Source organism: Crassostrea angulata, chromosome 1 (assembly GCF_025612915.1).
Source record: "Crassostrea angulata isolate pt1a10 chromosome 1, ASM2561291v2, whole genome shotgun sequence".
Lineage (NCBI taxonomy): Eukaryota > Metazoa > Mollusca > Bivalvia > Ostreida > Ostreidae > Magallana > Magallana angulata.
The window spans coordinates 40,555,685-40,663,540 of NC_069111.1; the positions used below are offsets into that span (position 1 = coordinate 40,555,685).

The 107,856-nt window shown below is 34.2% G+C and overlaps 4 protein-coding genes and 1 long non-coding RNA gene across 7 annotated transcripts; 2 read left to right on the top strand and 3 right to left on the bottom strand.

Annotated features, from left to right (window-relative positions):
- The first annotated feature begins 2,350 nt into the window (after positions 1-2,350).
- Positions 2,351-6,408, top strand: LOC128171266 (uncharacterized). Its single transcript, XM_052837061.1, has 7 exons — positions 2,351-2,493; positions 3,201-3,298; positions 4,267-4,386; positions 4,562-4,672; positions 4,968-5,081; positions 5,884-5,983; positions 6,203-6,408. Exons 2-6 carry the CDS (start codon positions 3,201-3,203, stop codon positions 5,966-5,968), a joined length of 528 nt encoding a protein of 175 aa, XP_052693021.1. The 5' UTR covers positions 2,351-2,493; the 3' UTR covers positions 5,969-5,983; positions 6,203-6,408.
- A 4,507-nt stretch (positions 6,409-10,915) lies between these two features.
- LOC128181951 (endoplasmic reticulum chaperone BiP-like) lies at positions 10,916-14,667 on the bottom strand. The gene is made up of 7 exons (XM_052850538.1): positions 14,524-14,667; positions 13,983-14,236; positions 13,130-13,609; positions 12,782-13,012; positions 12,365-12,524; positions 12,103-12,252; positions 10,916-11,982 (listed from the first exon to the last, which is right to left on the bottom strand). The coding sequence occupies exons 2-7, from the start codon at positions 14,126-14,128 to the stop codon at positions 11,179-11,181; spliced, it is 1,971 nt and encodes a 656-aa protein (XP_052706498.1). The 5' UTR covers positions 14,129-14,236; positions 14,524-14,667; the 3' UTR covers positions 10,916-11,178.
- Positions 14,668-14,945: 278 nt separating this feature from the next.
- LOC128181941 (DNA helicase MCM9-like) lies at positions 14,946-27,327 on the top strand. The gene is made up of 19 exons (XM_052850527.1): positions 14,946-15,089; positions 16,248-16,344; positions 18,726-18,867; positions 19,313-19,424; positions 19,930-20,018; positions 20,242-20,335; positions 20,715-20,868; positions 21,147-21,276; positions 21,456-21,602; positions 21,936-21,999; positions 22,201-22,310; positions 22,633-22,779; positions 23,033-23,113; positions 23,370-23,505; positions 24,201-24,300; positions 24,638-24,738; positions 24,937-25,019; positions 25,554-25,632; positions 25,985-27,327. Exons 1-19 carry the CDS (start codon positions 15,044-15,046, stop codon positions 27,295-27,297), a joined length of 3,225 nt encoding a protein of 1,074 aa, XP_052706487.1. The 5' UTR covers positions 14,946-15,043; the 3' UTR covers positions 27,298-27,327.
- Positions 21,519-51,444, bottom strand: LOC128181961 (uncharacterized). The gene is made up of 3 exons (XR_008243385.1): positions 50,684-51,444; positions 23,325-23,483; positions 21,519-21,630 (listed from the first exon to the last, which is right to left on the bottom strand). It is a non-coding gene; the product is annotated as an uncharacterized LOC128181961 (long non-coding RNA).
- Positions 51,445-87,596: 36,152 nt separating this feature from the next.
- Positions 87,597-98,730, bottom strand: LOC128190554 (outer dynein arm-docking complex subunit 4-like). Of its 3 annotated transcripts, none has more exons than XM_052862642.1 (11): positions 97,806-98,730; positions 93,604-93,735; positions 92,271-92,424; positions 91,780-91,835; positions 91,351-91,612; positions 90,472-91,236; positions 90,113-90,320; positions 89,930-90,016; positions 89,643-89,839; positions 89,481-89,549; positions 87,597-89,203 (listed from the first exon to the last, which is right to left on the bottom strand). In XM_052862642.1, exons 1-11 carry the CDS (start codon positions 98,262-98,264, stop codon positions 88,746-88,748), a joined length of 2,847 nt encoding a protein of 948 aa, XP_052718602.1. In that variant the 5' UTR covers positions 98,265-98,730; the 3' UTR covers positions 87,597-88,745. The 3 variants fall into 3 exon arrangements, with proteins under 3 accessions (XP_052718602.1, XP_052718619.1, XP_052718610.1); XM_052862659.1 differs by lacking the exon at positions 97,806-98,730 and adding an exon at positions 96,248-96,334; XM_052862650.1 differs by lacking the exon at positions 97,806-98,730 and adding an exon at positions 95,142-95,321.
- Positions 98,731-107,856: the final 9,126 nt, after the last annotated feature.

Here is a 107,856-nt window from a genome sequence, read left to right on the forward strand (position 1 = left end):
GTTGACGCTTTCCAAATCTCTTGTTCTTTAGCCGGAAGACATTGCTTTTAAAATAAACAGTAGTTTCTGGGACGAACCTGTTATGTAATACGAGAGACAAATGATGGAAATCTAGCGGATGTTGGGGAGTTTTAGTTTGCTGTCGGTGACAGACTTTTGGTCGGAAATGGGGACATTCACTCCACTTCATGATAGATTGTCATTTAAGTAGTTGGCAGTCATTGCGTTCAATACATTGTCTTTTCTCTACACACTAAAAGACTTCAGATACAGTTGATTAATAAAGTATTGCCAGATCGTCTGATTAGCTTCTACCCCACATATCGTTTTCACATGATCAAAATTAGAATAAACACCTTGGAATGCAGCATATTGATTCTCAAGAATCCTGACAAGCCATTGCTCCCTTAAGTCAAATGGTAACTAGATTTGCAAAACTATTGTGACAAAGTCTTTTTAGTACTTCTTCTATTTTCTCTTAAGTATAAATATGCAACGATAAGTATGCATGAAATATGCTAATAACACACTGCAACTTATACGTTAATTCAAATGAGTCTAGAACATCAAAATACCTCTATACCTGTCAACTTTTCAAAGCATAAAGAAAACAAGAATGGCCCTCCCCCACTGGTTGCCGAGTCATGATCGCCAGGACTTAACTTTGTATTGTCACCAAACAAGTGTCCATTATCAGAGAATGTCGAGATTTTGTGGAGAACTCTCTTCCCTGACCATCTGCCGGGGAAGGACCCTTCGTCATCCCCGATACTTTCCCCGTCATGCCTAATCTTTTGTGCAAACCAAGACGATAAGGCGCCCCTACCCAAACCAAGATAGCTGTCCAAAATACATGATTCTGATAATGGTCTCTGGAATAATCGGGATGGAATGGAGGAAGGGGCTCTGAGAAATCTCGTAGGAAACCCCTGTTTCTGAGCTATGTATGGGTGTCTCCGCCACTGGCAATGATCGACATCGTGACATGGGACCAGCCCTGTCATTCGATATATCTATCCCGTATTGACATTCCAGATTTACGATTTCCACCCAAATCGCTGTATTATTTCCAGATAGAATTCTAAACTATTTTGCTTATTTTTCTTGCTGCTAAAATGCTTTAGCAATTTTATAAACAAAACTAAGAATTAATCTTTAAATTTAATCATATATCAAAAATGAAATTAATTTTTTATGATTTTGATATTTTTTGATTCAGTCAGTGTTATAACATTCTTCCAAATAAAAAATGAATTGCTGTCTTCAAATCTCTTTTTTTTTTCAACTTTAACGGTGTACACCTATTTTAAGGTTTTTTCAATTGATAACAGATTTTTTTTTACAGTTTCCGCGTCATCTTCAGCATCTGTATCACATTAGATTCATATTGAATTGAAGGTTTTCTGATTTATGAATTTTTAAAAACTTGTTGTCCACCTTACCAATTCCTAGAATACCGCTCTCTAATATTTGCTTCAGAATGCAATGAATAAATCTAAAGATAACTGTACAATTTGTTTTATGTTTGAACCAAAAATCCTTACGAAGAAAGATGAAGCAGTAGATATACCATAAGGTTAACTAGGTCCCTTGCATTAATCTTATCACGTGATGAATTGTTCGTCGAAATTTAAAACGTGGCAATGTCATTTTTAATCATTGAAATCCAAGGTCAACCAGTATATTAACAACACTTCACTGTGGCATCAGCAGCTACGCATAATCTTGATAATTTCCTTTACAATTTCACCAATTCATATTATGAACTTAAAGTATATATATATATACCAACTTAAATCGGTGCATATTACTATTTTTACAACGAAGACTGTGACTTTTTTCTATTAATAAAAAGGTTGAAGTGGAAATGGGCGCATGCCAGGGACTAAGTTCAACACACAGAGTAATTTTCGGCTGTTGACCCACTACTGACCCGCGCGACACTTTGGCAATTTCCTCCCATTCATTCCACACACGTACGCACAAAACATCTGTTATTGACAGAAATCAATCTCAAAAAAGAAAAGAACAATCTCAAACTTAAGCATATACAGAACATGTAAATTGGAGTTCGTCTTTCATTGCTACAAGCAAATGGATTTTTTTCCTTGAGTTTATCTTCAAAGTCATTTTCACAATCGTAAGACAAAAAGAAAACGTATTTTAAAAACATGAAAATATTACTATCTTATTATCTAGTACAAGAATTGTAAGCTTCTGCAATTTCTGCTAACACTGAGAAGTTTAATGAATTGAAAAAGTAACGAAAATAAGCGTAGAAACAATATCTCCTCCTCGGTACGAGGATCGTCATTTCTGATGTAAATGAACGGGGTCAGGTTGGAGGTACTTCAAGACTGATTGGTCTCTTAGCTGCCTACGTGATTTTACTAACGACACAGCCGCTATAAATTCGAAAGGTGAAAATGTTTCATCCATTCCATTATTGATAGGTGCTAAGGGAGAAAGAAAGCGGATTATTCAGAAACAAAGGTTAGTATTTATATAAAGGAGACATGCTTAGGAGTTTGCAAATTCAAAAGCAATTTCTATAAAATTATTTCTTTTCATTTGATATTTAATCAATTTGGAATTTTAAAAAGATGAAAAAATTGAAGAAAAAGTAATTGATGAGTAAAAATACTAATAACTACAACATCTAACTTTCGAGGTAGCATTGCTAAATATTTTGTTAATAAATTATTTTCATTTATATAATTCTGTAAGTAAAGTAACTAAGAAAAATCACATTGCTTTAAACTGTTTAGGAGAGACTCAAAATCGTTAATTTTCCCCCCAGAAAATTGTTCTTTTCTTAACATTGACCGTAAACATTTATCTTCAATAGCATTCAATTTGATAAGTGTAATTACCATAAATTGGGGGGTGGGGGTAGCTAAATACGTTCTTTTACCTTATTTTCAACCATTCATAGAAATAAATCTATTCCTTTTTCATTCAATGAGAGAAATATAGAACAGTGTTTCAGGGCCAGCATCTCAGTGTTGAATTTCCAAAACCAGCATACACAGAAGTAACAAAACATAACAAAAACAAAATTTTATGAAAACTAGATACTAAAGTGTTTTTGGTTGCTACAGTTCAGTTTTGAATGAGAGGCGACAAAAAAAGGAATATTTACGGAATTAATCCACCGGATTCGTTTTGACAGTGGAATTAACTGTTCCTTCATGTTGCAGATGCTCCGAACACAGATCTTGGCCAGTGTGTGTTGTCTGCTGATAGCTGTGTCCAGTTTGGTAGATAGCCGGTTTCTAGATCAGGACGAGGAAGCGCGGTAAGTTAAATCGAGTTGCTTGAATTTTATTTTCGCAAATTTATAAATCAAAAATTAAAATTTTGGTACAATATCAGTTGTAAAATGTCGCCTTTTTTCTGATCGAACTTGTAATTAGTTTTTCTTGAATTTCTTTCTTGTCAATTCTTTTCAATACTTTCCAGCAAGCTGTACTTTTCTAAACTGTAAACCAATGTTGTAAAATATATAGATATTTCTCCTCTTTAAATGCTGTTATATAGGCACCGTTTAATACTATACCAGTTTAAGATTAACATAGAAATTGAAATTGACAGCATACATTTCAATTATCAATATGTTGTCTTTACAAGCAAACGATAAAATATCTGAAAAAAAATAATCATACGGCAAAGTAAGATTTCTTTAGAGCAGTTGAAAATAACTGTTTTTTAATTCCAAATGCTGAACGACAAATCAAATAGAATTTGCGCATTTTTATTATTAACGATATGCTTTTATTGAGCATGTGATAAATGAGCATCAAAGTTTAAAAAAAGTGGAAACCAATCATCGATGACAAATATTATAACTCTATGATCTTAAGCATGTTCAAAATTTCTGTGTCGTGATTGCAAGCCCTGGTCTATCCGTTAACTTTCATCATCATAAAAATGTTCTTTTATTAATTACAATTGATCAATCTTCCAGACGAGGTGATGCGCACTTGACATCATTATCACAGTCTTAAAAGGGATTCAATCTTTTTCTGCAATGTGGCTGAAACGATCACTTTTCTTAGAACTTCAAAACTCGTTGATCATTGCAATTATGTTTTTAAAGACATTAGCACTGGTTCAATATAATTTATTGCTTTTTTCCTGTCATAATTTTGTGCAAGTCCATTTCATATACGTTTTATAACTCTTCTTTATCTCTAAAATACTGTTTTGAATTGAAGTTTGTTGTATTGCTTTGTGTGTTTTTGTTAAGAACTATGTCATTTACAGTTTTAAACGACAGACAGCAGATATGAGATTATCAGAATTACATGCCATACGAGAAATACTCAACAGATTACCGACCGGATGTTCACAATACGCATGCGGATTAGTGGACATTTTCAGAAGGTATCGATACGCATGCATTAATATAAATACAAATGCATGCTGGGAACCCGTGTTAAGATGACTCCTCCACGAGACTGAAGTTCGGCATTGTATCCGACCAATTATGGTTCACGAATGAAGGGTTACCAGCATACATTTAATTTTTATTACATATATATCGTTTTACATTATCCAGATATGACAAGAGATCATGGTCCGATCAGCGAATGGCCGAAATAAAAGCTCTGCTAGGTTTGAAGAACCAGGGAAATGTTATAGCTCACGGTCTTTATGACCCTTACAAGATGTAGGTAGTAATGTTATAACTGTCGTCTGCTTCTAGAGTGACGTGGTGACTCCACGCTCTGTGACGTCATTTGTGTGTGTGCTTTTCTCCCAAATGCTTCTCTCAGTCTGGCTAGTTGTGAAGGTATATCCTTTTTCTGTCTCGACCTTTTTGCTAAACCAAAAACTGCGTCCTCAAACTTCACTCAACTTGTCTTCTGGTTTCTTATTATCTGTTTAGTAAGAGTATTTCTAAAGAAGAAAAAAATTGTTCCTTGATTGACTTATGATTCTAATGGTATTCTTACAATATACAGATTTATGAGGAAACGCACTTCTTCTGATCAACGCATTGCGGAGCTTCAAGCGCTTATTGCGTTAGTTCATGGGCGCGGTAACGTTGCACACGGACAGTTAGACCCAGCTCTGATGTAGGTATCTGGACGGGCTTTATATGTTCACAGACATGCGAAATTCTTTTCACTGTCTCTTCAAAGCCCTCTTCTTCGTATTCTGTGTATTTGTGGACCCTCTTGTGTCGAACCTTGGCTTTTCCCCTCAGTCTTTCTTCTATCGTGTAGATTAGTTTTAGTGGGTGCACATAGTACTAGTAATTCGTTCCTCTGTGATTTATTCAATATGTCTAAACAGCCACATAGAATATATCATTATTATCCACCTCCGTATTTTTTTCTTATCTGGTTTCTACATTTGCTTTATACAAACGTACAGAGATGTTTAATCTTCTTTCATCATTGTTATGTTCTTCACAGTTTTGTACAGAACTTCATCTTTTTTCTATTTTTTTTTTAATCTGTCTTTAAATGTTGCTAAGTTATTTTTCTTGTAACAGTGTAAATTTAATATTTCCAAAAATATGCAACAATTCAAACTTAGGTACTATGTATTTAAGTTTAAAAAAATAATGCGTAAACGCTTTAATTGATCTTTAATATTCTTATATGATTTACATTTTTCTTGGTCATTTTTCTATCGCCTGTGACATTTAAACATTTACTCTATTAAGTGGTAGAAACTTTCATATCAAAGTCGTGTACCATCTACGTTTCCCTCGGTATATGTCCTTGGACTTTAAAAAGTTTAAAATTCCTATCTGTGTCCTGATCTTTAAAATGCCAAATAACGAAGGTTAATCGGTTTGGTTGAAGATTTATGCATTGGTCAGTAGGTCGGCAGGGGCAAGGCTTGTAATACAATACATTTCTCCTTTAGCGGAAGACGGAAGCGTGCAGCAGAATGGCTGAGTAAGACATTTTCAAACGGAAAGAATTTTGCAGATGAAGAAACAAGCCATTGAAGTGTTGTGATTTTGGTAAGTCAATCTGGTTCCGACTTTTCTATGATTTTTGCAGATTAATTATGATTATGTTACAAGATTAAGTTAATATTCATATTGCTCTTATTGGGTAGCAAGATGCTTTGGATTCTAAGTTATCGTATCAGACGTTTTTATTCAGCTCAGATTATTTAATCCGATGTCTGATCAATATCTTCTAGGATTTAACAGGAGGTGTTGTTTGCTTTTTTCCAGATTTTATTTATGGATCTCATAAGCGGTCCTGTAAAGGTACCCGGATACAGTGTATTTATATGGAACGTGAGGAATTGGATGACAGCTTAATAAATAAATCGTCCTATGTCAGTTCGTCTTTTTGTCTCAGGAATACCAGCTGTGCTGGTTGTCTTCGTCTGTTGTGTGTTTGTTCATGTGTTTAAATTAAAATAATATTTAATATTTTTAATTTTCTTTCTTTTACACTCGAGTTTTGTTTTACGAGTATTGGTTCTTTAACATTGAGATAGACGCCGTCTTCTTTCTGTATTGGCTATATCATGTATATGACAGGGTTTTTCCCCACTGATATGCAAACGCGTTGATGATATGAACTTACAAAATGTATTATGTAACAGAACCAACCTTTCGGAAATGGTGCTTCGTCAGTTTGAAACATTGCTTTCTACGCATTCATTTGTATTATCAATTGGATGTTTTTCCCCCTAATGTACTGACTTATTTTGATCTTATTTCTTCAAATCTTTCATTCACTATTGAAAATTTACAAACAGTACATGTGGACATGTTACGTTTTGGGTAAAAGGCATGCACCTCAAAATTCAGGAATTTGATGATTGGAAAGTAAAGGGACTTTGGATTGTATCGATAATATTTCAACAAAACGGAAACGGAAACCCTGCGCATAGATATGAATACACTTGCAAGGAATCAAATACTAGAAAGAGATATATAGCACGGAAGGTAATTTCGATTTTATTGCTAGATATTATACTAAAAAATAATTATGTCGCATGTGAGAATGGTAAGATTGACGAGTGGAGCAGATACATCTAAAATGTTCTTGATTATTACGTGCCGTATGTTCCTTTAAACTCGGACATTCTGTTACTTTTATACAAATTGATAACGTAACCTGCAAGCCTGTAAATTTCAATAAAACCACGCTATAGTTTCGTCCTGAAAGCCAGAGGTTAAGTCCTTATAAAAGCCCTTATTAAAAATCGAATCCCATTACAGCTATGCATAGAAAGAATGTTAGTTTCATTGATAATGTCTTGTTAATAGTGTTACAAATGTATGACAGTACCAAACCATATTGAAACAAAGTTTTGCTGAGGATGGGACTGTCGAAAATTTCTTTTTGAGAAGAACTTATAAGAATAATCCTAATCCGGAAAGATGCTTAGAATTCAAGAGTAAACGGAGACAGACATTATAAAAAAGGAATATACATGCACACGTAAACATCGCTGAACACCGGATTAAACATCAAAATGATTTATTATAAATAATGAGGAGATACAATGTAATATTATGAAATCAGATGATACAATACTTATAGTGTAATCTCATGTGGGCCTTTAAACGCCTATTGATAGAGTAATTTCCTAGTCCCAGGTTCATGAAACTGTCTAAAGTCCAAATGGAGACTTGGCATTTACGTTAAAAGAACATGCAAACATTTGAAATGTAATGTAGGGGTGTTTCTGATATTAATAGATCTACATAGTTTTAGTGTTGATTTAAAGTCTTTGAGTATCTGACGAATCATTAACATTTGACTTAAGTCGAAGATTTTATATGATCCTAGGGACAGGTGTAACATTTTGAAGACGTCCTCTTTTCTACTAGAACAGAAGAGTCTTTGCTTTTACATTGCTTTTCACATACATCAAGCAATTTCAATATTAAACGAATATCAATCATGAAAATTTGAAAACATTTTAAGTCTTCTGATGTCCTGGACAGTTAGTTTAAAACTAATTCCAACAAGTTTCAAATTTTAAACAAGATATCCATTTCGTTTGAATACTGTAGACACATAATACTGTTTCAGTAAATGGACGGATGCACCGTACTCTAACTTCCGGTTCCGGTTTCGCTGCCGACTATGTCAAATTGACATACTTATTACGTCTTTGTGATGGCACGATTTGCATCCTTCGATAAACACAACCAAACCCAAGAGTAATATTTTGTTTCTCCTCAACTGTATAACAATGGTCAAATACAGTCTTTTTTCTAAACGTCAAAACTTCAACTTCAAATTTTTCGCAAACGCCGTTTGGATTGGGTCCGCCATTAATAAGGTCTCTACAATGCCTGGGAAGGCTATTGTCGTTGGCGTAGCAGCCACCATGCTTTGGGTGAGCGTTTAAAATAAAGCGCGGGAATCTCAATGGGTCTTTTTGGTAGATGTAATACCATGGGCAGCTGGATCTATCCTGCAAGAGTTCTGAGTCCTCTGTCTGAAGGTCGTGGCACCTGTACGAGGGATTGAGGTTTGGGAGAGGGGTCTCATGTGCAAAGAACTGGTACCCTCCCGAGGAAAGAAAGGTCTCGTTGTTCATCCGATCCAGATATTCTTTTAACTGGGCTTCATTGCAAAGACGGGGTATCGTTCTTGAATAAACCAATTGCAATAGATATCCAGAGGTCTGAAGAAAAAAATGCATATAAAACTAAGTGTTATAACTCGTTATAAAGAATGGGTAGCAAATCTTGCTGAGCTGAGATGTACAACAAACAACTACAACAACAAACAAATAGTACTAGAGATAAGTTACATCAGCTAAATTTACAGGGGATCATTAGAAACTAAGTTATCAACTGTTCATCATTAAAATGCTCATTATCCATATACATGTACTTACCAAAGTTAATAAAAGCATCATGTCTTTACAAATCGTAGTCATCCAAATAAAAAGAGCTTAACGTGGTAAGTGGTTTTTATAAAGCCAGAGAAACAGGAACTACCGTTTATTCGGAACTAAGAGATTAATTTTGAAATGATAGGAAATTTCCCTTCTAAGTTGTGAAACGGGAGAGTATGACGTCTTGGATACACTAAAAATAGTCGCGTCACCTTCATTTTCTCCAACTGGGGTTATATTGACTCTGAAATTGATAACAAGGTATAAAAATTCAAACATCTTTAAATATTTTTGCATGCATCCGTCTTTTTCAGTCTTTGAATGTGATATGATGTATATTCTGGAATGCATGGATGTTTGAAGACTTGCATTTCGACTATGGAAAGACAATTTTAACTGCAAAATTTATACATTCATATATATTTAAGTTAACAACCTGCGTATTTAGTGCTTAGGGGCAATACTAAATGGCTAGAACATAGATACTTTATAATAGCAAAGCAGAATGTAATGAAGCAACGATCAGACAGCAAAGAAGTAAACAACAACACAGAACTGAGGGCAACCGTCGACCTAATCACATGGGCCATTCATAAAATCCGAGGTTTTCACCTGGATAACTAATTCAACTTCCGAATTCCTCAAGACTTCCCTTGCATTAGATTATAAATATAGACTCCCTCCCATCAACAAGCCACTCTGATAAGAATTTAAGAGGAGTATTTAATATATATTAGCCATTTCAAATCTTACAACAAAGCCGTCTATGCTCACTAACTTTTCAGGACTGAGCCCGTTGAATCGCTTGTGCGATTCGTTCGTGAATTAATTGCTTAACTTTTGTTTATATTTCTATGAAATTATTAAACATTGAAATGATTATGACTGGCAAGATGACATCGATGACGTACGAGCATTTCAAGATTCTTTGATATAGTTATACTGATAACTACTGTGGATCAATAAATGTATAAATTCACCTTCCTAACTTGAATTAGTTAAAAATGCAATTGCAATCTTCAAACGTTTTTGAGCAAATAACTGCCACACCAACATTTTTGCATAGTAGGGTCGAGATGTTGGGGGATGAATTCACAGTGTGCACCCACTTGAAAGAGCTAATACGTGCAGACTCGAAACAATTCGAAAGTTTGGGGGAAACACCACAAAATACTACATGCAGTTATGTAACAAATGACCTTTGAACTCTGTTTTTTTTTACAACGGAAGGGAGTAAGGGATGCACAAACAAATTGATCCTCAACTCCTTATGCTCCTTCTTGTGACTTAAAAACAAAGGTTGGCATAGAATACCAATAAAACATTTGTCAAATAATGTACATAGAAATAACTCTTTATCACCAGAATTTGCGAACAACCCTTAAAGGCCCAAAATCTTAATTACTCTTTCTTAAAAAAGAAATCTAAAGTACAGACTTGTTATTTTTAATTCATTGCTTACTATTTCTCCTATTTTCCCCCAGACACTGTTTCATGGACGATATTACTAGTAATGCAGAATTATGTGCCCTTGATGGAGTAGACGTAAACACATATACAGATAACATATACTAGTATATATATATTTACTAGTATATAGGGTTTTTACCATCAAATGTTTAAAAACTCTTCGTTAATGCAAGGGTAAACAAACAACAGCATATATTGCGTCTTTTCAATAAATGACGATGTTTCTTCTTGTTTACTGAAACAATGTTGCTTTGGGCTGATCACATCGGTAGTTAAAATACCGATTTCAAGTGTTTACAACCAAGAAAGGAAACGTAGTATTATTCATTATGAAATCTTATTACAACCAGTATGCATGATGGTTTTTTTTAATTATACGTTTATTTGCAATGCATTTTTCATTGTTTATTTGCAATGTAATTTCCCTTTTCCATTCCCTTGTTCCATTACGGTAAGTAATTTGTTTTCAAATATTTTCTCGTTAATTGTTTCATGTTTTTATATTCCAGCTCAATGGTAAAGACCTAGTAAGTTGTTAGGACTTGTGTCCGAACCATTTGCATATGTATTTTAATTATATACCAATAATAATTCAAATATCGTGTATTTTTAATAATTTTATTGTAAAACAATATTTACACGTTTGTGTAAATAAATAACCAACAACATAAGTACAGAGGTAACGAATCTTTGCATATACAAGTAACTAAGTTATGTAACACATGAACAAACGTGAACTCTGTCTGAAAGACTGAAGAGAGATCAAGGAGTTGTGGATATCGATGAATGACGATGAATGAACACACTACACAGAGTTAATGACAATGTTTGTATGAAATCACAGATTGCGGATGGTCAATGACGTCATCACAGGTCCTCCCGGTCATCGGATTTTGAACCCGAATTTCCTTGGTAAAGTTTGCTTGTGATTGGTTGTACAATATTCTCTAACTCTGATTTCTTTTCTTTGAGTTCATCGAGTTCGGCACTAGGATAAGATTCAATCCAGCTAATCGTGGACTCTACAGCCTCCTGGATTACCTTTTTATCATCTTCACTTAGTTTTTCACTTAGCTGTCCCTTATCACTGATCTGATTTTTCAGTGAATAAGCAAAATGTTCTAGGTCATTCTTAGCATCCACGGTTTCTTTCACCCTTTTGTCCTCTTCCGCAAAGGTTTCCGCGTCTTTTATCATTTTTTCTATTTCCTCTGGGGATATCCTGTTATTGTCATTCTGAATGGTGATTTTATTCTTACTTCCGGTCCCCTTGTCTTCTGCCGACACGGTCAGTATGCTGTTGGCATCAATTTCAAACGTGACCTCGATTTGGGGTACTCCTCTCGGCGCCGGGGGTATGCCAGTCAACTCGAATGTTCCCAGGAGGTGGTTATTTTTCGTCATTGCCCTTTCTCCTTCATATACCTGAATGGTTACGGACGGTTGGTTGTCGACAGCCGTCGAGAATATTTGCGATTTTCTGTTGGGAATTGGTGAGTTGCGAGGAATTAGTTTGGTCATGACCCCGCCCACTGTCTCTATCCCCAGGGTGAGTGGATTGACGTCAACCACCAGTACGTCACCGACCTGGTCAGCCCCACTCAGTACCGCCCCCTGCACGGCGGCCCCATACGCCACCGACTCATCGGGATTCACACCGCGACTTGGTTCCTGATGAGGAAAAAACAATACAAATTTCAAACACAATGCTATTTTTTCGAATCAAACATTACAATGGTTTAACACGTGTTTTAACATATTGTACGTGCCAGCTGTGAATTATTTCATTACCTTTCCATCGAAAAAGTCCTTGACAAGTTGCTGAATTTTAGGAATGCGTGTGGATCCTCCCACTAAAATAATTTCATCAACGTCAGATGCCTTCATGTCACCATCTTTTAAAACTTTTTTCACGGGATTCAATGTTGATCGGAACAAGTCCTATAGGAAACAAAATGCATGTTTTAATATACAGCACGTAGATATAAATATACCCTGTCAAATGAAGTGTACGCTGTATATCTATAATTTCCACTACAAATTTAGAACCTACCATATTGAGTTCCTCGAATTTGGCCCTTGTGAGCGTGTGTGAAAAGTCCTGACCGTTAATCAGAGATTCGATTTCTATCCGTGTTTCATGGCGGTAGGACAGTGTTCGTTTGGCTTTCTCGACTTCACGGCGCAGTTTTTGCATGGCGCGATTATCCTTCCTGTAAATTGAAATGAATGTTAATCAATAAATCGTGAAAGTTTTGCAGAATGTACTAGTATAATTTTACGACATTTAATTTTAGTTTTGAATGTTGGTATTTATAATGAATCATCTTTAAGTCAAATGAACTGTAAGTCGAGATCTGCAAGATCTTATAATTACATGTGAGAATTGGAGAAGATTTGTTTCAATATTTTTGAGACTCTAGATAGTAGACTTTATAGACGTTATACATGTAATTTTGAATTAATTAACCTGATGTCTACGCCAGTGTTTTTCTTGTGTTTCTTGACCAGGAAATCCATGACTCGTTGATCAAAGTCCTCCCCTCCAAGGTGATTGTCCCCGCTGGTTGCTACGACTTCAAACACACCCTGATCTATGGTCAATAGGGAAACATCGAAGGTACCCCCTCCCAAATCAAATACTAATACAGACTTTTCTCCGCCCTTTTTGTTTAACCCGTAAGCTATGGCAGCTGCAGTTCTGCAAATTAAATCATATGAAAATTATAGTTTTCATAAATTATTTAAAATACTCATAATATATCGAAGATTTCTTTGCTTTGTGTGAAGGTTGATGGAATAAAGGAAGACAACTCACGGTTCATTTATAATTCGTTGGACATCCAATCCTGCTATCGTCCCGGCATCCTTTGTGGCTTGGCGCTGGGCGTCGTTAAAGTAGGCTGGGACAGTAATTACTGCCTTCGTCACGTTGTGCTTAAGGTACCCTTCGGCTATTTCCTTCATCTTGCCTAATACCATGGCGGATATTTCCTCGGGAGCAAACATCCTCTCTTCCCCGCCAATTTGAACCTGTACATATGGTTTGTTGTTCTTCTTGACTATGTTAAAGGGATAATACTGTACGTCTTTTTGAACCATGGGGTCATCCCATTCTCGCCCGATGAACCGTTTGACGTCGAAGACGGTGTTCTTTGGGTTGGACGTCAGCTGGTTTTTTGCGGAATCCCCGATAAGTCGCTCCCCGTCAGCGTTGAATGCAACGTAAGATGGAGTAATTCGATTTCCTTGTTCGTTCGGGATGATTTCAACGTGTCCGTCTTTAAATATGCCAACACTGAAATAATTCAAAAACGATGGAATGGTTCGAAAAAAATAATTACATACATGTAGATATCATAAATGAGATATTTTTAGTTCATTTGAAAAATACACATATGTACATGCATGTCAGAATAGTATTGGTACTTAAAAGTTAAATAGAACAATAAGCCTTTGTGAATCTTGAACTAAACACACAAATGTAACATTATTACACGAAAATGTAATTTTATTGCACGTTTAAATAATATGACAATTCCATTACTATGATGTCGATGTAATCAATTTTAAAAATTTATACCTAGTTGGTATCGATCTATTATTTCAAATTAAATACAAAATGCATGACAAGATCGGTTAATTATTGTAACAAAAAGTAAACCGCTTACCATGAATACGTGGTGCCCAGATCTATCCCTATGACGGGGTCTGGTCCGTCCCCGGGGGTGGAGGCTGAAGCCGCCAGGGCTAGCAGGGGCAACAGGATCATTGGACCTATATGTATCATAGGCGCTCTTCTCTTCTGGTTCTCCATTGTCAAGCTTGTTAAAATGTGATCTCAATATCTTTGTAGTTCCTGACTGTTTTAAAATTCTGTACGTGGATCTCAAGCATCTATAGATACCCTCTAAATTATTACAACCTGTTTTGATAAAATTAAAATATATATATATATATATATATATATATATATATATATATATATATATATATATATATATATATATATATATATATATATATATATATATATATATATATATATGATGTGTATCAATTTAACAGAGTTTTTTTAAAAATTGGTTTCAGATAATTCTTCGTGATTAGAAAGAAACATTAACATTGTTATGTACATTTAATATGGTACGTTACAATAAATAGGCCTGGATGCGAATTTCATTTTTATTACAGTGAAGTTAGATTACGTACCTTTTAGAAATATTTGTCGATGATCCCAAGATTTATAATGTTGAATGTTATTCTTTATAAGTTCAAGCTGAATTAAAGTTAAGGTAATATTTAGGGTATATATACTGTTGAACTTTAGTGTGTTTCAACTTGATTGGCTAAAAGTTTCATCACACATCGTATTTGCGCTGTTTATAATTTCATCATCTTTATCAATCGTCCACGTGTACTACAAAGAAAATTCCATGTCTATTTTTATAATGTAAACAAAGTCAAAGGTGATCATGGATAAACGATAGAGACGTGATACATGTATTTGTTCAGTTTTTCTTTCCCATTTAGATGATCATAATTCTTTTAATTTTTTCATTATCATTAAAATAAATATTTATATAAAATATGTTCATCTAGATTTTTCCGGAATGTTCTGCGGCACAGGTTTTGTTTACCTTTTTCATTTATCTTTTATCTGCGCGCGAATAATGAAAGTATGTAAACTGTTTTTGTCTTTAATTTCGTGATATCTCTCGAAAATAGGAGAATGGAAGTGGAAGACTCTTCTGGCGATCAATGCAAAGAATTGAAAGGTATATATAAACTACTTGTGGGATATGTTGGAGATTTACATACATACACCAATAAATACCAATACACAGATCAGCAGATTATTCCATTTTGAGAAGTGGACAGTCAGGCATGTGTCTAGGCTATGTCTGTCCTTTTTTCAAAAGAGAATAATCAGCAGGAATCTGTTGCTAATCCCGTTAATGTCTGGTTGCCTGGTTGTACAGGCACACAATTTTTTTCATGCTCCCTGACAAATGGGGGGTTGGGGTTGGGCAACTCTATCTTTATCAAGTTTATGTATAGTTAACAAAAATGTTTGCTGCGAGAAAGAGTGGGGAATCAGACCCCGGCCCCCTGATGCTACATGCCTGTTGTAATTGTCAATATCCTCTGATATGATTCCCATCTTGTAACAACAATACAATCTTACATGATTCAGATCCTACCACTCAAATGCCAGGATCAGAAAACAACACAAATCTCTCTGGAAAAGGACTGTTTTTTTTAAAACTGTTTAATAGACCCCATGTGTGTAACAGGCGGAGTACTGTCCAGAACAGTATAGGCACTCTTACAACCTTGCCTTCTTACAACCACTGTGCACTAGTGACCATTGTAAATTCTCATTCTTCTTGCATACAATAAGAGAATGGAGTGCAAAACCACAAGATATTGTAATCTTGCATCACAAGTGTCTAATAATCAGTTTTTATTTTTTATTAACATTCAATTTTTGAGCTTTTTACAAGCATTCTTTAGGAAAGAATGATAAATCAGGTGGTTGGTGCCATTACCAGGCAAAAGTAGACAGTAAATTAAACATGCATGTCAAGCTCAACATATTTACCAACAATTTTTCAAAAGCAATAGTAAAAATATGATTTTGAAGCCAGACAAACAAACATAAGGAACAGAATAAAAGGGCCAAAGTTACAGAACTACCAACATAAACATGGGTATTTTCATTCATCTGACATTCAAATAATGACAAAATTTATGTATCTAGACTGCTGTTGCCTGGCTAGTCGACAAAATAAAGTCTCAATGAAGGAATTACAACATTGAAATGGATTCTGGGTAATTTTGCTCTAAATTAAAAGGGATTATAAGTACAGTATCATCTTTTTTAAAAGTCAACGCTGTCTTGAATTTTTTCATTTATCATATTGGTCATATAGATGCATTGTTGGCGTTCTCCCTGGAGCATTACAAAGATGACTTGGTTGATATACTACTTCTTGAGGATCAAAACGACCATTTTTCCATCTCAGTAAAGTAAGTTCTGATTGTTTGCTCTTCATTAGTATACTGTATACCAGCCATTACCAGGCAGTCTTACTGTAACACATGTACATTTCACTTTGACTTTAAGGAAGAAAGAATACCGTAGTTAACAATGCAGCAATAAATTTGTAGAGTCAGCAATGATTCATTGCTGATTTGAGAGTTTATCATGTTTCAAATTCATTATTACTGTAGATTCCTAATTAAACACGAGAAATTAATTTCTGCATAAAATCGCAAGATTTAAGGAGTCTCGGGGGAGAATGTTTCAAACATACGATTTCCTTTCAATTTTTTACAATGAAATGTCAACTTATGAGTAAACTATGTGCAAAATATAAAGTAAATTGACCAGATAGTTTATATGTTTGTCGCGCTCAAATTTTGGTCGTATGTCCGATTCATCACCGACATTTTGTATAGGATTATACAGGAAAATGAGGGTTTTCATTTTCAATTTCATATTTAAAAAATTACAAACATACGATTTTCTTTAAATTTTCAGCGATGGAAGGTTAAAGTATAAAGTAAACGTTTTGCCAAATTAAAACGAAATTGACCGGATGATTTTTAGGCTATCCGTCCTCATAGTTTGATCCTATGAACGTGCCGTGGCAGCCATTTTACATTATAGAATTGTATAAAACAAAAGGATGTTTACGAATCAAAGAACTATATATGATAAGAGTTAAATTTGGCCCCCATAATTCACCATTTTTTAAAGTGTTTCGGTTACAATAAAATGTTATGTTATAATTTAGAAGAGTTCATATAAAATATATTTTTCACATATTTGTTTGATTTATTTGCACTCACTTGCAGTATATGACGTCAGAAGTGACGCTATTTCAAAAATTCAATCAAAATCAGTCGAAATTGACATTTTTCTCATCTTTTTACGAATGGGAAATAAAGAGCGCATGCTTGAACCAGGACAACTTTTTTGTCACTTATTAGTCTTGGCTAGATACATCTCTGATTAAGATATTTTGTTGGTTCAAGCATGCGCTCTATGTTTCCTGAAAGAAAAACCTCTTGAAAACAAGCTTTTTTATGCTAAAATGCAAAAATGGCGGGAAAAGGCTGTCTTTACAATGCCGTATTTCTAAATTGTGGGCACTTGAATCAAAATGAACATTAAGTTAAAACATCACATATATATCTGTACAAAGAAAACAAAGAATTACAGTAAAATAATGATATTACTTTTAGGGGGCCATTTTAGGCCCATACCATATATAGTCCTTTAATTTAATTTGTATTGGAAGAAAAAATACATTTCCACTCACACAGAACGTAGAAGGGTTGCGTATATGTTTTTATTTTGCAAATTATAGTTTTGATTTTAATTATTGACGCTGTAGTAGAAAATGCACGACGTTAAATTTTGTCAATTGTTACGTCAGAGTCTCAACTGACGTCATCCTAAGACGTTGACTCTGACGACAATAACGTTGATTATGAAGAAGTGGCGAAAAAATTAAAATACTTCTGACATTATTCTAACGATTCATTTTACTTAAAATAATTTTTTGATAAGTAATTTTTCTGAAATAAAAACGTTACATGATAACCTGTATCATTGAACATTTTAAAGGACTATGTGGGTTTTATGCATTTTGTGCCCCCAAAATCAAAGTTTTAGAAAGAGCTTTAAAAATAAGGTGAAAGATAGTTAAAATCATATTGGAAATAAAGATGTAAAAGGTTATCACTACAGTGACATTATAATGTAGAAATGACGTCATGAAGATTGCATTATTTTGATAAATTGATGTTTTGTAGCAAAATATGGGTGTTTTTTGATGGTTTTTCGACTGGGAAACATTGAGCGCAGGCTTGCTCAAGTACCATTTCTTAGTATAATGTGTATAACTATCTTAAGAAAAACATATGTTAAAATCACACTTGAGCAGACCTGCGCTCTATACTTCCGAATGCAAAATATAAGGCCAAAATGAGAATATTTTCATTTATTTGCAAATTTGCGGGAATTACGTCATTTAGGTGACGTCATAGATAAACAGCGAATGAGCAATGATGACCAAAATCATGATTAAAGTTATAGGCATCCTCTATACAATGATTTGTGAAAATTTTATTTTTCTACGATACTATTTAAAAATTGGTTGAAATCGGGGGCAGATATTTGACCATACCGCACATAGTCCTTTGTGTTTTACAACAGTAATGCGCAATACCCTGCGCAGAGGGCGCAAAATTTTAAACCCTCTACCGACCTTAATGATCTCGCTTTTATTTTTCAAACAGTTTTGAACTATAGAAGTACTAGCATAAAATAACTTAGGTATTTACATTATATTCATAGCCTCTGATGTTGTTATATCGATGTCATTTGTTTATCTGTATAGTGCCTTGACCCTCTTTGAGAACAACATGATGGTTTGTGACGTATTGTTGTCCTCCCCGGAGAAGACCTTGAACTTCTTTGACCTTGCCCTTATGGAGGCTCAGAGCGTCATCATGGAAACACACCAACAGAAAGAAGACATGGTAAAATGTCTAGTAGCCATTTGTAAATATTGAAACATACCCAGGGGTGAAATCAACCAGAGAAATTCATGTATGATATAGGATAATGTCAGGTAGCCTGTTTTAAAGAATAATGTTAATTAATTTTTTGGAGTTGCCCACATCATCCTAATTGATGAAAAAAATAATTAGATAAGAAATAATTACAAGTCCTTCTTATACTAGTATGTATTTAAAAAAGCCCCTAAAAGTATACAAAGAACTTAAGAATCAAGATCCTTATGAGCAAAATAGTATGCTGCCTGCTGACAAATACAGATACCCATAACATAAACATTTGATTATGATGTACTACAGAGTCTGTCACTCTCAATATATAATCACCTGCTTTTTATAAGTTTGATTTATTTTTTTTAATATTCATGGTTGTTGCTATTTACATGTGAGAATGAATTTCAATTTAAAGGGTGTGAAGAAGAACATCCATGCTCGAGTTATGTCCCTTCCAGTTTGTCCAGAACTACACAGAACTTCTGTACCCAGGGCAGGAGACGTTGGAAGTTTTCTGGCCATTACAGGTCTGTATTTACAATGCCGACCTTCATTTGAAAAAAAAATCTGAGTTTCAATCAGAAAAAAGCAGCAAAATAATGATCATAGCAAATATAAAGCACCACTGGCACGAGACCAATTCTTGCCAAGTACCATTTCTTGCCAGTGCATTGATACGCCATTGTTTTATTAACACATAAAATTATTCAGGTGTAAGAAAAATGATGTAACAATGCAGTGGTGAGAAGTGGTACTTGGTGAGAATTGGTTGCAAGCCAGTGTAATTGTTGATACCGGTATTTATTTAATAAAATGGAATTCTCATATTTAACCAAATTTTGATTTTGTATCAAGTGCAACTATTCATTCACATCAATCAATTATTATTATAGTAAGTGATCAATTTATTTCTGATATCGTTAAATCTTCAAACTAGGGAACATTCGATTCCATATTAATTTTCACAGCTGAAGTTACAAAATGACTAAGACTGTAGAAATTAAAATGTTCATGATATTTTTTGGTCAACAGGAACTGTAATAAGAACTACAGTTATGAAAATGTTGGAGCATGAGAGAGATTTCCTTTGCACCAAGTGTAGAAATGTGTGCTCGGTCCAGGTAAATGACTAATCATATTTTTACATAATGATGGAGTGCCCATATGCTAGAGGGCATCTAATGAATTTGAACAATACCAACCAAAAATTTGAATTATTTACAAAATATGTAAAATGATGAATTTTAAAGTTTATGGAACAAAAATTGCTATAAATATGTTCTGTTATGTCAAAGTTAGATCTAAAGAAATATATCAATCTTTTGCACTTACTTTTGATAATAGGCAGACTTAGAGCAGTTTTTCAATCTTGCCAAACCTAGCAAGTGTTCCAATGAGACCTGTAACTCTACAAACTTTACCCCACTGTGTGATACAGGTATGTTTACTACCCTACCAATGCAATTATATGTAACCTGTTCTACATGTACAATGTCATGTGTATGCATTACTATCAAAACTTTATTATTACAGGGTTGAAAACTTTCAATTTAATGGTTGTACAAGATTGCATATAAATTTGTACTCAAATTTTACACCTCCTACTGATACTGGCATATACCGTTATTTCTAACAGTGTGAGCTCGCTTAATGATTAGATGCATGTAAACAATGACTTTAAAAAGTACATGCTTGAACAATAATGTAAAAGCTGAGTTATCAAATCATGGACAGGTCTACCTGATTTACTGGAGTATTGAGATACAGGCATTGAGACCATCAGTTTGATTCAGTGCATGATTCTTTCTACATTGTAGGTGGTCAGCCCCAGAAGTGTCGGAATTACCAGGAGATAAAAATTCAGGAACAAGTGCAGCGTCTGGCAGTGGGGACCATTCCAAGGTCAATGTGGGTGGTAGTTCTGGACGACCTCGTGGATAAATGTAAAGCGGGTGATGATGTCATCATCTGGTAGGTAACAGATTGTTGTAAATACAATGTAAACATATACACTTGTATTCACAGTACTCATCAACTCTCTCTCTCTCTCTCTCTCTCTCTCTCTCTCTCTCAGTTTTGAGATAATTCATCATTATTTTGTCTGTGTACTTGTACTTCAAAAGTAAAAAAATATAACCTTCTGGCATTATTTAGAAAATATTAAAGAAGAATCTTAGATACAAATGTTTAAAATAATGCAAGTAAATTGATTTGTGTACACTTACACAATGTATTTTTTTTGTTTACAGTGGAACAGTGAGAAGAAGATGGCGTCCATCAGCTGTTGACTCTCGTTGTGACATAGAGATGGTTCTGGAGGCAAACCACATCCTGGTCACTAACGAACAGCGAAACTCTGTCCTGGTCACACAGGAGCTGGTAGGTTATTGGTCATCTCAAATCAACCCCCCCCCCCCCCCCCCCCAAAAAAAAAAAAATAGATAAAAAAATTCGAAAATTCCAAAGTACAGAACAGACTGCATAACCTATTCTTATTATTTATACTTACTGTAAATATTCAAGGAAAAAATCACATGTGTTTGGAATTTGAATTTTAGAAGTCAGAGATCATGAAATTTTGGGAAGATAATAGAAATGATCCCCTGAGTGCCAGGAATCAGATACTGGCCAGTCTATGTCCCCAGGTGTATGGTCTGTATGTGGTCAAACTGGCTGTGGCTCTGGTACTAGCCGGAGGGGTACAGGTAAGACTGGAAGCACTCAGTAGTCAACCTACATGTAGAATTACCGTAGATGTTTGAACTTATAATCACTGAGTGGTCACCGAGTGGTGATGTCTATACTAAATATATTTATTTCTTTGTACCTATATTTCAATAGATAGTATCCAATTGATTTGTTCAGGAATTGCATTAATTACGGTATTATATCTATTTAGAAATATATATTTGCGCCTGTTATGTAAAAATGCAAATATTTGCATCTGTAGAAAATAACTACCTGTAGTTTTCCAGTATTTTCATTATATTTGTTTCAAAATGTTTCCTTAGCACCTTTTACTTTCATTATTGTGTTAGCGTGTGGACGAGTCAGGCACTCGAGTTCGGGGAGAAATCCATATGCTGATGGTAGGAGATCCAGGTCAGTAAAACACTTGTTAGATAATGTAACAAAAAACAGTTTTCCTTTACTGTGTGAGTCGATGATGAAAGTTCATTGTTTTTAAATTCAGAAGGTAATTTTTTTTTAAAATCTGTTTATTTTTTTATTTTTGAATTTAAACATATTTAGCTGATATTACAAATTCTTGGAACTTTTATTGAATGACTGCTTAAAATATAGGAACAGGAAAATCTCAGTTTTTAAAGTATGCTGCCAAGATAACGCCAAGATCAGTGCTGACGACTGGGATAGGCAGTACCAGTGCTGGACTGACAGTGACAGCTGTCAAGGTCAGAGTTCATAGTACATGGGTTGGGTGTTATGGTCATCTGAATGGGAAGAATCAAAGAAGTAATAAAAACAATTTTGAAAACAGTTTGGTTTTAAAGCTCATCTGAATCGTCAAAAAAAAAATCGCAAATAATTTCAAATAAAATGAAGTTCAAGAGAAGAACTCATATGTTATAAGAGCTTGTCGTTAATCCCATTGATAAAATCTATGAAATGATAAAAAAAAAATGAAATTATAAGTGTTTGAAGGAAGAGTATTTTATGACATGATGTTATAGCACTGATTTTGACCCGTGTCTTATCGTTGATCCCCTTCATTAGGACGGTGGCGAGTGGCAGCTAGAGGCTGGAGCTCTTGTGTTGGCGGATGGAGGGTTGTGTTGTATTGATGAATTCAGCAGTATCAGAGAACACGACAAGGCCAGTATCCATGAAGCAATGGAACAACAGACAATCAGTGTGGCCAAGGTGATATGATGAAGTAAAAATTACCGTAGGTGTGCTGAGTGCATGTATTTAGACTCACAAGTGGCTGCCATTGAATAGTTATTGCAGTATATATTGTATGAATTGCATATAGAAATTGTTTACATATTTTACATGTAATAGTGTGTTTAAGAAAATAAAGGTATGTTAAGGGATAGCAACTTTTCCTGTGTAAAGAGTCCAGTGTTTCTTTTGAGAGCTTTCACCACAAAGTTCCTTCCCTTTTCTATTACAGGCTGGTATGGTGTGTAAGCTGGATACCCGCACCACTATTTTAGCAGCAACTAATCCTAAAGGACAATATGACCCTAACCAGGTAGATTACTATTATACATGTACTAAATTATACTTTTTCAAAATTTTTGGGAGACTGAGCATCAATCTAATCATTCTTGAATACACGTGCTTTCAGCAGTGAAAGTGATGGTGGAATTCATTCATAGTTTAAATATCAACTGCTGGTTTTTAATTCTAATGTATAAAGTATAACCAATAAATATAGCAATTAATATTTGATGAACATGTACCCTATTGCTCAGAGTGTATCAGTTCTTTTTTGTGTTCTGTGACAGAGTCTAAGTGTGAACATCGCCCTGGCCAGCCCTCTCCTCAGTAGATTTGACCTCGTCCTTGTAATGTTGGACTCCCAGAATGAAGAATGGGACAGAGTGGTCTCCAGCTTCATCCTAGAAAACAAAGACCCCTTAGGTTGTACAAAGAGTAGTTAATTACTGTAGATTCCTTATTTTACGCAAGTATTTAATTCCACAATTCAACCGTTTTGCATCAAATCGCGAAAATGTAAAATAAAAAACACCAAATTTCTATCATAGCTTCATTAGTTTACATCTGTAAGAAAAATAAAAACGGAGATTTTAAAATCTGCGAGATGTGCTTCACGGGGAATTTTACGTGGACATTAATTTCTTGCATTTAATTATATAGGAATCTACAGTAATGAAGACTGTCAGTAACTTATTTTTACCCCTCCCTCACAACCTTTGAAATAGAAAAAAAATTATCATGTCTTGCTGAATGTAAGCAACCAAAACTAAATTAGTACCTCTTATGTTTGATGAATGTAACAAATTCAATATGAACTTGTTTTTACTGGTATTTTGATTCATTACTTTATACTGTAAAAGTATTACATTTTGCTGTGTATTCTTTTTAGCATTTTTGGCAGAAAGCCGCTTCTGTTAAGTGAAGTACATTGCAAAATCTTGGTAGAATAGGCACATTTAGAAAAATTAATTCAAATCCACGTTAACTTGTTGAAAAATGATTTTCTGCCAAATACTGTATCTTACACACTAAATATTATTCGTGTACAGTATATATCTTTTGAAACAATATTGCATTTACAATGAATATTTTCCTCTTTAAGGCAGTTTCTATTGCAGGTGATGTTGATCCAAAGGCAGTCTGGAGTATGGAGAAAATGCAGGCTTATCTCTCTTTGATAAAAACCATCAACCCTGAACTGACTGCAGATGCCATTAGGTGATGAATTTAGTGGTCTTTGAATTATAGGACCTTTTGAATGGACAGCACTTCAAATTCGTATGATTTTAATTTTTATGTGCTCTATGGACCAAGGCAATAAAATCTTGTGATGTACAGCAGTGGTTTTTTCCATTAGGCTGTAATTTTGTCTTATCCTGTCAAAATTTATGTTGCAGGGATGCATCAAAAGTTGATAATGAGCTAAAAGGTTGCTTTTGACATGATGATGTATTATGGTCTTTAGTCACAAAATCTAGGAAATAACAGTTACGAGCGATGCACATTGGTTCTGTTTATGAAGACCTAGTTCTCATTGTATAGTATAATTTGACAGAGTACTCGGTCAGTATTACAAGGCACAGAGGTCAGCTGACGACCGCAATGCCGCCAGAACCACGATGCGTCTTCTACAGAGCATGATTCGACTTTCACAAGGTGTGTAAAAGTTTTTGCTAACTATGAAATGATTTCCAAGCTATCAAGTTTCGAGTTGTTTTTTCATCCACATACCGCTATGTTTATATACTTGAGCTGATTGATACATGTAAGCATGCAAAACAAAGTCAAAAGTTAACAGTGCCATTACTGTTTTTCCATTAAACTGGTTAAATATCTGGTTTGACTATCGCACAGCCCATGCTCGGCTGATGTTCCGAGACCTGGTGACTGTGGAGGATGCTGTTGTCGCTGTCACTCTGATGGAGTCCACCATGCAGGTAATCAATACCCCATGTATCACATACTGTATACAGGAAAATATTCGCCCTGTCTTGTTTTTGCCCATTTGACCTCTTTGTCAGTGGGTAAATTTAGGACTAAGTGAATTCCACTGTCTCATAATATTTTGCTTTAAACACAACTCTGTCTGCGTGAATTCAAGACAGGGCAAAACCGTTTGCTAGTGTAGAAGGGCAAAATTTACATGGGGCAAAAACAACTGTATACAATAAGCTACTGTAAATGCCTTATTTTATGCGAATACTTAATTCCGCACTTCTGCTGTTTGTCTGTCAAAGCGCTAGAATATAAAATCATGAGCACCAATTTTTAGTAATAATATCCTATAGTTCAAAACTGTCTGACAAATAAAAGCGAGATTTTAAAATCAGCAAGGGTTGCTTCTCGTGATTTTTTACGCGGATATTAATTCCTCGCATTTAATTAGGAATCTACAGTATTCTGGTTTGGGAAAATTTTGAAAAATGAAATTATATCAAAGTGTAACTGTATGAGATTTTTTTGTATTGAAGGGAGCTGCTCTACTTGGTGGTGTTAATGCTCTACATACTGCTTTTCCTGAGGATGCCATTGAGGAATACAAAGTGCAAGGTATGTACACATGTATTGTGATATCATTCAATATTTTAATGAATAATATTTTAAGACTATTTGCTCTTCAATAATTGTGTAAATTTCAAAATGAAGGAACCTTACTAGATTTTCTCTGTGGAAAATAATTTCAATTGAAAATGTAAACCAAGTTAAGACAGGTGATTTTCATGGATTTTTTAAAAATAATATTTCAATGTGAAACTTAAAATCAAGTATTTTGCAAAATAAATCCTCTGGTTCCTAGGAATTCGCTTTAACAAATTTTTAATGTAGCCCTAAATTTGCTATTGATAATATCTTTGCTTATTATATTTCAGTTTTGCTGCATTGCATTTACTTTTTATTGTAGCTGACCTGGTTTTAAACAGATTAGATTTACCAGATCTTCTGCAACAAGAAATTGAAAGAATAACAGTTCTTGAGGAAGCTAAAACAGAAGAGGCTTCTAACACACAAGCACAAGAAACAAATACATGTATACAGCAAATAAAGCAACAAAGTGAACAAAGTCCGAAACAACAGCAAGGCAATCAGTTGTTGATGTCCCAAGACAAAAATAAAGAAGATGAAGGGAAGAAAAGCCAGCAAATCAGTAATAAACTGTTTAGAACTGAGGACAAAGTGTGTGATACGTCCCTCCAGGATCTGTTCAATTTAAGCACTGTAGAGGATTATGGGTCCCCAAAGTCAGACGATCGGCCAATGACCTCGACCCAAATTCCATCTGCTGAACCAAGGAGGTCATTTGATGTATCTGAGGTTACCTGTTCTGTGACCAGTGTTAATCCGAAGATCCCGTCTCCCGTTTCCACAGGACAGATTATGGAGGTACAATATAAAGAAAATGGTGGACATGATCAGGATGAAAATGTTGAAAAATCTGAAACACAAGCTGGAAAACTGGTTTATACCAAAGACAGAGATCACAAAATGTTGATTAGAAAACAAAAGAACAAAAATTTAGTTACAAATTTGAAGCAGATGATGGAGGCACAAAAAGATACATGTAGTGAATCAAAAGAAACATCTGTTCAACATGGTGTCCATGATGAGGAAAAAGCATCGCAGCAAAGAAATAAAAAAACAAGAAGTCCCAAAAAAAACAGTGCAGGGGATAGTTCCTTACAAGAATCATGTGTTGTTGGGAATTCTTATGAAGAATCAGATAATAAAAAGGGAATTTCTCCATCTACACTAACCAAACTAAAGAAATTTCAAAGGATAGAGGCAACTACAGATTCCACAGATACTAGTGATAATAGTGATAAAAGCTTCAATAAACCGCAGAGTAAAGAAAACCAAGGTCCATTGAGTGGATACAGTGAAACTATGACAACCAAAGGAGAGGCACTATCTCAGAGTTTTGATGAAAAACAACAGCCATATTCCAAAAATATTTTTAGAGTGGATAAGAAAACAGTGACAAACATGAATGATTCTCTAGACGATTTACTGAATTCTCCAGAATCTACAAAACTATCGGTTCCAGAGAAATTAAACAGCAGTGCTGTAAAATCTCTGACTTCAGGTCCATCATGGTTAACTAAAGTTCAGTCTCTAAAGTCTCCATTATTTAAGTTGGACAATGGGGACAATGATGATTTAGATGATTTAGACATTGACTTTGATTTTAATCCCTCAAAAAGAGTCAAAATTGGATAATAAAATAAATACAAAATACAAAAACTGTCACATTGAATTCTTGTTGTATAGTAGATGCATTTTATAACCAATGCAATAAGTAGTAAGGGGTATAATATTTTGACCTGTCCCGTCCGTTAATCCATCAGTCAATCTAGGTTATTTTTTGATCATGGCAACTCTTCTAACATGTCGATTAGAAATTCAAGAAACGTTGTACATGTAGTTCATTATGACATACATTATTGCAGAAAATTCATTTAGCTGTAATTTTCTGAGATTTTGTCCCTTTTGAAATCAAAATTTTGGCCAGTGTTAAATATACTACTGTCCAGAAGTTGATCAAAGCAACTTCACTGAATGAATAGAATTTCAAGAAACTTAGTAGATTTACACTAAATTAAATATTGAGAAAATCTTATAAAAACTTTTCCCTGACACTTCAAACTCTATAAAGATGTTTGTCACTTCCATTCCATGATTAAGACGACCCATACTAAATTGATTAACGGTAGATTAGATTTATTTGCGTTTGTTATCTAGCTCGGCGAAATTCGGCTCGGCTAGAATACTCGAGATATGTAGGACATTCTGAGTCTCTCACATTGCCATATGAATGACATTACATCATATTCAAAATAAAATCACCATGTTTAAATAAAAATTATTCATTTTTATCACAGATTTCTATAAATACCCAAGCGGTTTCCAACTCGGGTCGTACAGATCAGTTTTGACGCTGTAGACAGAGCTCGGGGAAAATACTACTTATCTAAATGACCACACGAGTTTCCATTAAACTCAAATATCGCAAAGGTATAATGAGGGGCAAATGTCGCTTGACACTCATCAACAAATGCGAGACTCAAGCGACACGTTGCATCAGTTTAATTTACAAAGAGGAGTAGGACGGAGATTAACCGCAATTTTTGACAAGCAAATAACGCAAATATTTTGCCACCTAATTTTTTTTTTGTGGGGGAGGGGGCGGATATGATTTATAAATCAGTTTTCAATATTTTTTTACTGTCTCAAAAAAAAGAAAAAAAGGTTATAATCCTCTTTAAAAAAAAAAAATAAAATAAATTTTTATTATATACATGAATATTTACGTTTTCCAACCAGTTTTATATCTAATTGCAGTGACAAAATATTGTGTAGCCTTCTTTCTACATTTCTTCGTGTTTATTTTTGATGAAGAATATTCTTAAGAAAGAAATGTCGAATACTGGATGCGTGTTCAGGTGTACAATGTACGTTAATTCTAAAGATCTTTATAAAAACACTTCAAAATTATCAAGTGTGACGTATTCATCTTAAAACGTGTCAACTATATGGAAATACTATTTCATACCAAAATCCTAAAAATTAGGTTAAGTTTAACCTGCACTTTTACTTGCTTCGATAGATTTTTAGCAGCATAGTTCTTGAACTGTACAGATAATATAGAGTTATTGCTCTTTTGACCAGTATCTTGCTTACTCCCCCCCCCCCCCCCCCCCCCCCGCGCACACACAAGATTAATTTGACAATAAATATAAATACTGTTGTTGATATTTGCCAAGCGTCAATAATGCATGTAAATTATTTAATGAGGTAAAGAAAATATACATCAGATCTATCCTGAAATTTTATATATGATATCAAAAGCCATAAACTATTTTTAGGAGAAAAAAATTCGATCTCGAACACTACTGCCTTTAATGAAGCTAGTGTTTTTTGATTTTTATTTTTCGTAGTAAAACAACTAAACATGAGATACGCAGTTTCCATAAATGTCATTTATTTAAAAACGACTTTTAAGTGAAGAAGAGTTCAATATATTTTAGCTTTGACATTTCAATATTTTCTAGCTTTAGGCCTGTATTCTCATACAAAGCTCTTCTTCTCAAGGAGATTAATAAAGTCTAAAAATGGCCACGGTCATACAGCGCTCTTAAAGGTTGGGTATCTGTGAAATCAGACTATGACATTCGCGGAAACGATAACATCCAGGATTATGTGTGTACGCCTCCTAAACTTTACATTCTGAAAGAATTACGAACCACGGATTTTATTCAATCAAATCTTCACGTCACTTTAAGGCAGTACAAGACACAAAAACTATAATTTTTCCTATAATTCGATTTTTCTGAAAATTGATTATTTTGGTCTTTGGAATGAACCTGTCATTTTTTTTTGAAATATGAATGAAATCAGATCCGACAATTTTTACCTACATCGCCTCAAACATTTTCTCATTTCATTGTAATAAAATCAAATAGTCATTGTCAGAATTTGCTACGCTAGAAAGTTACTTTTTATGATATTACAAAAGTTTGTGTTGCTATATTTAAAGGAGACATTTTGTTATTTAAATACACAGACTGGTAACTTACAATTAATTTCAATGTAACGTAAATTATTGTAAAATATTACTTAAGAATTCATATTTACTGATTAAAAAATTTGCAACAATTAAATACGTCTCTTAAAAGAAATGTATAATTTGAATTTAAAAAAAAAAACCCATCAAGGAGCATGGTTGTTAAGACTCCGTTATTAAGATGGCCCATTCAAATGATGAGAATACGCTGTACTTCGATTTTTTTCTTCCGAAAATAAAGGGTATGATTTACATTCTTTTTTAAAGATAAAGGATTGACATTTATAAATAAAGACAGAGAGTAATGACATTACTATTACTTATTCAATATCTTGCTTACCATTGTTTAATTGAATGGCATCAATCTTAGAATTAGGTACCTGCAAGTCTGTAGCTTCCGGTCTGGAAAAAAAATACGGACGGACGACTCGGAAGCTACAGTTCCTTACATGTACGTCTTTAAAAAAAGTTTTAATTTACGTCGCACTAAAACTTGCGCTAGATTTGGACTGATTAATTTTATTCTTATCTTATTTCCGAACACATTCTGTACAATTATCCGATTCCAAAAATTTCCTTGGGCATTTTACTACAGATATCGTCACTTGCCTCTGATATTCTTTTAAACAGCATCACCAGCAGCCCCGTAAAGTGAATTATTGAGTGTGTTTTAATGTAATTTAATTAACGACTTTCCATCTGCGCGCGAATTTAACATACTTCTTTTTCAAAGGTCGGTTTGCGTGTTTAAGAGAAAGTCTAAGGCGAGCAGAGCGGCGGCATCAGTAACTGTATATTGTCTAAGAAATTTAATGGTACTACTGTAATTGTTTTCATAAATTTTGTGTGAAAATAAAGTTAATCAGTCCAGTGTAGCGCAAGTTTTTGTGATCAGTAAATTAAAACTTTTTAACACGCTCGGAACTGTAGCTCCAAGGTCGTCTATTCGACTTTTTTTTTTCAGACCGGAAGCTACAGACCTGCAGCTACTGTCAAGGGTCAAACTTTTCTGGACATTTAAAGATATATCAAAGTGTGGTCTCGATATGGAGGCCATATGATTGTTCTGTCAATATCTTGTGAAATTTTAATATTTTTCATTATTTCCCCACAAAGGGCACAACATGTATCTTTAACATTTCTTAGCCATAATAATGTTGAAGAAATTAAAGAGCTTTGCAATACCCAGAAATAAAAGTATTGCAACAATGTTTTTTTATACAACAACCAAAAAGTTAATTAACAACTTTAAAGCTATTTGGAGATAAATTAACACTATTTTTGGGGGTCATAATACATATTTCGTCATTATTGAAATTTCAAGCTTCCGGAAACCAAAAATCTTCGAATCGAATCGTCAAGATCACGCTTGCAAACATGAATGTGATAATTGCAGCATGGCAAAAAATCGGGTAAATAGCCAAGAAGTAAACATCACTATTTTTGACTGAACCGATATCATCTCTTATGATACACTATAAATTACTGGTCTGCATCTTTTCGACTACAATTATAAATCCCGATACTGATCTGGATTGTAACATTTGTAATTTCTGGGTAACTGGTTTGCTTTCAAGATCGTTGAATCTACCAGAGTGATTCCAGCTCGAACATTTGAGCATTTTTTGGATATCGTCCCTTCTATAACACACCAGGCGCTAGCGCTGTATGATAATTTGTCTGTACAGCCTGGAGTCTTATAGGACCAACGATAACCCAAAATAAGCAATAAGTGATTATTTCTATATTTATTTTTATGTTTATTTGTATGAATATTTGTGTATCGTCGTATTAAAGCCATTTTATTTACATTCAGTACATATTTTCCCGTTATGTTTGCAGTGGAAATCTGCAACGTTCAATTTCCTGTAAACAATTCGCTGTGTCACGGCGTATAAGCACAAGTATATTAAACGTCATCACGCGTTTTGAATATATTTATTATTGTAAGATAAAATAAAACGTTCAAACTTACATAACCAATTTGATATACACATAAACAAATAATTGTTAAATCATATCTTTTCTTTAATAAAAAAATTCTCGTCAAAGTTTCTAGCACTAAATCTTCAGTTGCGGAAGCAAACTAAATAGCATATTAACATGGCTGGTCCATTTATGTTTCATGTCCCTGACTAAGAGCGTATATAATGGCTTTAAAGCGAACATACACAAATACTTTATACAAATAAACATCAATATGAATATATATATATATATATATATATATATATATATATATATATATATATATATATATATATATATATATATATATATATATAAAAGCATGGAATCCTTACGTTTGGATGTCGTAGGTCCTATAACACACCAAGGCCGTGCAGACAAATTATCATACTGCATTTAAGCGCGGTATTCAATTTGTCTGCACAGCCTTTGTGTGTTATAGGACCGACGACATCCAAAAATAAGCATTTAGTGTTTAGATATGCGCTTTTTGCCATGGATATGAATAATAGATGAAACAGCTTTAAAATCTGCCACTTACTGAGCTTCTGCGGATGAACACATACTAGTGATTGCAGAAACTTTACCGGGAAGACTATTTTTTGAGAAAGGATAGATATTTTAAATATTATTTTTCTTAAGAACACATCAAATTGTTTATGTTTATTTAGACATTTCATTAAATCTGACAATAACTTATCTTTTCAGAACTCATGACGACATGATCAGGTCTGTCGTGTGTTATTGAATATTGAATGTCATCGACTTTAAATGTAAACATATGAAGAAATATAGTATTACACTAAATTTAAATTTAATAAATTCAAAGTGGATATATGTATGTAAATATTCTTCAGGTGAGATGAGATCAGATAATGTGCATCAAATAACAGATGAGCAAAATATCACTAAATAATATAAATATATTTGGTGTAAAGTGGTCGCATTAAAGATTATTGGTTTTTGTATTGCTAAGATCTTAGCAGCTACGTGGGCTACGATATCGAATGCTGCTCTGGTAAGCTGTGAAGTGATTATAAATCTTTCCGAAAGCCCATATTTTTCATAGAATTAAAAAATGTGACATACTTTATCGAGTCACTTAATAAATAGAAAATAAAACAAAAGTTTATCTGAAATCATTAATTCCTTATCAATATGCGATACCGATCGATAATTTTGGATGCTTTGATATTAAATTCTTTACCGTATCAATAGATTTGAAAGCATTTGAAAGCAAATGTTAACATTTTTTGAGTAATTATAATGTATCAGTCGACATGAAACAGAGAGTTGATAAAATGAATTTGACCCTTGGTCATTTTCTTTCTGTGTTGTAAGTCTGATTGTCAGTTTCTGAACAAAGCCCATCCCTTTGATTGCAGCTTAAGCATATTGTATTGTATATGTTTTTCTTCGTTTGATAGTGTACAATTAACCTTTGGACTACATTAAACATATAGAAAACATCACAGGTGTTTGTGTCAGCCATAAAGGTGGACAAGACGCTTGACCATTAACATCTGAGAGCCGGAAATGCATCATGGATGCGCGAGGACGGAACACGAAGGTATTGGTGTTTACTTTACATGTGGACATCTAACATCACACGCCACCGGAAGTGATTCCGCCATTAGGACTAAACCCAAGACAAGACCGGACCTTTGATAGCTATGTACCGCTCTGATGTTTCCAATAGATGAACTCTGCGTACCCTTCCATCGAGCGCCCGAGTTTCTGTGTCATTCTGCTGACTTAGGTCCACACCTTGTAATTACCGGAGACAACCCTGCAGTATTCATATAATATCTTACGATTTTGGAATACATCCCAAAAACCATTGTTTTCAAGTATAGAGTGGCAAGACTTTATGTTATTTCATCAGTTTTCAAGTACTCGAATAAACATGTCACTTTAGAAATCCTCTTTTGTTCAACAATTGATTAACGCTGGGCGCGGCTGGGAAACGGGTTAAAGTAAGTAGAAAATTAACGAATAAATTTACGAAATAAATATTGGAGAAATTCAGATTGTTTACACGTTGGAGAAATTAATTTCAGTATCTTTGACACTTTTGGGATTAGTTCTCTAGAGAAGAATCCATGCCAATATTCTTGTGTGCAACAACAAAAGAAATCTGTAATACCTCTGAATTATTGATGAAGAGAGCAAAGCTCTCAACTTAAAATTACAAGAGAGAACCGGACAGTTATCAACCTTACAAATTCCGGCTTATGTGTTTCGGCAGAAGGAAGCGTCACTCTATGACAAGTGGAACAATTTGAATGACGCACTGAATCAATATCAACAGATACTTGAACGGTGTGTCACGAATGTTTATATGTAAACCAAACGCTACTCAAGAAAATATATCTTACAGATGATAAATAAATTACATCATTCGACACTTATCTGTACTTCTGTTCCATTTTTTTAAAATGTAAGACATCTGTCACGCGATATATACATATATATATATATAAACTTCACAATTTTTTAAACTTGAAAATACTTTTAAAGCATTAAAATGGCTTCAACTATTTTCAAATGAAAAAGTACCCCGTTTTTTAACTGTTTTTGTCGATAATTGCAGAATTCCTTAAATTTTGAACACGACCGTGCTGCAAGAAATGGGTAAAAAATTTGACCTCAAATGATTTTGGCCTTCTCAAAAAGGATTTATTCGCAAGTTACATCAATAACGTCAATTATAGTGTTGTCCTTGTGACAAATTATGCAGAAAAATGAGAAAAGATCTGACGAGCTTTATAAAATTGATGGAATGGCAATTAGGAAATAAACATTAAGTATTATTGAAACCACAAAGAAGTTCAGAGTTTCGAATTGTAAAGGTGTCATAATGAAGCACAATTAATCTATTTTAATTATCTCCAAAATGGGTGGACGTGGTTGTATCGATAATGTGCAGTGAATTTTCTTTTAAATCGTGGATAATCTACCCCAGCTGAATTGCGATGTTTATGATATCGTAAGCACCTGATAACAGTAGAAACTCGAGCACAATGCGCAAAATCATAACAGTCACAAAACTGCTCAAGATGTTTTCATTTTATCCATAAATTAGAAACGAAAAGAATTGGGAATTTAAAATGTGTGTAAAGACCTAATAGTCATTATTGAGCGATATGACACCTTAATGTAAAGGGACGGTACAAAAGAATGAAAATTAATAATCCCAAATCATAAACTTATATCTTTTTTGAAGGCAATAATTGAAAATGATCCCTGTAATTAGCATGAAATGCTCGTGTTCTGAACTCAAGCACAAGGGTGCGGCAAGTCGTTTGCCAGAAGGAAAGGCGAGTAGTTTGGGCGTGGCGCGGAGACTGGGGCTATCGGAGAGGATAATAGCGAGGGACAACAATATCCCCCGATCTTGTTTCCGATATCCTGCCAGATCGGCGTATTTGTGTTCAGTTTAATGAACCATTGTCAAGCTCACAGAGGCGCTTTATTTATCCGTAATGACAACAGTAATTAATTTTTTTTCTTATCTACAATCGAATAATTCAATAAGTTCATTGTCTGTCGAGCTGGTTGCACTTTCCGGAGCCAATGCATTTGACAAGAGCTGGTGAACACACGGTGTCGCCGGTGAGCCAGTGTCTGACACGGCTCGAATCTGACCGGATTGTAAGCCCCAGACCGTAGCTGAACGAACCCTGTCATACAATGGCGGAACCTTGACCTATCCCTAGGTCCATTCATTGCTACACGGTCTTTTAAAAATCTTCCCATCATTTTGCTGACTTTGAAAATTAAGAATGATTATCGATTACTAAATCTATGGAGCACCTTATTAACGATACCCATGTAAAGAAACAACACTGGCATACAGCTTGTTAGGGTCTTTGGCATCCATACAGATTAAAATAATTTATCTAGCAAATCTAAAAAAAAAAATAATCTAAAGACTCTTGAGTTTCTGAACAGTTAGAAGGTTGTTGATTAAAAAAGTATACCCTCCAACATTTTCAGACTTTACACTTGGCCAACTGGTTTACGAAGAAGAAATATCATATATAATTTGGTATTAATTTGGCAGACGGTCTTTCAATTTTAGATTCAATTGAAACGATAATTATTGTAAAACCATTAAATCTTGAATTAATCTTTCTCATCAGCTCGGTGTAAATTGACATCTTGTATATACAGTGAACAGAATGATATTGGTTCCATGTTATATCACGAGATTATCACAACATGGTCACTGAAGACGGTCAATCGGACACAATCTCCGAGTCGACATGACGACCTGCCCTTTGATCGGGTGCCGTGACATAAATAACGACAGAAAATTAGACCAAGTACATGTTGATGTCTATCGCAAAGGTTTCCTCAAATGTCAACCTTGAATGTACATCGGTTTTGGAAAAAATCGCACGCGGCTAATATAGACTCATATTAAGGAGGCCAAAATCTAATTAACAACTTTTATCGGTCGGCACCGACTTTTTGTCAAAATCGTCAATGACACGCGAGAAGCTCGCATGCGAAGGGGTCAGGAGGCCAACCTGCAGTTTTACGATTTATAAGGTTGAGTGGGAGCAGAGCGTGCCCCTAGATGCAATAGCATCTACATTAAACCACAAATGCTTTAAAGGAGAGTTTCCGAAGACTAGTATGCATTGACTTCAGGTTCTTATCTGTCTGAAATGTGTGCCAAATTTGAGATCATTAAATCATGATGGACGACAGATATAGCTATTAAAGTGTTATCTTTGCACAGTTGTATTGTGAAGGTGTGGGTGGTCTAGTGGCACTGTTTGTGGGTAGGTTCTAATTGATAGTATCAGGAAGACCGTACAAACGGAAACCTCCTCCATCTGATTTTACTACCATTCTAGGATATTATGCATCGTAGATATCAATCGACTTTACTTTCAGCAAAGTCCACATTAAATCAAATGTTAGGCTCTTAAGCTTGAACGCAAAACAACAAAATCCAGAGAACATTCGCTCTGCTTTAAAAAAACAATATCCAATGACCAACTATTTTAGATATTCATAACATGTTTCAGTTAAAAGTATAATACATTACAACCAGGACAGACTTTGCTGGCGTTTCGACTTTGGACTTTACATGTATATTACTACATCCGATGTTAAAAGAAACCAATCTTGCAGCAAGCAACCTTATTTTGAGTTTCTGTAGAAATAGAGGCCAATTTGTTGTATGTTGTTCCTTACATGAATACATGTTTCTTCTGCGATTCTATTATCATTGCATAGATATAGACTAATTATCGGTCCAAAGATTTTTGAAAGACATAATTTAAAGCTGCTTGAATCGAGTCTAATGTTGCCAGTTGTTAATTCAGATGCGTAGTATCAAGTCCTTTTTACATGATGTAAATCATTCATTGTAGGTATTTTGTTGATACCATCACACAAACAACATGTTAAACTCTTTCGGTCATTGCTTTCACATTCTTATCACCCGCACAACCGTGTAATAAGAAATAATCATAATTTGTTGAAACGTTATACAATCTTTAGAATGATTAACTGTTTTTAAAATAACATTGTGGTCTAGGGTTTTATATGCATTATCTATAATATATTTAGACGCCTCATTAGTCTTTCCAAAAGCACTAATTACACAGTTTTTTTACGGTTCGGATATCTTGCATGCAAATTTGACATTATATTGATGAGACAATGATAAAAGATTTCATTCACAAGTAGTAAAGTGATACGAAAAATTCGTCGACGATTCATATCAACAAATCGAATACACCCGACCGCCGTCATGCAATATGGTGTTGGAAAAGGAATCGTGCCGATAACATCGCCCAATCTAAACCAAGTTGTCTAGCGATACAAATCCTTTTTTTCGCGCCTCAATACGACGAAGAGCTTACACAGACAGTGTCTTCAAGCTTTATTAAATTCATAATCTTTTTACTTCCGTATGAAATGAAAATTATAATACCTTATATTTTTCTGACTGCTTTAACACTATGTAGAATGGAATTCAAGAAAACTGTGAAGGACACATAAGTTTGTCGAAAATTAAAATGATCCTTGACTTAAACATTAAGCAACACAAGGACAATTGAAAATTAAGGAATGAACATGGTAATTATTTCACTTATGACTCGACATTTATATTTTTTGTCTCGAAGACTCTTTTTTCTAGACATACAATTTAACGTAAAGATCAACCTATTATTACCCTCTAGCTCGCCATGTTCAGCTTGATTTACTTTTTTGTAATTCTTTTTCCTTCAGGGTTTTCTCAACAAGAAGTTGCATAAACTTCCAAGAAACCTACGATATGCACTCTATATACCTGCTTTCGGAAAGATGATTGTGCTACTAACCCGAAAGACGAAATACATCGAGGTCACACGTGATAGACTATCTTTCCGTGAATGTATTAACAGTATTAAACGAATACTTTTGTGCATTGTACTTTAATATTATTCCTTAGCTAATCATCGATCTTACAGGTGCAATTAGGAATTTCACTCATTCCCAAGTGGAACAATGCGCACATTCATTATAGCTTGGTACCCCTAAACTCGAGCCTAGTTATGCAAGTTATTCTATATGCATGTTATAGCTAAAATTGAGTGCTTTGTAGCTCATTAAGGTTGAGACAAATGAAAATCTATGCTCTTTCGTCAGGAAGCCCTTTTGGCAACCTCTGTGTCCTTGGCGGAAGAAAAGTAGGTCTAATCACAGAAAAGAAACTCTTTATTCCATCACTTGAATAAATTATAACTCTCAACTTCTGTACAATAGTTCACTGTTTTCTAAAACGTAGTTTTCATCAGGGGGGAGGTTTTGGTGCCCCAAAGGCCGACCTTCTGACACAGAAGGCATCAAAGACCCGTTCTTTGTCTACCATGTTTTATCACCTTTGTCAGGCTTGGCTCCAGGGTCCACCGACACAGACCATGTTCCGAAATGTCAAAAGACAGAATGTCAACCTACTCTTGAAACAATACATCCTTTTACCCGAAAATTTCAAATAGTTGATCTAAATTCACCTCCAACTATTTGATTCCCCCCTCTAATCGCGTGGTTTTTTTAAAAGTACACATGCAAAATGTACATCGGCAGATTTAACACGAAGTCGCAACTATTCGTTACATTCATGGTATTACCTAATTAAACTTTCTTAGCTGCAGGTTTGTAGCTCCCGGTCTGAAAAAATTTGAATGGACGACCTGGGGGCTACAGTGCCTCCCATAGTAAAAAAACTGCAATGTACGCTGCACAAAACAATGCGCTAGTTTGGGACTGAATAATTTCATTTCCGAACATATTCTGTACAAATACTTGATTCCAAAAAATTCCTCGGACAATTTACTACAGATATCGTCACTTCACTTGCCTCTGATGTTCTTTTAAACACGATCACCAGCCCTGTAAAGTGAAGTGGTGCAGTTTGTTTACATGTAAAAATGGCGACTCTCGATCTCGACGTGAATTAATATACTTTATTTTCCGAGGTCGGTTAGCATGTTTCAAAGAAAGTCTGAGACAAGTAAAGTAACAATATAGTAGTAAATTGTCTGAAGAATTTATTGGTTCTAATTGTTTTCACAGAATTTGAGTGAAAATAAGGTTAATCACTCCAAAACTAGCGCAATTTTTTGTGCGCCGTAAATTGCAGTTTTTTTTACTATGGGAGGCACTGTAGCTCCCAGGTCGTCCATCCGAATTTTTTCAGACCGAGAGATACAGACCTGCAGCTAATCCTTTCTCTAAGAAAATGTTCGTAGGTGAAGTGTTTATTATTCCGGATTTGTTCAGGTCAAACACAAATTTTTAAATAAGCGCGCATTCTACACATCCTTTCCTTTTTCTATTTTTTAATCCATTAAGCGGTTAGGTTTCTCTTGAAAAGATCCTCTGAAACATCTATACCTATAAATTAAGACATTTTTCTAATATACTAAAAATTGCCTACACCAGAGTAACTGCTTACAACTTTGGTATTTCAACACACGAACTATGATGTCCGTAAGCTATGATTGTAAATTACCTAGTAAGTAATTATTGTAAAATCAATTAAAAACATACTTTTATTTTCGATAAACAAGCCCAAATTAGCAAAAATGAGGGTAAGGCGGATCCAAGTCAATGGTAGTAAGCATTGAAATATTCGTATACTTGCAATGAAATAATATTAAATGATTACGTAAAGAGTGAATATAGTTACTGGAAACTTTCTACAGTGTAACTTAGAGTATACATAGAAAATTAGATTTGACACATGTTGAATAAATAGAATAAGGCAATTCGTTTCTTGAATGTAGGATTTTAGTTTTGATGCTACAAATTGGTAACTAAGGTGGCCATCTTGAATTTGTTGCTTAGCATAAAATATTCAGGCTACGAATGTCTACGTAGTGGCTTTGTTAGCTTTTTAATTTCAGTTTTAAAGAATAGGTTAAGAAAGCACTCTTAAAACAAAAATTTTGGACACAGTATATACATACATGAACAAAAAATAATGTTCAACTTATTTAATTAGCATTGTATCATACATGTATTAATGTGTAAAGTGTTAATTTCCGCGCTGGGCGGAAAATCATCTAGATTGATTAATGTATATAAAAATTTGTTTCCGATATGTAATTCTAAATTACATTCAACGTTAAACTCAGTCTTTGCTAATCTTCACCCCCAGACCCCAAAATGTGACGAGGTTAATATTTTCTTTAAAAAAATATCACCAAGGTTATAGTGCTATAGTTGCTATGGTTGCTGGGATGCTGACAAATCGCATTTCAGACAGACAGACAGATAGAAAACCAGTTTGTTCACTTCTTTGCAATTTGCTTATTGAACATCCTTAAATAAAAGAAAAAAAATTGTCTTCATAAACGAGAAAATACCGGTAAAATTTACAGACACCACATAAATAGAATATTTCATTAAACAAGTTATCTCAGATTGCTTATGTACAGTATCTTCTCGATTTAAAAACAAATAAAAAAAATATACAAGTGACGTCAATGTGACAATGAGTTCATTTTTCTACTTTTAAAAAATCAACACCAAAAAACCCCAACCACACCTTACATTGTCAAAGATTCGACACCAATCTGTACCACTTAGCAATTGTTAACTCACTTCAGTAAAAATGGATTGAGAACATTGTTTCTGTTAGCTTTTGGTATCACGTCAATACAACCTCTTGTCACTATAGATTTAATTATGGATTTTAATTCCCGTTTGACATTGAACTCGTTTACCAAGGTCTCTCTTTCTTTCCATTGACAATTCCATATACTGTGAAAATAGACAATGTTAAACGATCAGCAAACCAGCAAAGAAATTAATCTGTTTGTTTAAAAGGGTGGTGCAATTTTAAGCACTTTCACATAATACATGTAATTTATACTATATATCTATCATCAATAAAGAACAGCTTTGTCCAGAGATAATAATGAAAGTGTCATCTACAGTTCTTGCCAAATTTTCAAAAAACAATCAATGTTGGCATTTGAAGACTTGTATTCTTTCTCTTTCATGGAAGGGTTCATATTGTCCTGACGTCTTTAATATCGTGTCAGATATTTTAAAGGTTCGTGTCTTTGAATAGGTATGATATGAAGTTTATTCTTCTTCTTTCAAGTCCTGACAATTTGTCAATATCTGAAACACTCCCTTTTTTTGATTATACAAAATCATAATCATTATGCTGCGAGGACATATTACTTTATCTGAAAATTGTTGATCCCGTGCTTTCATTGAATCATGGTGCGCAAAAATAAAATCTGTGACAAAGACATATATATATTTTTTTTTAACACAGATGAAATAAAGATAAACCTTGATGAAATTTTACCTGAATGAAACACACATCTGAGACAGGTGGTACGGGGAACAAACACCTTCAATGGCCTGGTGATGATGCCTAATTCTTTGGCAGTGTCAATCACCATCTATGTTTATGCACACACAAACGTAAGGCGATAGTGTTGATATACCGGTGTGAAATTCGTGTGAAGCCCAAATTATATGTCATTCAGCTTTGATGCAAAACACAGGAGTACTGTACACGCGCCTAATATCTTCTCATTGTTGTTTATATGAAAGCATTTAATTCCTTATACTCAATTCAATACTTTTTTCTAGCTTTTCGAACAGATGTGGGGGGAAGTCAATTCGTTTCTCTGCTCTTTCATGAATGCAGTGATTTCGATGCTATTATGATCGTAAACAGGTGGGTGACATAATTCATATCTCTAGGATAACAAGATGAAACTATTATACTCTTAGCTAGTTTTATGTCTGTAACAATCGTAACAGTTTTATCTATTATTTATACGGACTTCTATGAATAAAATGTAAGATGCAAGATGAGAACAAGGGAATAAGAGTGATATAGAACAGAAACAAAAACCCATTGCACATCTCAGGTTTTTTTAAAGCAAAGTCAAGGATTCGTCTCTTGCTATCAATTTATAATTGCACTAGAGAAGTCAGTACACGTAGACAAGACATCGCCTCGATTTATGAATCACGTTATCTAATACGGGTGTTAGAACGTTGTCAACAACACGAGGCGTTCATTAAGGCGACACTAGCACTGTCCCGCGCTCCTCGCGTTATTTGGCAGTTAAATCCATGCTTCAAATTGAAAATGCAAACAAATGCTTCCTCTTTCTATACCGAATCAACATAAGATACATAATGCCAGTGTATTTGTTTCATGTCTGGGACCCTTTTATTAAAAGGGCTAAAGGCCCCTATAATCATTCTTACACCTCAAAAGTGGACCGCGGCTTTCTCCTGACTTACTACTTACAAATGGCCCTAACCATTCAGTTCATCTGAACTTTACTACGCGTGCCAGGAAACTTTTTGACATTTTATCTATAATCGCAGAGAATGAATTCTGCAAAAATTGTACATGCTATTTTCAGGATCATTTCCGTTGCAGATTTCCTATTTGCAAATTATCTTACGTGTGGTGGTGGAACAATGTTCCATAAGGAATAAAAATTGCAAGTATCCCGAATAAATCATTGGAACCATGGTTGACATATATTGAAATGGAGATCGTCATCCCAAGAAAGATGGCGACCAAGATTAGCATCCCGCACTGCATCGCGTGGTTGGTGTACCCGGAAACAGGAATTTGTATCTTTTCATCGAGCTTAAAACACTAATCACCTGAAATGACATCCTTGTACAATTATGCTGTATGATATTTTGGCAACAAAGATTTATTCTTGTTCTTCACATCTCGTCTTACTACGGTTCTCTGTTCTACTGATTTTGTTTGGCTTATGTTTTATCTGTTAGGTATCATTAATTGGATATACCCTATAAATGTTTGCTCATATTTCCCTTCCAATACAGACTACAAACTAACCACCTTGCCAGACTACTAGGAAGAAACTGCAACATTATCTTGTGACAAGCCAATCCTCCTTGCCCTGGGCCGTCAATGTCGAAGATCTAGCCGTTCAGGAGAGTCAAAGATGGCAAAGAGATAATGTCCCAGAAAAATAATTGGGATCTATTTCAGTTTATCAGATCATACACACATTTAATGACGAAAAAAAAATCGGAGTGACAACAAACAAGGAAGAATGCAGTGCTTAAAAGAACAACTAACGGTGTGGTCTGAAACTTGAAATACTAGTAAATACAAAATGTTAAATGTATAATATATAAAGTGGAGAATTTGAATAATTAGAAAGACTCAATATCAGCTTTTACTATATTCATGCACATTTCGCTGATAACATTTTTTTCTTTTTTGTAATCTAAAATCAATAATTTGCGGTACACCGCAAGGCTGACTTTGGTATACAAGTCTCCCTATAAATTTGTTGAAATTGATCTAATAAGATTTACTTTAGAAGCAATTAGAGATCCCGTTCAATATATAAATCAAAGCACGGTTAGCATTTAATGCAATGGACACCTCTAGATTTTTATTAAGGATCTTATGTAACTATTAAATTGCGGTTTTCTTAACAATGTACCCTATGAAAAAATTGGCACTCATTCATGGCGTAAATTTTCTGAATGAAACTCTGTATATTCAATCAATGTCAACTTTATCTCGGCCCTTTACTGCTCTTTGTATTGTGAACTCAAAGGATTGACGATCAGTTCGGTTTGAATGAATTTCCCATGTGATAAGGTATCAAATAACACCATATTCATTCATGACCAGTTATTTATATTCACCACATTAACACTTATGTATACCCCAGCTCTGCGGAGTCTTCCCTATTTGGACATCGCTTTACGAAGCACGGCGCGGACGGTTGAGTTTCTTTGCTTAATGCGCCAAAAGGTCGTGTGTTCGAATGATCCCTAATAAACCGATGACTTGATAAGACGAGATGGCGACTCTTTCAAATCAAAATTGACGGAGGGGTCTTGATTAATTAGGTTAGATATATACATTTACTCATAACGTGCAAATTATGTAATTTCAATGAAACAGGTAAACATAATCCAAAATATAGCAAGAGACTTCATACGATTGCATTTTTTGATAAGTGACGTTCAGGGTGATTATTTTTGGAACATGTATTAACTTTATGAAAATTTTAATGAAACAAAAACACGCAAACAAAAATTGTTTGAAAGTTTCTTTTCTTAATTGTGTCCAGTAGTATATTCTATTTATATCCATATATGTAATAATATAGGCAACAAACTGGAAACAATGAGAGTGAAATAATTTCAAACCCAACACCTGGTCCAACTCGCCTAAACCCAAGTCTCTCAAACGGAACATTGAAATCACATATCATATTTCTGAAGATTTGTTTGCTCAATTTTACACGAATATTAAAACGCAAAATGGAATATGTCTGAAATCATATTTGCGATTCAATAACCTTTGTTTTTTGTGTAAAATGAAAAGGCACAGCCATTATCAACGCTTTACACAAGGCTATAAAGGCTTTTTCAGTTCTATTTTGCATTGGTAAAAGACTGCGGGGATGTAGGCCCCACGTTTTCACCTTGTGTAATAAAGTACTAAGTTGTACGAGAGAGACAAGAGTCTTCAGTAATAAAGATATAAACGACTTGTGGGATCAGCAATATTCGTTTAAGCCATTTTTGTACCTTAATGTCTTCTTAATCCATTCATCTATATTTAAATATCAGTTTGACAAAATATGGCCGATTGGAGCAAATAACATAGGTTCCTGTAGTTCTTTCCTATCTTAGCGATTTAAAACGCCAATGCCTTCAGCAATATGACAAATATCAGAACAGAGGTTTACACTAGCTAAAGACAAGGTTAATTCCAAGAGATGTTAGCGCTAAGGAGCAGGAAAAACTCATTGAATCTAAGATTAAGTCTCTCATCCTTTTGTTAAAGAGGTTTATAGACCAAGGGGAAAATAAAAGGCAGTACAGGGTACGTTTATCGAATTTTAAAATTCGACTTGATCCGTGTAAGATGTTATGAATGGTATCGTACGAACAAAAATATTCCTCCTTAATATCTGTAGACTTGCCTGGTTTTTATCCATTTATTTTAGGCTTTAATCTCCATGAAAACAAGACAATATTTCGAGCAACCAAGGTGACTCACTATTCGTACCCCGGTAGAACCTACTCGTAGCTTACCTCTTTCCTGGAAAGTTGGGCAATGTTACATGTAATACGAGTACATTGTACGTAAAATAATACAAATCTTAGTGTGCACAGTAGGAATACGTGTACAATAGGAACATGTGTACAATAGGAACATGTGTACAGTAGGAACATGTGTACAGTAAGAACACGTGTACAATAGCAACATGTATACAATAGGAACATGTGTACAGTAGGAACATGTGTACTGTAGGAACACGTGTACAATAGGAACATGTGTATAATAGGGACATGTGTACAATAGGAACATATGTACAGTAGGAACACGTGTACAATAGGAACATGTGTACAATAGGAACATGTGTACAGTAGGAACATGTGTACAGTAGGAACATGTGTACAATAGGAACATGTGTATAATAGGGACATGTGTACAATATGGACATGTGTACAGTAGGAACATGTGTACAATATGGACATGTGTACAATAGGAACATGTGTACAGTAAGAACACGTGTACAATAGGAACATGTGTACAATAAGAACATGTGTACAGTAGGAACATGTGTACAGTAGGAACATGTGTACAGTAAGAGCATGTGTACAGTAGGAAACACTGATCAGGATAGGATTCATATTTTTCTTAACTCAGCAAATAATGCAAGTTCGACCTCTTTGGAATCATCATAATATACTTGAGAAAATATGATTTCTAAAGTCAACATATAAAGCAAGCTCGAACTTTTTAGAATCGCCATATATAATATTTGAGAAAATGTGTGATTTGCAAGACTTTTTAATCGGCAGAGCAAGTGCAGCTATCGTTTACAGGCATTTCAACTTCAAACAGGAAAATTATTGAAACGCGTGACTTGGGATGGGGAGTGCAGTAGGTGAAACAACATCGGTGAATACGTTTAGCAGTATAGATTATGGCGTTATTTTTATCGTTTTCCTGTATTACCGATATAAATTCATGGAATAATGTGATTCGAATAAAACACTCATCTGGGGATAACCTTGTAGCCTCATATAGTTTGATATGATATCAGGATATCTTGTCTGCAAGAAGCACTATTGACCATGACACTGATAAAGTATCTATACTGCCATTATCAGACGTGTAAACAATAAATGTACATAACAAGGGTGTCAAAACACAATTTACCCCAACAAGTACTTGTTCAATGGCCATCATGATAACATCGAAACTCCGAAAGCGCGGGAAGCCCGTGCAAAGTGACGCAGACGACAAGAGAGATCTCCAAACGAACTAGCGCGGTGGAATCCTGCAGTTAAAACAAAGACTCGAAAGAGACAAACTGCTGAAGTCTCGCTATCGCTTTGAGATTATACTTAATTTTTTGACCAAACCGGAAGCAATAGACGACACAAGTGTTGACACAATTGCTTGCTGAGCACCCTAGGCATACGTCTTCTGTCTATATATTAGCACAAGTACGTTGTATTATCAAAATGAAGTTAAAAGAACCAACATTTTTAAATCAAAATTTTGTATGCTGAATATTCACTAGAGAATATCATTAACGTTTAAATACATATTACTCACATGTAAATCATGCAATATTGAAAAAAAGAACCAAGTCATAAAAAATTGAGCGTTCAAACCATTGTTAAATGAAATAACATTAAGTCATGGTATTAAAGTCTGTCTCAAGTTATTGCTTCCATCACTTTTTGGTAATTTTTAATAAAAACACACATACCTGTGAAAGAAGTACATTTGAAATCGATGAAATGTAAAATATCCAAGATATCTTCATTGACAAATCAACCCTTTTCACTCATTAAAGTTTACAGGAACAAAAACAAATTTCTTACGGAGATTTATAATGGGAAATGTTTACATCTTTTCTCCATTCGGAAGTACTCGGGACACCTCGCGCGATTTTTCAACGTTGTCATCCGGGCTTATTAATGGGTGATGCAATGCAAAATCTTCGTAGACTTTCTATTTTGGGATGAGTATTGAAACCTGGAGCGGTAGAGGCGGCGTTTCAAGACAGATAATCTGGACATTTTTCTGATAAGTGGCTGAACGTAGTTTGAGCATAAAGGTATTTATTATTATCAAAATATCAAGCGAAAAGTGGTGGAAGCAAAAACTCGGGACAGAGTATAGTTTATCCGATTCAGCAATATTTTTTAGTTTGGGTGTCGAAGATATAAATGAATCGAATGCAGTTGAAGTCTGACAATTAGGACCCATTCACTTTTGGATTAAACCTCAATTTATACTTTTTATGCTAAAACCCTATGAGAGTTACATCTCTTTGAAATGATAGAAAATTTTTAAGGGAATTGTCTCTTTTATTTATGGAAAGCAAAATGGCAGCCCTTTCTCAATGTCCCTTCAGTCCTCCTTTTGAAAGGAAACTGTCCATTTTGCTAAAAAATAGAACATAAATCAAAGTAATACATGGATAAAAAATAAATGTAATTGTATCAATGACTTGCATTTAAGCTCCTAGAAGATAGGTAAAAAGTGAAATAGTACATGTACAAACACCAGTGACTATTATCGGATTTCTTAAAGGGACTAAAGTCAAGTTACAAGCGAGATACAGAGGTAAGACTTGATTGTTATGTAATTTAATTATGCAATTTTTAAAATCTTTTACATTAGTATATATTATAATTGATTTACACCATTGTTTTATAGTAACATTAAAGGGACTTAGACACGATTTGACTTAAAATTTTCAAATTTTATTTCTCCATTTTCAATGTTTATAATGATGAGTATAGATGTTTATAATGCTATGTCAAAATTTTAAAGTCATATTAAATTGCTAGTTGCTAGTTGCTTTGAATGCCAGAATTCGTATTGGGATTCTCTCTAGATCTATTATTTGCCTTTAAGTTCATAGAAATGAAAAATAAATTAATGTAGTTAAAGTAAGATTTTTTTTAAATATGTTTTAAGCACATAGTATCATAGTTTATAGGCATTTTGGAAAATGATAAGAGTTTTAACGGTTAGAAGTAAAAGACTGTTATCTTTTCTATTTGAGAAAATTTGCAACGTTGCAGCAGTATTTGAAAAGCAAAAAATCAAACAGCTTAGTATTTGTTTGTAGTAACAACATTGAATTAAAAAACAAAACAAAACCAATAAAACCCCCATATAACTTATAACTTAATGGCATTTTTAAGAAGATAAAAATGATTTTTGAAGATCGATTTATTCGGCCCTATGATAGATATCATTTTGAGTTTTAAAAAAGTCAAATAAACATATTAGAAACCAAACAACTCAAGTATTGAAAGAAGAAGAACGGGTCAAAATGCCATAATACATGTCAAGCTTCTCTCTTTGACAATATTTTGCAAAGTGCAGAGACTTTGAATGGTGCTTTTGACAGTGATAACTAATTTCCGGTTCAATTATTGTCAGCCAATTTGAAACTGCGCAAAATACCAAGCACCCTTATTAAAACGAATATTTATAGTAATTTAGAATATGATTACGGTTAAATTCGGTCTTAAATGAACCGGTTCCTAAAGCAAAAATTCAGATGATTTCTCTTAGTTTCATTTTCGTCCTTTGCTGATGAAAATTGAGCACATTGATCTTAAAATACGAATATTGAAATTTATATTTGACGACCAACGAACGCCAAACACAAAATAAACCATCGATAATCATTGGAAAGGGTCACTTATTTGCAATCTCGGCAGCGCGCTTTTTTGGATTGCGTGCTTTTGAGGTACAGTCCAATTTAGCCAATTTTCTTCCTTAAACTTCTAATTTCGTCACTGGCATTTTTTTAACGCGTAGGTTATTGGGCGTCATTGAAGTTGATGAGCAAAATCAAATATCTCAAAATAAAATCTAGACTATGGAAATAACTGTTCATGTTAAAAATCTAATGGAATATAATGTACTCATAAACGAATCGTGTGTTTGCTCTCGATTATTTTGAATTCTTTGGCTGCCATTTTAGAACCATTTTAATCAAACATATAACACCCGCACAAACAAGTTCTCAACTTGAGGAAAGAACAGAAAAATGCACATGCCATACCTTGGCACCAAAGTGTTCAACAATGGATAATCCGGCCTTATTTGTAAAATAAAATCAGAATTGTTTAATATATTTATCGAAGAAGGTGGGACACAAACATGAAAAGATTTATTAGAGGCTTGCAAAAGCATGATGCGTTTTTGCACAGGATTCTATCAAACTCATTAATCTGTGCAAGGATTTGTCGGACTTTAGTTTGGTCCACTTTGGCACCTGAAGACATTTCTATGTTGTCTGTAAATATTATCCTAGATAATTAGTGATAGCGCTGCTAATTAATGTGTAATTGGATTTACTTCATTCAAATGCTGAACGATTTCAATTCCTTTGAAGTCATCAAGTACGATTGTAAATAAATTTTCATAAATAGAAGAACTTTTGCATTTTCATCAAATTCTTCTGTATAAACTGAGTTCAATAAGGACAAAATGATAACTTTCATGCTTTTATGCGTCTTGGTTGCATTTTTTCCCTGTGGCACACATATTATCGTATATAAACATTTACCGGTTTGGCAATTTATAACTCATATAACATAAAAACTCTTGGGTCCTGATTGTTTAACAATATGTATGTATACATATGCGTACTTAAGTATGCATGTACATATACATGTACTCATCTATAGCCAGCGGATTGAGAACTGATTTACGATGCCAATTTAGGGAATCGTTCATAACAGTTAAGAAAGGTGCTTTTGAAAATTTTGCAGATAATCTTGTTTTCTGAGTTTTCCGAGACAGACACATAATACTTTTGACCACTTCAAGTCAAAAGTTACGATGCCAGTTCTCAAACGAAAATGTTCAAATGGCTTCAGGGTAGTAGTTAATAGTTATCAGTACCTAAAGTTCATTTAGCTTAGTAATTGAGCCATGATTCACCAGCAGTTATGTCGATTAACGTTAGTTTACTCGAAGTTAATTAAATTGACGTGAAAAAAACTGCGCTCTTGCACAGTGTGAGTCAACAGAACAAAGAACACAAGCTACCGTATCGGCTGCTATAGTCTTTGAACCCGACTCACGGTTGTGGCGGGAAATGGGATAAAACTAATCTTCGGGCCGCAGTTTCACATCTAAAAGTCGGAACGTAATGTCAGACAAATAAAAGTAATAAATGGTCATGGTTTTGTTCTTCTTCAAGGGGCCCAAGGGATAAATCTTTTTGATAAGTGATTCATTTTGAAGTTATCGTCTGCAAGGGCATCATTTCGTGCCCTTGCCAACATCTTCTTGTGAATATTTTGATGATCTAAGCCTCATCATTGTCAATATCACATTATTAAGACATATCGCTCTCAGCTGAATTGAAATTGATCCACGTGTTATTTGTCAAGTTACGGTGCTTTAAAGAGTATATAATCGAAATAATTATATGCATAAAACGATTCAGAAAATATAACAATTGAACTTTTGTTTTAAAGAAAGACATATAACTTGTTTGTTAGGTTATTACTTACTCGATATAGAATTCAAACCGATGGTAATGGAGGTTTATCAGCGTCTCCTGAATTAGGAATAACAGTGCTTCTTTTAAGAATAAAGTTGAATGAAGTTGAAAGCTCGCTTACATGTATAACGCTTAATCCTCACTCTCTAGATTAAAGCTGCTTGGTCCGATTTTATATAAAATTTTATGCACGCTTTTAAACGATGGGTATGCTAAGTATATGTATAATAATAGACATTGCAGTAGTTTTCCCAGTCAATTAAGCCAAATTTCAATGAAGAAAATTACGTACAAAATTTGCTAACAAAACAAACGACATAAAAGGGTACCGCGTTATTTCGCCTCATGTTAAATTTCACCCCTGACGACGAGACGGGTATGGTTGTATTACGACTTTGTCATCGCTTTAAATAAAGGTCGAAACGATCAGACAAATTAGAAATAAACATGCGTACGTTTTGTTCCCTTATATTTCTGAAGTTTGTTTTCTTTACAATCGATGCATAGTATGCGTGTTGAATGATCCCAATCATTCGGGGGGCGAAACCAAACGGTTTCTTTTTCTAAACATTCCCTTGATGCATTTTGGTTTGTTTTTTCGTTTGCCCAACAAGAAATTATTTTATTTACTTTGAATATTTCTAACTTTGAAAGGAGACTGATTCTCCTGGTGTAAACAGGAGAAAGTCCATAACTTTCTAAGATAAATGGTTTGTATGGAAAAAATTGTGATACTGTAATAACAAATAAATCGGACCAAGCAGCTTTAATAATTTTGGCCATTGTTCCACTTATACTTATGAAAAATGCAATGCAAACCTCTATCATTATGTGTACATTTCTGGTCTATTTTCTGCACAATGGTTCAGAGTTTATGCCTTGATTTGATTTGAACATATTTTTATTGTACAAAAATACAATTGGGATTGGGCACAAGTTCCATAACTTAGACCGCCCTTTATGCCTTAAAACTAGTTGTCTTATCAAGCCTAACATTATTGCATCATATCCTTTACTCTAACAATATACTACCGAAACAAGTTTCTATCTATTGGTCTACCGCTAGCATCGGTTCAAGGGTTTAATTAGATTTTTTTCGTAGAATTACAAACCACAAAGACACGTGTAAATTACCTGAGATTCTACAATAGGCTGTGAGAGTCTCGTTTTCTACATGAACAATAAACGTTTTTTCTCAATTCTATCTTGCAAGATTTCTAAAAGAGGGTTATTCTAATGCTATACGATGTTTTCTGCTTTTGGTGTTAACTTAAACGACGGTTTGTCTCTGAGGGGATGACTCCCAGCAGTCAAATTTATCAATGGCGACAAATATTTTACATCTATATTTGGATAATGTCGCTGTCCAAGACCGTTCCATGCCGTACTGCTATTGTTTTGATGTCTTCCTATGTTTAAGTTAACTAAATAACATTTACAGGTTTTTCCATTGTTCTGTTTGACGTTTATAAAACTATTTTCAAAATCTGTTTCCATATAAATTACCGAACCAGTGTGATGTCAGACAGACGAAACCTCTTTCCTGTCATGCGCAATCCATTACAATTTCCGCAAGTTCATGTCCTCCATATTTTTCTGCCTAAATTGCACGCTAGCAATTCATTCTTCTATTATCGTTACTTGTAAAAAAAATTCAAATTTTATCAAGGTAAAGCAAGGTATAGGGTCTTTATTGATAGTTTTTACAGAACAAAATGCCAGTCTAAGGGATAAATGAAACATGCAGTATGTTAGATTTCTTAAATATTGATAGGGGTAAACAAAAGGTTTACATATATTTTGTTTCGCATAGAAATATGCCATATAATTTAAACATGCTATCAAACTAAGTATATATTTACCCCCCCAAAAAAGACTAACTAAAATAATGGATTTTGCTACTATTATTACATCTCGAAGTTCTACTAAGGAACAAAAACAGTAAAAACTCCGAAACATCAGTGTGCAGTTGAAGCGTTATCACAACCTCTAGGTCATTTCTATCTCCCTGTTCAGGGGATTCTCTTCCCTGCGTTAACGTAGAGGATTAATTGCTTACTACGTAGATTTGAATGAAAGGTTAAAATTCACACGAATGCCAAACATTATCGAATTATAAAACTCAAGCAATCTGACATTTCCAATTCCTTATTCAGCCCTACCCTTTTCATTATACGTTCTACAAATTTAAAAGTATTATTGCCAGAACTTGACACTTGCGCTTTCTCGGACGCGTTTTAAGCCGTACAAAGTTGAACTGCATTGCGCTGAAGGAGTTATAAAATGTTGACACTAACCATCTGGATAAAACGATTTTGTGGATTATACCTGGCTTTTCCTTCCAGAAGTTATCATTCATTACTTCCAAAAAGCCCTAAGTCGAGAATGGTCAGGCTGAATTGTAAAAGCACTTAAGTGGTTTAATTTTATTTCGTTGTATGTCTGCGTTGGATTTTTGAAGAAAGAAAAAATGCGTAATTGTATAAAAAAAAACTTTTCATCGATTCTATGAATGAAATGTGCTGACAGAACATTAAGAATCTTAAAACTAATGAAAGTTAGATAGTACAATGTACATATTTTCATTAATCTTTACGATATTTTTAGCTTTTGTAAATCTTTCTCAAGCAATAGATAAAGCATACAATCCATGCAACAACCAATGGGAGAGGATTCAAGAGATCCAATCCACAGACCTTTATCCCGTACACGGCATTGTTTGGATTGGTGTCCAAGATTACAAGCTTTTTGTGAGAAGCTTTTCTTTTCAAATACGGTGTATCTGAATTACGTCATTAGCACGTATTTACAAACATTTAATCAAATTACCGACACAGGAATAGGTTTCCCAGCAGGCCTTGTTACCATTGATGGCATTTGATGCTTTATTGCAGAACTCTTAGTAATAGACGTGTAAGCATCGGAAATCAATGGTTAACAGGTCCCCATCAGATATGTCTAAGAAACCACGAGAAAATAGAAAGGCAGCACCAATTAACTGCCTTAATTAGATATTTTAAACTATTTAGGGTGACATGTGACAATAAATGCCATATTTGGAAGAAACACAAGTGCAATTCGATAACTGACAGTAAACTAGGCGATTATCCACTTGAAATCTACGCTCGTTTTATTGTGTGGGGAGAGGTATGTATGTCAAAGTATCTACGTTACAAATTGTTTGGTTTCTTATCTGTCTTCCCTTGACGTAAACGTGGTAATTAGCCGTCCCGTTAATTCTTGTAATTAATCGTGTCAACACCCGGATAGGTTATTTTCGTCGCCCGTGGTTAATTTTTGAATTATGACAAATTGGTACAGAGGTGTTATAAAAAAGAATAATATTTCAGATCGTCTGCTGAATCCAACCGACTTTTGGCCGGTGCCATAAAAAATCAAATAAAATCACCGAATTGAGCCTACAGTTAAACTATAGTCTCGCCATGGTGTCTTTATATCAATTTGTTCTTTTTTGGTCAATATTCTTCAGAAATGGATGTAATTAAAACAAATCATATATTTATTCAGACCATTTATAAAAATGACAATAGTGAGAACACTTGTCCTTCATCAATCAAAAATATTGACGAACTGTAAAATGATTTATAGAATATAAAGATTTACATTTTAATTTGATAGTGAACTTACGTAACACTATTCAACAATAGTTATATATGACAGAGTGCAGTCTGAATGCAAATTTCGGTTTATTTTTGTGATTCATAATATTAGCATAATTTTTAAACGCTAACCTGTGTGTATACAACATATCTATAAGGACGTGCGTGCAATATAAAGTACGTGTTATATCTCATATATAATAACGACAAATAAAGTATTACTGCTTTTCTTCTAATGTGCTGCATGTCGACGCAAGTTGCATGTCGATATACGCGTATTGATAAAGTTAAGTTGCATGTTGACTCAAGTTGCATGTTGACACATACAATCTGGATATCTCATGATCTAAATTCATTTATAAGACAGTCATCCGATAAATATTTACTTATTGATAATATAAGTTTACATAACATTAATGTATTGGAAGAAAAACCCTAGTGACACCCATCCTTAATTCCGTTGTATAATCTCGTTGTATTCTCGCGTCGTACTTCGACAACATTTGTACAATGATCAATTTTATAATGTTTGTGTATATTCCCGATTTTAAACTCTTTTGATATGTGAAAGCCAACCTAAATGCACTGAACAGCTAACAAATGCTTAAAATTTTAGATACTAGAATAAATTAAATTCTAAAAAGCATGCATTATACTTTGTGAATTTTTTTAAAAATAGGTTTCTTTTGGATTTTGTTTTTGGGTTGTATAAAAACAACCACCCTGAAAAAGTCACAAAAGCAATAATGAATCGAAGTTTTACTTAACAGAGAAATATTACATAATATGCTAATAACCCTTACATCCAGTATCTTTCCTCCCTATATTTTCCTCTTGACCTAGCAACTTTAAGTGATTGTTCACGCTTGACGAAGCATTAGTCTGCAGCACTCATATATGACGCCATGTAAGTAGTCATTTGTGTTTCGTGGCATGCTAAAGCGCCAAAATCTGAATGAAAAACTACCTTTATCTTCTCGAGTAAACAGGAACGTAGTATTACGCTGACAAATGGACTTGTGAATGGAAAACTAATGATATATTGGCCTATATAAAACCCCCATCAGGATCGGGGTAGATAAGCTATGCCGATGACACCCGGTCAAATTCAAGGTTATGTAGATAGGTAAACAGCGACTTCTGGAACAGACGGGTATATAAGTAAATGGTGATTCAACCCGACGACAAACGAAAGCCGGCAGATAAAACGTGCCAATGTGCATACTGTACGTCCAACAGCAGATCTGCATGATGCGTTTAAGTAGGCTGCCATTTTCTGCTAAATCAATTTCAAAAGCAGAAAAGGAAAAAAAAAACCCACATGCTTAAATTATACGATACGTTGAGGTTATATTATTGATGTTATCTAAACGTGCATGTAGATTGTGTGAATATTCAATTCATAACTATCTTATGCTAATACTGTTTGTGATATCATATTTAAGTGTATGGCGGTGTCTCGGAGACTCCGTGTACAGGGGTGTCGTATTTCTTTTTATTTCTGTAGTATTATCTAGATTTCATAAAACCTAGTCACTTCCTGTGGGTTAAAAATACATAACCTGCACTTTTTGCAAAATAAATGATAACGATTTGACGTAGCAAGAGCACAATTGGGTTGTTAAAGGGGTAAATCGAATAGAGAAGGGACCTTTAAAGGAAGAAAAAGGGTGACTGTCGCAAGAAATTGTCAACAGAATATAAGTTTTTGTTGTTTTCTTAAACCTTCACCGCTAAAGAATACAAATAAACAATTTGAAAGCAAAAACAACAACAAACAACACACACACTGCTAAAAGTCTTATTTGGCAAACTGAACAATGTTTATTTCAGTTTAAGAACACCTTCAAGGTAAATTACAGAAGTCATCATTTCAAGTGTTTCCGTTTTGTACCAATACAAACGAAACAGCAAAAATAATGTTTACTCATTAATGGGATTGCACTATTCACTGTATTATTTTCAAATACGGTAAATATGTAAAAGAACTTGTTTCAACTGTGAAAAAAATATGACCGATTCATGTATCTAAACTATGAATTATAAATCGGGTAGCATACACTGTTTAATGTTTCAAGTGAAGCCAATTAATCTAGGGCATGGTTTAGTGTTTACGATAACGATTATAAAATGAAATGAAAAACAATCTTTTTAAAACAAAATATAACTGAATATCTATCATAAGATAATAACTTGCATAAAACAATGCAAGAGAAAGATTCAACTTTTTAAAAATGTTATACTGTATAATATCTGGCTCTTTTTTGGGTGGAAAATTACGGTAAAAATGAAAAAAAAAATATAAAAAGCGTAAAATTTACTAAATTTCAAAAATCATGGCTTATCCCTAAAGTTGCAACCTTTTCATATATCATGCAGGGGACTGAAGATGTGAAAATATAATCTCAAGAAGATTAAAACAACAGGCAAAGAAGGAACCCATTTATGGCCCCTTCCATTTAACGCTTTAAACAATCTGAAAATGAGATATTCTAGGTCCCTATCATGTTTAATATTTCTTCTCCCCTTGTTTCAATCGGCATTTCTTCTTACTCATAACGCCATAACATTATTTTAAGGCGATGGCTTTGTCTAGACCTAGACGCCGCATCGTACATTAAAAGAGCCGCATTTACACGTAATCCTGATGATTAAGCGCCATCTATTGGTTAATGCAGCCAAGGCAAATCCTGATTGGTGTAAGCCAGCAGTCTCAATATTTCTGTTGACCAATAAGACGGCTCGAAACAGATTCTACATTGTACGACAAGACCTTTTAATTAAAATCTGTCTTAGAATCTGATAATGGAACGTAAAGTGTGACAAACAAAACACGTATTGCTTTTGTTAAAGGGTCATGTAAGCAACCTCATAACAAAATGTTCGATCGCCGACATCTCTTTATTTAGCGATTTTACGTAACCAACGATATATTTTTATCAATCACGTTAATTGAAGTCGACAAACTCCTTGCTCCCTTGTTCATTGCTGATTTTAAACGAATTTTTCAACTTATTTTTCAAAAGATGGTATTTTCATTGGTCTGTTTTGGCCAACGGCAGCATATAAGCTAATATTCTTGTCCATGGAGGGGAAAAGTTACGGTAAAACGTTTAATTTCCTATTCGATACTGGCCGTGTCATCTCTTCACAGCATGTTTATGTCAATAGTTTGCACCGAAACTTTTAAATACGATTAGACGGTAGTTATTGTTAATTATTGTTGCTGATTCCTCTGTAAAAATAGCGAAACCTCTTTAAAATGTTTCAATAAAAAACCGACACTTAAATTTTAATGTCGACGTTAGTGTCCTTCTATGGCGTTAATATATTTTCTTTTATATAAGACGATACCAATCTATGTAAGAGTCTGTTTTGTATATATCAGATTTAAACGTGTCCCAATAATAAAAATTAGTGACTTTAAGTATATAAATATGTTAGACACTTCCAAAATTGACACAACTAAAGTGTTGATGATTCACAAAATTCAACTTTCATTCTTTATAAACAAATATTGTCTGATACGTGTACCCAAAAATGTTGACATCATGGGAAATTTCTATCATTTCTAAACAAAATAAATATCAGGATGATGAAAACATTTTATTTTCTTTCCTATTCAATGAAAATCAGTGTGTATTCTATTATGGAATGAATAAACGATCAGTTATCCTAACAACAGATGAAAATTTCGTGTATTAGAATAAACAAAAACACGAAATTTAAATGTCTTCAGGGTTTAATGAATAAAGGACCTCCTCTGGTATGGAAAAATCCTACTATAAAAATCATTAATCGTCAAATACATGAATGAAGACTGTACATTCTCAGAACTACGTGACCTATTTATTGATAAGTCTCCATTAAGTCGATACGAGGTAATAAATGTAGGCAGTATAGCAACAAATCTCGTGCAAGGAACAATGTCGGCCAAGCGAAATAAACACACAAGAAAGATCCCCTCGTCATTTCTATTCTGTCCAATACAATTCTTGAAAACTATAAATTCTCATAAATTCTGAGCATTGTTTGAATGCATGATTAGATGTAATCTTTCATATTTTGAGCGAAATCAAGAAATAATGAAAGGTGGGGTGTCGATATAAACGGAAGCATGGTGAAAATGTTAATATGTGTTAACATACAGAACCATGAGGGGCGATATACAATACATCAATAATCGATCAAAATAATCAGTTCTTCTAGATATCGAATACCTTCACGTCAAAAAAAAATTGAAATAAAAAAGTTGGTCGTTGAGGACATGTAAACCGCAAACCCTCTGGTTATTTTAAGTCTCTTTTTTTATTCTTATATGCACATTCTTTTTCAAAATTCATTTTTTTGACAATTTTACATTGAAACTTTGAATGAATCGTGTCAATATGCGACTTGAAACATTAAACGATTTTAACAAAGGAGGTAACAATCTGCCATGTCATCAACTCTTAGTTTATTAAAACTGACATATTGGCGCTGTAAAAGGGAACTTGTAATAACTGATTTGTTATTTTTGCACCACAGATGGCAAACTTTATCAAACACCTCTTTCTAGAGGTAAATATGTGGTATGTGTTATGACAACTTATGGCGAACGTAATATATGAAAAAAATTATTTTGATTCAGTATTAGTTTATATATGGAATATTGTGGCAATCGCTAAATGATTTAGAATTTGTTTGTCTGGCGTACAATTTTTTGTGTGTAAATCAAGCAATGAAATAAAACCAAGCATATCACAAATATTCCCCTTTGAAAAAAAGTGTTTCAATGACCTTTTTTAAAAAACAAAGATAATTGACACCGAAGTCGAAAAAATAAGTGATTACATGTATTTAAGCATAAATATTCCGACGTGATTTTAAAATGCGTTATATTCATTTTTTTAGTCCATTCATTACAAGCCACTTGCCAATGGAACTATATTTATCAAGAAAGATAACTGAAATTTCAAATAATTTCATTTATATATCTTTCTGTTTTATTTGACTTGTATTAGTTTATATCGCATATTTTCGCATTTGCTTTCGATTAAACCTTTCAAATGGAATGATTGTTGCAGACTAATCAGTTATATCATATTTAGCCGCACGTGTAAACAGAAGTACAAGAGAATCCAACCTTACACTGTGAATGATTCCATGCATTATGTTGGGGGACAACAGGTCAAGTTGAGTACAAAATGCATGTTTCTTGGGCTCTTGGTTGCAGAGTTAAGGTAAGAGACCAGGTGTTTGTAGAACAGGCAGGTGACAATAACAAAGATCCCTGTATTTAAACCATTATATAAGAAATTCTTAACGGTGTTAAATTGCACTAAATTGGATAAGGGGCATATGGGTGTGTCTAATTTACGAAAACAACCCGACAGAAACAGAAGATTAAACTAAAGAAATGAGTTGACTATTTCTTTTAAGTCGTTTGCCCTGGCATAAAAAAGAAAGAAACAAAATCTTACGTTTCGGAAATCAATAGCGAGTTTTCGTAACCTTGTTTGATATACGGTCATAATTGACATTGTGTTTGGCAAAGTCCTGTATATCTACCTGTCGAGCATTCAAACTTAATGTTAAAATATTTTCAAACACATTTCATGTTTAAATCCATCACAAGCATTCTCGGCCACGTTGCAAATTCGATCCAACCTGATTTTTGCTTGAGAAAAAAAACCCTCAATGAACTAAACGCTCGAACCCTTTACAGTTAATTTTGACATTATAAATTATTCAAAAATCACAATACCATATTTATATGCAGAAACGACCTGAATGAAATAAATATACACTAGCTTAGCGTTATCTTTCCTGTTTCATAAAATCTTTCACAATAACAAATAAAACCCTGATTTGGCCCAGGTACATTCATTAGAATAAATATGCGTGTGATAAGAAATCAACCACCGTGTACCCGACGAAATATCGCAGAGCGCAGTGGACATTTATTTTTCTGTTACTCTTTTCAGTCAATCTATTAAGGAACCTTTAACAATTATCGTATATATAGGGAAAATTCGGTGTACAATACAGCTTTGTATTCTTCTTTAGCGTGATTTTTATCGTAAAGCGAATTCATTGACAATCCTGCGATCGCCTGATTGACGGGTTTAGCTCCGCCCCTCAATTGGGCCCTGTTCGGTGGTTTATAAAGTATAAAGCATTTTGACTAAACCACGATAAAAAAGCGGTGCGATATTCAACAATGATACCAAAGAAGGGAAATAAATATTATTGGGATAATCGAAGTGGAGAATATGTGTAAAATAGTCTTCTTGGTGCAACTAAGATCAGGAAATATAATGTGATAATAGAACAAGTGCGAGTTAAATGCAGGTAACTCTCCTATCCCATGCACCATGCGCAGACTGCGATTTGACTCACTAGTATTTGTGATTTGTGCATTTGTAAGTGTTTTTCAATGCATATTCAGTTTCTCAGATATTTCAATTAAGGATTCTAATAATCTCAATGCAATGGATCATAATTCACTGAACTCGGCCCAAGGGAACTTTACGGCGAACGACTTCAAACAATTTTATTCCGATGCAGGTAAGATCTTAATTAGAGTGCAGCCTTAGCAAAATGTGTACTGCACTCCAGATTTATTGAGTTAAATATCGAATGTTGACTTAACTTTATTTATAATTCAATTTATAAGATTAAGCAAATGAAAACCTCTTGCGAGTGCTGTATTGTTTGTGGGGTTTTAATAACGGGGTCTGAATGAGCACCAGTGGTTTATTGGGCCCCCAGACTATGTGAACAAGAAACCCATCTGAAAGAAATTAAAAAAATCAACTCTACTGTAAAAGATACGCAGACTATATGGTATTATTGATAATAGACCTAAAACAGTCTAAAAAAGCAACTGATTTCCTAAAACGATACGCGAATGTGCATTGAAGCAATTAATAAGTAAAAGATGATTGATATCTCTTGGAATTTGCATAATGTAAATGCTACATTGAAAATGTATTTTATGTAAAGAAATAAATAGGACTGGAAAAAAAAAGACTGGCAGTGACGTTCTACCTTCGACAGGGTTCCCCCTTCACCTGATTTCCATTCAGATATACAAGACTCATTCATCAGAAAGAAATTAATGATATAACGCTCATTCGTAAACATTTGGCAGTAAGCTTAGAGCCTTGGTAATAATACGCGTGGTTTTTTCCTGTGTTTTGAGGTTAGGCCGACGGCGCGAATACAGGTTTATGGTCCATTTGGTTTCTCTAGGTCTGTTATAGGGAAAACGGTCTAAAGATCCGAGTTGTAGAGACCATCACTAGCAGACGTGCATGTTGAGTGTAAATACCATATATTTAAAAAAATCTAATTTCGAAACCTCATCAATTTTGTGCCCTCATTTTTGTATGACAATTTGAAAGTGTTATTTTGGGCGGAACCCCGGCGGTGAGAGCTGCTGGAGCCGGGTTGCTAGTTTCTGTTATCCCGCCAGTCTGAAGGCTAACCACGCGTGGCACTAAAGCGTTGAAAGAGTACACAGTATTAGCATTTCACTCAAAGCAGCTAATCCAGCATGCAGTAATATAATAAACCCCTTATACAAGAACGTCCTGCAGATAACTTTTGCTTAATACTTCGAGCATGTGGTGTATCTCGTTAAAATTGACAAGAAAACACCTTTTTCTCCCGCATTGACAAATTTCAGCGTCATTTTTTTTTTGCATCTTGGTGTGCAAACTCTTTCTTCCGTTGTCTCTTTTCAAGTGCAAATTGCCCGCGCTAAAAAATAGCGAATCTCATAAAAAGTCTGGTTAATATGCGCAGTATTGTATTTTGAGGGAAAGGAAAAGAATGAAATTGGGCCGAACTTTTTAAATGGAAGCTAGCATTACTGTTTGGCCGCCAGTTGCTGTACACCATACTACACGTGATGCCATGATAGGTGTTTGCGTACTTACTCCGTTCAGTGTGCAGTCCTGAAGATTTAACACCTCAGCGCCTCGTCAGCGTGCTCTGATCCTCTTACTTCTGTGAATCTCCGCAAAACAAAACCAAAACAATACATTGTAGTGCCTGGGACAGGATCTATCCTTTTATGGTCTGACCTACTTTGAAAGAATAACTTCAAAGGAACGCTCCTTTGTTAACGCTTTTATTTCCATTTATTTTCAAGTTTTTTTTTTGCCTTCTCTTTATGACCAAAAAGGGGTGAAATACACGATAGCCATGCTGCACACCTTATGTACATATTCTTAACACCTGTTCAATTTGTAATTGAAAAGCTGCAAACTTTTCGGAACCAAGTAAAACGTCATACACATTCATGTAAAGAGTGCTGAATACACAGTTCAGTTTTTTTTATTAATACATGTAATTTATCAGAAATTGTTCTCGGGTGCCCGTTAAGTCTTCTGTATTTCTAGCACCGGGGTTCAAAACGACGAAAATGATATGTTTAATCTATTAAACCCAGCAAAACCTGATATAGCGTTATCGAGACGAAAAAAGTCAAATCTACCCTAGTTAGAAAGTTTCATTGATAACACGTTATGACTCATTCATGTTTTTAAAAACCGCAGTTTTATTTATTACTGTAAATATTGTCTATTTGACCTTAAACGGTTAATCCGCCAAGTCTCCCGGTATAACCGACGAACTGCTCGTCGATTAAGAATCCTCTTTAAATTTGTGGTTTTAATAAAACATACAGATGTTTAATCAACCTGCCTTTACTCTCAAAACCCAATAAACGGATCCTTCGCTGACAAATCAGTAAGATAGGTTAACATTATCACTATCCTAACTTTTTACCTTCGAGAGTGGCAGACAGTCTCATCAAGTTTGGTTAGCAAGAAGCAGGAAGTCTGTACACAATTATGTACTTTCAACACGCATCTCATATGGAGTCAATAAATTCTAGATCAATTCATCAAAACATGATTGAATTTTGAAATACCTATGATATTGAACTCTGTTCGCCAAAGTCGTGACATCGCAGCGTAACCTTATGTTCACAAAAAATCCAATGATTCACCTCAATTGTTCTTGAAAATTCCAGCCAATGTGAGTTATCCATCAGAATTGCAATTCTCAGAATTCACTTCTTTGATTATGCCAAAAATTTGCGACCATTTTGGAGACCATGTGCTTTTGACGCTCTCGTTCATTTAACAATTAATTCAATACGAAGAAACTTCCATAACCCATACCGTTTTGACTACAAATAAAAAAGATTAAGAGCCTTAACAAATGAGATATTACATTCCTTGCTGGAAATATTTTCTGCAATACATTCAGACAGGAACTCAGTTTTGTCTAAATGATGAAATTGTGCAAGTAAAATTGCAATGACCGGGTCTTTTGCTTCAGATGCAATACCTAACTTAGGGTTAACAAATATAGAGTCCCCATTCATCAATCATACAGTTAAGTTTAAAATAAGATTTTTTTACTAGATACTATTAAAAAACATATACTATGTTGACACCGATAATGTGAATATAGTAAAGTGTACAGGGTTTTAAGCCAACAAACTAGTTGTAATAAATGTAGGGCAATGGGGCTTGCGTTGTCAGTCAAATGTATTTTAATACTTACAAATTGCACGTGGAGGACACAATTCATTCGACAAATTGCTATTCAATTCATATAGATTATTATTTTTTTAACATTCTATAAGAATTCGGCGGTTTTATATCGAATAAATTTAAAAATATGTTCTTACAATCAAATTGCTGTTTCAAAAATTTAGGTATCTCTATGAGAGACAAAACATTTTTTTTGTCAATTCAGCAGACAATTTTCTGTGATATATGAATGTATTTCATCATGCCCGTTTACAAATAAAAAATGGACAAAGTTGATTCCAAAAATATCAATGGTTGTTGAGTGTGTGGACTTCATATTAAAAAAAAAACAACTTTATTTTTGCTTAATGTATCTCAATGCTGATAGCTCGTATGAAAATAAGAATGGAAAAACATCCAAGCTCTTAACTAGCTCTGTGATTTTATTCGTAACGTCGATTTATCATTATCCTAATTCGCCTTGCACTTCTTAAAATAAGCCGCAGATTAGAATTCTTGGATAAAAATATACATGCACTAAAAATAGAATAGCCCTGATTTACACCATAAAGGGTGTCTAATACGCCAACAATGAATTTTATTTTCATTACTGTATTTCAAGAAGAAAACGGCGATTTAATCTCGCTTTTACGCATGAGGAGGGCATCAGCATAGGGAACCTTTACTAAACGACACATACATTTTTACCCACCCCTCCTCGATCCAATTCAAAATCAACCTTAAAATTTTCATTTGTTTTAATTTTTGAAATTTTAACCGAAAAACTTAGAAATCGTCTCCATTTTTTATAGCTTTTGATTTTTGAAAATTACCTCCATATTTGTTCAAGAAAACGTATGAAAGTTTACTGTCCTCACACTTTTGACTCAAGTGGACAATTTTGTTCTCGAGGTACGACTATTTGATAAATGCCAATAAGAGTGGTTGATTGACAGATGAAGTGGTCATATAGCCCTTCACTTTCAATATATGATAAAAGTGGACGTGCCTAATACATATTCACCGCACAGTCTCACAAAAACTAGATTAGACCATAAACGTACTTTACAACTGTCTCTCTCAAAGTTTCCAACGCATCTGTAATTAATACTTTTTACAATGTGCAAAGAAACCGAAAATGTTATTGTCAGCAATCCAAATTTGGGAATCAAAAGAGTGGAACTGGGTCATTTTACTTAGTATCTTAAAAAACTTCAACAACAGAAAAATTAATCAAGTTAAAAAATTAGATTGTAGGGAAGGAGGAGAATATTTGAGAAGACAAGAAACATGGTTTATTATCACGCCTTCTACTACGTAAAACTGCCAAGAAAATGGATTGTACATTAAACAAGTGTCAACACACGCGAACAACACGAAATTGTTGCTCGGTGGGTTGAAGTACGCATGTCCAGCGATGGACTAACATCCGAGTCATGTTAGACAAGCTTCGGCACCATCGGACTACAAGAAGGTCACGTGACTCAAAACACTGGCGTCTTTTCTAGCACGACCTTTACTTGACAACGTAAAACATACTTATAAGGTTGTTTTCCATACATTTGAGCAAAAAATGTATCATACGTTTTGCAAATCTGGAACTACACTTTTTAAGGTTCGAACGCAACTCACATAATTGAAGTCACCAGTAGCATATTTTAAAAGGACTCATAGTCTTCGTCATTGCTGACAAATATAGTAATCTGAATCAGCATCAAAGGGAAACATACGAAGATTGTTAATTATTTATTTTGAACTCTTTTATTGTTGTGACGCATATCTTCATCAACTTAACACCCATGTGTATGCTAAATAATTTCGTCGATAACCAACATACTCGTAATAAATGGTTCGAAAAATGTATTTGACTTGAAAGAAGTAAGAAGTAAGTAATTCTCTTCGAAAGATTACAGCCATTTAATTGATTAAATAATTGTAATGAAAACCTCATTGAAGGAAACAGGAAATTTCATCAGTGTATTCGGCATCTTCTATGGGTGTTTACATTAGCAGGGACGATGACAAATAGACGTGAATCACTCTCCTGCTCTCTACAAATTCATTAATTTGTGAATACAAAAAGCAGCGGCTGTGAATCATATTGAAATTACTTATCCGTAAAGATAACTGAACCAGAGCATAACTATCGATAGATTTGATGCTAATTTTTAAAAAATTAATCCACGGTCTTTTATTGCTTGTATGATAATGGTACATGTATGTCTGTGTGAAGGGTTTTTTTTATTTTAATAATATAATTCAAGTCTGTGTGAAGGTTGGTAAAGGGTCTACAACAATTTTTACACATTGCGATATACCAATAGATATAAGTTTGCACTTTGAAGAATCAAACCACCAGACAAATAACAGGTGGTTTTCAAGAACTTTTTGTTTTGAGTCAGGATTTAAAATATTGCATCATGTATTTCTGTCGAGTTCATGGATGTACTTTCTTCCATGGTCTGGTTGCATCCCGTCTTCATTGGAGGGGAACTGCTTGGATCGCCGATTTCCTCCACTCCTCAGAACTTAATGCAAAACGCTCTGTGACGTCAGGCATACGTACTAATGATACCCAAATTTCGAGTCCATGTAATGTCGTTGTACTTATATTACTACAAAATTATAGTCTAGGATAGAAGGGCGTTTGCTTGCGTCAAACCCTGACAGCACCCCGGAGAGGCAAAAATATGTCCATCCCTTTCAAAATTAGGTCAAGTGGCTAGTATTCTCTGACGCTTTGGCCATGTTTATATCAATACAGTTAAAGGGTGCCAGCGCTTTTTGTCAGCGTTGACTGTAAGAATTTAATGTCCGTAAATAGGTAGTTGTTTTGTGCTTCAACCATGCTGATTGACAACAAAAATGCCATATCTTACTGCGAGAAGTGAGAGTTTAACATAGTTGATACCTAGGTAGTAACGTGTCAGCCACCACTTTCCCGATGTCCCAGTGCTTTGCCAGCTGGGTCGGTTTTATTCTGGTCCAAGCTTGAACGCGTGTCTTGTGCTACTGACACAAGTGAAATAGATTGCACACAGAGTGACATTGTCTATAAACGCTTCAGAATTTATATGGGTGATGTAGTGTAATAAAGATCTCGGTTTTAATACTCTGAATATTATATAGCTGTTAGACGATTTGATGCCCAGCAATCTGAAAGGATAATGACCTTGATTGGGTTAGGGTTTATCTGTGCGATTTCTTCCAAGTCCATTTTCACGTTCGCAAAATGCATTGACCGTTTTGTTTTTTTAGTTTCAGGATTTTTTAAATTTTCGTCTATTAACTTCATAGTTCAATGTGCACTATTCTGTGGATTTGGAGAGTAAAATGAGAGCGAAAATTACGGAGCACCAACAAACAAATAAAACAAAATCCCAAACATCAAAAATCATGTTCATCGTCCATGGTTTTCATATGACGACTTCCGGGATTTATTTTTACAAACTAATAATAAATATAGAATATATTTTTTTCTACGTTTTTTTATTTTATCAGTCCATTCATCAATCAAAGTCGAGACTGAGTTATATATTTTTTTAACGATATTAATAAAACATAAGAATGATAATACTTACTTTCAATTACGATATAACGTAACAAGCTTAGGATAATATTCATTTTATTACATTTTGTAAACTTGTAAATAGCTTAAAATAGCAAGAAATTAATTAAAGTATAGGAGATAGTGAGATTGACGAACCAGTAAACAATATTGGTGACATAGCCGAAATTAATGTTCACGGGAAATACTTCCATTAAGTCTAATGTGTAATCAAAGATGTCAATCGATGCAGTTATCTTGAAATATTTTGCATTCAGTCTCATAATAATTTGGGAAAAAATATATTAAAGAAATTAACAGGGAACAGACGGAAACAGCAAAATACCGGTATTCCATATATAGGTCGTAATGTAACGTGACGATATGTATGTATTGCATCATTACAACCACATAACTACTAGCAATTTGTCTTTATACTTTGTCTTTTAACGGGAAGCGAGGGTGGATGGATGAATTGTAATTAACCTTTTAGAATAACTGAGTTGTTCAAGGATATATAGAGATACGGTACGCATATCTCCAATGAACATCTTGTAATGCCTAAAAAGCAAGATATTGAGCACTTTGAACTAAATTCACTTCGACCTTGCCTAGTCGACCTAGCTTACGGAGAACAAACGAGAAATCATTTTGTCTTTTCCGTCAGAGCAACATCGTTTTTAATACCTATACTGTTCCTGTTCTATCAACAACACTATAGTCCCACGCAATTTTCCTGCTATGTTTATGGCCTATTAACTTAACATCAATGGGAGGGGAGACCTTGGATCAGAAATTACTGCCTGAGAGGTCCGTTTGGTATCCCCCTCACGGTAGGCGACAAGGGTCGTCTTGTGAACTTTATAGGTAAAAACATGGTAGCGACGCCAGTAATATATTAATTGAGAAATCAACCTTCCAATAAGTGAAAAACGCTTAGGTTTTTTTTGGGCCCGTGGTAGGAAAAAATAAGTCGCCGTAATTTGTCAGAGGCTTATAATTTGAAATATGTTCCATGTTTTTGTGTTGTTTGCAACACTGGAGAGGCGTTCTGTTGGTTAGTGGATAAACTTAATCATTAACACGGCAGTACGGTCCCTAGAATGTCAAACGACATCCAGCGTCACGTCACTGCCAAAAGCTTTGGGAACAACTCTCAAACGTGTCAATATTGCATTCATTATCCCCCTCTTTACTCTGTCTAAACATTTCCGATTTAAGCTATCCTTGAATTTATTTGACACAATTAGGGCATGTTCTACACAGATTATGTACAATCAATATCACGACATTTCCTTGTATGTACTTGAAATTTGACAACAGTGTAAAACTTTGGAGTGAGTACTGCCCTTTTTTGCATTTGTAACCCTGGACTTGAATTTTTCGACATAGGAATGACAATTCTTAAACAGCATATAGGAGAATACTAAAACAGTGGGCTGGAAAGCAAGAAATCCAATTGATTCAACAAACCAGACTTGCTATACTACGACTTACGTTAGATGCCGGAATACTATAGTTTGTACTGATGAGGAAAAGAAGAGAAAAGATAAATCAAGTCTATGTTTGGTACGAACAAAAAAAAAGCCCTTGTCAATCATCCATATCCCGTTTCATTGACAGGAGACAATATCTGACTCTGGTTTCTATCAATCACTCTCTCGTCTAACCACTGTGTAGTAATTCGGGACAGCACAGTTCTACCACTCCATTCATAATGTGTCGTTCATTCATGAAATGACAGCGCATTTACAGGTGAAGCTCTATGACTCATCAAGCGCCGAGAACATCAAGGAACTGCACACTGAAGGTCGATGGGACTCAAAGTAAACCATATGTTTGTCTTGAAGTCACTTTGTCAATATACTTGTGGCCTGGAAAGAGGAAAAAAAGACATCTGTTTTAAGGGTTAAAACTATCCGACTGGGAACAGACGCTCTTTAGAATTTGCACTTCAACAATTAAAGAGTGCAGAAAATTTTACTCAATTCATGATAACAAAAAATATGGAAACAAGGGTTTTGTGAAGATTTTCTTTTGAATTTTGAGGTTCAAGGTCATCTTTGGCTAATACGACCGGCGATTTTTTGGTTTTTGACTTTGTTAGGATCAGTGAATGAAACAAGTGGGAAACGCATACAAACTTAAGTTTATTTAGCCCCACGTGTGCATCTGGGGTGACATAGATACCCAGTCACGTCGGCTGATAACCCTTTACAGGTCTAGATATATGTGTTTAGCAATTATAAAATCTGTAAACCCCGGATAACATTAACTTGTGTATTTATAAAGATAGTAGTCTTTGTCGCTTTGTAGGTCAGTCGTAGTTCGTAAGTCAGGCCCAACATTTTATTCAATACATGTGGACGCTCAACAACATTCGAATTTATGTCGTAAGGCATCGGGCCTCGTTTTGAAATGCAACGGTCGAATCCTCTTGCAAATGGTAATAAACTAATTATGCTCAATATTGTAAAGAACCCCATTTCTTACTCAAAGGTAATTAAACAGAGAAAAAGAAATCTTTCCATCCCTGCATGTGCATTGTGCGGAAAATTGAGGGCTTTGGATTGGTATCAATTTGGATACCCTGATTCGAGACGTCACAATAAATCTCACAACGCCAACCTTGAAACAGGAGCACACATGATTTTATGGGGCCTCAGACCTTTATATTAAAAGCATGCTTTGTTGCCTCTGTCATATATCCGTTTGTTGCAATGTACCGAGTAGAGAAAGTTTTGCTATTTCTATCACTGCTGTCTTTACGGTCGGACTTTTCCTTTGTTCAAGTTCAATTTCTAATGAAAGTGTCTTTTGGCTGCGTTGAAAGGCGCTTTTACTATAAACACAGTCAGGCTGTCTACCCACCACTTACGCTTATAAGGTAATGATAACGTACGACTTAGCGATGGGTGACGGCCCATCTAAATCGAACTTTAAAAAGCTGTTTTTGTATCCAGTATTCAAATATTATTTATAAGTTTGAACATCCTAATTTTTTTTTTTTTATTTTTTTTTTTTTTTTTTTTTTTTTTTTTTTTACACCGGATACGCTATTTGGGTGGTTAATGAAGGAAAACTAAGGAGTTATACCACAGTATTTCGTTCACTGTCATGTTTCGTTTAAGCTGAAACTCAGTCAACATTGGCCTTTTGAAAGAGAATATTCAATGAAAATATGTATAAATTTTGTCGAATATGGTTAAAATAACCCTTTTGAAATAAAACAGCTTTATATTGATAAATAAACTGGCTAAATCATCCTTACTTTTATGAAACTAATGTTATATGCACGCAAATAATGTATAGGAAACTTACACTGTATATCATAGTACGAAGCTTACTATAACCGCATTATAAAAACAACTGAAACGATGTGACTGTACTAAGGACAAGCACTAATCTTATTCCGCCATAGAATATTAAGAGGATCAGTGGATTATCAGCGATAGCATATATCGTTGAATTGTAATTGCTATCGATTCTTATCAATTAAAGAATTAGGATTATTAGGGAACTACTGTGTATTCTTGCAAGAAAACCAGAACAACTTGCGGTTGCGCTATCGTAATCTGCTTGAAAAGCTTTGCCAGTTAAACAAACAATTCTTTATCCTTTCGTGTAATCCATTCGATTTACAAGTTTAAAGGCTTTAAAAATTTGGCATTAAAAAAGTTATCAAATTGTGGTGAAGAGTAACTATTTTTAAAATAAAGATAACAACAAATACAGATAATTATTAATTCATCAACTGTAATTTCTCCAATTCTTTAATGAAACAGTATCAAATCAAATGCAATAATTGAAACCTTTGACAGTTTTCAAAACTTGAAATACAGTTTGATCAATTTAGTACAAAGCAATGTTCTTTTTTTGTTTTTTTCATGGTATCCATTTCATTGTTCATTGTAGATAAGGTTCCTGTGGGGTGCAAGAAGTTACGATCGAAACGGTATTTTTCAGATGGAGATTGCTATTCTGCTAAACCTATAATAGAAGAAGTGTGTGTTGGTTCATGTGTACCAGTGAAAGAATTTGACTTTCCTTGGTGGCCAGATTTCGTGAACTACTGGTCAGACAATAAGCAAAAGGAACACAGGTGTGTCAATGATAAAGTGAGGAGGAAGAAAATACAATTAATCTGCAGAGACGGTTCTCTTCGGACTTATACCGTCAAAGTTGTCAAATCTTGCAAATGTAAAATTGTGAATAAAAAGCGAAAAAACCGCCGAGGGAGGCGGCGGAACCGAAAAAACAAACGACACATAAACAACAAAAACAGAAACAGAAACAGAAATAGAAATAGGCGAAATAAAGGACGCTTTGAATTCAAAAACATGAATACGTGAAGCAAACCAGTGATTGCTAGGAACACAAAACTCAAAATGCCAAAGTGTCAGTGTGATATCAGCACAAATCGAACACACTTATGTGCATGCGCATACTGTGATGGAGTAACGGTTTTTCAACAATCGTCTCAACCTAGTCCAAATATTCCGGAAGAGGGTTTTGTGCTACGCATGCGCCGTGCACTTCAAGTAACGCTTCGTCTGTGATCTAAGTTGTACAAATCAATGTATTTGTGAACAATGACAATGTATTACACTTGGCAATTGTATTACAGTTTTAATGTATTTTCCCCAAACCATTCATTCGTTTCAGATATATCATTCGTACACCTCGTGCAACCAACTGTCATTATTTATTTTTTATCTATACTATCTTGCCCCTTTCAGCATTCAATGTGTCCTATGTACCAGTAATTGTTTTACAACTCATTCACCAAATAGTGTCAAAAATCAAATTATTCATTCATAATTTGTATATAAGGCATGATAATCATCGATCACATTGTCATAACACATTGAGCTGGTATTTATTCTGGAAGCTCCAATTATCCCGCGGTTTTGTTTAGAAATCCTTTATGTCTTGACTGTGGAGGTTTATTCAAGTCGGCAATATTTGTCAACCTATGAACGCAGAGAAAAAAAACTCGATTTCCCCTTCTCTTACATTCCTATTACACACCCTGAAATTTCATGTAACATTTAGATTGTCCGAACAAGGGATTTAATCATGTATGAACCGTGTAGAATTATTCAGAGATAATTGGAAACACTGCATTTAGATTTGAATGCCGTTTCTGGATTTGGCCGAGTGAATATATAAGAGGTGTTTATATTCGTAATAGCATTAATTGTTATTTTATTTTTAAAAAATGTTGTATGCATCGTTAAATTAAATAAACAAAGAAAATTATAAAACTAATAAGTCTGATACCTATTATTTCTTTGCGTTATAAGCATTGATGGACTAAGAGATCCTATTGCAGATTTTGTTGTACTTATTCAGGAAGCAACTACTCTCTTGCTAAAAAGACATATAGTACACACGTTTAAAAATGTATTCGGTATTATTTTTAATATTTTTCACTCCAATAATCAGCATGTACATGTATATGCTGAAGTTGTCTTGACTGGAGTTCCTCGCAGGAGAAATTCTGTAAGTGTCATCTAAGACACAAGTTGTAAACACTTATTATTATTTGGGTCATTTCAAAGATAATTCTTTTGATTTCTAAAGAAAAGTGGTTTTATGTCACCTGTAACACTGTTTAAAGCTGGTATACATCTACAACAATGACTAAGGATTTTTAACTATGCTTTGCGGACCATTCATATACCTTCCCTCAGAAGAAACCTCGCTAATTGGGACCGGCTTTAAAGGATTGTAGAGATTTTGTGTAATAACGATCTTTTATCAATGAATGTTATCTAGAAACGATGAAATATAAAATGATAGGGCTGTATTACGGGACCAGCACATTTTCCACATACTTTCAACGCCATTCTAGTTCTTGTAAAACATATAAATGATAATGTTAATCAAGTCCAAATTATGAAGAAAAATCATATAAATTAAATGCAATAATTAACATTCTGGAGTATTGTTTTTTTTTTGGGGGGGGGGGGGGGGTGGGTCTGTTTGATGCCCAGCGCCTTTAATTTGTTAAAGTACATTTACCGTGATCAACTAGCCCTCATTAAGAAATCATTATGGTTTTCACCCCACGTTAAACACGCAACATTGCATCACTGAAACCAGAAGTATGTGGAAATCAGTCGACAGTCGACGATTTATTTTAATACCATTTAATCTGAAATACGATGGAAAAAGTTGAATTTACACAAATAAAAAAGTTAATATAAGGAAAATAGCCTAATACTTATATTGGTATCAAAATCTTTATTCGATAGAAGTTACTTAAGAATTCCAAAGTGTGCATAGAAACGGCTCACAGTTGTGGCGTTTTCAAAATGGAAACATAGGCTTGTTAAGATTTGTAGATAAAACAAGATGTAATTTGGCCATTTTAGTATACAAAACACTCATTAAATTAAAATGTTTATTACCTAAAGTCGACAATGAGCAAATGTTCCCCTAATTTGCGTAAACTTAAAAGTTTTTTTTACGGTTTAATAGCAAGAAGAAAAGGCACCACATAAGGGTCAAACACGCCAAACAAACCGTCTGGTAGGCGAGCTGTGACTCAATGCTACTAAACAATAATTAAAGATATTCAAAGAATATTTAGTCTATAAAACCACTCTATTGTAAAAGAAAACTAAAATCATGTATGAAAAAGGGAAAATTTAATCTTTCATGCGTTTGCAGAGTATAACTGTATGAACTACGTCGATATAATTTTTTTGGAAGGCATTCATTCATAAAACTTGGAAAGAATAAATTTTGGATCGCTGCCATGTACAAAACAAACTGGCGATAACGCCTTTGACTGATTGCAAGACATGACCGGCCTTTACGCCGATATATCCCTGTATAAATAAAACTACACGCTTGTATACGTAACTTTATGATAGATAACGAAAAATTATTCACTGATGTAAATCATTGCCATTTTATGTTTCGTATTCTTATGAGAAACAAAAGAAAACCATTGTAATAATTTTTGTACACTTTAAAGTTCATTGACAGAAAAATGTAAACATGCTTACAAAAAAGGTGTACTGAAAAGTTTGCAGGTTTTGTAAAAACAAAATTCAGAGAAATTTTCAAAGAGTAGTAAAGTTTTTAGTGATATTGCATCATCATCATCATCATCATCATCATCATCATCATCGACGTCGTCATCATCTTGTTTAATCTTTCTGCACCCCCCCCCCCCAAAAAAAAATATGTTCCTGATATAGGCAATCGCTCATCATTGTTTAAATCATTGCAATAGTGAATACGTGCCTTAAATAAAGAGGATCTTCATTTGCATCAATAGTGAAATGTCAAAGCAAACCTTAATCGGATCAAAACAACAAGGAAAGACCAATATACATGTATTGACATTTGAAAAAATTCTAATCGTTACACGGTTTATCGCTTGATAAACAATAATATTATAAACAGACATGCAATTTTATGCGTGTTCTTTAAATCAAAATGTGAATAATCCCATCTTTCATTCTGAATAATGTTTTCAAATTATCCAGGACCTTGACCCAAGGTCACACATTTTTTGTATTAGTCCATTATTATTGTAATTCTGATCGATACAACGTACCTCTATGAACCGGAAACAACTGACCATTACAACATCCGGTGACTACACTACCCAGACATTTTGGTGTACAGAGAGTTGGAGACTGTTACCTTTATACCCTATCCTGTGGATAAAACTCGAAATGGCGAGTGGGCAATGTGGAAATAAAGTCATGCTGTAAATTATGATGCTGTATATATCCCATAGGTGGTGGAGAGCAGAGTGTAGATTACAGATTTCTTCGGAGTTGTTATATGCATTTTGTTTTACCATATGGACAAGTAATTTTTAAACTTTAAAAACAACTCACCACAAAATATGGAATGGAACAATTCTTTAAAGTATATAATTGGTCTGTAAACCAGACTGTTAAATGTCCTTCTCGTAAGAAAAAAATAATTTTTGCATTCTTAGAATTATTGCCATCGTTCGGCTTCCTGTTAATCTGAGCTAGATTGGGTTCGACCTGCTTCATACATTGAATAATTTGTTCCTATTCATATGTTGTTAAAAGAGTAAGTGTTTTTTATTTGCTTATTAGATTATACTTACTACATATAAAAATTTGATGTTTTTAAAAATATTAATATACACATCCTTTATTCAGAGGTTGGTGTGAAATATCCATTATTTAGATCCATCCTCCTTAAAAGTTTACCAAAAATTTGTTGTATATTGTTTGTCACTTTTACATCATAGATTTAGTTTTTTCGTGTAAATTATCCCTAATGAATAGTCTAACGTTAAACCAAAATAACTATTAAACACAACGGTTATAAAAGATGGGGCAGATTTTAAGGAGATGTATTATTCTTGTACTCGACGAATTCGCATTTTTAATGTTCCTTTTCTAAGAAAGAAGACTAACGAATAGTTACAAAAGTAAGGACATTTCCTACAGATTCGAGATTCACTAATGTTACAATGACGTCATAACTATCTCAATTAGAAGACGTAAAAGGGCGCAGTATATTTTTTTTTGTACCGGGAGAAACTGAACTATAAATCCTTTACAGTTCAAAAAAATTATTTCAGCGTAACCACGAAAAATGCATGACAGAAAAATGGAAAGGTCAAAATAATAAAATGAAAGTGAGTTCATTCATCAATCTCACTCCAATCGTGGTATAGCTACTTTTGATGACGTGTATACAGCTAACTGTCTCTTTTGCATTAAAACACTTCACTTCAAAAACCTAATTGATACGAAAGATCGTTTAAACTATCCACTTGCCTATTCTGGAGTAGAAGATTCTACAAAAGAGAACAATTAAAGGCTTGTTGTCTCCTGGCACTGATAACTTAAAGTTATATCTGAAGTCAAAGGTACGACGGAACACCTATATTCAGTAATTGCCAAATAGGCCACACCCCAAAAACCTTAGGGAATGATCTTGCCAGAATATTTACTATGTTGACCTAGTTTACTTCCGATTTTTTTAAAAGTGTATAGAGATGAGTTTTTTCACGGAGATGGTAATATAGTAAGTAAACATTAATTTTAACAAGGTACATGTAGATGAATAACAATTTTTTTTTCAACTTGTCAGTTCTAGTTTGTTTTGAAGTGCAAGAGTTGAAAAGATTCGCAATGGTTCCTTCTTGCAGGGACGTCTGATTTATACCCAGATTTCATGACAGTTTGATTTTGGGTTACAGAGAAGCAAATGGTGTTTGAATAGCTGAGGCAGAGTGGTAAAGCAACTGTTAGGCAAGAAAATCCTCCCCGCGGCCCCAATCCTCATAAACGACAATGGCTATAGCCTGATGCTACTTCATTTGTCGAGGGTGGGTACATTTAATCGTAAATCTCAAACTGCCGGGACCGCAACTGATTTAAAGAAACACCTGGCATAAATTTCAATGCATTTCCATATTAGGGTACAAACCCATTTTTGAGGGTGAATGTTAGTTTTTACAGTCTTTTTGTAAACATTTTATAGCTTTCTTCTATCTGGGCTATGAAAACGTTGATGCTTTTTTCACTGTATTTATGTTGGATCAACATTCAAGGTTATACGGTACCAGAGAAACCTCTGGTTCTGAAAGGAAATCATTGAGCAGTTGTATGTTTTTCGGTGATGTTTTTGTAGCGTCATCATTGTTTATATAAACGAGGTCAAAAGGATCCTCTGTAGTCTTCTCTGTAGGGTCTGTATGGCGGTCCTACGTATATACATGTAGGTAAAAGTTGTTTAAGTTCCTTGATCATTATATTCATTAATTGTTGCGCAATAAATCTTTTCCTCTTGTCCACTTTAAGCTAATTAATGTGCTAAAATAGCTTCAATTTCCATGCGACCATATACGGAATAAGTATTAACACTAAGTTTATATATATACACACATCAAAAGAACCGATAACGTACAACTGCCATAAAACCAAATTGTAAAGAAATCGACGGGACGAAAAAAAAACCGCTCTACTTTTTTTTGATTTTCTACAGATAGCACACAAGTAGGTAAATATTTAATAACTGCAAACAACTTTATCTATACTAACAAATTTATAGGCCGCTGTTGTCTGATCGGGACTGATGGTGAAGTTGTTTATACAAGGCAAGCTGCATGTCAGGTTAGGAGTGCACTCGGTGTACCCTCATTGGAGAGTTGTCAGTGAGCAGACCTGTCTCAGGTCAATTGGTTGGTCTGATGTTATATAATGATAAATATTTTACCTCACTGTCATCTGAGGCGCAGCAGTGTCTGCCGCTGTAGGCGACCGGCCTTAACACGGGGAGTGTGGACTTGTCAGAGTTGGAGGTCATGAGTGGTCAATGAAAGCAGGCCAGGCTGCTTCGGATTTTTATATTTTTTTCCTGCGAGGTACTTCCAAAAGTTTCGACTTCAATCAAGAGCACCTGCAAAAGCCGTTTTTATCGGTTCTCAGTCAAACGTTCTAATATAAAATATCAGTTTACACGGCAATTTTGTCAATGTTCCAAGTTTCACGTACAAACAAGTTTTCAATAGTAAAGTAGAGTTTTTAGATTTTCATTGACAACGAGTTGTAATTTGATCACGTGACTGGATTTATTACGACTTTATGTCACATTAATGGTATACAAAAGCTCGGGCAAACAATGCCATATCAGAATTAATAAATCACTTCACAATGGCCAGACTTTATGAATGAACGTTCTCCCTGTGTTATTATTTGTATTTTCTTTCATTCATAAACCCTTAATTGTTTAACACATCACTTTATACTAGCGATATTAGATGAGGACGAATTTTAAATCAGATTCGCGTTCACTTGAGATCTAGATTGCTCCTATTTCGTGTAATGGATCAGCTTTCAGTATTTATCAATGGAAAAGTGAATAAATTTTCAACGCAGAGTATTCAAATGTCCAAAAATGAGAAATAAACTCTGTCCGTGTAAATGTTGCGCTGTCGGAAACCTCGACCCCAAGCAAACCTATTAAAGCTGTAACTCCAGTGATAGTGCTTACTCAGATACGCGGCAATTTATAAAACCCTTCATTTTGAAAAGGATTGTAATTTCCATCTTTCTTCTTACGATTCAGAGGCGCACTTGCGTGACTCGTAATGTATCATTGAGAGAAATGATCGAGTGGCGTCTAATACTTGTTGAATATGTATTATCTGGGACTATTTGCGAACAAGTTAGTAGGATATGTGTGGCATAAAAAAGTCTGAATGAATTGCGAATATTATAAACAATTTCATGTCACAAATTGAAAGAGAACGGTCATTGAGCGAAGTTTCTCCTTGTACGTTTACTTTAAAATGAAACCTTTGGAAAGGTTCCTATTTATTTAGGTTTTCTGCATCTGTTTGAATACAGTATGGTTTATATAAGGAAAGTATAGTGATTAAATGAAGACAGATGGTTAAACAGAAATAGTACTTTATCATTTAATCATGCCAAAGAAGGTTGTTCTCAATGTCTGCATCCGACATCTGTAACGTCTGCTATTCCATCATCCTCAAATAGTTCTTACTAGGGCAGATGACATGAAAAGCCTCTTGTGGAATTCCTAACACAATGTTTCGCTGATATTTTAGGAAAAAAACATACACAAATGATCGGAAGAAATTCCAAAAACATACTTTTTAGCAATAATAAGTAACGAGTACATTTAGTCTGAATTATGTGTAGTTTTGTAGATACAGAATAATATTGCTGTATGTATTGCTGTAAAATCGGCGATCGGTTAGAGACGCCAATGACAGGAAGGCTAATGGCTTGTTCAGAAAGATTGAACATAGATCTTTATTTCCTGGAATAACATGCCATACCAGGGTGAACACACACATGCAGTTGGGAAAACATTACATTGGAAATAGAAGGATTCCAATCTGTTTTAAGTAATTTACAAGAAAAAGAGGGATTAATTTGTTACAAAGGTCTGCTAAAGGATATATTTGTGTAATTTTTGTTGTTTTAATTTGAGAAACGTTTTGTCAATGACTCAACATAAAACTTGAAATGGGCAGCCCTTGAAATGATTCTAAAAGTCAATGTAACCCTTTGCCAACCGAAGACCACAAGGCCTTATATTTGTTATTAGGAGAAGGGTGAATAATTCTCGACCTGCCTGGATTAAAGTTATCAGAGACACACGAGACAGGTAAAAAAAGGCAGCATTTAAACTAAATCAAATTAAAATTTGTTTGTATACAGTCTCTTTTAAATGGACGTATGGTAATGTCTGCTCTCCCTCCCCCAGGGTGACACTGTGCGAGCCCTTGGCTCCCGTCCCAGAAGCAGAACTCGTGTAGTCAAAGAAGGTCAAATACACCAAAAAATGAACTTTGTCGTACATATATACATGTACATGTAGGAGATTGTAAGTATAAGCAGATAAAAGAAATTCTACCAAATTTTTTATACAATATGGAATCGTATTACATCTATTAGTACTATAATACACAGCAAACGCTTGAAATGTTTAAGTCTACATTTAGGTAGAGTGGTACCCTCGCGCCGATTTCAATCAATAGTGAAATGGATTGTTCCAGTTCCTTAAAAGTGAACTGGAAACGTTCTTAAGGAAGTAAAACAGCGATGAAAATTCATCATTCTGTGAAGTGTAATGGACTTTGAAATCCGGCAATAAAATTTTCCCAACATCAAGTCGGTCTTCCATTGCGGAGTGCGGTGAAACCCAATGTCATTCTGTATGTCAAATTAGATTTGTTTTCAAAACAAAAACCATAAAAGATTCGCAATATTATTGTTACTTGCAAAGGCCAGTTTTCAGAAATCGCAGTTCTTTGACAAGTTTTCTTTTATTTGTTCCAATGGTGACAACTTTTATTGCAATAATCCTTCTCCTGGCAAGTTTTCTGCATTTCTCATTGCGTTTAATGACCCATCTGGTAATTGAGTCACGTGCATTCTTTCAAAATCGATTAATGTTTTTACTGATTACTAATTTTATTTTCTTCGATTACAACATGTTGTAGCGAAATATTTGCATTTTTGTCTTCAAGTGAAATTCTAACATTTTGCCGCAACGTTTTCTCACGAATAAAAAAAGTGGCCTCTTGCAAATGATTTTCTACATTATAACGTTCAAAAGATGGTTATTTTGAGGAATTGAACCTGCAATGGACAATCCGACATCTATTATAACAAAGAGTAAAAGGACTTTTGAGTACATGTACTCTTCTCCAAGTTATTTTTCATTTGTATGATAATTGTAATGAATAAGTGGTTTATATTAACTATAATAAGCAATCTTCCTTACATTACTTTTCTTTAACAGCCTTTCAAGGCTATGTTCTTATTGACGGCGAAGATCCCGCCTAATACGGTACACCTGCGAGAAGATGGGATCTATGGAAATCTGTAGAGACACTTATTGGGAACAGGTGCTTCGTTGATGGCAACGATAAGCAAATACACAATGAGGTCTCATCACGTGACCAGGGAGCTGAGTTCCGGTGTGGGCGGGGCCCATGGTATATTCTTTCTCAAAGGGTTCGCGAGTCTCAGAAATTAGCGTTTGTCAGGAGACAGGACTCGGGCTTTGTATTAAATGACTCTTTGCAACCCTTTGCTTATAATGGATGATGTTATCACCGATAGATTACAATCTATTAAATGTGGTTGATGTACTTTAGAGAGGTTGACACATATTAAAGTACAAGGAAAATGTAAAAGAAAAATACATGTTAGGAAGAAATAATAGTTTGTTTTCAAATTATTCAAAAACTTTACTTAAAGAAAATGTCTTCACAATAAGTATGTATTGTCTTCCTGTTATAAAAAATACTCGGGCCAAAAAATATTTTATTTGTTGTTTTATAGCCCTTTTTTCGGGGAAAGTACAATTAAAGGAATACTTGTCATGTTTAGACACCTGACGAAGGGGATGGTATTACATGTAATAAAGTCTGCGTTTGTTTTGTAAGTATAGATTTATACAAATTTTCTCAGTTCATGGGATTTTAAAATCAACACTAATCAATCAATCAATCAAATGAATGATTTTGATAACGATGTTGAAATCATTTACTTTGTGTGTTTCATTCTACTGACGCTTGAATTTAATGACCAAACAAAAACGATTGGTTTGAATTCGTTTACCCGTTGATGTTTCTCAACTAAGACGAAACTTTGACCATTTTCATTTTGCTTTTGACGCAATAAACTAGGAAACAAGAATTGTTCGTGATATAGTTATGAGTTCGAGTTTATAATCAAGGAATCATACGTCATGGAAATATCTGAACTGTTTTTATTATCGACTGCATGCATACATGGTGTGTATGATAAAGAGATTTTGAAAATCGTTTCCATTACTTCTGATCTGGTGTTTTTATATTGTGGAGGTGGAAGGCATTTTGTAGTTTTCTATGGTTTTCATTAAAATCAAGAGTATTTATTTCAGTTTACTTTCAATATCCATCAGTATGCGTTTCTACTCATTAAAAAAATGATATTTAAATTCGATTTGCTTTAATTCGTCACCGACAATGGGCAGTAAATAATGTAAATTGAAAAATCTATATCAACTTGCTTTTCGCGCCTTTTGTTCCCTTTTTGCACTATTGTCGTAATTATCCTACCTACCATCAAATGTAATAGGATGCCGCTCAGAGTCGGGGGAGGGGGAGGCATTTTTGTCATAAATTTGCCTTAAGTGCTGCATAACCTTTTTTTGTTTTTTGAAATGACGCTTTGATTTTAGACCAAATTGAGGCATCGGGGCAAAACGGAGATGACGCACGTGTAATAAAATCCGCAGAAAATGAAGACGGGTTACGTTTAGTCAATCATCATTACCTAAACAGCAAAAGAAAGGAATTTTTCCTTCGGTGTTGAATATTGAATATTAACAGCAAAGAAAATAATAAACTTATGTTTCCATTACTTTATGTAGTAATACTTTAGACCATATGGAATACATCTTTTTATACAATTGCCCCGGCGTGTAAATGTACATGAAGAATTATACAGAACTCAAGTACATTGAACAAGAACACTTCACATTTCTTAAATCTCCATTTTAAAGTTTTTGCTATTCTTTAAATTTTCTGAATTCTCTCTAGGATAACAGGGTTAACAATTGGAATTTCATTCATACGTTTTTTGTGATTCGCGATTAAACTTCTTTGCGAAACACAAATTTGAGAAAATTGAAGGCAACCAAAACAATTCATTATAATTACACGTATGCTTTTAAAATGATTGTGTAACATTTCTCCTCATTTTTGGCTGAGTTGATGTGAGTACATTGTAATCTATAATCAGCAAAGTAAGGAACAACAAGAAGTCCTACCCATTACTTAATGAAAAAGTTTCAAAGGGCTTACCGAATGTTTTAATCGTACAGCATTTACGCGAGAATATATGAATGTTTACGGTCGTTAGCTGGGGTCACTTCTGAGAGTGCTTTACATACATAATGGAATGGAATGTGTCCATAAAATTCATCACAGCGGTGCGAGACCCCCACATAGTCAGTATCTTCATAGGGACCATTTATATGCCATACTGGAGGTTTTTACATTTCTGGAATGAAATGGAAACAGAGACGTGCCAAAAAACTAGGCGGTCATTTTCGGGCCGTTTTGGGTGAATAGCCTCCGTCTGCACAGGTGTTATTTTGTTGGGATTTATTGTCCGTTTTTACCCCCCTTCATACTTCCTACATCTTATCACATATTTGTTAATCCAATCGAACCATTTTGATCATGGCTACGTATCGAAATCAGAGAGAAGGAATTCAGAGATCTTACGCCGAGCATTGCATGCTGGGGGTCAGACTACAAATTATAGACATAAGCAAAGTTGCTTTGTTTTATATTACTTTGCACTTAATCTATTTTGATTTGCAAACCATGGTCTGTTAAATTGTATATCTATAGGAAGTTGCTTCCTTTTCCTTTTAGATAAATGAAGATAAGTTTCAAGTAGTGCAATTGAAACGTATCAGTTTGGACCTAACCCTGCCTTACCCTATAGGACTAGGATTCATTGTATATTCCTTGTGATAATCTTAAACTGATTACTGCTTTTAAACGAAAAAAGAAAAATACTGATCTGTGCCCACAGACAAGAGGTATATCGTGACACAGATTGTTATCTGCCTTTAAAGAGTTCAAAGAGTTAAATTAAAGGAAAATTTAGAGATAATTTCAATTACAGTCTTATACATTGAGGTCAGAGCCAATTAGGGACTATTATCTGGCTGAAAACCAAGACAGACCTCAGATTTATTACCGGTGACGCCCTGAAATATAATAGAAATTAAAACTTTTTATTTGAAAATTTAAACTTTTTTGATTGCTTATGACGTACAAAAAATACGTGAAAGCAATGTATGTAAGAATGCATGTAATTTAAATTATGGACAAAAGAGGACAATTATATTGTTATTCATCGACATATCATTAGATTTGCAATAGCGACAGGCTTTCGATATTCTGAATATTTTTTTTTTGCTTTGCCTGTCCTCAATACACGCTTTGGAATCAAGAAATTACTCTTTTGCCAAATTCCTCCGAATGTTCATCCTCTTAGTGAAAGTACATTTATTAGATACCTACATAAGATTTAATGTCTCTACCAAGAGGTGCCATCAATAGCATTTTGTCTCCAGGAGATGACATGGCACATTTCGCCGATTAGTGTCATTCTATCTTGATGGGATAATCCCTTTGGCTATTGATAACCTCCTCACAATTCGTCTCCAATTCGAATCCACCGTTTGTTGTATATGCCCGCTGTATTAGTATAATCATCGATGTTACGCTTAGTTTTTATTCTTTAGAATATTTTTTACCAGTTGTTTTGTCGTAAAATTAGATTTCAAAAAACTGTATTCGTTGCGCATCCATACTCTCTGCAAAAACAATTTTACGTAAGAAAAAAAAACCTCTCTAGTATTATATATATTTTTTTCTCTAAAAATTGACGTGCAAATTGAAAGACAGGACAAAATGATATCTCAACGCACGCAGCGATGTGTTTGTCTACAATCACACGACTCGATTCCTGCAAATGAAGACACAGCTGTCAAGAACATCTCCTATTATTTCCACTGACGTAGACAGAACATTCGTTTTCAAAGTGTTTTTGAATTCGTGAAATGACACTTATTAATTCTAATTTTTAATATGAAGATATGATATTAATAAAATGAAAATAATATTAAGGGGGCTCTTCGTGCACGGGATTATTTTCTATTATCTCGATCGACTTCAATGGAATGTGATTTTTTCAACCCTGTGTTAGGAATGTGGGCATAAAATTAAGGTGTCAGACACATATTTTTGATTATTCGTAACAATGCATAATGTTTGTATTACCCTTACCTCTAAATAAACGACTAAAGTGGATTTCAAGAGGAAAATTAACTGTTGATATGACGTTTTTTGTGATTGGCATAAGCGATTGTGGAGAAAAATATGCTGGTCATAAGGAGCCTTTCCAACTTTATCATTTCCATTGTGAGCCTAGGATTCCCGGGGTTTGTCAGCCATTGTTCTGTGAAATAATTGTTAGAATAACTTTCCACCTCCAACGGTCCACGAGGAAAGATAAAGTGCGTTGTATTGGCCATAACTGCTTACACAAAACATTGTTCAAATGGGATAAAAGGTTTAAATTTCCCAATTCATTTCATCTGTTAGAAAACCTCCCTAATTTATTCAGTCACTTCCTTACCAAAGCCCCCCTGGAGAATATTGAATTTATATCAGAAATTCTTATAAAAAGTAGTAAAGTGCCATGCGAAGTGACACTACATTATACTCTATGGGGGGTGTCCGTTCTCGTGAGAGATTAGAAAGGTTTTTCCTCTCAAAATCTCTGCTTGCTCCGCAAAGAACGTCGGTTTCTGAAAAGATTTCTTATATTTTGTTTAAAGATAAATTGCTCTCTCTAACACTCGTTCATTTCACTTTGTTCTTTATTATACATTTATTATATATTTTTGCATAGGAAATGGAGATGTTAAAATACTAATCACAACAAATTAATGAAAATGTCTGTCAAATTTGTGCAAGTTAATTAACAGTAACGGGTGTACTAAACCAAATAAAACTAAACCAATAATGAAATCTTCTCTTTATGAGTGACATGTACAAGCATCAGTTTTGACAGTACCGGCATTTTCTTTGGACGTTAATATTTTTACTTTTAAGATAGTTTATCCAACTCTAAATAATGCCTGCATAAATGCGTTTTCAAAATATAAACAATATGAAAGATAAAAGCAATTTTTTTAGCTGCAATTTTCATGCTGAAATTTTTTTTTTACGAAAATGTTATTTTCTACTAATATGACAAATATATCATGGTTTTTAAAGTTTTTATTGAAAAAGATGTAAGGAAGCCTTAATTGAAGCAAAATAATATTGAATTATTGCCGTCCTGTACAAAAATTGATCTGCTCTATATTCCTTAGAAGAGAATCTTCTTTTTTTCTGACGAAAATTAGTGATTCTTTCAAATCTTACTTATCATAATTAAGAGTTTAGGTTACATGCAGACTTATCATATAGCAGGTTTTTGCAGCAAAATAAAACTCTAAAAAAATTCATCTCATATTGCTTTAATTAAAGAACATATTACTAGACGAATAGCATACTCTATTTCAGGACATCCTCCTAAGTTAGCATGAACAAATGAATATGATGTTTTTATTATTCAATTTGAATATTTTTTGTTAATCTGTTATTTAAGCATCAATGAGAATGAAAACGGTTGAATGCAGCCTTAAAATTATTTACTTAATATCAAATTAAGTAAGATTTGAGCCTGTTTTTAAATTACATATACATCAGTCCTAAAAACTGTATTATAGTAAAGTTGAATGTGCAAAGGAAGATAAGCTAGAATTCAACTGTTCTATGTATGTTTTATCCCCCTTTGTCCAGAAGTATATTTGCAACACAGAGAGAGAGAGAGAGAGAGAGAGAGAGAGAGAGAGAGAGAGAGAGAGAGAGAGAGAGACTATACATTGAATCATCATTAAGAACTGTCACACATCAAGTTACGTAAGCCAAATAGGTCTATGTTGTGAATTGATCATTTATGGTAATTTAATGTTATTAAAATCACAACATAGACCAATTGTGTTTATGATTTGATTTACCAAAGAATTAAATTGTTAGCATGCTTACTACACAAAGCTCAAATTTAATATTATCCATGTATTATACTTGCAAAGCATTGTACCAAACGTACACCGTGTGATAGTGCTAGTTGCTTAAACGTTTGGTGAAGCAAATGGAGAGACATACAGTATCATCCGTCAACAGGAAATTTCCAGTAGCGCTAGTATACTACATGTAGTAGTAAAACAAGTCAATTTATGAATAACAATATAAAAGATTTTTTGCCAAGTTTTCTTAATTTTATTTAGGGGTTCTAATAAACTTACGCTACAAAATATTATTCATGAATACAAGTATTTTGTTTCTTAAGTTTTAAGAATATACTAAACAAAAGAAGAACCATTCTGCTTTATCTTCAGAGCGAAACCTATCCAAAGACCATATCACAGGAAGCATCCAAATCCTGGAATGGTACGCACTTGTTAATTAAAAAGGAAACGAAAGTTGAATATTTTTGGGAGATGATTTTAATCAACTCTCCTATGCAGTTACTCAAACAAACCGAAACTGAAACAGTGTTTGGACCTCAGCACAAATCATTGCTGCTGACAAGACTTAGTTCTTGAAAATAATTGATAAATTCGATGTAATGTATGCTAAAGCATTGTTTTTCAAGGAAACTTATTTATAAATACCTTGAAAATAGTCAGATTTCAAATGGTACGAACAATTTAAATATTTTTTGTAGTCGTATGTATTCCTTGTATGAGTTCAATATAGTCTCGTCCAACTCGACGCTCGGCTGTCTCCGTAAATCCTTGTCGGAGATTTACGGTGTCGGCCGAGCGTTTGGTTGAACGAGACTAGAGTTCAATATTGCTTGGATCCATACAATTTTCGAGAAATATTTCTATTACTGATACATAGTTTTATTGAATTAATTTTATCTTGGAATATTATTTAACATGATTCATATGGGGGTTTCACGACATTCTTGTCGAAAAAGTCCAAAAATTCATATTATAAAAATGTGCGTAATTCAAATTAGAAACTACATGTACTTGTCATGCAAAATAACATATCATTGATTTTAAAATAAATAAACATCGACAAAATCAACTCCCGTCAGTTCTTCAGTACTTTGATTTATTGATAATACTTCATTGTTGCATGCAAATATAAACAGTGTATAAAGTACTAGCATTTATACAAAAATTGGTACTTATCAATGTTACAGAACAGAATTATGTCTTCACGTGTAAATACATACTCCGGGAAATAACGGACAAAACCGGAAAAAACGAAATGGAGTACATATTTACTGAGACAATCAATTGCGTAGTAAAAGAGCGAGTCGTGAGTATGTTATCAATACCATATGTAACAAATGTTTGCTTTTCAGAAAACGAAACAAAATTATACTCAAGATGGAGAAAAGCTTGCATTTGTTTATTTATGGATGGATTCAATACGATGTATGGTTATTTTCATGAAGCTATTTCTGTGTCAAGTGCATGTTGTTCACCCCCCCCCCCCAAAAAAAACCCCCATTATAAAGAAGAACTAAAAAAAAAACACATTAAAAATAAATTGAAAATAAATGATTTCAAAAAACTATCAAACCAAGCCTCCCCCGACAAAAAATGTGTCATTTACGAATTTTGAATATTAAATTTCTGTAAATGAATGTTTGGACTTTTTTGTGATATGATACTTTGAATATAAAGGTATGTAAATTAAAGAATAAATATGTACATGTATATAAGATTAAGGGATGCATGGAATCTTTTATATCTGCATTAGACCGAAAATATGAAATAGCAAATGGTAACCATGATTTACACAATTAATCAATGAAAAATGTTTGTCAGGAAAAACGGATATTCATATTTTGTCTCCGAAAATGAAACGAGACCAAACATAATCCAACTGTATGATGGTGAAATCTAAAATAAAACATACAGAAAACTTTAGCACCACAAACAACGAGAGTGAAAAAGAGAAAGTGAGCGAGTTTCAATTCACTCGTTGATACATTGATAACAAAAGATGAGAGACTAATTACATGAAGGTTACGTGTGGATTACTGCCGACACAACAAAACAACGTAAGCCGAACAGAGTGCATCTAAAGGGTGCCGATTATTACATCTAAATTATTTACATTCATGTATAAATGATATCAACTCAAATAATCAAGTCATGAAGAAGGAAGTAACAACAAAAATGAACAATAATATCACAGTCGAAATAATTCTCATATAATTGAGCTTTCTCTTAGCCCATCGCCGTGTTACTTCGAATGTATGTAGAGGAGTTTGGTCTCCGTCCTGGTGATTGCATGAGATGAAGATTCATCATTGACTTGCGGACCTCTGAAGTAGGTAACTTTGTTGAATGTCTCCCGCTTCGTAAAGCCGCTTGAGATCCAAACAAAGACGTTTCCAAATCACCCCTTAATTGATCGAGATCGAGATGCAAATTGTCTGTGTCATATCCGGTTTCGGTAAGAGACACGTCGCCATCATCGTCAGGAATGAATATGCTTGAATAGTCTGACCACTCAGCACGTGATCTGGGGTTGTATGTATACTTGTCCGAATATTCGGCACGTGATCGGGGATAGCCTCGCTCTGATCTGCTGTGATCGCCGCGAGCTGTTCTCGTTTCCTCTATCATTTTTGTGTTTACATCATTTAATGCCTCCGTTATAGCTTCCTCGGCCTTGTTGTCCCCTTCATTAAAGCATAAGATAAAACATAAATTTAAAACGTTTGCTTTGGAATAAATTTTTCTTGCATGAATTTGGTTGGGTGAATCAAATTATTGCATAATAACATTTTGTTTTACTTTAAAATAAAATAATAAATTGTACAAAAGCTTAAAAATACAAAAAGAGTTATGAAATCGATTTTGAAACTTGCATTTTTTTAAGAGCCAAGGAAAACGGCTTACAATTATTTGTGCCAATCATTTAATATTTATACATACGTTGTAAAATGCTCTACAAACCTTGCATCCGCGCCTGCTCTCTTGCTCGTTCAAAGGTATTAATTGCATTGGTGTAATGTTTTAATTTAACTACAATGAAAATAAACAAAGAATTGTTAGAACAAAGATAAAGAATTTCCAAGAGAAAAGAAAAGATCAACTTGGACAATTAACTAAACGTACCTTCAGCCACGCCCAAGAGGACGAGAGACTGAAGTTGATAGCTCCACTCCACCGCCTCCTCGGCAGCCTTTAGCGATCGGTGGGCGGCCTCCATGGCGAATTTATACTGGCCAAGAACAAGGAAACAGTTCCCGATCTCGTGGTAGAGCCATGCAGTCTCCAGCCTTGTCTTGCATAAAGGAACTTTTCTAGAGAACCTGTTAAAACACACATAAACAGCTATTAATAGCATTTGCTTGTAAACACTAAATAAAATGAACAAGAATCCATTAGATGTAATAGCTTACAGTTCTAAAGCCTGCTGGTGTTTATTCTGGAAGACAAATATTCTGCCCAAATTTCCTAGGGCTCTTGATACTGCATCATCATCATTACTGTAAAAGAAACATTGAAGAATTATTGAGCTCATTTCAAATCTTGGGCATTGTACTACTAGTGAAATTCATGTACTTAGTCGAGCATTCACTTACTTTTCTTCTCCAATCAGCAAGTCTCTCTCGTGATGGTCCAGTGCTGTCAGATAGTCACGTGTCTCTATGGCAGCGTTGCCAACGTAACTATGTAATTTTGCAATGACAGACATAAGGTTGGGAACTTGGATTTCGGTGAAGGATTTCATGGTGTTTAAACAAGACTCAGATTGATGCATGCAATCGGCGTAGCGACCATCCACATATGCTGAAATACCAAGCAGAAAATAAGTATAAGAATTGGGTACAATTTCGACTGTCAAGTGAAAGTTAAGTTAACTTAATTCTAAATCAAATTTACTGCGTACATTGAAACAGCTTCCATAAAAAGTAGCATAAAATTTTTTTTCCAATGATACCTATTTCAATATCTTCAAGCTCCCTTGTTATATAAATTTGAATTTGCTCCCTTTTGGCGGCCTCTTGTGAACTTCTGTCTTTCTTCGACCACCCTTGTACTCTTGAGTTCTGCAAAGGAACAACCCTTAGTGGTAACGGAGACTCTTCTCTTATTGTGTGGAAGGCGCTCGTGTCCTCTAGAGAATGGTGGTCATGATACAGATCACTCGGCTGTCGGTAGGTACTAAAACTAATATTCAGACAAGATTCTGTGTCAGAAACACTCTGATCCCTATCCCGTTCCTTTGACTTTCGTCCCGTTTTCTTCGACTTTCTGTCTCTTATCTGAGGTTTGGTTTGTTTGATTGGCGTAAGAGGTTTCCTGTTTTCTAGATTCTCCTTTAGCTGTAACCGTTGGCCTTCGAGCACGTGAAGAAACCGAGTTTGGTTGTTCTTCCTCGTAGAATTTTCTGCCGCTTTTTTCTTCTCCAGGTATCGAAACCATGACTTTGGCTGAGTTTTATCCTCATTCAGCAGCATCTGTTTCCTAGAGACCTTGGGCTTGGTGTTGACCTTGGTATCCCTGCTGGAGTCGGACCTGGGGGAGTTGATGCTGGGCAGGATACTATTGCTGTCGTGTTGTGTGGGTTTCTCCGCTGGGTCTGAGGGAGCTTCAGGGGGGATAATTCTCCCCTGTCTCACCCAATACAACACACGGTCATACAGGAAGTCGAGCCCATTCTCTGCCATTGAATGAAGGTCAACAGACCCCACAGTCAACCCACCTGTTCAACACATTACCATAGATAATTAACAGAATCTACTTTTGAAAGTTAAATGCATGTTATAACTTAATTATATTGTTAACACACATCATAAAATCACATTAGTTGTTTTACCTGCTTGTTCTACCAGCTGTTCGAGGTATTTTTTGTCGTTGTACATCCTGCCAAGAATTTGTTTCATCCTTTTCTCTGTGACGTCATTTTCACTGGTCATCTCGATATCGTTAATATCTGTGACCAATGACTCTCTGGACCCCCGCTCTATTTTGACCAATGGGTTTTGATGGCGTAGCCGGAAGCCCGGGGTTGCGAGATCTCGAGGTTTTTTATCTGGAGGCTCAGGAGGTAGCTGTACTCTTCGTTTCGTATCTTTCTTCTGTAGAAACAAAATCATCATATACATGTACATATGGCTTAATTTATAACATCTTGAAAACCCTTTACTAGTATTGGGTTCTCTTTCAGCAACATTTTGATAATTGATTTTCATGGATAATATTGTTTTTTTTTTTACTTTTTTCAAAAGCAAAACGAGCACCATACCTTTTTAGGAAGGAAAAAGGAGATGTCTCCAACCTTTGCTAACCGTCGGTTTCGAGCTAAAAAAATAAGGACAGAAATTTTTAACTTAATATGATTGGAATTGTATTACGTACTACTACATACTGTTTTTTGTATGATTCTTTTGTTGCTATACCTTTATTATGGATTTAATTTAATCTTGTTAGTAACACAAATATATATATATATATATGAAAAAGATTGTATGTTCTTACAAAGTATGGAGAGACATAATAATGTCAAACGTACAATTAAGTGTAATACATGTATGTCATTTGCTATCATATGGCTTAATTTTTTTTATAGACCTTTTTGAATCAGTTTGCACATGGCCAAAAATCAAACCATTTTGATCTTTACATATACCTGACAATAGTATATATAACAAACAAATTTTTAAGAAAATAGCGAATCTTATTTGATTTAGGTTGAAATTCCAACTGTTTAAAGCCATGGTTGTCATGACTACACACCAGAGTCGGATCTGTTAATGGCGTCTTGCGTCCTCTCTAGTCCTTCTTGGAAAGCCTTCATGTCGGGCCTCTGCTTGTGTCCCTTGTTAAAAAACACCAGCGCCATCTCGTATTCCCTCTGCTGATAATGAAGCTCTGCTTTCTGATACAGGGCCTGCCAAACGAAGACGATGCACTTTTAGACACACTCCAACATGATGTTGAATATAAATTTGTTAATGACAACGATTTGAGTGTATTAAAAGTCAAACAATTTGTTGTAAGTGCCCTATTGAATAAATAAGTTTCAAAAAGTTCAAAATAGTGTTTTAGAATGTAAAATTTGCCTAGTCATCTCCCTCTATTTTTGATCCTACAACCACAAAGCCTCACAGATCTACCCAGTGACAGGTCTGAACTTCCCACCCAAGTTCCTGAGAATGGAATCGGTCCCTCGTAAACATGTCATCCAATATCTGACGGTATTAGTTCAGTGGACAGATAGCAAGGGATTTCCGTTACAGGGTGCAATGTTTGCCCTGTTTTAAACGCTCGATAACGTCCATTGATAATCTCTCGGATCTTCTGATGATTGTGATAACATCTAGTTTTGGACTGATAACTAACATTACACACGGGGATTTGATTAATCTGCAGTTCCAGATGTAGCGGTTTCGCTCCAGAAAACCACTAATCATCTGTCCTCCTATCTCATTCTTGATCATACCAAAAGGTGACTCCTTGCAGGGGTAGTTTGAAGAAATGCTAATAATTCTTAATGAAGTAAGAACAATCGACGTTTTACTTTTAGTTTTGACTTGTCAGTCAAGAGCTCAGTCAAAGGTCTACACCAATGTCATTCTTTTACTAGTATATATAACACCTTTCATAAGTAACATGTCTTAATAGTGATAAGAGTTACTTCACTTTGGTCAGCAAAAATATGAAATGCTGGAATGACTTCGTATTATTCTCAAACAATATTTAAACATCTAATTAAGGTTGGATATTATGATAATTCAACATTACATCATAATACAAGTAAATGGAGTTTTTAACCAAGTCCTGTTGCTTGACGATGAAACTAATGTGCCAGTGGTTTTAATTATCTAGAAGTACGTGTACATATAACTGTAAAATGTTGATTAGGATACCTCGAAATATAAGTTCAATGTTCTAAGGATGAATATAATACTTTGATAAATTTTCTAATAATAATTTATATATAATAATTTATTTGATTTCATTTACTCTTATAACAAAACAAATGCATAAAAAAGACCCCCCTCCCCACCAAAAAAACCCAAAAGACCCAAAAACAAAATCATGGCGTTGTTTTAATGGATCCATTTACCTCGTAACAGAGCGGGTCTAAACTCAGTGCTGACTCCACATCCTGCATGGCCTTCCGGTGGCGCCCCAGCAGCTGGTGGCATCTTGATCTCGCCACTAACGTCGACTTGTCCTCCGGGATCAACTTCAGAGCCTGCAAATAGACCAATAATAGATCTATAGACCAGTATTAGTTCTTTAGAAGAATATTACTTCTTACAAATATACCTAACCCCAATGAATTATGTTTTTGGAAGGGAAGGGGGCAACAGAAGATTGTTTCTCTACGCTTAACTTAGTAAGAGAACAATAATAATTAATTTGCCAAAAAAGTAAACAAAAAATTAGAGTGGTTTTGGTTTTGGGCAAAAGGTGATCGTTTTCCAGCCCACAATCCTTAATAAAATAAGATATAAACAAAATAAAACTCCAAACGCATCATTTGAATATTAAATTGATTACTTAATATAATAAAATTATTAGATCGTCTTCTACATGTTTTTCAAGTTTGCAATGATTTGAAGAAATCTATTGTCAATTCGCCAGGAAAACCCTGCCCTGCTTAAAGTAATTTCCCTGACACATATAGTCTGAATATTTTTATAGCAAATAGGATAATAATGAAAAAACCGGTATTTAATATGTTTTCATGAAAAGCATACACACGCAATTTAAAAATTAAAAACTTTAAACGAGGCAAAGCATGCCACCAATACGCAGTTAATCCTGTTATTTCATATAATTTATCGTTTCATAATAGGGAAAATGTACGTCAAAATTTAATCACTTGGATCTATGTTTTTACATGCTCTCTCTCTCTCTCTCTCTCTCTCTCTCTCTCTCTCTCTCCGAAAAGACCCGGGGGTAGTTTAATGCTGCCAATCAAATAAGAAAAGTTTTATTTTACTATATATAGAAAGCGGAGTAGAGAAAATCCATGTCAATGTCTAAAAATCCGATTTTGTGTTTGTTATCATGTGTTGATTGTCATTGGATTAATATTGCTACAGATAAACATTAAATGCGCGGATCCAGAATTAATTTTCCAAGAAGGGAAGGGGGGTTGTAGTGCGAAGGATATTTAAGAATCCAGAGGGTCCGAGGTAATTTTCAGAAATTCTACTTTGAAAATTTAAGAAATGTGAATTTTCCACACCCCCCCCCCCCCCCCCCCCCCCACTATCTAGACCCGCGCTTGCCTTATCAAGGTAATATAGATAGTATGTATCCCGTTTGACAAATACGAAAGATACAACGAACAGGCGCGCATAGATCCTTTTAAAATATTTCTTGAATAAAGTTACTGCAATTTTTTTTCAACATTCTACGCTTAAATAAATTATTTAATTCAAAATTCATTGCATTGGGAAAATAGAAAGCTGAGAATTCCAAAAAGAGGGAAATCTGAGTGAATGCATTGTTATTGTTGTGGTGGTTTTTTTTTTTTTTTTTTTTACATAATATTTACTTCAAATGTACAGCGCATGAAAACAAATTATTGAATATCATTCGGTATAAAGTTTACAATATGTGTAAAAAAAATTAAATTCATGAACTTACATTTAAAACTCTGATATCCTTGTATCCATTACCCAGGAAAATATTGAACGTATACATGATTGTTGACAAACATTAGCAGGTTATCCAATACTAATCAGAAACGAACCAGCACCTAGAGTATTTTCCTCAGTAATTCGATTTAACCCCTGCCTTCTCTGTCCATTTAAAACACTTCAATTACTTTTCACTCTATGTTTTGTACAGGGTTTAATTCTTTAATATTATCTTCAATGACCGTCAATTTAAACTCATAAATGCACATTTCAAAAGAGAAAACCCCCGGTAGATCTTCCCCTTTTTTATCATTATAATAGGCGGTATGTATTTCTTTTTTCTTAAATGAGAGACAGCTTTGCTTTACAATGCCTTTTCAAACATAATGAAATTGCCCCCAACTTGGATATTATGATCGAAATTGAATTGTATACGCTGCCATATGTGCTTTCTAGTTTCATAATTATTAAAACACATCTTCAGGTGAAACCATTGTCTAAAATCTAGTGGAAAAGGTTTTAAACTGCAAGGTGTAGGATTTTCCTGTTTATTTTTCAGAACGTTTTTGGCACTTGCACGCTTTTGGGTTTTAATCATAAAGAATTATTGGAACGTGATCAAAATGTAGTTAATTATCAGTTTTAAGATCTAATACCCAAATTGAAGTGAAAATTCAAAATGTTTTCGTGTACTTTAATGTGGTGGTTAATATATGTATTCCTGTTAGATTTGTTGCCCTAGTATCTACAAAAGTGCGAGGAAACTCGGAGGTCGTTCAGAATCAGCTGATGTCTAATACATTACGTTACGTACGTATGTACGCAAAGTACAAGTATTTCTAAGTAGTCATAGTACAACGTTTTAATATGTTACATATGTATAATTGTCCACACTGTAACGCCATCATCACGCCAAAGAGCTCTCATCAAATTGACAGCTACATGCAAAAAAAATCGTGAATAATAAAAATATTATATATTTAGTACACGATGTTATATATTTGTAGAGTCTACAACTATCCTGCACTAATTCAAACGTGTCTTAATAAATTAATTATTAAATTTTAATGAACTGAAGTATTCACAGATTTTAAAACTTAATATTTAACCAACCTTTGAGGATCTTCTCTCGTTTAAGTTAACCATTTCAGCATATTCTCGCGGTTTCTTTTAGTGAAACTGTTTATGTAAACCTCATCACATGGTTAAGTTAAAGTTCCGTGATTTGATTGCAAATCAAAACAATAGTCACGAACTGTTGCTGTGCAGTTTAGCGGATTAAATTGTTTGTTGTGAAATTGTTGCCAGAATTCGCGCATTACGAATGCTTCGAGAATGTGTCACATGTAAAATTGAAATTGAGGATTAAAATTAATGAAATTAGAGACATTGCCAACTACAAGTCGATTTTAAAAGCGCAATAAGCTATGGGTTTGTTCCAAGTAAGGCATGAAATTCTTTTTGCCAAGGTGTTCTTTGTTTTCATATATATATATACATGTATAACAATCGTACGAAAATACCAGTATGCACTTTAAGGTGTTAAAATTATTTTCATCACTGAACATCCTTTTTTTAATCGGTAAACAAAGCAGTAAGATTGGACATTTTCATGGTCGTAAAAACTGAGCGAATCGGAGAAGTGTCCAAGGGTCAGCATTATAGGAAGAGTAATAAGTATGTGGGAAATAGTTTTCTCTCGGAGCTGTGTACAATGTATGAGGTTTATCTCATTTATAGGCCCAGGGGGTACCGTAATAAACTGTCGATCTGGCAAAGAGTCCCGATTAAATGCCTTCTATTACTCTCAATAGCGTTTTGTATAAGTTTTCTGATCTCGCGGAGAAAACGACATTTGTCGCTCTTTGTCACGAACCGGGAATTAAAAGTTCGGCCTTTGACTCAAAATGAAACTCCATATATAAATGGACAGTACCCTTGCAATTTTTGAAGTGGATACTTTGAAAAATGATATTCAAATTGACTTTTTCTGGTGGTTTTTTTTAAATTTCATGTACATGTAAAATATGTTTGTTGTTTTAAATCCCAAAGTATTGATTTCAAAATCGAATCAGAAAGAAATTATTTGGGTGTAAATATTTGCTGATGAAACAAATCCGTACTCGATATATTTGAACAAGTAGGTTTTAGTTTTACACAGTAGAAGTCGCCATTCTTGATGAATGGCAATTTCTGTTACAACATAAGAACACAGTTGACATGTTCCTGTAAACAAAACATTTCTTTTAGAGATGAAAGGTCTTTCATTATAAAACAAAGGAAATGAAACTTTCGAAATCCTGTGTATACACTTAAAAAGAAAAATATTTTCTTTCTCTTTAAACACGACAAATTCTTGAGTAATTTACAGCACTATCCGAAGGTGTTCTACTCAGGCAAAATTATGAGTAATTTTTATCCGTACAGAATAGCAATGAAAAATTTTTTATAAAATGTTAATCGATGAAACAATTACTAACATGACAAAAGAATTGATATTTTATAGAAATGCTTATTTAGGCCCCGAACAGTCGACTTACAATCCTTAAAGACAAATCAAAATCTGAATTGGAAGTGTTTTTAGTGAACAGTATTTTTGGCATCCGCCACTTCTAGCAGTCGACTAATTATAAATGAAAGAGTTTTAAATAATGAAGCAACGATTTCTTACGCTGTGGTACGATTCAAGAGCTTTCTCCAATTCGCCTTTCCTTAAGTGGTCGTCCCCCTCGGACTTGTAGATGGAGTGCATGTACTTTTTCCTGTCCTGTTCCTGTTTCTTGTTTTGGATCGCGATTGTCCTCGGTATCTTTGGCAGCTGTCTGGTGGTAGTTTTGGGCACCGTCGGAATGGCCGGGTTCGTGTTGTTGCTCTTGTTTGAAGACCCCGAGCCTGATGTTCCGGGAGGGGTTTTCAGGACAAGAGGAGCGGGCACCCTCGGAAGTGATCTAGATAGTTTGTGACCCTCTTGATGCTGTGTGGCAGCAGGCACCAACGGAAGAGCTCTTCCATGTTTGCCAGGCTTCTTGGATTCGGTGACCTGGGGTTTGGGGACCTTTGGAAGTGTCCTGTTTTGGGCTTGGGTGAGCTTTGGCGTCGATGACCGAGGTCCTACAATGGACGCTGTCATTGTTACTTGAATTTTGGTTTCGTTCGTGTATCCAGTTTTATTTCCCAAAGTCACAATTTTTCACAGTATTTCGTAAAATATCTTCTTTTCGTTTTTTTCATTCTAAATCCCAATTCGCAATTGTTTAATAATTCCGATATTTAGTAGGTATGCACTGGTATTTTTTCTGGGTTTTTTTCCCTTCAAGTGTTACATGCAAATACACCTTCGATCACCTCCGAGGGCGACAAATTCTTTTGTTTTACCTAATGTCTCTAAGCACTAGTTATTCAGACTTCTTCTCAAGTTTCAGCGTTATCTGTCGAAAGTGAAGGGTGCCGCGACCAAGCGCGTGGACACCCATCGCCGATACTAAAAGGGTAAACAATGAGCGAGAGCTGTGTACACACACCGCTTCATATCCCAATCCTACAATGTATCGGTTTTGGGGAGAAGGGTGTCGTGTCGTAACCAGCGGAACTAAGGCTTATTACTGTCTTTGTTGTCCAAATGGGTGCATTTTAAAGATTAATTACTAACCTGTTATATTAAGATTAAAAAGACAAAGTCCATTACCTATTGTTTGTATTGCTACGTTTTAATGACATCGTATACACTGCAGCGGACAATAAATGTTTTATTAAATACCCTACACATTGCTGCCAGATAATCAGATCAAAGTCGGGTGAAAATTAAAAATGACAATCAATATCGGGTAGGGTATTGGAAGACCTAGTGTTACACCGGACTATCTTACCATTTACTGTGTGTAGCATTTTGCTATATGGTGTCTTTATAACACCTTTTCAAAATCTTGCTTACTTCTTTATCAGTGAATAGTATTGGAGTGCAAAAAAATTAATGATTTAAACAACGCATTACCTATTTTATACACTTACTATCCTTCACATACATGTACAGCAAAGTACCGTACGTGTAAATATACATATTGTACAGTTATATTTAATGGCTACTTACAGTGTGAAGGTTAAACTTGATTGGAATATGATGTTAGGTACTTTATCAAAAGAGCTAGGCAGACAGTTTAAAATCTGATAAGTTGTAAAATTAAAGTAAGTACAGTATGGGACAATTTCAGATATTACTAATGCAATCTAATTAAAACCAGATCTTTGATCCGTTCCAATTAGATGGCTATAATGATCAAAGCACGAAATACATTGTATTTCTTAAAAAATTATTACCGTCACAAAATTTACCAAAGTGACAAATACGTGTACATGTTAAATATAAATGTTGAGGAAATTCTACATGTAAGTTTCTCAACCGAACTCGAAAACTGGCGTACAGATGACGCGTTGGCACTCTAGATATTCACTTGGGCTTTTTCTTTTACATGTACAACAGAACTATGAAAGATAAAAAGTGAATTATATATTTAATTATGTAGCAAAATGTAGGGGTCTAATTTTTCCAGTGAAATTCTTTATGTTTTATTTAATATTGTTATGCTGAACAATTTATTAATGCAAATTACATTGAATGCAACTTCAATGGAATCGGATTTTTGAAAGACCGTAATATTCTAAAATTCCTACATACATGTATATTGTAAGTTTTAAGAAAAGTTAAAGTTGGTCTGATGCGTTTCAATTCAGATATCCAGTTTCTAGTGTTTTTCAAGTAATTGGTGATGAAATGTACATGGAAAAATAAGATTAGACTCGGAAACCTCCATGTCCAGTGGTTCCTGTAATTATAATTGGAAACAAGTATACAATTAGGAACCTATTCGCTCGAGTACTGAAAGTCAATTTACAAAAAAAAAAAATAATTAAAAAAAAAACCACCATAAAACCCCCACATCACAAAAATATAGGCTCTTCAGTCATCCAAGTAAGAATGTACGCAAACTACTCAGACTGATGAAAATTTTATTTCATCTGATTTTTAGAGCGTAAATCTGCATCTAACACTACAAAGTGTGGAATAATTATTATCATACGTAACCCATGCGTGCCTGGATTATTAATTAGTGTTTAGTTTAGTATATGACGATTAATTTACTTGTAGCTATTGTGCTTTTTTCAAAAAAGTTATTTTTTTTTAAGAAATGAAAAATGTATTAATCGAGGCTATTTTTTATTAAAAATATTTAACTTACATGTATTCATGTTAGGTTGATAAAAATTCACAGAGATTCTGTACAAAGAGTTATCGTTCGTATCTTACATAGAATATTAGCGTTTTAGTCGACAGCTGTAGTACGCGGTCATTACGATATCAGTTATACAAATGGCTTTTTAGACCAAAATGTTTTGATAAGAAATTATTTGTTTCGAAAAAGCACATGCTGGTAAAATCCGGGATAAACATTTATAAAAAAAAATAATAATGAAATGGATAAATTTCACAAAAGCAAAACCGATATGAAATTATTTAGCTTTGGCTTTTCTAATAAATAACAAATAACAATAAAGACAAGGAAATATAAAAGATCGTACTATGATACGAGGGCCAATAAAAAATATGAAGACTTTTACCGTGGCTATTTTTCTTAAAAGTCTTATTGCTACTAGAAATAATTTCGCAATATTTTTAATCAGTTTGAAACCAACAAATTAAATATAGTCCTTTATTTTTAAGAACTATTCAAAAATTAATCCTGCAAAAATGAGGTAACGGCGCACGGTCAAAACTTGTGTTATGTCATCAATTTTGTACAAATTGGACGAAACATGTTTTTAAAATCGGGTAACAAAAATACCTTTTCATCAAATGGAATGAGACTTCGTATATGAATAAAAGAAGTGTTAATGATAAATTACTAGTAATCTGTTAGTTATGATTTTTTTTGAAAATAATATATGATAGACAGTCACAGTGTCTTCGTATTTTTTTTATTGACCCTCATTTATATGACATGTTGTCGAAATAATTCTGCATTAAAAATGATGTTTAGTAGCATACATACTCGGTCTGTAGAAATTGTTAGTTTATACAAGGGCTTAACTTGGCCAAAAACTCCACAGAAAGTAGAATATTTGTGGATATCGACGAATAATTGAAAGGCGCAAAAGGCACTCACCATTACTTGGACGGTGATACGTTTTCACACATCGAATTTTGAAATATGATTTCAAATCGGTGTATCAAGGGTGATCAACGTTGAAACCACGCAATTAATTTTGTATGGTGCAATCCAACGACGAAGAGGTAATGAATCTACTTGTAAACATAATTTCGTTACACGAAGTATGTGTTCTGACGTTAGTTTTGAGAGTACATGTATGCAACATGAAAACGACAATGATGCTCTCTGCGATAGAAAACATTTTTGAAAACTTTTTTTGAACAATAAAAATCAATGATTCGTAAAAATTTTTATGTTTCTTTGTTTTTGCATATATAATTAGTTTGCTAGTTTTAATCACTCATCATCAATGAGTCTTGGACCTGTTTTATTTATTCGCGTTACCACCGCATCGATGGTGTTTCATGTTGTTAATTTATCAGCTAGGAATCATCAATAATACAAAACATCAGAAGTTCTTAATCATCGTTCTCTATCATTAGCTGTTTTATACACATATCTTTATTCGACTAGAACAACATTTATTAGCTTTTGTCATTCTAGCGTTTTCACTAAGATTTTATTCTTCAATAGGAAAAGGTCCATTATTTGAATCTTATAAAAGATTCATTATAGAGATGCATTTACCTTTGTTCCCTATTAAGATACTAGTATATATACAAATCAATCGTTCTGTTTCTCACTGCCAGGGACTTTGCATCCTATGGTAGTTTGGTAACCATTGGCCAATATTTAGGCTGGATAATAACTAGATCAGAGGTACACAATAAACCCACAATATTACTCAAACTGCCAAAAAAAAAATCACGGTATATTTTCATTTGATAAAATATATTCAAGGACAAAACTGCACTAGAAAAGCACTTACCAGAGAATATACGTATTCTTATATAAAAAGAGGATCATGATCATAACTGTACACATTTTAAATGCCATCGGAAAACAAATCTACATATATGTAGAGAGTAATTGTTAAATCTATGTTGTATGCTGCCTTGGCTAGACACTGCCAGAAAAACAATTTACAATAGCCTCTTTTCAATCTACCTGTTTCATATTTGAGGAAAATGACAATCAATTTTGATATTACCCGCAATTATTTCTTGGTGTTTGTATTTTTCAATGTGTGTAGCTAGCTAAATGTCAGATTCAACAGTTTGATAAAATCTACCGTTGTGTGAGACAAATAAATTAAGCTAAAGGTAAATATAATGTCATGTCATCTGCGTCATGCATGTTTGTTGTTGGCATTACTATTGCTCCGACGGTTTTTAAAGGTGTTATTTGACCAGAGAGAGAAAATCAAAATATATTTAAAGGTTTTTATCATTATTCTTTGTCCTTATGTGCATGTTACAAACCCGCAATTATGGTCGAAATGACTCTGTATCTTAAAATGATTCCCACCACACGTTTTACCCTCGGTCTTGAGAAACGACGTTATCATACAGTGGCATACCTCGACAAAAACTCAAAAAAGTAGAAGATCTGAGGATAATGAAGATTACTGAATCAATAAAATGCTTCCTTTGGTGATTCTTGCGAGATATGAAGATGGCGCCATTGCAAAAAAAAAAAAAAAAAAAAAAAAAAATAAGAAAAAGAACGCAGATCATGTAAATTTTTTGTGCAATAATCGCTACCTTCATAACCCGCATGAATCATCAAAGAAAGCATTTTTTTGGTCTATATTTACATATTTTCCAATCAAATCTATAAATTGATTGATTGTAAAATAAGTTTAATTAACTAAACTTCTGTTAATGTACATCAGTACGTAAGATATAAAAAACCCAGCCAAATCGTCTTATATGGAAATTTGAGTCTGACATCATCATTATGATTTCGTGCAGTCTGTGATTTATCTTAAGTTGCTGTAGGTTTCGGCCAATCGATAAACGGGACGTGTCGATATCAGCCCTGTTAATTTCTATAGAGCTGTGAATTAATTAAAGTTTCCGTAAGAAATAAAGGGAACCATACTCGGTAGATGTAAATATAAAGCATTATCTTATCATTATTCGACTAGAGCACCATCACCTACAAGCTTTTGTCATTTCAAATGACAGTACAATTATTTAGTATTCAATCGAAAAAGATCCAGTGTATGAATCTAATAAAAGATTCATATTGAGAGAGGCCTTCGTCCCATACTCATACATAGACACGAGTCAATCTCTCTGTTCCACACTGTCAGGGACATTGTTTGTTCTTGTTATCTATGATATGGTAATGTAGCTACAGGTTTACTGTTTCACTTCTAATGAAGGTTATATATAGCCCTGACTTAAACATCAAGCCCGCAACATCCCTGAAACTGCAAAAAGTAATCCATGCTTATGTTAACTTATAGACCACTGAACAACAATCAAAGACAAAAATGCATTACAGTAGCAATGACCAACAGTATATTTATTTTAATGTAAAATTAATAGGTTAGTACCATAACGAAACACATTTTAAATATCACGGAATATATACCAAATTATAAAGAGAATCATTGTCAAATGAAATCTCTCTGCAAACTGCCTTGGCCATACATTACCAGAACACCGGCGTATGATAAACTTCAAACTTCGAAATCCGACTTTCCGATGATGTGATTTGAACATATTGTACTTTAATTAACGAATGCAAATATAAATGTTTAGTTTCCCGCAATTGAAATGATAACCAGTCATGCTATTAGGAGTCATCATAATGATACCTTACCGTACTGTTTTAATGTGCTGAGCTACATGTAGATACTAACGTAGGTCTAATTCAAATATTTTGTCATACTAAATAATCTATCTATGTTTGAGAAAAAGAAATTTTACGGTAAGTAAAAATTATGTTGCATGTATAAACAAGCAGAGCTCCATTCCCTGTACATGTATTTCAGCAACTACTAGTATTCAAAACTCGTCTTGGTCTACAATACGTTAATTATGCATAAACTGCTAATTTTTGGATGTCGTCGGTCCTAACACACTAAACGATGCAGCCAAATTGAATACCACACGTTAGCGCGGTATGTTAATTTGTCTTTAAAAATTATCATACATATTTATATATATGATAATTTATATTATATCTTTGATTATATATTAAATTGTCTTTAAATTCAATTTATGATAATTAGTAAGCATTCAATGCTTATATCTATATATTCATTCTGATGTCAGCTTGTATAATATATTGTGTATCATCGCTATTAAGGCATTGTATCTTTGTTTGTGAGCTTTTCTTTTGATGTCAGCAATTCATTTTTTCTTGATACACAACAGTTTTCTGTGGTGTATCTGTGATGAATCACACTTTTTTTTCTGATGGATCACACTTTGAAAAAAATAAAAAGTAGCAAAAAATAAGAAAATTGTATTTATCATTTACAAATTCATGTGCTTCATGAAGTTCAAAGAACATACCAGTTTCTGTGAAATGTTTTAAGCAGCTATAAAAATTATAACACGAAAACTTATCATTTTTTACTGCTTAAACAGCCACTTAATTATGGCTCGAAATGAAATACACAATTATCTAAATCCGGTGTACTCCACGAGTCCAGATTTTTTCCTCATCTTCCGGCATTATCGAATCAACTTGTCGCACTTTGGTACCTGAGCCCTTTGATAATAATTCCTTCATGCAAACATCTAAAACTTTGCGGAAAACGGCAATAAGGTCGTCATGTTCATCAAGAAAATTCACTGCCATTCTGTTTATGTACCTCTAACACAAAGAGTCGCAACCAGTAATTCTGTTGAGGATCTTCGTCCCGGAGATGCATATCAACAGATTGTGAATGTAATATATAGAGTACTTTTTAACGAGTGTATCTTCAGATAACAGACGAGGGTGCTTGTCCCCCGAGTCTGATATTTAAAGATGCACAAGTTAAAAGGTTACTCTAAATGTTTTGTATCGTTGTTTTCAATGCACTGAGTTGCCCATGATCTATCAAAATTTTATTATGTTCCATTTTATATGACCAATGAAAAAAGAGCACGTGATTCTAGAAGTTAAGCGTAATACATTTTATGAAAGTTCCATCTACCTCGCCCTTTTAAGCCAAAATGCCGTGGATGACGGTTGTGATTTTATGCTCTCGCAATCCTTAGGATATAGTTGAAACCGAATTCCTTAAATAAATTAGGAAACCTGAACTTATATATGCTATTAGCTAGGGATATGAAACATATCAACATGGTATTTAGATCGCTTTCGCGAATCTAAATATAGTGCCAGAAACTTTGTCAAAAAAAAAATCTTTATTGTTGACGAATAGCAGAGACATAAATTTATTTATGTCTCTGCGAATAAATATGATTTAACGATTATTTTCCATTGGTACATGTACATATCAAATTAATTATATAAGTTTAAACGTTTCAATTAATAAAATTAATAAAATTGATTAAAAATACTAGACTTCGACCCGTGCGTGCATGGGTTGACATTGCATATGATATCGGACATTTACGAAATACTCTAACACAGTGCACGGAACTCTCGGGATTTTTTCTGATAAATGCACTGTGTAAGAGTTATCTCCATGAAAAGAATATATAAGCAAATTTTAATGAAAATTTACACATATTTGTATTATCGTTTCTGAGTTTATCCAAATGTGAAATCCAAATATTGTGGAAACATAAACTAAAGAGCCTTCCGTGATTTAGCGTAAATGTAATGCGCATGTACAAGATTGTAAAATCCAAAAAATCCAGATGATTTCCGGATTTTTTAAAGGAATTTTCGTTGATTATTAATTAGCGAAGCTTGATTGAGAAAAAATAAAAACAAATTGGTAATCTTCACGTACCAATGATGTTTAAAATATATAAAACAAAAGACAGTACTCTTCTGATTTATCGGTATTAAAGCCGAAAAATTCAAGTCTATTAATTTAATATAGTAGTATATATATGTTTATATTTGTGTATTCACAGGAAACTGAGCGTCGCATATTTCCAATAAACATAAGGAGATATATACACTGAATGTAAATGCATGTATAGGATGATTACAGCCTCTTTAGAGATGGGCTTGATTGTGAGCTTGTAAATGTCAGAATCTGTTTTCAATGGACATTGTTACGAACATTGTCTTCTAAAATAAATAATTTTCCATTTAAACTATAGTTTGTATTCGATATAAAAATATATTTAAAACAATCATATTAAAAAAGATCGTGTGAATAAAATAAAAGGCTCAGTACTTGTGTAAGCTTTCAACAGGAAACATTCATGCATTATATATACATAGAGAAGAGCTGACAATGGTGATTGGCAAGATTCTATGTGAAATCGTTATGGCAAAAATGAATATTTTATCGTTGTGTTTGACAGCAATGAAAATAACATGACTTTATTGTTTATGCTCTTTTTCACATGTTAAAGTTCCAGCTACATCATGCATAATTTTTACGATGAAACGACACTTTTGATTATGTAAGTTACTTGGCTTGACTTTGTAGAAAACCTATTGTGACAGTTAAATGTACTGGTATGACAATTTTTAAATCAAGAAGGCTGTCAGAGCATTAACAATTCAAATACTACTTCAAATTTTAATTTTAAAAAACTCTTTAAAATAGAAGATGATTTGTACAACGTGTTTGAGCGACGCAATATAGTTACAAATCTACAAAATGAAACCGCTTAACAGCTGCTTAAGAAAAACTGTCTTCATAATAATGGATAATGCACACCAATATTTTTTTCTTTGCATCTTACAAAGTCAATTCCTGTAATATCCGTTTAACTGTTTATTTTAAAAAATTACCATTTTAAAGTACAAACTGTTTGCACATACATTGTAAATACGTTGTTAATGTGTACTTGCCTTTCCCACTTATAATAATATTGTTATATTTAAAAAGATTAATAATTTGAAGACACAGAAACGATTATTTTTTAAAAAACTAGATCGTTCTCGTTGCGAGCAACGAGTGGGTCTTTCTGTCTGATTATTGAATAGATTAGATAAAACTATTTTATTCAAAGACAAAATCGTAAATCTAAGCGAAAATTTAGTGGCACTCGGGGCTTGAACCCCGGTCGCAATGGCCATGTCCACGACCCTATCGACTGAGTTACTCGAACTTTCGCTTTAGGACTTTGATGTTTAATATCCCGAGAACGCGCAAATCGATTTTAAAACAAATTACATATTCTGAATCAGTGAAAGGGTCCCTATCATCTTTTTTGAAAAAAATTATGAAATAAAAAAGTTGAAAATTTTCATTTTTAAAATTTGCTTTTGGTGACCACCGGAAGTGACGGCGGACATTTTTTTGACCAAGGTACACCAGAAAATTGGTAGATCTATCATCTCTGAAAATTTCAGTCCTCTGTGTTTACTCATTTTTGAGAAACGTCGCAGACAACACTGACTTTTAAAAATCATAAAACAACAATAACTTCCGACTGGAAGTGAATTTTCAAAAATTATCGCGGCGATATAAAATTCAGTGCACTAGGCATTATCCCTGAAATTTTGAAGAAAATTGAACGCGCCATCTCTGAGAAATCGTCTGCACAAAAAGTGTAAGGGGAAAAAAGAATAACTAGA

What these genes read in the sequence shown, in the direction of transcription:
- LOC128171266 (XM_052837061.1), top strand. Translation starts at nt 3,201, where the DNA reads ATGCTCCGAACACAGATCTTGGCCAGTGTGTGTTGTCTGCTGATAGCT. An exon ending in TTAGTGGACATTTTCAGAAG is followed by an intron (nt 4,387 to 4,561) that starts GTATCGATACGC and finishes TACATTATCCAG; the next exon opens with ATATGACAAGAGATCATGGT. An exon ending in CTTTATGACCCTTACAAGAT is followed by an intron (nt 4,673 to 4,967) that starts GTAGGTAGTAAT and finishes TACAATATACAG; the next exon opens with ATTTATGAGGAAACGCACTT.
- LOC128181951 (XM_052850538.1), bottom strand. Translation starts at nt 14,128, where the DNA reads ATGGAGAACCAGAAGAGAAGAGCGCCTATGATACATATAGGTCCAATG. An exon ending in AACACTGGCGTAGACATCAG is followed by an intron (nt 12,525 to 12,781) that starts GTTAATTAATTC and finishes TTCAATTTACAG; the next exon opens with GAAGGATAATCGCGCCATGC. An exon ending in AGGACTTTTTCGATGGAAAG is followed by an intron (nt 11,983 to 12,102) that starts GTAATGAAATAA and finishes TTTCCTCATCAG; the next exon opens with GAACCAAGTCGCGGTGTGAA.
- LOC128181941 (XM_052850527.1), top strand. Translation starts at nt 15,044, where the DNA reads ATGGAAGTGGAAGACTCTTCTGGCGATCAATGCAAAGAATTGAAAG. An exon ending in GAAATGTGTGCTCGGTCCAG is followed by an intron (nt 20,019 to 20,241) that starts GTAAATGACTAA and finishes TTTTGATAATAG; the next exon opens with GCAGACTTAGAGCAGTTTTT. An exon ending in TGACAGTGACAGCTGTCAAG is followed by an intron (nt 22,311 to 22,632) that starts GTCAGAGTTCAT and finishes CCCCTTCATTAG; the next exon opens with GACGGTGGCGAGTGGCAGCT.
- LOC128190554 (XM_052862642.1), bottom strand. Translation starts at nt 98,264, where the DNA reads ATGACAGCGTCCATTGTAGGACCTCGGTCATCGACGCCAAAGCTCACC. An exon ending in TAGACCCGCTCTGTTACGAG is followed by an intron (nt 92,425 to 93,603) that starts GTAAATGGATCC and finishes TTCGTTTGGCAG; the next exon opens with GCCCTGTATCAGAAAGCAGA. An exon ending in GCTTGAAGATATTGAAATAG is followed by an intron (nt 90,321 to 90,471) that starts GTATCATTGGAA and finishes TTGGTATTTCAG; the next exon opens with CATATGTGGATGGTCGCTAC.